This window comes from Lissotriton helveticus (assembly GCF_964261635.1).
Source record: "Lissotriton helveticus chromosome 1_1 unlocalized genomic scaffold, aLisHel1.1 SUPER_1_unloc_43, whole genome shotgun sequence".
Taxonomy (NCBI): domain Eukaryota; kingdom Metazoa; phylum Chordata; class Amphibia; order Caudata; family Salamandridae; genus Lissotriton; species Lissotriton helveticus.
Window position 1 is genome coordinate 1,635,715 of NW_027611685.1, and position 144,179 is coordinate 1,779,893.

Here is a 144,179-nt window from a genome sequence, read left to right on the forward strand (position 1 = left end):
AGAGACCATCCTTTTAATGAGAAAAACAAAACTACAAGTCCCATAAGCAATAGTGGTGGAAGGTGTCACGCATGACCTGGGACAACATCCGATTCAGCACCTTCAGTTCCATTTTTTAAGTATTTGAAACAATATTGAATTTATAACCTTTGTTTTTATGGTCATGAGTCACCAGAATACTAAAAACGTGTCTTTTATTTTCAGGATCAATTAAGTAATGGTCACCAGCTTGGAAGCTCTGATAATTCTTCAGTATTTGTCATTGATCTTCATATGTGACTGGTTTGGGTCTGCCCCTGCATCGTACCCGATAACTCGCACAGGTAAGGAGCTGGTAGCAGCAACATGATAACCCCATACTCGTCTGTAAGAAGTGCGCTCGGAGGCAGGTATCCGATCATTTTTGTGAAACAAGCAAGCGCCAATATTTGCTATTGTGAGAAGTTGGCCTGATAGGTGATGTTTCCAATTCTGGAACCACCTATTATCAGACCAAACAATCCCTTATGGTGTCAAGTTGTAAGTCAACCTTGTTAGACAAGCTATCCTAGGGGTAGCATGGACTAAGCAGCCTAAGCTTAACTTAAGAGGTCGTGTTAAGGGAGCTGTTTTACCACATACAATCCTGTAATATCAAATGAAAGGACACCACACAAGTATATATTATAAAAATATATGTGTTTATTACTAAAAACAATCCCCAGTATTCTTTATGAATAAAGGGGCACAAGCGTTAAATCAAAAGCACAGTTTAAACATACAAAGTTGCACAATTATGGATGAGGGCGGGGGGCCACTCAAACCATATACTAAACAAGTGGTATAAGAGATACCAATCGAACAGTGGTTAGGCCTAGGGCCTAGGGAATCGCTGGGAGCAGTCAGGACAAGCAGTGCTGAAGTCGGGAGAGGCCCACGGGATTCGGGAGCAGTGCAGAAAGCGCACGCATGCACCAATGTTAACCAATGGTGCGTAAAAGTTGTAAAGTTAAAGTTTAAGGACACTTCCGCTGAACCTAGAGGAACAAAACTTAAGACACAGACCCTAGAGATGTGTACCAGTGTGGGAACACCGGCGGAGCAAAGTTACCTCACCCACAGGAAGCGGGTGCACAGGGTCGAAGTTGAGTCGGGTTTCGTTACGCAGGCTCTTGGTGCTTGAAGCTGAAAGGGCTGCAGGCGGGGTGAAAGAGAAGTGTCCGGTGGAGTCCAAGGGTGAACTCGAGTCGAAAAGTACCTGAAAGCAGAGGGGACAGAGTCTGGGTCACTCAGCAGTGACCAGGGTGGAACCAGGACGGAACCAGGCAATGTCGGGCGCAATCAGGTCGCTGTCGAGGTGCTTCTCTCCGCTGTCACGTGGGCTCTGGGGCATCTACGACGTCCCGGAGCAGGTCACGATCTGTCCGACGCAGGCTCTCGCCGTCGGTGCTGTCGGCTTCAGGATTGGAGCAAACAACACTTGGCAAAAGCAATCCACGCGGAACCGGGAGATTGCTTCTCACTCAAACCAGGAGGGTCAGAGTGGGGGCTCCTTTTCAGGGGAGCTGGTGCAGATCTGGAGCAACCAGATTCGCAGGTCGATTTCAAGTTTTCGTCGGCACAGGGGCCACTAGCCGGCTGGCAAGTGACCGGGCCAACGCGTTGAGCCAAAAGTAGCAGAAGGGCCCCACGCAGCACTCGATGAGTGTAGAGGGGTGAGCTTCGGTGCAAGAGTGGCTCAGGGTTGGGGCTTCTCAAACCCCGGTGTGCAGCTTCGAGGGTCACTCGTGGGCTGCACGGTCAGCGTCTCGTGGTCAATTCAAGATGGCGTGCCCCACGCTTCCGGTCGCCTCCACGGGTCTCAGCTCTGCAGGGACTGTGGATCGGGCTGTTGGAAAGCAGGCAGGCTTGATCTCGTCGATCTCTGTCGCTCGAGTTCCGGCGGGAACTGCAACAAATTAGACGTCGATAGCTGGATGGTGCCTGTTTGCACAGGGTGGTCACTCCTTGACCACAAGGGAGATTCTTCGGGCTTCCACGTCGAGTAGGATGTCGAAGGGTCCAGAATTCGCATCTTATGTTTCTTCAGGATAATCTGAAGTGCATTGGCACTGCTCCCAGTCTTATACTAATTTTGGGGGCTGGATTACCTGCTAGGTCCCCTCCTATGGGTGGGACCCAGGAAGTGGGTAGATACACCCCCTTCCTTTGATCCAGGCCGCCCTGGCACGAGGGCTGGAGTGCCCCAGAACCGGTTTGGCCGGATTATGCAAGGGGCAGCCTTGTGCGCCCCAGGCAGTGTCTGGTTTCTTTCAGACCTCCCTGCTACAATCCACTATCTCCTGTCTGGAGGGTGGTAACACCCTCCTGCGACAGGAAACCCTTTGTCCAGGCCCCATTTGGCTGAGTTTCGGTCAGCTTCAGGGGGTCAGACTCTTGTCTGTGGCAGAGGCATCCATTTTGTGGATCTAAGGCCCTTTTAGAAATTAACCGCATTTAAGTGAAGTAACATGTCTTACCCCTCTAGAGGGGTGGAATGCTATCCCCGTCGCCAGAACTGGCGAGGGGATAGTATTCCAAATCGTATGACACCTTACACGACATGTTTTGATAAAGCCAAACCAAAGTTGCTATATAACCGCGAGGATTATAAGGCACTTAAGAGTATATGGTATGGCATTATCCTGAAACAGCTTAGGGAGTTGTTCCCGACAGCTGCAGACAGGCTCAGCTCATGCTAGAGCTCCATCTCACATGAAACCACGCACTCTGCCTCCAGGATTGATGAGGCCTCCCATAGGAGTGGCTCACAGGTTAATATGTGTCCAGATATAGGTTTAGATATAGGTATACTATATCTAAGCAAGGGGTGATTACACCACCTTACCCCAGCTGAGTGATCAGCCAGTTGTGTCAATTTAAGAACCAGCCAGGGGTGGCAAAAGATATGCTGCAGCCCCTGGTAGGCCTTGGTGGCCCCTATGCCCTGGGCACCTATAGTGCATTATACAGGGGCTGACAAGGAGTCCATTTCCAATTGTGGTATGTACCTAGGGTACATGGAATCCATTTTACAGAGAGAGCAGATGGCCTGGAGCCCTGATTAGCAGGGAACCAGGTCAACTAAGTCAAAAAACCAGCTAAACACAGGCAAGAAATCTGGGGTAACCATAGTCAGGTAGCCACCTTCCTACATAACCCCCCCCCCAAACGAAAGGAGATAAGGCTATCCTTGGCCAGGTAAGCCTATATTGCCTGAGTGGCCATATAAGGAAGTACCTGCACTAGCATGGGTACCCCCTGTCTCATGGTCCACTAAGCAGTCCCTCACCCTTTGGGTATTAGAGGGTCTCCACCATAGGGAATCACTACCTTGGGTGTGTTTATGCAAAGTTAAAGGCTGGTTTGGATATGGAGTATTGAAGTGAGGCTCTACTAAGTTAGGGCTTGGCTTCCTCCAATTATCTTCCACCATGTGTGCCTTTCTTTCTTTAACTGAGTTGCACTGTGCTCTCAGGGTCAACCTCTGGCTACCTAAAGCTGGAGGCTGGGTCCCTCTGTTTGGCTTGCTGGAGGGACAGTTCAGGTTTGGGCCCTTTGGGTCCCAGGTTTGGCTGTGCCCAACAGAATCCATCTGTGGGAGGTCCCTAACTGTTTTTAAGGGGGCTCCCTCAGGAGTTTTTAAAGTTTTCACCTCACTAGGGCTACTAGTTTTGGTGCCCCTAATCTGTTGATGGGGGTGCTTTATTTGACAGGGGGCCCTCTGGGTCTCACTGTCCTTCTTGTCCTCTGCAGCCCTGGGCTGGCTAAGGCAAGGGAGAGAGGGGCAGGTTACCTGCTCCAGACTGGGTCCCACCTGAGAAGGGTCCACCGCCATCAGAGGCTCTGTCAGGCCAGGCCTAACAACCTCTGGGGCAGTTCCTTCATCAGGGGTAAGATCAGTTCCCTGAGGAGGCTGATCCTGTCCTAAAGTCTGGTGAGGGGGAGATTTCTCTTCCTCCTCCATGCTCTCAGTTTGTGTGGAGTTATCCATCATTTCAGGCTTCACAACGCACATATCAGTTTGAGTTGGGGCTGTGGCCATCACAGCCCCACCAACCTTTTCAGGAGGAGACTCAGTTTGGGTTTCTGCTGTTATCATAACAGCTTTGCTATTCTGTTCAGGAAGAGCTTTTGCTAAAGATGGGGCAGAGAGTTTCTCAGCCCTACCAACCTTTTCAGGAAGGACATCTTGGATTGGGGCTGTAGCCATTACAGCCCCACTAACCTTTCCATTGGAATTTACCATTCTAGAATGGATTTCCTGTTCAACCTCAGCCCAGGCTGAGATTTCCAAATCATTACCAAGTAGGCAGTCTACAGGCAAGTTTGATGACACTGCCACTCTCTTTGGGCCAATGACACCTCCCCAGCTGAGACTTACTACTGCCATGGGATGATTTGTTTTGATGCCATCAATGTTTGTTACCTGGTATGTGGCACCAGGTAAAAGTTGCTTAGAGGGGACTATACCATCAGCCACCATGGTGATGCTAGCCCCTGTGTCTCTAAAAGCTTCAACTTTCAAACCATTGATGATGGGCTCTTGTCTATACTTGCTCAAGGTATTTGGGCAATCAGAGAAGTTGGCAAACCCCATGCCAGTCTCATAAACAAGATCATTGGGTGATGGGGACCTGGATAGGCCAGGGTCCACCTGAGCTCCAAAAGTAAACCCACCCAGATTCCTGGGTGTGCTCCCACTTCCTGGGGGATTACTGCTGACAGTAACAGGAGGTGGTGGAGCTGGCTTTGGAGGTATATTCTCTTTATTGTTATTCTTGGGACAACAGTTGTCTGTTTTGTAATGCCCAACCTGTTTACAGGCATAACAGTAAGGCTTTTTCTCAGTTGAAGAAGTGTCTTGGGACCCACCCCCATTCTTGGAGTTTTGGGGCCCTGGGGAAGTCTTTTCTTTATTTGTATCCCCACCCTTATCTTGAGGCTTGGTAGACTCCTTCTTCTGGTTACTGTCCTGATTCTTAGGCCTAATCCTGGTTCTGACCCACTTGTCTGCCTTCTTTCCCAATTCTTGGGGAGAGGTCAGATCAGAGTCCACCAGGTGCTGGTGTAAGAGCTGGTTCTGACAATTACTTAGGATCTGCTCCCTCATAATCAAATTATACAATCCTGTAAAGTCATGTACTTTGCTGCCATGTAGCCAACCCTCCAGAGCCTTAGTTGCACAATCAACAAAATCAGTCCAGTCCTGAGTCTGTGTCTTCTGGGTGTCTCTGAACTTCAACCTGTACTGTTCAGTGGTTAAGCCAAACCCATCTATTAGGACACTCTTCAGGACTTTGTAATTGTTTGCATCCTCATGTCTGACAGTGAGGAGCTTATCTCTCCCTTTCTCTGAAAAGGAGTACCATAAGATTGCTGCCCACTGTTCCTCGGGAACCTGCTGTACCATGCAGGCTCTCTCAAGAGCAGTTATCCACTTGTGGATGTCATCCCCTTCCTTGTAGGGGGGCACAATCTTTGTCAGGTTTCTACTATCATAGGACCTGGGTTTCTCTTTAGGAATATTGCTGCCACCAGTGGCATCTAAGCCACACAATTTTTGCTCTCTTGCCAAGGCAAGTCTAGCTTGAGCCAAGGCTACCTCCTCCCTCTCTATTTGGAGTTTGACAGCCCTCATTCTGGCCTTATGCTCTAGCTTTTGAGAAGCAGTCATGCCTCTCTGAGATTCTCTTGAGGCACTAGAAATATGAGAGTCCCCTGAGGGAGATCTCACTCTTCTGTTGCCTGGGAGAATGATATGGTGGGATCTGGGGAGGTGCTGGCCCTCTCCATTTCCCAGTAGGTCTAAGTTGGCCTGGTTAAGCCTGGCAACTAGGACCTGGCTACCCCTCTGATCCTGATCTTCTGTGTCCTCAACATCTGAGTCCTCATCCCCCTCCTCTCCTTCTTCCTCCTGAGGGGTATCAGCTACAGGGGGGTTCACTCCTTCTCCTGATTCTAAGGGAGCTTCATTTCCCTTCTCTAAGTCATCCTGCTCTAGAATGGCTATCAGGATAGGACAGGTGGGACTTCTGCCCATTTTTAACCCTCTTGATATGCACAAGGCAATCAAGTCCTTTCGGGTTAACTTGTCATAGCTGGAAGTTTCCTTGGTAAGGTCAACTGTCACAGGAGCAGACCCTGAGGCTTTTCCTGTGTCAGACATGACTGCTAGTGAGATGTAAGTGGTGCACTTACCTACACTAAGTGTTTTCCTACTGTACCTTGCTAGTGAGTTGTAGTCAGGGTGTGCTAATCCCTTTAATCTACAACTACTAAGTTCAGTAGAACTTAATATGCTAAGCTTTTGATTTATATGTACCTAGAGGTACTTGATGTGATCTTTCAATTTGATAAAAGATTGCAATGGTAAAACAACAGCAAGCTCAAATCCGCACCGCTGCTCACCAATGTGAGAAGTTGGCCTGATAGGTGATGTTTCCAATTCTGGAACCACCTATTATCAGACCAAACAATTCCCTTATGGTGTCAGGTTGTAAGTCAACCTTGTTAGACAAGCTATCCTAGGGGTAGCATGGACTAAGCAGCCTAAAGGCTTAACTTAAGAGGTCGTGTTAAGCGAGCTGTTTTACCACATACAATCCTGTAATATCAAATGAAAGGACACCACACAAGTATATATTATAAAAATATATGTGTTTATTACTAAAAACAATCCCCAGTATTCTTTATGAATAAAGGGGCACAAGCGTTAAATCAAAAGCACAGTTTAAACATGCAAAGTTGCACAATTATGGATGAGGGCAGGGGGCCACTCAAACCATAAACTAAACAAGTGGTATAAGAGATACCAATCGAACAGTGGTTAGGCCTAGGGCCTAGGGAATCGCTGGGAGCAGTCAGGACAAGCAGTGCTGAAGTCGGGAGAGGCCCACGGGATTCGGGAGCAGTGCGGAAAGCACACGCATGCACCAATGTTAACTAATGGTGCGTAAAAGTTGTAAAGTTAAAGTTTAAGGACACTTCCGCTGAACCTAGAGGAACAAAACTTAAGACACAGACCCTAGAGATGTGTACCAGTGTGGGAACACTGGCGGAGCAAAGTTACCTCACCCACAGGAAGCGGGTGCACAGGGTCGAAGTTGAGTCGGGTTTCGTCACGCAGGCTCTTGGTGCTTGAAGCTGAAAGGGCTGCAGGCGGGGTGAAAGAGAAGTGTCCGGTGGAGTCCAAGGGTGGACTCGAGTCGAAAAGTACCTGAAAGCAGAGGGGACAGAGTCTGGGTCACTCAGCAGTGACCAGGGTGGAACCAGGACGGAACCAGGCAATGTCGGGCGCAATCAGGTCGCTGTCGAGGTGCTTCTCTCCGCTGTCATGTGGGCTCTGGGGCATCTACGACGTCCCGGAGCAGGTCACGATCTGTCCCACGCAGGCTCTCGCCGTCGGCGCTGTCGGCTTCAGGATTGGAGCAAACAACACTTGGCAAAAGCAATCCACGTGGAACCGGGAGATTGCTTCTCACTCGAACCAGGAGGGTCAGAGTGGGGGCTCCTTTTCAGGGGAGCTGGTGCAGATATGGAGCAACCAGATTCGCAGGTCGATTTCAAGTTTTCGTCGGCACAGGGGCCACTAGCCGGCTGGCAAGTGACCGGGCCAACGCGTTGAGCCAAAAGTAGCAGAAGGGCCCCACGCAGCACTCGATGAGTGTAGAGGGGTGAGCTTCGGTGCAAGAGTGGCTCAGGGTTGGGGCTTCTCAAACCCCGGTGTGCAGCTTCGAGGGTCACTCGTGGGCTGCACGGTCAGCGTCTCGTGGTCAATTCAAGATGGCGTGCTCCACGCTTCCGGTCGCCTCCACGGGTCTCAGCTCTGCAGGGACTGTGGATCGAGCTGTTGGAAAGCAGGCAGGCTTGATCTCGTCGATCTCTGTCACTCGAGTTCCGGCGGGAACTGCAACAGAGTAGACGTCGATAGCTGGATGGTGCCTGTTTGCACAGGGTGGTCACTCCTTGACCACAAGGGAGATTCTTCGGGCTTCCACGTCGAGTAGGATGTCGAAGGGTCCAGAATTTGTTTCTTATGTTTCTTCAGGATAATCTGAAGTGCATTGGCACTGCTCCCAGTCTTATACTAATTTTGGGGGCTGGATTACCTGCTAGGTCCCCTCCTATGGGTGGGACCCAGGAAGTGGGTGGATACACCCCCTTCCTTTGATCCAGGCCGCCCTGGCACGAGGGCTGGAGTGCCCCAGAACCGGTTTGGCCGGCTTATGCAAGGGGCAGCCTTGTGCGCCCCAGGCAGTGTCTGGTTTCTTTCAGACCTCCCTGCTACAATCCACTATCTCCTGTCTGGAGGGTGGTAACACCCTCCTGCGACAGGAAACCCTTTGTCCAGGCCCCATTTGGCTGAGTTTCGGTCAGCTTAAGGGGGTCAGACTCTTGTCTGTGGCAGAGGCATCCATTTTGTGGATCTAAGGCCCTTTTAGAAATTAACCGCATTTAAGTGAAGTAACATGTCTTACCCCTCTAGAGGGGTGGAATGCTATCCCCGTCGCCAGAACTGGCGAGGGGATAGTATTCCAAATCGTATGACACCTTACACGACATGTTTTGATAAAGCCAAACCAAAGTTGCTATATAACCGCGAGGATTATAAGGCACTTAAGAGTATATGGTATGGCATTATCTTGAAACAGCTTAGGGAGTTGTTCCCGACAGCTGCAGACAGGCTCAGCTCATGCTAGAGCTCCCTCTCACATGAAACCACGCACTCTGCCTCCAGGATTGATGAGGCCTCCCATAGGAGTGGCTCACAGGTTAATATGTGTCCAGATATAGGTTTAGCTATAGGTATACTATATCTAAGCAAGGGGTGATTACACCACCTTACCCCAGCTGAGTGATCAGCCAGTTGTGTCAATTTAAGAACCAGCCAGGGGTGGCAAAAGATATGCTGCCCCTGGTAGGCCTTGGTGGCCCCTATGCCCTGGGCACCTATAGTGCATTATACAGGGGCTGACAAGGAGTCAATTTCCAATTGTGGTATGTACCTAGGGTACATGGAATCCATTTTACAGAGAGAGCAGATGGCCTGGGGCCCTGATTAGCAGGGAACCAGGTCAACTAAGTCAAAAAACCAGCTAAACACAGGCAAACAATCTGGGGTAACCATAGTCAGGTAGCCACCTTCCTACAGCTATGTACATTTGTTAAAATAAAACAGTCAAATCACAGTATACTGTTCCGGAGGTTCGTCCCAGAGACATTATCTGTAACTGAACGCAGACACCCTAGGAAGCATGTGCTTTTAAGACAAGTTGTGTTCACTCACCTGAAGGTGACCTGCTTCATCATTGGGCTATACTCCTCACCAGGCCGACGCTACAATGCCTGGTGGGCACCACCAGAAGGCACTTTGTTGCAGATCTTTTAATAAGTACGCCGGATGACCATAGTAGGACAGAGGATGTTGTGTCATAAGATGTGAGATTGGTGAAGTCTGAATAAAAGATCAACTATTGACCAGTTGCCACAATATAGTTAATGTGATCTTCCTGGTCCATGTTGAGATTAAAAACAGTGGCAGAGAAATTGAGGAACTAATGGTCCCTATCACTGTGTGAAAGTGTCGATCACCTATGGACCTGCTGGTAAGCTGGGGTCTATACTTCAGGTCAACTTTTTCATGCCTTGTGTAGTCATGGAGCAATCTGTTGGCATTTCATCAGGACCAAATATGGGAAAATGGGTAAATGTGACCTAATCTTCTCCAAAGCGTGAAGAGCTCTGTAACTCAAAGCCCTGCACCGTGCATAGGTGATAAGGTGCCTATTAACATGTTACTACCACAGGTGAGCGCTGTCTAACAGGGTGCACTAGATACGGTAACCCTCCTAAAATTCAGGACAAACTGACTTATCCAATAGGGAGGACGCCGAATCAGAGGGCAACTGGTTTGAAAAGCACATGCTTCCTTGGGTGCCTGCGTTCAGTTAGAGATAATGTCGGTGGGACTGAACCTCCAGAACAGTATACTGTGAGTTGATTTATATGAAGAATGTGTATACTGGACTGTCATTTTCCTCAGCGTCTCTTGTGCTATGTAAAATAAAACACAACACACCTGGAGGCCAACAAATCTATCATAAATTTAATGCAAAATAGCAAAAGGCCAAGCAAACTAACAAGTGATAATTGTCTTTGCAATGGACAAGAGCATCCACCCTAAAGCAAGTTGGAGTATATAATGCTAATGCTACACAATGTATTTTTATACACTTTTCTCCTAATACAAGTCAATGAAACCTGAACACATGATAGAAACAGTTACTGAAACGAAACTAATGAGTAGGAGGCAGGATCTTCTCTCGAGAGGAATGTGAGGAGTCCGTGAGGTGCAGATCTAAGACACATCAAATTAATATAAGAATATTGTAATTTGGTAATGTAATATATCAATGCACTTTGTGGCATTCATGTGTAACCAATTATCGGTATTAAATATCCAGTATATCCAGTTATGTTTTCTCAATTCCTTCTTCTAGAGGCCACCACTGCTGCTATCCAGCTGTATTCAGCAGAGCCTCCTGTGACCTGGAATCCTTCATTTAATCAATACCAAAGGCCGTCAATGCTTCTAGCCAACCCCGGTCACTGGTGCCACTCGCACCCCACCACCCTTGGGCCTGTTATTCTTTTAGCCAGCTCCAGCCAGTAGTGGCCCCTTGGACCTGTATGTAAGCCTACTAGCCAGCTCCTGTTAGTACTGGCCCCTAGGACCTGTTATCATTCTAGCCAACTTGAGTCATTAGTAGCACCTTGGGACTAGTGATCATACTAACCAGTTTCAGTCAGTATTGGCTCCCTGAGACCTATTATCCTGTTAAGTAACTCCAGTCAGTAGTGACCCCTGAACCTTAAATCCTGCAAATATTCAAAACAAGAGGTCAACTCTACTGCCAACCAGTTCCAGTCAATATTGACATGTATTGTTACCCTGCTCGTAATGAATACCAGAGGCCAGCGTTGTTGCTATCCAGCTCCAGTCAATATTGACATGTATTGTTACCCTGCTTGTCATAAATACCAGAGGCTAGCGTTGTTGCTAGCCAGCTCCAGTCACCAGCGGCCCGTCACATATTATCCTCAGTAGGATCAATACCCAAGGCCTGTGCAGCCGCTAACCTGCCCTAGTCAGTAGTGACCTCCCAGACTTGTTATTCTGCATATAATCAGCAAGGCTTAGGCCCTAATAACACTCACCCCACGTCCTTATGGTATATTAGCAATGTAATTTATTTACTTACATCATACGGTAGGTCCCGCACTATTTCACACGATCGCAAAAACAAAGAAAATCCAAATTTGCTAACTGTTCAGCACTCCACCTTATCAAAAATGACCAAATCACACCAAGCACTATAGCCCGCCACATCACATGGCACACTCGGCCACAACATGACAAGATACCACAGCAGGGATTTGGTGCCATTAATCCTCTGTTCGAGGCATGTGTGCTGTAGATGCACATGCTTTGCATACTCCTGCCATCTTTTGTTGGGTCCGGATGTTTGCAGGTAGTATTTCTTTGAAGAAGTCTTTCCAATCACAAGGTAAGGTGACTCCACCTTTCGGTGATAGTGCGCATGGGCATCGACTTCATTGTTAGATTGTTTTTTTACCCCAAACGGGTTCGGATGTGTATTGCTGCACTCCGAAAACGCTCTTCGGGTTCCCCGCAATCCACTCTACCCTCAACGGTATTGTTTCAGTACCCGTTTCCCTGTTCGCCACGTTTCAAATAGATCGACAAACTTTCAATTTTTGATAGAAAACCTCGTGGGCAACCGTCGGGCCTTGTGCGTAGGGCCAGCCATCTGCAAATGGAACGGACTCTATTCCATACCTGTCGTGGGTGCCACGCAAAGTACCCTAGCACCGATCTACATCAAGTTTGTAACTTGTGCCTCTCTCCAGCGCACAAGGAGGAAGACTGCAACGCTTGTAAGTCGTTTCGGTCCAAGAGGACTCTACCCGATCATCTGTCTCGATGACGAGAGAGGCAGCGTCAAAGCATTCAACACACTCTGATTGTCTTTGGGGAAGAATCTGACTAAGACCTGATAGAAGCGTCCGCCGTAGAAGAAGAGGACAATCTCTATGCCAGAGCGCAATCGTTGGGGCATGCTGGGGCAGCCATGTGATTGCAATTCTACGTCATGCGACTGACCAAATGTATAGGTTATCTTGCGCCCTTCTGGCATCTAAAGAGGCCTAATAAACAGCATTTGGGTGTCAGCTCAATACTTAGTTGTGTGGCATGCACCATTTCTTGGACAGCTAGTTGCCAGAAGGAGTGTATTTTATCGCAGGACCATGGTTAATGTAAGAAATCAGCCCCCACAGTGTTGCAGCGCAGGCATATATCTGGGCAAGACACGACCATTCGATAAAGGTCTAGTGGCGTTAAGTAGGTTCTTCGCAGAAAATTATAATGTATCAGTCGAAAATGGGCCTTACTAAAAATCATGCATGTTAGTTCACAGGCCCGCTGCCAGGCTTGATCTTCCATTGGAATGTCAAAGTCTAAATTCCAGGCCTCTCTGACCCGTGTGTAGTGTCTACTGTATGTGTCGCATTGTTCTGTAAAGATGCATAATTAGGTGTCTACACGCACCATAGGTTAGCAGTATCTCCAGGGTTTGAGTATGCAGCGGAGCTGTTGCAAAGCATGGCCAGGTGTGCTTAGTTGTGTCTGCCAAGCCCGCATCTTGTAAAAATTGCCACTGGCTTAGACCAAACTCTTTGCGGGCATGTTTAAAGGCGATAAGTCTCATCTGGGTACAATTCACCCTATTGCTCGCATCCCCCTCACTCCATGCCTGGAAGGACATACTGAGTGCCATCTGCCTGATTGGTTTTAATATCCAGATTGGGAGCTCCCTATGGAATGGTGTGCGCTTAAGTACTCTCACTACAAACCAATGCCATACTCGGCCGTCTGTCGCACAATATATGGAGTATCTCTCGGTGTACCTGATTCCTCCATTAACAGCCCTGGAAGACAACCTGCGTCCACCATTCCTGCAGAGAGCCGCATTTCCCAACTAGGGTCTGTGTTGAGCCATCGAGCTGCGTGTTGCAATTGAACGGCATAATATTAGGGGTCCAAATGTGGGACCTCCAATCCCCCGCTGCACAAGTCCTGGCCAAAGCCACTCTGCTATGTGTAATGGCCTTGTTGAAAGATGAAGGGCATGATTGAGGGACTTCCTGAAAAACTCAAAAGAAGATGGGATGTCTTACTTCCATGCCTGCTTTATGCCTATTGGGAAGGGCCACAAAAGGGAGTGGCGTCCTCCTTATTTTAGCTTCTCCTTGGGTTTCCTGTCGGGACCACTGTGCCTTGTGGAGGAGGGATTGGAGAAACCTCTTGTTGAAACTTAGCAGATATAGTGGACTATGTGCTTGGCGTTTGCTCCAGGATGTATGAGTACGTGGAAAAATTAAGCAAAAACATTGCGGCCAGCCTAGAGCTCCAGAAGCTCTGGTAATGCCAAAAGGCTGCTATGGTTGAGTTCCAGCCATGGCAGATGGTGTGGGTTTTGGGGCTGTGGCTCCTAGGGCTCTGCTAGGTAAGTGGAGTGGACCCTACCCTGTCCTAGAAAGAAAAGGGGCGGTCACCTACCTGGTAGACCCTGGCTCTGACAGAAATCATAAAAGGGTCATCGATGTCAACCGACTCACACCCTACTATGACATGGCAGATGTGACCATAGTAGTGTAGATAGTCCCTTCTGGTCCTGAGGAAATGCTGAGTATCACTCTGAACAATTAAAGCATGAAACATGTCGACCATTCACTGATAGAGTAGGTTTTTGTTTTGACGGACCCTAAAGCCAGGTGAAGCAACCACTCTCCTTGTTTTTACTAAGGCGGTTTACAACTCCATTAAAAAAGAAAGTTGTGGACTACCCTACCTTTTTTAAATCACCCTTGCACATCTACACACACTTACCTTCCCCAAATCTCCCGCTAGGGCCCTCATACCCTCAGCACCATACAGCAGGAAGAAAAGATCCCCGCGAAAGAGCCCCTTTATGTATTGCACCGCCGACCCGACGAGGGGCGAGCCCATATGATGAAGCATGACACCTAGCTTGCTGGGTGTGTGAGGTCTCTAGTTCTGAAAGGAGGATTCCCCTTCTGTGTGCCTTCACTCACTTTGTTTTTTACAACTGTCTCTCCCTTATATATTTGTTGTTTAAATTCAGGGGAACTGTGCATTCAATTTCTTCTTTGAGATGTGACCATGCTCATGGTTACAGATGAGGATCAGGAAGCTAAGAGTGAACCTGTCCCTGACCTGTCCAACAATCCAAAAGATGGGTCAGTGGAAGGTGTGGTCTTGTCAGACACCCTACCTGCCCATCAGGAGACTGATTGCAGGCAAGTCCTAAATCAGTTTGCAGAGCGCTTCTTTTTGATCTCTCTCCAGACTAGCTGGTGTATCCATGATGTGGACGCTGATGAAAGACTACCTTTCGAGAATAAAACATACAGGCCGACCGAACATGTCGAAGAGAGCATCAAAGCTGAAGTAAGCATGATGCTGGAATTGGGAGTTCTAAAGCATTCGGAGAGCCCCTGGACCTGCCCAGTTGTCTTAATCTCCAAGCCTCATAACCAGGATGGTAAGAAAGAAATGAGGTTTTGTGTGGACTATTGGGGCGTGAATGCTGTGACCAAAAGCGATGCATACCAAACTCCATGGGCAGATGAACTTATTGACAGGTTGGAAGCAGCCAAGTATCTGAGTATGTTTGATTTCACATCAGAGTACTGGCTGATAGGTCTGACTCCAGGAGCTAAATAAATATCTGCATTTTTAACCCCAGATGGGTATTATCAGTTCACTGTAATGCCCTTTGGTTTGAAAAATGCACCTGCCACTTTTCAAAGGTTGGTGAACTAAGTCCTTGCTGAATTGACATCCTTGAGTACAGCATATCTACACAACATTGCTGCCTTTAGCTCTACCTGGCAGGATCACGTGATCCACCTTAGTAAAGTACATGAGGCTCTGAGAAGTGCAGGCCTCGTTATCAAGGGATTCAAGTGCCAGACAGGACTGGGAAAGGTTGCATACTTGGGTCACCTTGTGAGTGGAGGCCAGGTTCAGCCCTTACAACCCAAGATCTAGACCATTCTGGACTGGGTGGCTCCAACTATCCAGACTCAAGTGAGGGCCTTCCGTGGCTTCCCTGGTACTATAGGAGGTTTGTGAGGGATTATGGCACCATTGTGGCACCCCTCACAGAACTGACTTCCGAAAGAATGCCCACACATAGTGAACTGGACTGTGAGCTGTCTAAAGTCTTTCGACACTCTGAAGGAAGCAATGTGCTCTGCACCTGTTCTGAAAGCTGCATATTATGTCAAGCAATTCATTGTGCAGACTGATGCCTCGGAACATGGTATAGGAGCAGTGCTATCCCAAAAACATGACCAAGGTCAAGATCAGCCACTGGCTTTCATCAGTAGAAGGCTAATCCCCAGGGATCAGCGTTGAACTGCCATTTAGATGGACGCCTTTGCTGTGGTTTGGTCCCTTGAGAAGTTTAGGTCAAACCTGTTTGGCTCTCACTTCCTAGTTCAACCGACCACAGGCCTCTCCAATGGTTAATTCAAATGAAAGGTGAAAATCCCAAATGGCTAAAGTAGTCCATCACCCTACAGGGAATAGACTTTGAAGTGAAACAGAGACCTGGGAGTGCCAGTGCAGATGGATTTTCCAGGTTGTCCCATTTAGACGATGTTAAATGTTATGTTATGTTAAAAATACTTACAAATCACGCGCACACCACAAGGTTTCATGGCGCTGCGGACAAGGGAGTCCTGCCGCTAAGTGATTTATTCATAAGCCTGGTGTCAGAGCCAGGTCTTTAAGAGTTTCCAAAATTGAGGATATGATATCCTCGATCTAATGTCCTGAGGGACAGAATTCCAAAATTGAGGGCCAGGACTGCAAATCTTAGTCCCCCCAATGTCTAGTGTTTAAAAGACGGAGTAGCTAGGGGATTCAAATGGGAAGACCTAAGATCCCGAGTGTGTATATATCTCTGGACCCGAGTAGTTACAGACACTGGGCAGTTGCCATGGAGCGCTTTAAAGAGAAGGCATCCCAACTTGAATACACTGCGTTCGACTACCAGAAGCCAATGTAACTTTTTCATAAGAGGGGTGACATACTGCATTCTTGCCTGGCGAGAGATTAATCTAGCAGCCTGGTTTGGCTCTAGTTGCAGTCTTTTAGATTGATATGCCGGAATGCCAAAGTAAAGAGTTAGTGTAGTCAATGTGAGAGATGACTAAGGCTAAAGCAACTTGGGTAAGAGCTTCAGTAGAGAGAAATCTGTTGTTCTCCAGTATTGGGGTATCTTTCATAGATTTACATTCTTGAATCATTCCCCGTCATTGAAGTGGGATTCCCACGGTACATAGAATAGCAATATAGCGATAGCATAGCGAAAGCATAGCTAAAAGAGCAATAGGAAGCATTGCAACATGGACGTTAATAGGAAAAAACTTGTCACTTTAATAACTTGTCCAAGTCATTAGATATGGTCCAAACTCCAGCCAATCAGGCAACAGCACCCTCTGGAACCTTCTCCTCAGAGGCTCAGGCTCTCAGATTTTCTACTGCACGTCGTGTGAAGGGAGTCTCCCTGAGCTCTGCTCAGTACCTCTACCTTTTTCCTTTAGAAACTCTTCAGGATATCTTCACTGCTTTGTCTACTACAAAGAGGTCACTCATCAGACACTGTGAGTCTTGTGGGAAATTCTGGCTTCATTCCGAAGACCCCCACAAAAAGTGTATCTACTGCCTCCACCCTGAACATCAGGTGAGAGATTGTAAAATCTGCAGGACTTTTCCTTAAAAGACTTTAAGAGACAGAGAGGGACGTCTACTTCTGTGGTTACAGAAACTCAAGACCAAGGATAATCCCTTATCAGATGTTGAGAGTGATTCCTCTCTCAGGACTGTCATCTCTAAGAAGAGGGCTTGTGAGGCGGAGATGGTATCTGCTAAGGTTAAGATGCTCAAGAAACACACACCTCTACTCATGAAGGCCAGACTTCTTCCTCAAAAAGGGCTCCTGCTCCTTCTAAGGGACTAATTATGCCCTCTATGCCTCCGAGATCTGCCTCTAAGTCTCAGGCGTCTAAGTCTCTTCCTGCGACAAATTTGCCTAAAAAATGGGTTCCTCGTCGATGATGACTTCCGTCGCCACTGCTACAACGACGACTTCCACCTTCTCTTCTCCTCAACCTACAATGATTATGTCGTCAGCGTCCTCTTCGTCGACGTTTGTCATGGTGTCGGTGAAGCCTAACTCGTCTGCCACCTCCCTCACTTCGTCGTCAACAAAAAAGAGGCCTCCTCGCTGACGAGACGCTCGATGGCTCTCAAGGCTCCACCTGCTTCGTCGACGGTTGCCTCGTCGACAGCACAGAAGCTTTTCCTTACGGAACTTCAACCCCTCTCTTCGTCGTCGACCGCTGAGTCGGCGGCGGCACCCTTGGTTCCACCTTCAGCTGCGATGTTTCTAGTCCCCTTGAAATCTTCAGCAACACTTTTGCCGCCTTCAGGAACGACGGATGTTTACCTACTTCAATGTCAACGTAGGAACTCTTCTTTGGATCTATTGCCAATTCAACCATCTCCAAATCTTTCTGTGGAGTTTTTTGACTTTGGGGCTAATGAGGAGGTTTCGGAAGAGGATGACCAGTTCCGTGCTGCTCGTACTCCTTCCGAGCTTCTCATCAAATGACAAGATATTGATGATGACCAAGGATATGATTATTACCCTGAGCCTACTACTCAACCACCACTTGAGAATCCAACTGTGCAGATGCCCATGTCTCTCATCTCTAATTTGCAACATGTGCTTGATGACTACTACCGCCGATTTCCTCCCTCAGAGTCGGCCTCATCTGTCCCACAGATGCCTCTTCCTCTGCCTTCATCGATCATCAAGCATACACAACTGACGACGACAGAGAAGAAGGGGAGTCAGTGATAGATCCCTCCTTACTTAGTGGGACACTTATTAAATTCAGACTCCAACACCTACTGACAAAACTGAAGAGCCGACCTGGCACACATCCCTGTGTGCCATTCCCATGAACACTGCTAGAGGGATGTCTTACACATATCTCAGGCAGTGAGTTAAAGTTCGCAGATTTATATAGTGCGGCTCATCACCTGTGAGGGTTTACAGACTCTGTCTATGGGCACCGGGAGATACAGTGATTTTTCCAGAATCACAGGATGTTGCGCTGAAGCAGAGACTTGAACCCGGATCCCCAGTTCCCGAGGCGGCAGCTCTGGCTGCTGCACCACATCCTCTCCCCCCTGTTAGGGCATATCTGCATGAAAGGTAAGCATGAGCGTCGAATCCGTTCCGCTCGCGGATTTCGGGGATTTTCGGCAAATCCGCAATCCGCAAACTCCCGTGAATTTACCGCAAATCCGCAAATCCGCGAGTGGCGGATTCGGAGGGCAAAAGTTCAAGCCTTCAAGCTTGAAGTTGTAACTATTTTAGGATGGCGCCGGCAAGCTGCCAGCGCCATCCTAAAATAGTTACTAAGTCAGCTAAGTTAGCTTCAACAGGAAGCACTAATAGATAAAATAAAGCAGGTGCTCGAGCACCTGCTTTATTTTATCTATTAGTGCTTCCTGATCAGTCTCTGACCTTTTATACACACAAGAGGCATGGACTCGCATGGAATCCCCGCACGTTTGGTCCCGCTCACACACTCGCGGTGTGCACCGTCTTCCCGCCATTTATCCACTATGATAGCTCACTCAAGGGACCCCTGCGCCCTTCGGGGCGATTGCATAGTAACACACACATGGTCGCTGGAACTAGTTGAAGCTCAAATTCAGTGACTCATTCATCAGCTCAAAAACAATTGTGAGCATCATCGAGGCTGGGCAGGTGTGCCTTCTTCCCAAATCTACCGTCGAAAATCAGCTGTGATGCTGGATAGAGGCCTTTGCATCCTTGAATTTCACGAGCACAACCCAAATCCGCAAATCCGCGGATTTTGCGGATCAACGAAAACGCAAATCCGCAAAATTCGCGGCTCGTGGATCCGTGAAATCCGCCCATGCTTAAAAAGGCCCCTGATGCCCCTGCAATATCCTAGTCCAGTGGTTCCCAAACTTTTGACTCCTGAGGACCCCCATTGAGTCACCACTGGAAGCCGGGGACCCCCAAGCAATTTGTATTATTTAAATTTCAAACATTAAAACAGTAATTCAAAAACAATAAACACACGAGTGCACACAAAACAAATACTCGCATTACTAAGGATTTTGGTATTTTATATTGAAAGAATTTTCAAAAGGTTAGTGCTGCATCTCAGTGACTAACTTTTAAATGGTTGGTTTTATTTCGCAGTACGAGGTTCCTTCCAGGGCCAGACTTGAAGCCCAAAGCAGCCCTGGCAAATACAGTGCACACCATGTGCAGTGAAGGAGCCTGACCTCTACAAAGGGGGCTTTGGGAGGCTCTGCCCCCAAGAAAATTTAGGAAAGAATGGTTCATTCTACAACAAATGTATCATTATAGATTGAATTGTATCAGCTTTTAAAGAATAGTAAATGATGACTTTACTATGCATCAGGATACGACAATCTTTGTTGGTATTCTTCAATGATTCCCTTATTGTCACCCTCCATCAGTGCCTCTCATCTCTCCATAGCCCATCTGTCACATGTATTTCATTTGCATTATAGCATCTCTCATACCATTGAAGGATGTCAGAGCACTTTACATCACACACACAAGCTCCTTGCACCACGGGTGCGTCACAAAAAGGGACGCACCAGTGGCGCATTTTAGTGTCCCATATTTCCAAGCCAGGAAAAGCCACCCTGCGTGACTTTTCCTGGTCTTGTAAATATGGACCATTTGCACAAAGCAGTTTGCGTGAAAGGGGCGTTCCTTTTCCTCTTTCTATGTGTGTTGCATTCTGCAGCACGCATAGAAAAAGCATATCACCTCTGGTGATTGTTTAGGTATAAGAAGGTATCCATTCCTGCACATAAACAATCAGGAAAACAATTATATTTTGCAAGTTCTATGTTTGCTAATGCAGCACACTTAGAAGTTGAAAAACACCATTTCTGATTGTTTATGTGCAGGAAGGGAACCCTACCTGCAAATAAAAATCTCCCCACGACGCAGGCATCCATGCACCATGGTGCAAATGTGCCTGTGCAGGCGCATGGCAGCCGTTTGTGCGCCAGCACAGGGGGAAGCACAGAGATGTGACATATTGTTGTAAATATGTCGCATCCCTGTGCTTTGAAAGTGACTCAGTGCGGCGCAGCCAAATGGCTTACGGCACACACTGAGTCACTTTCGTTGTAAATCTGCCCCATAGAGACAATGATTCATACGTGTAAACCAGTGTATAGAAAATGTTACATAATGCAAATGCGACTACAAGGTGTAGGATTCACATTCATACTGGTAGGCATTTTAAAGAGTCCTTGGTCTGGAGAAGCACAAACTCAGAATTCAGAACATAACACAGTGGTTAGCATTGACTTTAACAATAAAAATGTATTTCCACCCAAATAGACCTTTTTAGCAGCATCAGGATAATGAAAGACTTGGAACAAACATATGTTTCTGTAACGAGGTAGGGACACAGGACACTCGTGAATGGTGGAAACCGTACCCCACTGACTCTGCACCCCCTCCTTCTTTGCAGTCAGAACGGTGGAATGACGGACAGAGCGGACCCGACAACGAGGACAACTACAGCGGCTCCTTTAATTGGGCGTATACCACGGAGGAGGAGGACACGCCCCCGACAGACGTCAGAATGACCGGATTGGACAAAAGACAGGAAGTCATGTACGCCAGGTGTGCAAGCAACCTCGGAGGAAGACCAGCTGGAGGAGAGCGGAAAGGAGAAGCGTGGCGAAAGCGGAGAAGACGAGGAAGGAGGCAGCCCGAAGGAAGAACACGGGAGAGACGGAGAGACGGAGGACGGAGTAAAGCCAGGAGGCCAACGACCCTGTGGACCGCCGTGCCACACTCCCGAGGGAGGAGTGTGGCTTTCCCAGGTACGGCGGCATTGGGCAGCCTGGGTGGGGAGGCGTAGTGACAGCGTGTAAATAGTGTACAAAGCTCCCGGTTTGTTCCTTCCCTTTGTGGTTACCCTTCCCTTCATATTCCCTTTTTCCTCCCCGGTACCTCACACCCCCTTCCCTGATCACCGAGCACGGTACAGTTGTATAAGCTCGTCTCACTGGGTTACCCTCACTTCCCTGGACCCTCGTGGTGCAACACCCGTTGAGGATTGCATACTAACGGCTTCCCTCTCTTGTGGTCTTTTTCCATGTACCGGAGCTGGAGCCGGAGAAACCCTTGAAATCATTCTACCGACCCTCAACTTGAACCGGAGAAGACCACAATCACGGGCTCCATTGCATTCGCCCGGAAAAGACTAACCCTAAGACATAGAAAGACGCTGATGTCAAAACCCCCTAAACCCATAAAAATAAAGCCTTCTTTAACCCCACTACTTGGTGTCAAGGTCGTCCCTACTCCCACGCCCACAATTTCTAACTTGTACCATGCAGGTTGCAAGCAGCTCTTTGATGACAGTTTTTAGGTTACTGTTCTAGTTTACGATCATCACTTGTAAACTGCACATTAACAAAAGAATCTCGGTTACAAAAGCAGTAACCCACTAACCTATGCACATAAAAAACTGTTTTTTTAAATGCATGGTACACATTCTTTGCAGTAGGCATATTAACCCTCTGTGCTACATTAGATAAGTCAAAGCTGCCACTTGACAAAACTCTCATCTCGCTCCAGCAGGTACATTAATCACAGACGTTATCTTGACACTTTTATTGTTGCTGGAAAACTGCAAATTCTACAAGGAACTTTGTTGTGCTTTTAAAATTACAGCCTGACGCCCCCAGGGATTGTGTCACGGACCCCTGGGGGTCCTCGGACCACAGTTTGGGAATCACTGTCCTAGTCGATTCCTGGATATTGTAAGTGAACCAGGGAAGTCATAGTAAGTACATAGGATGGACACTCGTCATTATGAGTTCGCCAGCTCCATGATGGTTTCACTGAAATATGTGATATTTGGCACCAAGCATCTCAACATAATAAACTTGCACTGATTCCAGTGTGATTTTATTAGAAATTGCACACAGAGGGCCCCTTAGAGAGGTCCTCTGAAATCTACCAATCCTTAGTGTGGTCATTGACTGGCCCGAGCCAGCCTGCTACCACCAGAGTGTGGTCTGACCTCAGGGGAGAGTGCCTGCGCACTCTGAGGTTGAGAACAATGCCTTTCCTGGGTGCAGGTATTCACGTCTTCCCTGGACAGGACGAGCCATCCGTGGTGGGGAGCTTCAAAGGTCTTGCCTCCTTTGTAATGCAACTCCAGCCTCTCCTGTTCGAAGGCGCTGGCCTCCATCCTGTCCTCACCCCCTTTTTGGCGGCAGGACAGGTGGGAACCTTTGATAGAAGAGGAGATGTGCCCCCCTCTGCCAACTCCAGCCCTCGGGTGCTGGAGGCTAGGTCAAGTACACTTTTCAGTGCCCACCATCTTGAAGATGATGGGACTTATCCACTTAGGGCTAGGACTGTGTCCTCCTCTCACAGAAGGTGGGCATGTTAGAGGGCCTAGACACCCAGGCAAAGGGCCCATTGGACACCACCTGTCACTCCCTTGTAACGCCCTTAAATCTATTTTTTAGGTGGAATCCCAAGTCTCTGAACTTCAGTTCCTGGTGACCTAAGAAGAGCCGGGCACTACCGATGTGCATCAGCAGAGATGATTGCAGAGAACTACTGTACACAGGTGTTGTTGGAAGTGGGATCCCTGGCTGGCCAGGGCTTTCGCCAAAGTCAGTCAGAGACCACCACTCCCAAGTCAGGGCAAGGGAATTACACGCCAAGATAACCCCTACTCACCCTCTAGGTAACGTGGCGCGAGCAGCAAGGCTAAACTTGGAGGCGATGTAAGTTAAGTATTTGCGCACGCACCCCAGCAACAACACCCAAAGGCCCACCACAAAGGAAACTCCACACAAGGTTATATAAAAATAGCCTTTGTATTATAATAAATATATATCAGATAAAACACACATATTGTTACACTGTGCCAACAGGCACGGGCGGAATTTACAAGGGATATTGTACAGGACAGGGCCACCTGGACCACTGTCAAGGGTATCCGCACTTTTAGAACTTTGTAGAAATAAAAATCACTGTAGCACACAATATAAAAATAGAGCACACAACCAGTAATCACTGGTAACAGGACCTCACTAGCACCACCTGTACTAGGGAGAAAACAACCACCTACATATCACAATACCTGTAGGGGTGTAAGGACATAAAACATGATGCAATGCATAACATTCATTCAGAGGTGTAAGAAGGGAAAACACATGATGCATCACAATACATTCAGAGGTGTAGCAATAAACCACAGTTGCGCAAAACTCAGATCAGTCACCACCTGTGACAGTCCCTGTGTCCCAATGTCAGAGCCTAAACGTAGCAGATGCCCACAAAGTGCTGGGCAACTGGTGCAGGGAAAGTTAGGGCAACGTTGGAGCCTCGTGGGCTCAAGAAGGAGGAAATGGCCCCCTCAGAGCCTCGCAGGCTCTGCTCTCCATAACCACTGTGCCCCAGAGTCTCTCAGGGCTCCCAAAACGACTGTGGGCACAAGAGCCTCTCTCAGGGCTCGCAAAGCAAAAGGGCTGGAGCCTCTCTGGGCTCCAGAACGAGGGAATGGCACCCTCAGAGCCTCTCGGGGCTCAAAGAGCAATGGCCACGTTGGAGTCCCTCTCGGGGGACTCGGGGCAAAGACAAATGCCCCCCAGAGCCTCACAGGCTCACGAACCACGAACTGGCCTCGAGCCTCTCAGGCTCACGAGCGGAATGCCCCCAGGAGCCTCGGGGCTCCTCAACACTGATGTAGGCGTTGGGGCCCCTCACGGGGGACCCTCGAACACGTGGGCGCTTTTGTGGGGAGTACCCACCTCTGGGGGACTTGTTAAGCAAAGGTGCGCCCTGGTGGAGCGGCCCGCTGTCAAGTGGGGCCGCTCGAGTAGAGGCGGGGGGGGGGGAAGAAGGTGCGCGACCTCGCACCTCTCTCCTAGCCGGCTTTCACTCACCGGCTGTTCAAAGGTCCAGGACTCTTCCTGGGCGGCGGCTCTGGTGCCGCGGGCGGGCTCCTCTTCCTCTCCGGGGCCTCGACCAGTCGTGGTAGGCTCTGCTCCTTCTCCCGGGCTCCTCTCTCCACTCGGGGAGCCTCGGGACACGGCCGGCTGCTTCCCTTCTTGCTGCGGGGGCGGGACTTCTGGGGCACCCTCCCTGGGCCGCGCAGCGATTGGCTGGCCGCCTCACCACTTCCGGGTCGCCGCGGGCAGCGCGGCGGCTCGCTTTAGATAGGCAGGCAGGCGGGCTCCCATTATCCGAGGAGTGGGCTCCCTCGTGATTCAAATAAATCACGGACCTGGGCAATGCCGGGTGGGCACCAGCCTCCTAATCAAATATAAAGCGAGGTAGGCACTCGCTATGCACCGCTATTTCGGGCTGATGCCGGGTGGGCACCGGCTGGGCTCTCAAAGCGCTAGCAGCGCTAGCATCCAAGAAAAGGCGCTCTCAAGGGCCACAGGGCCAAATAAAGTGCTCTCAAGCACTAAGCAAGGGATTCCAGCGCTCCCAGCGCTGAAGGGCAGAGAGCAGCGCTCTCAGTGCTGTAGGCACAGCACAAGCTCCAGCAGGGGCTGGAGGCAGGCAGGGGGGCAAGGCTGGGCCAGAGCTAGCACACTGGGTCTCCAGGCAGGGAGACACCCCAAGTGGCGGTCCTCCTGGCCCCAGCAGCAGCAACAGCCCCCTCTGGCAGGATCCAAAAGCAGAACATTTTCTAAGGGGGCATAGCCCCTTCTTATACTAACAAATCCTTTGTTTCAGGGTGCAGGGTGGGGGAGAAACCAGTCGCAGCTGGTTCTGGAGCACTCTTGATGGCCCAACCACCCATTTCATTCACTGGGGAGGCTAGGGTCGTTAGACACACCACACGGGGGCGGAGCCAGCATTGTGTGGGGAAAACCCAGCCCATCCAGGACACAGGTACACTCCTCCCACACATCACTCATGCTAATCTCCCACTCACCACCGGGCAGACCCATCCAGACTTCCTGGAGCCTGGCATGCCAGCCAGCTCCAGCCAATCACGCTCCAGCACCCTCACTGCACACATATCTCAATGTCCATAAGTAGCACTTCCCTTCTAGACACATACATGCCGCAGACACCATCTCGCAGCATTCACTCTCACGAGTTTACACATACTAAACTCGAGCCTGCACTCCCCACGCATCAGGAACTACCAGGGACACACACATTCCCCATGCATTCCTATGGGAGGGCAGGCCAGCCATGCTACACGCACGCACTTTCACTCTGGGACCCAGGGAAAAGTGCGCAGAGACCCATAAAATCACTGACACAGGGTCACACATAAAGCAAAAAAGTTTAGGGGTGAACCTGCCCTGCGGGCCAAGTCCAACACAACCCCCTTCCAGCCAAAACGCAGGGGAGAACAATCACCACCGTGATGGACTTCCCTGCTTGGGGCGATAGAACACGGACGCAGGCCCGCCACTGCCGGGACACCCTCCTGTTCTATGCCACGGTGAACCCCTAGGGTTCCTTCTAAAGCTACTGTAAGGACCAGCTGGGCTACCCCACTGGTACTCCTCAGCTGTCCGCGGCCAGGACCAGGCCCTAGGCCACCCAGGTGCCACTGGTCCCTGCCTACTCACGAAGTGGGGGGTAGTAACCCCAGGCCCATAGTAGCCACTCTCCACTCTTCCTGTCTGCAAGACAGGGCCAGACTGCCACTGGTTCTCCAGCCTAGGGTCTACAACCTCAGGTAGACCAGGAGTCTCAGGGAAGGCTCTCCTCCCCTTACCTCTTCTTTTAGGGTTCCTCCTCCCCATGCGAGGGGGAAACCTAGAACGCCATTCCAACCCAGGGTTTAACCCCTCAGGTTGCACCGGGGTCAGAGGTGGGCTCTTCCACCCTCTGCACCCCCTTCCAGAGGTCTGCCCTCTCCCACCTGGAGAAGTTCCTCTGGAAGAAGAACCGGTCAGGACACTGGTTACAGTCGTCCTACCCTTCAGGTCAAGCTGATCCTGAACCTGGCCAACCAACCTCCGGTCTAAAACCTTTGGTGGAACAATTGCCTGGCACTCCAGGACTTCTGGGGATTCACACGCCATCCCCCTGAGGCTAACAAATGACACATCTGTTGCGTGACTGTCTGTCTGGCGCAGATCTCCCGCCCTCTGTCCACCTGACAGGGCGTGACGATCCCCCAGACCAGAAGTGGTGCCACCCGGGTCCCCCCAAGAAGATCTAGCCCAACTGGCTAGTCTCTGGTCCACTGGTGCATCCACTGGGAAACTCATCCCCCAATCACTCCTCACGTTGGACTCCTGTACCCTCCCTACCGGAGCGGTACTGCCAGACTCTAGAACCACAGGAGCTCTGGTTACAGACGCTCCAGGTCCTCTACTCACTAGGAGATCCTCCTCAAATGGGCTAACAGGACAGCCTAGGTCTCCAACCTGGTGTTCCCTCAAGAAACCACCCAGGTTCTGAGACAGGGCTTCGGGCCTCTGGGGGCTCTCAGCCACCCACTGACTCCTGCTCCACTGAGCCAGGTAGTCAGCCCCTCCACCCTTCTCACTATACAGGGACCTAGCTGGGCTATACTGAGCCTCTTCCACCACGCTGGGCTGGAAAATACCTGAACCACTACTTTTGGAGTCACTCACCAATGACTCTAGAGAACCTCTAGCACTCTCCCAGCGGTCTGCTTCATCTGCAAGCTCACATGCCTCAGACAATCCACACCCCAACAGGTGTTGGCGCAACCCTGGTGAACAACAACTGAGCAGGTGCTCCTTGACAATCAGCTCAAACAAGACATCAAAATCATCTTTCGTGTGAACCTGCACCCAAGCCCACAGGGTATCACAACATTCATCCTCATAATCTACCCAAGACTGGTGAGACAGTTTCCTACTGCCCCTGAATTTCAACCTATACTCCTCTTCTGGGGAAACAGGTACCAGACTGGGGGAACTGGGACTGGGATTTCCTATACTGGAATCTAAATAGCTGCCACCACTGGACTCAACCCTCCCTGGGGGATCCAGAAAATTAAGACTGCGGTCAGGGGATAACCTACACTCTAGGGCTATCTTCTCCCTGGCCAAGGCCCTCTCAGCCTCTGCAATCCGCTCATTCACACCCAGCTGCGCCATCTCTCTGGCATGCTCTAACCTGAGCTTCTCCATGGCCAGCTGGTGCTCCCTCTCTTCTCTCCTATCCAACCACACCTCTGGGGACAGGGAAAGGGATGGGGTGCTACATCTGACACTGGACCCAGCAAGGGACTCCCTATCTAGGGGGTACTCGCTCTCTGCTGGCGCCCATCCACTGTCAAACTCACTCTCCACATCAGACTCTTCAGGGCTCCCCTCAGACCCACCACCCTCATGGTGTGCGGCCCGGGCCCTCTCCCTCTCACTGTGCTCACGCTCCCAGTCATTCTTCTGCCACAGGATCATGTTATCCCTAAGCTTGGACTGGGTGTCTGACTCACTCACTGGGATGTCTCTCTCCTCACAAAACCGTACCAACTCATGCACACTGTACTTAAACAGGCCACAGAGGTTAAAAGGAGATTCCATCTTGACAGGATGCTCACAGACACGTGCAGCACAAGGGACCTTGCAATCTGAAGTAAGAGTACACAATTCCAAAACTTCAACACTCTCCTTATCAAAGAGAACTCATACTCATGCGTCCAGGAAAACACACCATTCATCCACACACACCCTCCCCTCGGATCGGTAAGGCAGTTTCTACCACCCCTGACTTCTCAACCTGACCAAAGAGACATAGGTACCAAACTCTGGAAGCAGGGCGGGGGACAAATGCACTGAACACAATTATAAAATGACACTCTTCAGGAGAAGAAACAATGGAATTTCACCAAAAACAATAATCCCCAAAATGTGGTTATCTAAAAATGTAGAGCTTTGAAGTGCGGCCAGCCGCTACTGTGGTACAACGCAAACACAAATCCTTATCCTCACCGCTTGCCGCCAATGTTGGAAGTGGGATCCCTGGCTGGCCAGGGCTTTCACCAAAGTCAGTCGGAGACCACCACTCCCAAGTCAGGGCAAGGGAGTTACACGCCAAGATAACCCCTACTCACCCTCTAGGTAACGTGGCGCGAGCAGCAAGGCTAAACTTGGAGGCGATGTAAGTTAAGTATTTGCGCACGCACCCCAGTAACAACACCCAAAGGCCCACCACAAAGGAAACTCCACACAAGGTTATATAAAAATAGCCTTTGTATTATAATAAATATACATCAGATAAAACACACATATTGTTACACTGTGCCAACAGGCACGGGCGGAATTTACAAGGGATATTGTACAGGACAGGGCCACCTGGACCACTGTCAAGGGTATCAGCACTTTTAGAACTTTGTAGAAATAAAAATCACTGTAGCACACAATATAAAAATAGAGCACACAACCAGTAATCACTGGTAACAGGACCTCACTAGCACCACCTGTACTAGGGAGAAAACAACCACCTACATATCACAATACCTGTAGGGGTGTAAGGACATAACACATGATGCAATGCATAACATTCATTCAGAGGTGTAAGAAGGGAAAACACATGATGCATCACAATACATTCAGAGGTGTAGCAATAAACCACAGTTGCGCAAAACTCAGATCAGTCACCACCTGTGACAGTCCCTGTGTCCCAATGTCAGGGCCTAAACGTAGCAGTTGCCCACAAAGTGCTGGGCAACTGGTGCAGGGAAAGTTAGGGCAATGTTGGAGCCTCGTGGGCTCAAGAAGGAGGAAATGGCCCCCTCAGAGCCTCGCAGGCTCTGCTCTCCATAACCACTGTGCCCCAGAGCCTCTCAGGGCTCCCAAAACGACTGTGGGCACAAGAGCCTCTCTCTGGGCTCCAGAACGAGGGAATGGCACCCTCAGAGCCTCTCGGGGCTCAAAGAACAATGGCCACGTTGGAGTCCCTCTCGGGGGACTCGGGGCAAAGACAAATGCCCCCCAGAGCCTCACAGGCTCACGAACCACGAACTGGCCTCGAGCCTCTCAGGCTCACGAGCGGAATGCCCCCAGGAGCCTCGGGGCTCCTTGACACTGATGTAGGCGTTGGGGCCCCTCACGGGGGACCCTCGAACACGTGGGCACTTTTGTGGGGAGTCCCCACCTCTGGGGGACTTGTTAAGCAAAGGTGCGCCCTGGTGGAGTGGCCCGCTGTCAATTGGGCCGCTCGAGTAGAGGCAGGGGGGGGGAAGAAGGTGCGCGACCTCGCACCTCTCCCCTAGCCGGCTTTCACTCACCGGCTGTTCGAAGGTCCAGGACTCTTCCTGGGCGGCGGCTCTGGTGCCGCGGGCTGGCTCCTCTTCCTCTCCGGGGCCTCGACCAGTTGTGGTAGGCTCTGCTCCTTCTCCTGGGGCTCCTCTCTCCACTCGGGGAGCCTCGGGACACGGCCGGCTGCTTCCCTTCTTGCTGCTCGGCTGCGGGGGCGGGACTTCCGGGGCACCCTCCCTCAGGCCGCGCAGCGATTGGCTGGCCGGCTCACCACTTCCGGGTCGCCGCGGGCAGCGCGGCGGCTCGCTTTAGATAGGCAGGCAGGCGGGCTCCCATTATCCGAGGAGTGGGCTCCCTCGTGATTCAAATAAATCATGGACCTGGGCAATGCCGGGTGGGCACCGGCCTCCTAATCAAATATAAAGCGAGGTAGGCACTCGCTATGCACCGCAATTTCGGGCTGATGCCGGGTGGGCACCGGCTGGGCTCTCAAAGCGCTAGCAGCGCTAGCATCCAAGAAAAGGCGCTCTCAAGCGCCACAGGGCCAAATAAAGCGCTCTCAAGCGCTAAGCAAGGGATTCCAGCGCTCCCCAGCGCTGAAGGGCAGAGAGCAGCGCTCTCAGTGCTGTAGGCACAGCACAAGCTCCAGCAGGGGCTGGAGGCAGGCAGGGGGGCAAGGCTGGGCCAGAGCCAGCACACTGGGTCTCCAGGCAGGGAGACACCCCAAGTGGCGGTTCTTCTGGCCCCAGCAGCAGCAACAGCCCCCTCTGGCAGGATCCAAAAGCAGAACATTTTCTAAGGGGGCACAGCCCCTTCTTATACTAACAAATCCTTTGTTTCAGGGTGCAGGGTGGGGGAGAAACCAGTCGCAGATGGTTCTGGAGCACTCTTGATGGCCCAACCACCCATTTCATTCACTGGGGAGGCTAGGGTCGTTAGACACACCACAGGGGGGCGGAGCCAGCATTGTGTGGGGAAAACCCAGCCCATCCAGGACACAGGTACACTCCTCCCACACATCACTCATGCTAATCTCCCACTCACCACCGGGCAGACCCATCCAGACTTCCTGGAGCCTGGCATGCCAGCCAGCTCCAGCCAATCACGCTCCAGCACCCTCACTGCACACATATCTCAATGTCCAGAAGTAGCACTTCCCTTCTAGACACATACATGCCGCAGACACCATCTCGCAGCATTCACTCTCACGAGTTTACACATACTAAACTCGAGCCTGCACTCCCCACGCATCAGGAACTACCAGGGACACACACATTCCCCATGCATTCCTATGGGAGGGCAGGCCAGCCATGCTACACGCACGCACTTTCACTCTGGGACCCAGGGAAAAGTGCGCAGAGACCCAAAAAATCACTGACACAGGGTCACACATAAAGCAAAAAAGTTTAGGGGTGAACCTGCCCTGCGGGCCAAGTCCAACAGGTGTTTCAGGACCTTTCGTCTAAAGTAAAATCTGGATTCCCTACGGACTGCTGCCCACTACACGTCCTAAAAGAAGCCTTCACCGGCCTCCCGGGTCCAGCCCGCTCTCTTCTGAATGAGGCCCTATTCTAGGGTTGTGTCCCTAAGGCCTTTAAAGAGGTAATTGTGGTTCCCCTTCTGAAGAAATCAGGGGCAGACCCCCAGATCCTGTTGAATTACCGCCCATTCTCCTTGCTCTCGTACCTGGTAAAGGTACTGTAGGCTCATGTGGTGAAGTGACAGTCCAATTTTATTGAACAATCCAACTATCTCGACTCACACCAAGGTGGTTTTCGGCCTGCCCACTGAACGGAGACAGCAATACTGGGGGTATTGGACTCCCTGCGAGAGAAGGCTGACCGGGGTACTCCTCAGGCCCTGGTGTTGTTGGATCTCTCGGCCGCCTTTGACAGGGTCGACCATGGGAACTTGGTGGATCGTGTCAAATAGGCTGGCATTCAGGGCTCGGCCCTTAGTTGGATTAGCTCCTTTCTAGAGGATCGCTCCCAGTCAGTGTAGAGCGAGAGTCCACCATGAGCTGACCTCGTCTGGACTCCTCGTCGTTACCTGCAGCCTCTGCAAGGAGACCCACTCAACCGTGACCTGCTCTGGTATGCCTTTTCTGACACCAAAAGGCACCCCTGCAACCATCCGTCCTGGGCTTTGGTTAAGAGGACAAAAGGTTATGCTACATCCCCAAGAATGGAAACTTACCATGACAGCTTTTGGTTTCCTTCAACCGGCCTCCTGGCCTGAGCCTGCAGACCTTTTCCAACTTGGCCTGTCTTTGATGCTGTGTTGGCATCTTGCACCCGGGAGTCCCTGTGCCACTGGTGGTGTGGTGTAGTCATGGTGCTGCCTTGGGCCATGTCCAGTGTTGGCCTCAACCCCCAGAGACTAGTTCCCCAAGCCGCTGTTACTTACCTGTAAGCAGCCTCTGTCCGATTGCCCCAGTCCCTCTTAATTTGTATTGGGTTTCCAGTCCTGAACTTGTACTTGTGCGCCCCATTGCCGCTAGTGGTGCACTGTTGGTTCTGAACTGAACCTTGTCCAATACTAACCTTAACTTCCGAAGAATGGTCTTGTAAGTAGATGTTGCCTATACGTATGTTGAATGTTTTCTTCACCACATAGGTTAAAATTGGAAAGTCTGGAAATTGCACTAATTGGCCACTTTTTATATTGAACAGAATTTCTATTGCAAAAGGTATTTACTCAAGATGAAATTCTGTGGTTCCGCAAAATAAATCTAACCAAGTGTCATTTTATAAATTGGTCTTAGATTTATTAATTTAGTGTGTGTCATTTATTACCACTGTGTGTACAACAAATGCTTAAAACTTCCCTTGTATATGTGTAACTGCTCCCCCACACTACCACAAAAGAGCATAACTGTTATCTACTTTAGCCTCTGCAAAATCTCTGGGGATCCACTGGACTCTCTGCACACTATACCTATTTTTGGTATAGCATAGTGAGACCGGCTCCCCACGCTCAAGTACTCACACACAGACATAGACCGACAGGCACACACACTCTCTCTCTGTCTGTCTCTCTCTCTCTCTCTCACACACACATTCTCACTCATACCCACCCTACCTCACATCAGAAACATATATTTAACTTCTAAATGGCACCTTCAACTAGGACCATTAGTAAAAAGGTTCATGCAGAATTCAAACATCCTATTTGTAAGGATATCTGTGCAGTCATCTGCATGACAGGAAAAAAGAAATACAAATGAATGAATAAAATGGTTTAGGAGGCTGAGCACTCTTAAATTAGGAAATGAAAGAAAGATAAACCAGGAATAGAGAGAAATAGAAAAAAAAATAAAAAAGAGAAAAAAAAGAGTAAAATAAAGATAATAAAAACAAGAGAAATAGAAAGTACGAAAGAAAGAAACAAGGCTCCCCTATATTATATTCAGTAGTGCTTGCAATACCGCAGCCAGGATATCCGTCACATTTGTGTCTGAGTAACCCGGCTAGTCACCCGGCCAGCGAACTCTAAATCGGGCTCTTGACACTTTGCAATGTTGCTGCTGTTAACTGTGCACCATTACTTCCTCAGAAGTCACGGGCAAGGGACACCTGGTCGCCTGTAACATACCTTTTATAATTACAAGGGTGTGACAACACCGCATAAACAACAAGTGCAGATTAAACCACAGGGTTCAAATAAACCCACACACACCATAAGATTATACCTGTACTAAACACACAAGCCTCAGTATCTGATAGAGACTAATAGCCGCAGATTCCTTAATGTAGAATTATTCCCAGGCGTGAGACTGGATCCGGAAAACTTATTGCCACAGCATCCCTGCACACCGGGGAGATGGCATCATGCAACTCCGCCCAGGCTTCTCCGTGTACGTGACGTAAGGGAGGTCACATTATTCCAACCCTGGCGTGCCTACGTCATTTTTTTCCTTTTCCGCGTGCAACGCGGATCCGGTGTCTGTTCGGGCCTTTTTCTTTCATCATTGTGATATCTTTTGGTGGAACAGTGTGTGAATGCCTTTCCGGCTTTAAGACTTCATGTCATAGGGGGGCCTTATGTCAGCGACGGACCCTCACCTCATTTGCATGTGGTGTTAGGGGAAGATCACGGCACCACTGATTGTGAGGTGTGCCAACAGTTGAAGCCGAAGTCGCGCCGGAAGAAACTACTCTTGGCACGTCTCTCAAGATCGGCTACATCCCCTCGATCGCCCTCGGCAGATGGTTTTAGAAGCAGAGATCCTCGTCGGCGTCCTCATCCCTCCCCAATGTCGCATGAGCGTCGCTTGGGTAAGTGTCGCAGCTTGTCCCTGGGGGCCGGAGTTCGGCCTGCCAGGGGCGTGGGCTCTACGCAGGTGATGCGTCCCCGCATGTCGTCCTCCCATCCACCGTTTTCTGGTGAGGGGGCATCAAGAGTCCAGATGAAGACATATACGGTGGCTTTGCAGGCCTCGCTGGCGTCTCCTCCTCCTTCCCCTCCTGGGACGTCGACAGATCCCTTGCATTGCCGGGGCCCTCCGCAGCATCGCCGGCATCGACTGGCTCGGCTCAGGTTTGGAGGATGTGGTGCTGTTGGGGTTCGGCCCTTCGGGGGTCCCTCCTTCGGACCACGGCGCCTCTGCCTCGCCACAAACTCCTGCGGGAGTCCATATGGTGTCGTGGGAGGTCACCAGGGCTCGGGTCGCATCCCCAAGCCCTGCTCAGCCTTCTAGACAGGCGACGGCCTTGTCCACGGCTGAGCTGATGCCGCTACAGTGCCGGCACCTGCTGGCCCAGGCAGCGCCACAGGGGTCGGTAGACACCCCTCGTCCCGCTCTGGGTCGAGGCTGGACGGGGACCCTCCGTCCCATCCGGGCCCCTCTCGTCCCTCCATGCAGGCGGCTGCCTCGTCGGATGTCGAGCTGGAGGTTGAATCGGCCCCGATGGCACCGCATGGGTTGGCAGACCACCAACGTCACATTCTGGGCCGAGGCTGGCGGAGGGCTTCTTGTCACTCCCCTGGTCCCTCTCGTCCCTCCACGCAGTCGGCTGCCTCGTTGGAGGTCGAGTCGGTGCCGTTCCGGTGCTGTCCCTTGGCCACTTCGGCTCTGGTCCCCGGCGCTGCGTGACTTGAAGGATCCCTGTCCGGTGTCTCTTTTGGCGCCGGATGGTGATGACGTCCTGCCTCAGGCTACAGACTCTACGGCGCCGAACAGGCGTCTAGTCACGGATTCGTCTTCGGACGCTCCCTCTTCTCCGGAGGTTGGGTTCCTGCTAGTGTCATCCTCACCGGAGACAGGCCGCCGCGTGGTGGCTTTTTCACCAATGTCATCAAAAGGCAGCTCCCCGCCATTCTAGGGTCCGCGATGTTTGCCAGAGGTGCAACAGGTCCCCCACTCTTTGGTTCCTCCTTCTAACTTCCAGGTCTGGCCTTTGCCTGTTCCGCTTGACTTCAGGGATGGCCACCTTAGTTTACAGCGGTCGCCCACAGAGGAGCGGCTTTCTCCACTGCGGGACCCTATGGAGGCGGGTGCAGCCTTTGCTCACGCAGGGTCCACGGCTGTGGGTTTTCTGCGCATGGGTGACTCGGTTGCTCATTTCCCGGCAGACCATCTTTTGGAGGTTCTCCACCAGGGCTCTGGTGGGAGGGAGCTATTGCTACCCTTTGAGGGTTCGCTCCTCTCTTCCCTGATGGGGGCCACAGGCGATCCGGTGCCCCAACACCTCCTGCACTGGCACCTTCCAGCGCCACGTGACCCGGCATGTCTTTCCCTCCACCTCTCTGCCTCCAGTCCACTTTTGCGGACTGCTTTTTCCTCCCTGCCGCCACTGTTGTCTCCGCCGTCCCGGGAGGCGCCCCTGGATTCTTGGGGGCGCAACATGTTCGCCAAGACCAGCAATGCTTTGCGGGCCCTTATCACCTTATGTGTGTGGCTAGAGCCAGCTCTTCTTTGTAGGACTCGGCTGAGTCCTTGGGATCCGCCGCTTCACAGGAGACTGTTCAGGTCAACTTACGGAACCATGCGTTGGATGGCCGGGAGCTAGCGGCGTTTATTCTCAGCTCCGCTCTTGACATCTCAGAGGTGCTGGGCCGTGCCATGGCTTTCTCAGTCACCCTCCGTCGGCATGCTTGGCTTCGGGACGGTGTGTTCCCCTATGTGTTCGGGAGCGGCTGGTTGATCTTCCATTCGATCGCACTCTGTTATTCCATGCCCCGGCAGACTCCGCCATCCAGAGGTTCTTGGCAGGGCTCCATCCTCCTCCTCCTCCTCCTTCTCCTTCTTCTCCTCCTTCTCCTTCTCCCCCTCAGTGACTGCTGAGTTGATCTGGTTCTTGGAATGCGATGGCAAATTAACCACAACCACGCACTTTAAGCCCACAGCGAGAAACTGTTTATTAACCTATGAAAGTTTTCGCCCGAGACATCTCAAACAGAACCTCCCTTTCGGACAATTCCTGAGGCTCAGGAGGAACTGTTCTGAGAAGAAGGACTATCTCAAGCAAGCTGAAGATCTGAGCTAAAACTCAAAGAAAGGCATTATCCAACGAAGCTAATAAACAATGCCAAGAAGAGGGCTGGTAACAATCACAGGGATGCACTTTTGGAACCCAAGGAAAGAGATGCGACTAACAGTAGAAGTATTTGTATCACAACGTTCAACAAAGTATCAGATCAGATTACTAGAATTGTGAAAAAACATTGGCCAATTGTCAATAGTGGAAACTTGACTATACCAACACCAATGTTTAGTCACCGCCGTGGGAAAAATCTGAGAGACCACTTAGTCCACACCCATCCAAAACCGACAACAGCCACCAACAGACTCCAACCACTACCAGTGGGGGACTATCCTTGCAACAATTGTAGTGTGTGTCATTTAACATCTACTACAAAAATGATCACTTTCAATGACAATACCACTTGGCATTTGAGACAAATGTCTAATTGCAATACTAGTGGTGTAGTGTACTTGATAACATGTGCATGTAATTTACACTACATTGGAATGACCATCCGAAGATCAGCACACGAATTGTTGAGCACAGGAGCAACATCCGGTGCAAACGGGCAACTACACGCATGACTAATCATTTCATAGAGAAGAACGATACACCCAACGATATGACATGGGTTGTTCTGGAGATCGTAAAAACCAGGGAAAATCACGAAAGAATACTCCACGAACGTGAACAACGATGGGTGTTCAAATTACGTACAGACACCTGCGGACTAAATGATGACATCCCGTGGGGTGCCTTCATAAACTGAACCTCTTAGTAACTTTTACTTTACAGCTACTCAACAATAACAACAACTCCCCCTCTAGCATTTATACACCACTGCTAGGATACCTGTATGGCCCCCCCTTTCATTCATCGACCTAACATGGTGGTCATTCGACAGGCTATACATCCATAAGCACCTTAATTCGAATCCTGTACCTTGTAGGTACCATTGAGATGTGATTGTCTCCTAAGTACCTGAATCTAACCCAATACCTCCCCTGTCTTATAAACAAGTCGGTGACAAGAGTTACTCCCTTGGCTTAATCACAAGTAATTTCGAGTAACTTTTCCAACAATATAGCACAATTCCCGATGAGATCCTCGAGTTTTGTTTCTTGCTACACTATCTATAACCTTATTGACAAACCTCAAATAATTGTCAAAATCATAAGTAATTTCGAGTAACTTTTCCAACAATATAGCATGATTCCCGATGAGATCCTCGAGTTTTGTTTCTTGCTACACTATCTATAACCTTATTGATAAACATCAAATAATTGTCAAAATGCCTTGGGAATGTTTTTATTATAAATTGTTTGGCCCATGGTATATATGTATCATTTTTAAAGCATTACGAACGATTTCGCAACTGCAATATAGCAGTCGCGAACCAACTGTCCCCTGCTTTCAACAACGGTTATTGTACCAAGCATTTACATCCTCCCACGATGGCCGCCTTTCCTTCACGGTCTAGCGGCCCGTAGGAGAAACCCGGAAGCTCCTTTGATATTTAACAGAGCGAGCGCGGTGGTTTCAGTAAGATGCGGTCCCGGGGGTAGCTGATCCTAGGTATTTCCTCACGTTTTCCCGAGTCAGGAAGTAAGTAAAACCTTTCGTATAGATAACCCGACACTTTAACAACGGAAAATCTGGATAACGATTGAGGCTGTAGATACTTATTGATCTCTCTACTTTTCTGCCTCATTAACCCCATAATGGATATCCAGCATTGAGTCCAGAAGGTGAAAACGAACCCCTAGAGAGACCATGAGGTGCCATTGAGCACAGCATCAAGTTCAAGTAAATATCGTGAAACAGTTTTTTGGCTTATATTATGTCTTTGCACTAATTATGTGTTTTGTGTGTCTATCGTCCTGGTCACATCAAGTCCTGTCTTGTTTTTATGTGTGAATTCACAACCACTTCTTTTTGTAAATACTATAGTTCATTACGTGGCATGAGAGCCTGCACGTGCCAATATGGTGCAAATCTCCACCATAGCACATGAGGCGTGCGTCGTGAGAAGACACTATGTGACCCTCCTCATAAGGGAGGTATAAAATGCTACAATGGTGTACTTTCTATTTACAGTTTTTGGAAAACCAAAAAACTTATGTATTCTATTACGAACGCATGCTTCATACATTAAATGTTTTTAGTATCACTGTCTAATTAGGGACATTGGAGTGGCATATGTAGGGCTGGTCCCCACATGGTCCTGAAGAAATGCTAGGGGTAGCATGAAACATGTCGATCTTTCACTGAACCAATCCCCATTACAAGTTGGTTATTAGTGATATCACCCCATTTTTAATATACCTGACTAGGAGCAAAATAAATATATTGAGGCCCACTAAGCACGGTATTTTTAATTCACCCACACTCACTCCACCACTTTGCACTACACATAGTCTCTCACATAACAGTGCTCCTGCGTAGTTCGTGAGTCGCAGCACGCCCCTTTTCGTAGAGAACTGGGAGGGCCCCAATGATGAAGCATGTCACCGTGTGGCAACCCCGGTGAGTGAGGGGACACTGGAAAGTAATTTTTCTTTCTTGGCAGGTATCACTGACCAAACAGGTCAGTTACCACAACATGAGCTAGGTCTATGAACCCAATAACTTGGATTCTTGGTTGTACATTAAGTGGGTGCACTTGCCAGGTCGACATTGCAGTACTAGACTGCACACAGCCACTGCAATGGCAGGCCTGAGACCCTTTTGCAAGGCTGCATGTGTGGGTAGCAGAATCAGTGCTGCAAGCCCACTAGCAGCATTTGGATTACAGGCCCTGGGCACACACAGTGCACTGTACTAGGGGCTTAACAGTAAACCAAATATGGAAACACTAATCCATGCTAACAATTTACAGAGGGAGCACTTGCACTTTGGCAATGAACAGCAGTGGCAAAGTACCCAAAGCATCTAGACCAGCAAAAATGAAATCAAACACACATTAACACACAGGAGGCAACAGCAAAAAATGGAATGGAGACCCATGCCAAGGCTGCCAGCTCTAACACTCCCTCTTCCCATTTTCAAGCTTACAAATAATCTGAGCCATGGTATATCCTCTAGGCACTACCTTGAAACCTTCCCAAACTTTAACTTCTGAGGAGATGGAGCCCGCAATAATGTCAAAATAATCTATGGTCTTATCCCACAGATGTTTCACTAGAGTATTTTCCAATAGCCACCAGGCATTCAAACACCGTATTCCAGCTGAGTACTCATGTATGTGCTTCACCGAGCTCAAGTGTTTGAAGTTCCTAGGAGCTAAAACGAAGTAGACTATTGATGACCCTACATGTCACCTAACATTGATGTTAATAATGTCAGAGGATGAGATATTAGTGAAATTATAGGAATGATGAGTAAACAGGTAAAATCCAAAAAATGAATACAGACATCCAAATTAACATTACACCGAATGCATAATCTGTTCAGCCGTCAAGGTGAAATATTGAAAATGTACTGTTATCAAAATGTAGGCCAGTGGGTTTGCTGAACTCTATTAAATGAATAGTATCTACCTCTTTGACTGTAAGCGGCTACTCTGCACACAGTAGAAGTACGAGCAAAGTCACATATGGAATTCTAGTTCTAGCGTCCCTCCTTCTCAGAGTTATAAGATTCAGCAAGGTTTGAGTGAGACGTCAGCACAACCTCTAAATGTGTGAGTGTCACTCATGATGAGTGAGACTTGATGGCTCTGATGTGTGTGTGTGTGTTGGATCTGATGTCTCTGCAGAGGCAACAAATGCAACTTGCCTGACAGTGCTATGAAGCCCTCCTGCACCCGCACATTGATGGTGTGTGGACGAGGAATGACTTATGATAGGAGAGAGGGTTACCACCTGGCGGGTCTTTTAGCGGCATGGCCTGTATTTTAATGTTCCGGCGAGTACAAAAGTAGGAAGATTAGTTAAAGCTGGTATGTTTTCCTCTAATCAGTGCATACTTAAAATATCAAATATAAGTAGAAATCACTTTAAAATGTGATCTAGAGCTGCCTTAACGAATCATGACTGATACTTAAAGTAAACAAAGACAGCAAAGCCATTTTAAAAATCAATACAAATACTTTTATACAAAGTCTTATTGAAGAATAATATCCGGGCCGTTGCAAAATCTTAAAACATAACCAAAGGTGGTAACTCTAATAAGAGCCTGTATGAAGGAGTCTGGCATTAGTTAGTGCTGGAATACCCTCTCATCCTCAGACCCGGCACCGTTCACTCACTGCCATGACACCATCCACTGAGGGAGAAATCTGTGAGAGTCAAATCCGATTTTTCTGTCTTATGACAGAACAATCAAGTTATTGAGACTGCAATCTACTTCTTTCTTTATTTTATAAGTGAACCTTTGAAGGGAGGGAGTGAGCAGGTAAACAATGCAGAGAAATGCAAAACTTAATTTGGAATGCTGTTCGAATATACACAGCCCTATCAAATATAAAGAATTACCCACAGAAGTAGGGAAATTAGAAAAACGCTATCCAGTTAAATCCTGGCAGTTTCAACATTTTGATATATTTAATGAAATAGAGACTGTCATTTCCAATTGACTGGAGGCGGCAGTTCCGTCCGCGTCCACCAGAGGGCGATCCTCGCCTGCTGATGAAACCCACTGAGCAGCACATTGGGTGAAAGGAAGAAGGGTTTCTTCTTCCGGGTCAGCGGCGGCAGAGACAGCACCAGCAGCGTTGACATCACTTCCTGTCTTTCCTGCTGCAGAGGAGGAAGGAGCCCTGTCTGGTGGGCAGTTACCTCCATCTTCAGACCCTCACAGACCCCTCCTCAGACCCCGGATCTGCCCCCCCACAGCCCCCCAGGTGGAGGAGAGAGCCTGGGCACGTCTGCACAGGTCTCTGCTCAGGTAGGAGATTGTCAGCACCTTCTGCTGTGTTTGAAGAAATAGACTGAATAATCCTGAGGGAGTCTCTGCAGGAGCCGGGCTGAGCTGGGCCCTTCTATCTGGGGGCCCTGAGGCTGAGCTGGGCTCTTCTATCCGGGGGCCCCAGGTGCTGAGCTGGGCTCTTCTATCTGGGGGCCCCTGGGGCTGAGCTGGGCTCTTCTATCCAGGGGCCCCTGGGGCTGAGCTAGCCTCTTCTATCCGGGGGACCCTGGGGCTGAGCTGGGGTCTTCTATCCAGGGGCCCCTGTTGCTGAGCTGGGCTCTTCTATCCAGGGGCCCCTGGGGCTGAGCTGGGCTCTTCTATCCAGGGGCCCATGAGCTGGGCTCTTCTATCCGGGGTCCCTGGGGCTGAGCTGGGCTCTTCTATCCGGGGCCACTGGGGCTGAGCTGAGCTCTTCTATCTGGGGGCCCAGGGGCTGAGCTGAGCTCTTCTATCTGGGGGGCCCCTGTGGCTGATCTGGGCTCTTCTATCTGGGGGCACCTGGGGATGAGCTGGGCTCTATTATCCGGGGGCCCGTGGGGTTGAGCTGGGCTCTTCTATCCGGGGCCCCTGGGGTTGAGCTGGGCTCTTCTATCCAGGGCCCCTGGGGTTGAGCTGGACTCTTCTATCCGGGGACCCTGGAGCTGAGCTGGGCTCTTCTATCCGGGCTCCTGGGGCTGAGCTGGGCTCTGTTATCTAGGGCCCCTGGGGTTGAGCTGGGCTCTTTTATCCGGGGCCCCTGGGGCTGAGCTGGGCTCTTCTATCGGGGGGGCCCTGGGCGGCTTAGCTGGGCTCTTCTATCCGGGCCCCTGGGGCTGAGCTGGGCTCTTTTATCCGGGACCCTGGGGCTGAGCTGGGCCCTTCTATCAAGGGGCCCCTGGGGCTGAGCTGGGCCCTTCTATCTGGGGGCTGAGCTGGGCTCTTCTATCCGGGGGCCCTGGGGCTGAGCTGGGCCCTACTATCCGGGGCCCCCAGGGGCTGAGCTGGGCTCTTCTATCCAGGGGCCCCTGGGGCTGAGCTGGGCTCGTCTATCTGGTGGCCCCTGGGGATGAGCTGGGCTCTATTATCCGGGGGCCCCTGGGGTTGAGCTGGGCTCTTCTATCCGGGGCCCCTGGGGTTGAGCTGGGCTCTTATATCCGGGGCCCCTGGGGTTGAGCTGGACTCTTCTATCCGGGGACCCTGGGGCTGAGCTGGGCTTTTTTATCCAGGGCCCCTGGGGTTGAGCTGGGCTCTTTTATCCGGGGCCCCTGGGGCTGAGCTGGGCTCTTCTATCCGGGGGGCCCTGGGCGGCTGAGCTGGGCTCTTCTATCCGGGCCCCTGGGGCTGAGCTGGGCTCTTTTATCCGGGACCCTGGGGCTGAGCTGGGCCCTTCTATCCAGGGGCCCCTGGGGCTGAGCTGGGCCCTTCTATCCGGTGCCCCTGGGGCTGAGCTGGGCTCTTCTATCTGGGGCCTGAGCTGGGCTCTTCTATCCGGGGGCCCTGGGGCTGAGCTGGGCCCTTCTATCCAGGGGCCCCTGGGGCTGAGCTGGGCCCTTCTATCCGGTGCCCCTGGGGCTGAGCTGGGCTCTTCTATCTGGGGCCTGAGCTGGGCTCTTCTATCCGGGGGCCCTGGGGCTGAGCTGGGCTCTTCTATCCAGGGGCCCCTGGGGCTGAGCTGGGCTCTTCTATCCGGGGGCTGAACTGGGCTCTTCTATCCAAGGGCCTGGAGGGGGGGCTGTGCTCTTCTATCCGGGAGCGCCTGGGGGGTTTTACTGCCATCTCTGGGGGTGTTTGTGGGCATCATTTGTGTTAACCCCTTCGACGCTCATGACGAGCTGGGCTCGTCATGAGGTAGCCTCCTCGCACGCTCATGACGAGCCCAGCTCGTCATGTAAAGTGCGCTTTTGAAAAAGTCAGCGCAGCAGCAGAATATCGACCGCACGCATGCGGTTAAAAAGGGGATCTGTGTGCACTGCATCTTACTGCATTGTGAGTAATTTGTGCTCTACATTGCATCTATCTTACTACACTGTAAGGTATCTTTGTCACTGCACTGCATCTTATGGAACCATGAAAAATCACTGCGAGGAGCTCGACTGAGCTGGGCTCATCTATCTGGGGATGTTTTGGGGGGAGGCGAGAGGGGGTGTTCCTTCTTGCCCTGGTGGTTTTTGTGGTCATAATTTTTTTTAAGGGGGAATCTATGCACACTGCACTGCATCTTGAGGAAAGCTAGTGTGCGCACTACTGCTTTTTATTACACTGTGAGGGGTATTTAAAATAAAAGAGGAAATCAGTGTAGACTCTTCTTCCTTTTACTATTCTGTGCAGGATGCTTAGAGCCCATCTGTGGTCTGCACAGGAATCACTTTTTACTACAGTCCGAGGGGCGTTTAAAAAAGAGAAACTCTGGGTGCGCTGCACCGCTCTTTACTCTTCACTGAGAAAAATCTGTCCATTCTGCACTTCCTTAACTACACTTAGGGGCACACAGCGCAGCTCAGCAAGTCACTAAGCTGCGCTGCGTGATAGAGGAAGGTCAGGAATGCGCTGTATCTAACATTCTACAGCGCAGCCCTGTCTTTTACCTACGCTGGCGCACAATGTGCTTCTGGCTCCAAAGCAGGCGCCCCTGCACCATGGTGCAAGCGTGCGCGCCTTGTAAACAGGATGATTTTTGTGCAGAAAGGGTCACCTTCTTGTACAAAAGCAATCCCCTGAGGCATTTTCCTCTTTCCGTGTGTGCTGCAGAATCCAGCACACATAGAAAGCATGGAACAAGGAGAAATAAAGATATTTATCCTCGTTACACCGTTCATGGGGATGCGTACCATTTTGACGCACTCCCAGGTCTACCAATGTTGGTAATTGTGGGAAGGCGGAAAAATCTATGGGCCGATGCGTGGGAACGCCCACGCTCCACCCATGGAACCCGTCATTGGGGCAGAGTAACGCAAAGCAGCGATTTGAGCTGCGTTGCGTTACTCTAGATTTATCAGGCCGCATATGTCCGTGCAGGGTCGGCTTGCGTGTCTTGATAAATCTAACTTAAGAGTTGCGTCTCTCTTGCGCTTCATTGTGAGGCTCAAGGCTGACGCAACTCTTTGATATGCCCCTAAGTGCATAGGACGCCACATAGGGCCATGCAAGATGGGCTTGCGTGGCTTGATAAATCTAACTTAAGAGTTGCGTCGCTCTTGCGCTTCATTGTGCGGCTCAAGGCCGACGCAACTCTTTGATATGCCCCTAAGTGTGACGCCACACAGGGCCAGACAAGGCGGGCTTGCGTTTCTTGATAAATCTAACTTAAGAGTTGCATCGCTCTTGCGCTTCATCGGGCGGCTCAAGGCTGACGCAGCTCTTTGATTTGCCCCAAAGTGTGGTATTTTCAGAAGCGATGACCTGTGCACGTTGCTTCGTTCTTTACTACATCACGAGGGGCGTTTACAGAAGAGGAAGTCTTGGCACTGCACTAGAAGCAGTGTTAGGACCACAAGAGGAAATCTATTTTACAGCAGAATGAGGGGTGGGTACAAAAGAGTAGATCTGTAGACTCTGCACTGCAGTTTATTGACACTTTGAGGCGCCTTTACAGAGAGAATCTGTCAGTACGGCACTGCTTGTAAAGTGCATGGATGTTTACGTACACTTTGAGAAGTGTTTAAAGTACAGAATATATGTGTGCTGCTTTTTACTCACACTACGAGGGGCATTTAATATGGGAACATTTATAAACTGCACCACGTATTACTGACACCCATGGGTTTTAATTAAACAAGGGAATATGAGCATATTGCACTGCATTTTACTGTCACTGTGAGGATTGCAGAGGTCAACATTCCTACTCTGCACTACTTTTTACTTTACTTCACTTTGAGGAGACATTTGCAGAAGTAATATTTCCACCTGGCGCTGCTTTTTACTGACAGTGGAAGGGAAATAAGGACATGAATAATCTCGGTTAGATCTAGATTCATTCTGATATCCAGTCTTTCTGTTACACAGACTATTACCAACTGATAGTTTCTGGAGATTCACTTTGCATATTCCCTTCTATAAACTAGGCTGATTCACTATAATTCCACCAAAGGTTTCCAGACTCACCAGTGCTGAATGCTTCAATCTGTGTGACCCAGAACCTTGTTTATCTTGTGAAAGAGGGGGAGGGAATTGGATTAGTCCCTATGTGAGGGTCACTCCTTGCCTCAGAAAGCAGCCCCTGGTAGCTTCCCCGAGGAACCCCTTGTTCTTCACTGGATGTCTGCATAGGGGTGGAATACACATTCATCCTGCTGGAGCCTGTTCCATCCCATTTGTCTCCACGTCAGAGCAGGAAGCCTGGCAGAGGTGAAACAAAAAGATCCTCTTTTCTTGTTGGCGACTGCTGCAAATTACAAAAAAGCTCCCTGGCTGATTGGAGACTGGTTGAAAGGCAAATTCAAGAAAGGTCCTCTGTTTTGGCTTATTGTAGAATCCTGCATGTTGCACCTCGTGTGACGATGGAAGAGGGTGTGATGGACATAATTTCACAGAAGAGCTCAGATCGGCAATTCCAGTGCTTGGTATCTGAAGAACCCATTTGAGCCCTGAGCAGAGGCATCCTTTGTGACCCAGTGAACTAGAGCCATGTCTCACCTAATGCCCATCACAATAGAGTCTCTAGGACCCACAGTCGTGGAGTACAAACCTTGTTGGCTTAAACTATGCAAAGATACCATGACTTGGTGTGAATCTGTACATATAGTATACAGAACTAGCCTCTGCACCTGAAAATACATTGTTTGCGTCAGATCCTCCTAGTGCCTAGGCTGTGTTATTGCATTGTTTGTATCAGTTTCTCCTAGTGCCTGGCCTGTGGTATTGCATTGTTTGCATCAGATTCTCCTCATGCCTTGTCTGTGTTATTGCATAGTTTGCATCTTTTTGTCCTAGTACCTGTCCTGTGTTATTGCATTGTTTGCAACAGTTTCTCCTAGTGCCTGGCCTGTGTTATTGCATTGTTTGCATCAGATTCTCCTCGTGCCATGTCTGTGTTATTGCATTGTTTGCTTCACATTCTATTACTGCCTGCCTGTGTTATTGCATTGTTTGAGTCAGATTCTCCTCGTGCCTGGCCTGTGTTAATGCATTGTTTGCATGAGATTCTCCTCGTGCCTGGCCTGTGTTATTGCATTGTTTGCATCAGATTCTCCTCGTGCCTTGTCTGTGTTATTGCATTCTTTGCATCAGATTCTCCTCGTGCCTTGTCTGTGTTATTGCATTGTTTTTGTCACATTCTATTACTGCCTGCCTGTGTTATTGCATTGTTTGCATCAGATTTTCCTCGTGCCTTGTCTGTGTTATTGCATTGTTTGCATCAGATTCTCCTAGTGCCTGGCCTGTGTTATTGCATTCTTTGCATCAGATTCTCCTCGTGCCTTGTCTGTGTTATTGCATTGTTTGCATCAGGTTCTCCTCGTGCCTTGTCTGTGTTATTGCATTGTTTGCATCAGATTCTCCTCGTGCCTTGTCTGTGTTATTGCATTCTTTGCATCAGATTCTCCTAGTGCCTTGTCTGTGTTATTGCATTGTTTGCATCAGATTCTCCTAGTGCCTGGCCTGTGTTATTGCATTCTTTGCATCAGATTCTTCTGGTGCCTGGCCTGTGTTATTGCATTGTTTGCATCAGATTCTCCTCGTGCCTTGTCTGTGTTATTGCATTGTTTGCATCAGATTCTCCTAGTGCCTGGCCTGTGTTATTGCATTCTTTGCATCAGATTCTCCTCGTGCCTTGTCTGTGTTATTGCATTGTTTGCATCAGATTCTCCTCGTGCCTTGTCTGTGTTATTGCATTGTTTGCATCAGATTCTCCTCGTGCCTTGTCTGTGTTATTGCATTCTTTGCATCAGATTCTCCTAGTGCCTTGTCTGTGTTATTGCATTGTTTGCATCAGATTCTCCTAGTGCCTGGCCTGTGTTATTACATTGTTTGCCTCAGATTCTCCTCGTGCCTTGTCTGTGTTATTGCATTCTTTGCATCAGATTCTCCTAGTGCCTTGTCTGTGTTATTGCATTGTTTGCATCAGATTCTCCTAGTGCCTGGCCTGTGTTATTGCATTGTTTGAATCAGATTCTCCTCGTGCCTTGTCTGTGTTATTGCATTCTTTGCATCAGATTCTCCTCGTGCCTGGCCTGTGTTATTGCATTGTTTGCATCAGATTCTCCTAGTGCCTGGCCTGTGTTATTGCATTCTTTGCATCAGATTCTTCTGGTGCCTGGCCTGTGTTATTGCATTGTTTGCATCAGATTCTCCTCGTGCCTTGTCTGTGTTATTACAGTGTTTGCATCAGATTCTCCTAGTGCCTGGCCTGTGTTATTGCATTCTTTGCATCAGATTCTCCTCGTGCCTTGTCTGTGTTATTGCATTGTTTGCATCAGATTCTCCTCATGCCTTGTCTGTGTTATTGCACTGTTTGCATCAGATTCTCCTCGTGCCTTGTCTGTGTTATTGCATTCTTTGCATCAGATTCTCCTAGTGCCTTGTCTGTGTTATTGCATTGTTTGCATCAGATTCTCCTAGTGCCTTGTCTGTGTTATTGCATTGTTTGCATCAGATTCTCCTAGTGCCTGGCCTGTGTTATTGCATTCTTTGCATCAGATTCTCCTCGTGCCTTGTCTGTGTTATTGCATTGTTTGCATCAGATTCTCCTCATGCCTTGTCTGTGTTATTGCATTGTTTGCATCAGATTCTCCTCATGCCTTGTCTGTGTTATTGCACTGTTTGCATCAGATTCTCCTCGTGCCTTGTCTGTGTTATTGCATTCTTTGCCTCAGATTCTCCTCGTGCCTTGTCTGTGTTATTGCATTCTTTGCATCAGATTCTCCTAGTGCCTTGTCTGTGTTATTGCATTGTTTGCATCAGATTCTCCTAGTGCCTGGCCTGTGTTATTGCATTCTTTGCATCAGATTCTCCTCGTGCCTTGTCTGTGTTATTGCATTGTTTGTATCAGATTCTCCTCGTGCCTTGTCTGTGTTATTGCATTGTTTGCATCAGATTCTCCTAGTGCCTGGCCTGTGTTATTACATTGTTTGCCTCAGATTCTCCTCGTGCCTTGTCTGTGTTATTGCATTCTTTGCATCAGATTCTCCTAGTGCCTTGTCTGTGTTATTGCATTGTTTGCATCAGATTCTCCTAGTGCCTGGCCTGTGTTATTGCATTCTTTGCATCAGATTCTCCTCGTGCCTTGTCTGTGTTATTGCATTCTTTGCATCAGATTCTCCTCGTGCCTTGTCTGTATTATTGCATTGTTTGCTTCAGATTCTCCTCATTCCTGGCCTGTGTTATTGCATTGTTTGCATCAGATTCGCCTTGTGCCTTGTCTGTGTTATTGCATTGTTTGCGTCACATTCTATTACTGCCTGGCCTGTGGTATTGCATTGTTTGGATGAGATTCTTCTGGTGCCTGTCCTGTGTTATTGCATTGTTTGCATCAGATTCTCCTAGTGCCTGGCCTGTGTTATTGCATTGTTTGCATCAGATTCTCCTCGTGCCATGTCTGTGTTATTGCATTGTTTGCGTCACATTCTATTACTGCCTGCCTGTGTTATTGCATTGTTTGAATCAGATTCTCCTAGTGTCTGGCCTGTGTTATTGCATTGTTTGCATCAGATTCTTCTGGTGCTTTGTCTGTGTTATTGCATTCTTTGCATCAGATTCTCCTCGTGCCTTGTCTGTGTTATTGCATTGTTTGCATCAGATTCTCCCAACGCCTTGTCTGTGTTATTGCATTGTTTGCATCAGATTCTCCTCGTGCCTTGTCTGTGTTATTGCATTGTTTGCATCAGATTCTCCTCGTGCCTGGCCTGTGTTATTGCATTGTTTGCATCAGATTCTCCTCGTGCCTTGTCTGTGTTATTGCATTGTTTGCGTCACATTCTATTACTGCCTGGCCTGTGGTATTGCATTGTTTGCATGAGATTCGTCTGGTGCCTTGTCTGTGGTATTGCAGTGCTTGCATCAGATTCTCCTCGTGCCTTGTCTGTGTTATTGCATTGTTTGTGTCACATTCTATTACATTGTTTGCATGAGATTCTCCTAGTGCCTGGCCTGTGTTATTGCAGTGTTTGTGTCAGATTTTCATAGTGCTTGGCCCGTGTTATTGCATTGTTTGCATTAGATCACGGGTTCTCATAGTACGGCCCACGGGCCGGTGGCAGCCCGGCAAGCCTTCCCTGGCGGCCCGCGGACCTAGCAGACAATTTACCTTTGTTTTAAAACAAAAAAAATGTAAAGAGTGATAGCAAACACTGCGTGCCGCGTCTCTGAGAGACTCTGCTGCTCGTGGGGGCCGGGCATTCCAGTGATAGTCAGAGTGCAGCTGCAGGGGCGCTAAGAGGTGAAATACAAAGCCTCATTAGCATACAAATGGTCTTTTAAAGATCTGTGAAGTGCTCGGGTGCGGCTGTGTGTGTGCCAGGAAGCTGTCTCAGCCCAGGCAAACAGAGGCAGATGAAGAGGGTGACAAACCTCTGTTACATTTTACTTTGTCCCGGATCTTTACTACCTGCCTCCCCAGTTTACAGACCACCACATAACGGACACTCACTAAAATCACTACCAAGCTGTACTTTGTTGCTAGGCGACTACCGATATTACCCAAAGCTAATCTATTATATGTATTTAAGAAAGACCTATGTACCAGCTCACTTACTGGACAGGCAAACATTCATATGTTGTAATTGTACCAAGTGTTGCCGCTCACCACCGTATCCAACCTTTAATAGCAGATACAAAAGGTCATTCACGTTATGTCCAGGTTAACCCAAAACCAATAAAATAGATTTTAAAAAAGACATATGCTGGGCGATGTAGCACAAGCTTACAGGTTTTAGAAATAAGCACCCGACTGAAGGTTCTACCCACATTAACAATCGCTAACTTCTCCAGAAGTTGGGGATTGAGCTAGAGACCGGAAAATACTTTCCCAGACAGAGCCAACCTGAAGACGCCAACAGCAGACAGGCCCTGAAAAGAGACTGAAAATAGTGCACCGCTTGATCAAACCTGCCTTCTGGTGAGGCAAATAAGCCCACAGGAACATGTGAAAGGGGTCCTGGGAGATTGCTAAAACTGAGCCGAAAACATTTATACTGAAAGAGGTGGCTGCAGCAAAACTCCACACACCAAAAATGTAACAGCTATGCAATAAACACAAAGAATCAAGAGGAAAGCTGGGAAATTGAGAAGCAATTGGAGGGAGAGCGAGAGAGGGAGCGAGAGCGAGGGGTACAGAGCGAGGAGGGGTACCGTGCGAGGAGGGAGACAGAGCGAGGAAGGAGACAGACCGAGGAGGGGGACAGAGCGAGGAGGGGGACAGAGCGAGGGAAACAGAGGGAGAGAGAGAGAGAGGGAGATAGTCAGAGTGAGTGAGAGAGAGGGAGTGAGACAGTCTGAGTGAGACAGAGGGAGAGATGGAGGGAGGGAGAGAGAGGGAGCGAGAGGTTGAGAGAGGGAGAGAGAGGGAGGGGGACAGAGCGAGGAGGGGGACAGAGCAAGGAGGGGGACAGAGCGAGGAGGGGGACAGAGCGATGGAGACCGGGGGAGAAAGAGAGAGGGAGACAGTCAGAGTGAGTGAGAGAGAGGGAGTGAGACAGTCTGAGTGAGACAGAGGGAGAAATAGGGAGAGATGGAGGGAGAGAGAGAGAGAGGGAGCGAGAGGTTGAGAGAGGGAGGGGGACAGAGCGAGGAGGGGGACAGAGCTTGGAGGGAGACAGAGCTTGGAGGGAGACAGAGCTTGGAGGGAGACAGAGCTTGGAGGGAGACAGACGAGGAGGGGGACAGAGAGAGAGAGGGAGACAGAGTGAGTGAGAGAGAGGGAGTGAGACAGTCTGAGTGAGACAGAGGGAGAAATAGGGAGAGATGGAGGGGGAGAGAGAGGGAGCGAGAGGTTGAGAGAGAGAGGTTGAGGGAGAGAGAGGGAGGGGAACAGAGCGAGGAGGGGGACAGAGCGAGGAGGGGGACAGAGCGAGGAGGGAGACAGAGCGAGGAGGGAGACAGAGGGAGGAGGGGGACAGAGCGAGGAGGGGGACAGAGCGAGGAGGGGGACAGAGCGAGGAGGAGACAGAGGGAGAGAAAGAGAGGGAGACAGTCGGAGTGAGTGAGAGAGGGAGTGAGACAGTCTGAGTGAGAGAGGGAGAAATAGGGAGAGATGGAGGGAGGGAGAGAGAGGGAGCAAGAGGTTGAGGTTGAGAGAGGTTGAGAGAGAGGGAGAAGGAGAGGGAGAGGGAGAGGGAGAGAGAGAGGGAGAGAGAGAGAGAGAGAGAGAGAGAGAGAGAGAGAGAGAGAGAGAGAGAGAGAGAGAGAGATATGTGTGTATGCCGGGTCTGGTGGCTCAGTGGACGAAGGCGTCTGCTGCAGGGACTTGTGTTCAACCTCATGGTCACAGTTTTTTTGTTACTCTAGCCCCGACACCTTCTTCACTGACCCGGCCCCCACCGGTACGGCCCTCGGACACAAACTACACTGTAAATTTGGCCCCCGAGAGGAAATTTGTGAGTACCCATGCATTAGATTCTCCTAGTTTTTTTTATTTTTATTTAGGAAGTTTTGTATAGCGCTAGCCAGACCGCAAGGTATCGGAACGCTTCACAATAATTACAAGGCGGTGCAAAGAAAGCAAACAGAGCATAACAAAGTACAATACAGTGCAAAGAGACATTCAAGGTGCGAGTCACAGTAGGAGGAAGAGGGAGAGATCCATTACATGGTTTTTGGTTTTTGGCCATCCCCGTCCGGGCGGGGAGCAGAATTTCTTCGGACATTCCAGGGTGATCCTATCTGGTAGTTAAGGAGCGATCAAGGAATAGGATTTTGAGCTGACTTTTGAATTTGGGGAAAGAAGGAATAGATCTGATGTCAGGGGGGATAGAGTTCCAAATTTTGGGTGCATTCCCGGCAAAGGAACGGTCCTTGTTTTTTTGTTTTAGAGTTTTTAGTGGGATCAGGAGTAGGGTGTTAGAGTTTCTGAGGTTCCTGTTCTGACCCGCTTTTTTAAGTTTGGCCACCAGATATTCAGTTTTGCCAGTGTGAAGGGCTTTGTGGGTGAGGCAGGCTGTTCTAAAGTTCGCCCGCAATTCTATTGGTAACCATTTGAGTTCTTTTAGTGCCGGAGAGATGTGTTCAAATTTCTTTATTCCAGTGACCATTCTGGCAGCCGCGTTGAGGGTTGTTTTCAGTGGAGCAAGATGTATTTTGGGTATTCCGGAGAGGATTGCATTCCCATAGTCAAGTCTTGATAACACCAATGCTTGGGTGGCTTGTTTGAGATCATTGGGTGGAATGAAAGGTTGTATTTTGCTTAGTAGCTTCCGATTAAGGAAGGCACTCTTAGCCGAGATCTTGATGTGTTTGGTCAGATCTAGTTTGGAGTCAATAGTGATGCCTAGTGATTTGACGGAGTCCGCTAGGGAGAGATTCTTATTGAGCGTGCCTATATCTTTTAGCCATTCGATCATTTGTGGGTTCTCTTCTTTTTTTGAGATGAGGAGTAATTCAGTTTTGTCAGGGTTCAGCTTTAGATGGTTGCTCCACAGCCAGCGTTGGACTTCCTTTAGTGTTTCGTTGAGTCTGTGAATGTCTTTAGCGGAGGAGATTTCCAAATAGATTTGAGTATCGTCTGCATAGAGGTGGAAGGGGATGTTAGCTTTCCTGAGTATGGTGGATAGGGGTTCCATGTAGATGTTGAAGAGTTGAGGGGAGAGAACTGAACCTTGTGGAACTCCTCTATTGACTGGATGAAGGTCGGATTCAAAGCTTCTCATTTTGATTCTTTGTGAGCGATTATGCAGGAAAGAGGAAAACCAATTGAGGACCACATCGTCTAGTCCAGCCCTTTCTTCGAGGGCTTTGAGGAGAAGAGAATGGTCAACTGTGTCGAATGCTGCAGATAGGTTGAGGAGGATGAGGAGGCAGCATTGGTCTTGGTCCAGTGATTTGTGTATGTCATCAATTATGTTAAGGATTGCAGTTTCCGTGCTATACCCTTTCCTGAATCCTGACTGATGTGAGTCAAGGAGATTGGTATTGTTCAAGTGCTGTGTTAGTTGTTGGAGAACACACCTTTCTAGTATTTTGGAAAGGAGAGGAAGATTGGAGACGGGTCTGGAGTAGTTTAAGTCATTTGTATCAAGGCCTGGTTTTTTTAGCAATGGGGTGACTTGTCCCACTTTCAGCCAATCTGGGACGGTTCCGTTTTTTAAGGAGCTGTTAATGACACGTCCTAATTGGGTAAGCGGAGGTCCGTGTTTATACCGTTTAGCAATCTATGTTGGCATACTTTGTTTTCATCTCGTAGATATTTAGCTATCATTTAATAACACATCACTTTCAGGACGGGGGGTCGTTATAGCCCCTGAAATCAATATCGGCTTATCAGCGGTACACTACACATAGGGTAAGTCGAAGTTTTGAAATGTGAATTATAGCATGCATTTGGTCACACGTAAAAATCAGGTGATTTTGTATTAACCACATCATTGACAGGTGACGGCTATACACTATTAATGTGGTTTGGTTCAGTGAACTTTTTTCAGTGTTTTCACATAGCAGATAGGACACGGAAACACACTTTTGGCAGATGGTGTCTTTGATGGTGTTCATTATGTTGGTTCAACACACATCATTTTATTTTCGCACTTTCACACACATGCTATGTTTTTGTTTTTGAAAGTAGTGTTAAGGCAGATATATAATGAAGCACACAGATTTGTGAATAATGATGTATCACATTGTTTTGTAGTGCCCGAAAACGGAACTGAAGCGCGAATCACCAGAATACATATTGCATACTAAAGATTTGTTGAGTTATTAAAGTCATAGTCCCCTGAGGAAGGGTCGCACATGAGCCGAAATACATTGGAAAATGTTACTATATATATTTTTTCATATGCATATTTTTGCCGAATTTGAAAATGTTAATACATGAACAGAGTACAATGTATTAGGACTATTTATTTTTTCACTGAATTGTGTAATATACAAATGTTTGGAGTGAATCAGTAAAACTGTGAGCATTACTAAAATTAAGAGTATCATTGTTTATTTGAACGCTAAAACTGGGACTAGAGTTATTATAAAATTTAAGTATTAATGTGAAACCCAAGGGACACGGGTAGAGCTCCCAGACAGACCTGGTTGGTTCCAGGTCTCTACAGGGCTAATGTGGAATAGGATCATGTGATGATCCGACAAGTCCACTGGGAGGATGTTGTCGTTTGTAATTGTGTCTTGTTGAGCAATGATGGCATCCAAGGTCGCTCCTTTGTTATGAGTTTCTTCGGAGCAATGTTGGGAAAGGTTATTGTCACAAAGGAAGAGGATTAGGGCGTTATTGGATTCATTTCAACGTAGGTTGAGATCACCCAAAATTATGTGGTTATTGTCTTTGAGTGCGCAATGGGCAATCAGGTCAGAAAGATGTTCCCCAAAAGTAGTGGTGTTGCCGGGTGGGTGGTAGAGAAGGTGACCTACTAAAGGGCTGTTGTCCTTAAGCTTAACAGAGACCGATAAACATTCAAAGGAGCTATATTCGCAAGGGTCCATTACAGTGATGTCAATATCCCCTTTATGGATGATGGCTATCCCTCCACCGCGTTGGTCTATTCTGTTTTTATTGATGAGTTTGAAACCCGGCGACACTAACATGTCAAAGCAAGGTGGGGAGCATTCATTTAGTCAAGTCTCCGTGAATAACGCAATGTCTAAGTCCTGAGAGAGGATAGCTTCGGCAAGTTCCGTTGCATGCTTTTGGGCAGATCTACAGTTAATGAGCATGCAGTTGGTAGGAATATTGTTTTTGGTCGACTGCTTTTCTAAAGGGGCCCTCGGTATGAAGGTGAGGGTGGGTGTAGGTCTGGTAAGCGTCACAGGTGTGAAATCTCTTCCGAAGCCCGTGATCACTTCAATCTTGGCGTTGGTGGCAACTGGGGGATGGGAAACATAGGTGGAGGCTAGTTCCCTAGCTTCTTCATCTGACATTGTTGCTGCATATCTGAGAGGTCTATTTGATTGGGTCTCCACATCTTTACTAGTGTATGTCTGAGCTTCAGATGTGGGGGCTAAGGTTCTTGAGGGAGAATGAAGTGGGATCCCCGTGTCAGTTCTAGGGGGCCTTGGTGGTCGTTTCTCGGGCGTAGGTAAGTTTCCAGAACAGAAATTGAGAGTAAAAGAGTCAGTCGAATCGGAAGCCCTGTGTTGGACATGTCGGGGCTTACGAGTCTTATCAAGATTGGAAAGGATGTCTTCCAGGCCACTGCATATCATTTCAAGCTGACTCTCTAGTAGGGACAGCCGGTGCGCCATATTTTTCAGGGCTGGTGATGAGCAGTTATGGGTAGGGCCATCTCAAGGGGAGGGGGGCCAGATCCCCATTAGGGGTTTGATGCTGGGAAGGTCAACCGGGCTGTTAGTATTAGAAGCCCTTGGTTGGGGGTTAGGTCTTGAGCTCTTCCTCCGTGGGTCGGTTAGGGTGATGCGGGGGTCCGTAGACCGGGCTCTGGGGAGGGTGTTATGTTGTTGGCGCGGGTAAGATGGCTGGGGCGGAGGAGCTTGGTCTTCTCTGGTAGGTTGCTGGGGGTCAGTAGGCTGTTCTTGTGGGATGCTAGAGTGATGACGAGGAGGATAAGATAGCGGGGGAAGCGGGCGTTGGTCATCTTTAGAGACCTGAAGGATGTGGTTCGCAGGGACAGCGTGTTGACGGGGGTTTCTGAGGGGGGGACTGGGGTGTCTCGTCTGAAGGGGGGAGGAGGATATTTCCAACTCCTGCAGAGGGAGGTAGCTCGGGGCATTAGGATGGGGTGGAGAAGGACGCCGTGACTGTAGGTGTGCTGAGCAAAGGGTGGGGAAGAGTAGTCGAAGGCCCCTAGGTTCTCATTATTGGCCTGTACCAAAACTGTGCCATTTGAGTAAATGGTCACTGAAGTATTCCCTTTTCTATTTGCTTGGTTAGGTAGGGAGGTTGTCAATTTGCAGCTGTGTGAGGTGGTCGTCGTTATGGATATGTGAAGTTGTATTCTCAATACGGAGTTCCAGCTTTCCGGACTATCTGTCTGGAAGATGAGGTCCATCATAAACTGTCCTTTGGAGGAGCACTGGTATGTGTCGGCAAATAGAGTTTCTGGGTGTTGTCTGATTAAATTGTGTTTGTGGTTTCTTCTCGCTTTTGGAGAGAGGTTAGGGGGGAAGCTAATCACAAAGGCGTTCATGCCATGAGGTTTCATGTGGGATAAGGTAGGAGGTACGACGGAGGGTGACGTGCCTGGTGACATTGTTCCGGGCTGAGGTGGGGGATGAGCTGAACAGGGGACTAGAGGGTTAGCCTTGAAATGGGGGCCGTGATTGAGGAGGCAACGAGTAGACAGGTGTAAGGTTGTAGGTGTCGTGAAGGAGGTAGTGGGGGGACAGGGCGTAGGCTGAGGTATGAGAGTGAATATTGCAGGAGGGTGAGGGCGACGTGCTGATGATTGAAACCTTAGAACTGTCCTTAAGATGCTAACCTCATTGTGCTAGGCGGAGGGTAGACCTTATTGATTATCATCCTACTTGAGCTTTCTCAAGGGTAGGTTACCTGAGGGGCGGGGGAGCTATCCACTATGATATGGGGGCAGGTGAGGAAGGGCCGCCCCCCAGCTTGCGCAGGAGCGGACTCTTGCTGTTTTGCGTCCTATGAGGCAGCCATCTTAGGGCCAGTCGTTGTCCATCAGTTCAAGCCTAGCTCCATACTGTTGTTAAATTAATAGGCCAGGGGAGCCCACCATGAACAGCAGGTGGGGGGGGCCTTTCCTCAGCCCGCACCGCGATCTGGCAATGCTTGATCGATCGTCCCTATGTCACTTTCTGACCAGAGTGGCGGACATCTTAGGGTCAGGCACCGTTAATCAGCCGATTTCAACTCACTAGAATGATGAAGTAGACCTGAGGAGCCCATCATGTTGAAAGGATGGGGGGGGCCTTGCCCAAGCTCACTGTATGAGTCGATAAGGTGGAGTCAGCCTCTACGATCTACCCTTCGGATGATGTAGGTCCTGGGCGGCGGCCATCTTAGGGTCAGGCGTCGCCAGATCAAAGTAATCCCCAGTTGTAGCGTTGAGGTGAAAGGGTCCGTCCCACCATGAAGCGCAGGTGCGGGAATGATGAATTAGGCCTGAGGGGGGGCGCCTTACCCCTGTTTGTTGTGGCCTCCGTTGAGGAAGGACAGATAGTGTATGTCTTGGGCGGCGGCCATCTTAGGGCCAGGCGTCGCCGGATTACTGTAGTCCCCAATTGTAACGGTGAGAAGAAAGGATCAGTCCCACCGTGAAACGCGGGTGCGTGGGGGGGCGCCTTACCCCTGCGTGTTGTGTCCTCCATTGTGGAAGGGGGCAGCCACGCCGATACTCAGCGGCCACAAAGGACAAAGCGCAAGATCACTTGTCTCCAGTGGGGGCCCACTGCTGCCAGAACTCTTCGACTGCGGAGCGGCTATCGGACCCACGATAGGCTCAATCTGAGTCCCACCGGTGGCGCGAGATCGGCCCGACCAGCCTAGGAGACACAGAAGCAGCTCCCTGTTCCCGGGCAAGCCAGCAGATCAGACGCGCAGATCAGCATCCCAGCGCGTTAAGTCGAGAACGGGGGTTAGATGTCTTGAGGCGAGGTGAACGGGGAGAGCGGGCTGGGTGGGATTTACACGAAAGTGATCCCAAACCCGAGAGCACGTTTTCCCGATGCTACCTCTGCGGCCATCTTGACCCTGGCCTTTGTTATTGCAGTGCTTGTGTCAGATTCTCCTTGTACCTGGTCTCTGTTTTTGCATTGCCCGCATGAAATTCTCCCAGTGCTTGGCCTGTGTTATTGCATTGTTTTCATCAAATTCTACCAGTGCTTGGCCTGTGTTATTGGATTGTTTGCATCAGATTATTCTATTTCACGGCCTGTGTTATTGCATTTGTTGGACCTAGTACCATTGGCATGGGTCTCCCTTCCTCTTTTTGATGGATTGCCTCCTCTGTTTTTGATGTTTGCTGGTTTAGACTCTTTGGGCACCGCACCACTGCCAATCAGTGCCGCAGTGCAAGTACTCATAAGAGGCATCTTTTAGTAAAGTTTGTTTTACCATTCTGTGTTTGAAAATACCACTTTTAGAAAGACAGTATTTTCTTGCCTGACCATCCAGCCTGCTTCTGCTAGCGTGTGTATAGTGTGTCTGGGTTTGTGAGGGACAGGGCTGGGAGGACTCCAGGAGGTAGGGCACGACGGCACTAGGCTGATTGTCCTGAGAGTGGTGGGAGGAGTAGGCACCTGGGTCTGCATAGAGCTGGGCCATCTCCCACAACATCGGCCTCACTCCCTGTGGTGAGTCTGTAGACTCTGGCCTACCCGGACAAAGGAAGAAGACACACACTGGTAGAATGCACCTAAAACTGGGTTTGACTTGGCAAAGGACCCTCTGCCTTCAGAGAACAATGGATTTATCGGTATAAATGAAAGAATGAACAAGACGACCCTCTGCCGAGGAAGAGCACCTGGAGACCGCAGGAGTTGTACTGCCCCTCTGCCAGAGCGCTGTAGTGGTTTGGCCTGTGGTGGTGTCTCTCGTGCCAAGGAGAGGTAGAAAGGACCAAGGAAGAAACTTTCATCATCTTGCCAATTATTCCCCGAGGGCTAGAGTTGTGCTAGCCTCCTGTTTGAAGACAAAGGGATACCAACAGCTTCACCTCTTCTGTTTGAGCAAAGCTGGAACTGCTGTTTCAGCTGCTACAGAGGAACTGTGCAACTCAAGCCAGCTAACTTCGCCACCATCTGCCACGAGACCGTGAGTGCTGCTCTGATTCGCACCGTAGACCAACGCCTGCCGCTGGGCTGGAACCGGCTCCGAGATCGCTGTCTGGGCAGAGCCGATCATCGACAAGAGTGACCAAGCACTCACTGACTCAACGACATCAGCAATGACCTGTTGTGCCAGCGCTGCCTTAACGCCACCTCCTCTCCCATAAGGACCGAAGCAACCTTCTGCCTGCATCCCCAGCTAGGGTCCCGCCACATCGCTTTCCCCCAAAGCAAGGAACCAACGCAACCAATGTGCCACACGACCTCACAGCTCCCTGACACAGAGAACAGCCTTTGTTTGTTTTCTTAAAGGTACTGTCCCTTGAGAGTCTAGTTGTGATTTCGGGCCCGACGCTGTGCTCCTCGCAGGCAGACTGTACCCTGAGAACTCTTTTGTGCGTTGAAGTGATAACTCCTGTTGGGATTATCTGTTGCCAGAGACACTTGAAACTAAGAACCTATTTTCGAGCAAACCGTAAAGCATATTCGTACTGTGGATTTGTGCCATTAAGGGCTTGTGTTAATTATATAAAGCATACTTATTTTTGATACATCCCAGAGTGGTGTCCGTTTGTAGTGGTTCATCTATATTACTGTATGTGTTCACAAATGCTTAACACACTGCCTCTGAGATCAGCCTGTCTGCTCATGCCAAGCTACCAAGCAGGTGAGCAGGGGTTATCTACAGCATTTAACTCCCTTGCCCTGACGTACACAAAGGGTCCCTACTTGACAAAGGTACATACTGTTGCTAATTAGAGACTCCAGGTTCTAACAGCATTGTTTGCATCACAGTCTCCTAGTGCCTGGCCCTTGTTATTGCACTGACTCCCCAACCCCCCGGACCCTGCCCCCAGTTCAGCGACTCCATCGCCGACTTCATCAGCACGCACGCCCTGACCTCCACCGACTACATCCTCCTTGGAGACCTGAACTTTCACCTTGAGAACAAAAACGACAACAACTCCACAACCCTGATTGATAACCTCACCAACCTCTGACTGAGACATCTTGTCACAACGCCCACCCACTCCGCCGGCCACACAGTCAGCCCCTTATTCTCCTCAAGCCCGCACGTCTCCATCATCCACACCACTGAACTCCTCTGGACTGACCACCGCTGCATCCACTTCACCTTCCAGAAACCCACCACACACCACTGCACCCAACAGATCCCCCGCCGCAGCTGGAGCAAAATCACCGAAGACCAACTACATGCAAACCTCGCTCTCAGCCCACCCACCAAACCATCCAATACCGACGCCGCTGCCCACAACTTCAGACGCTGGATCGAGGACTGTGCCAACACCCTCGTCCGTTGAAGAAACCCCTCCACAGAGACACCAGCAAGAGGGCCAGCTGGTTTACTCCATAACTCCTAGCCTACAAGTAAGCCTGCCGGAAACTAGAGAAGAAATGGCAGAGTGAAAAACTCCGGACAGCCACGCAGCACACAAGGATGCCATCCGCAACCACACCACCTCATCAGGGCTGCCAAGAAGACCTCCTTCAAAGACTGCCTCGACAACAACGCACACAACAGCAAGGAGCTCTTCAACATCGTGAAGGAACTCTCCAACCCCAGCTCCAACACCAACGACATCCCGCCATCGCAAGCCCTGTGCGACTCCCTCGCCACCTTCTTCCACCACAAGATAGCAGAGATCCACGACAGCTTCAACACCCAGGCCGTCCCAACAGACCCTCCGTACACCATCGACCACGTCCCCTTGCTAGTTTGGGCCAGCGTGAGCGTCGATGACACCATCAAGACCATGAGCACAATCCACTCCGGCTCTCCGTCAGACCCATTCCCGCACCGCGTCTTCAACAGAGCAAGCAGCTCCATCGCACCTCACCTGCACAACGTCATCAATCTCTCCCTCGAGACCGCGACCATCCCAGAGAGCTGCAAACACACCGAGATCAACGCCCTACTCAAAAATTCAAGGCAGACCAAAGAGACCTCAAGACCTTCCGGCCCATCTCTGTGCTCCCCTTCCCGGCCAAGGTCATCGAGAAAATCGTTAACAGACAGCTAACCCGATTCCTCGAAGAGAACAGAATACTGGACCCTTTCCAGGCAGGGTTCCGCAGCAACCACAGCACCAAGACCGCCCTCATCACCGCCACGGATTACATCAGGACCCCGCTAGATAACGGGGAGACCGCTGCACTCATCCTCCTAGACCTCTCCGCCGCCTTTGACACCGTCCGACACCGCACACTACGCACACGCCTCCACACCGCAGGGATCCGAGACAAGGCTCTGGTATGGACCACCTCCTTCCTCTCCGGCAGATCCCAGAGCTTCCGCCTCCCCACAATCTGTTCCGAACCCTCCGAGATCACCTGCGGTATACCCCAGGGATCCTCCCTCAGCCCGTCACTGTTCAACATTTACATGACCCCGCTCGCACACGTTGACCGACAGTACGACCTCAACATAATCTCCTACGCCGACGACACTCAACTGATCCTCTCCCTCACCAAGGACCCCATCACCACCAAAGCCAACCTCCACGAAGGAATGAAGGCCGTCTCGACTGGATGAAGATCAGCCGTCTGAAGCTGAACTCGGACAAGACAGAGGTCCTCATCCTCGGCTCCAACCTGTCAGCCTGGGACGAGTCTGGGTGGCCAACGGCACTAGGGGCAGCCCCGACCCACACCGACCACGCACGCAACCTGGGAATCATCTTCGTCTCAACGCTCTCAATGACCAAGCATGTTAACGCCGTCTCCTCCTCCTGCTTCAACACCCTCCACGTGCTCTGCAAGATCTACAAGAAAGGCAGTCACCCAGGCCCTCGTCAGCAGCAGACTCGACTACGGAAACACCCTCTACGCGGGCGCCCCGACCAAGCTAATCAATCGACTACAACGCATCCAAAACGCCTGGCACGACTGATCCTTGATGTACCACGACATGGCCACATCACCCCCCATCTGAGAAACCTGCACTGACTCCCTGTCAACAAGAGGATATCCTTCAAGTTCCTCACCCACACACACAAGGCACTCCACAAGACCGGCCCAGCCCACCTCAACAGACGGCTTTTCTTCTACACCCCCAAACCCCAGCTACGCTACGCTGACCTCTCACTCGCTACCGTCCCGTGCATCCGAAGAACAACCACCAGCGGGAGATCCTTCTCCCACCTCGCCGGCAAGACATGGAACATTCTCCCACTGAGCCTACGACAGACCCAAGACCTGCTGATCTTCAGGAGGATACTGAAGACCTGGCTGTTCAATCAGTAGCGGCCCCTCCTCCCCCCAGCACCTTGAGACCCTCACGGGTATGTAGTGTGCTTAACAAATGTCTGATTGATTGATTGCATTGTTTTGCATCAGATTCGCCTAGTGCATGACCTGTGTTATTGCATGGTATACATCTCCTAGTGCCTGGCCTGTATTATTGCATTGTTTGTGTCACATTCTCCTAGGGCCTGGCCTGTGTTATTGCATTGTTTGCATTAGATTCTCCTAGTGTGTGACCTGTATTATTGCATTATTTGCATCAGATTCTCCTAGTACCTGGTCTGTGTTGTTGCACTGTATGCTCTGCATTTGTTATGTTATTATTCTAGTAGTTGCAGCTTTTCTAACAAAGCACCGTTAGTCCCAATAAAGTGTATCTTACTGCACAGTTCCTGAAGCAGTAATCCATTAACTATTTATGTAGAAAAACCAGCACAACATGTCTTCCAGAGATTTCTTTAGGTCAGAAATAGTAAACAGCTAGGTAGGTATGATGTAAAACAAACTTTAAATAAAGGAGCTGTTGTGATAAGCAGACAGCAACACGTCCATGTTGAAACAACAGAAATAAGACAATGGTAAATGTTATGAAAAAATGGTTGATTAATATACAGTTCTGTGCGGTGTGTCATTATTTGTTCTTGTCTTCCAGTCTATTGTGATTTTACGAACTAACTTTGAGCCTGGAGCTTCCACGAATCTCATGGACAGGCTGTTCCAAAGATGGTAACAGAGAACGTTGAAAGATTTGAGTCTGGATGCTGGTAGATGGTTTTAAAAATTGGAGTCTGGATTGGACTACCAAGTGCTGGTGGATCGATTGGTAGCTCCCGGAGGGTGTTTAGTTGGTCTGTCTGTTGGCACAGCTGTCCAGGAGGTGTAAGACATGTCAGCAATTTACAAAGGGCTTGCTGAGGACCAAGACCGCCCAGCTTCATGCAATATGGACTTGAAGGTGTGTGTTAGGCAGGATTAATTGGATTCTTATAGCAAAATGTATGACCTTGTCCAAAGAGCATTGATGTGTCCAAGGTTCACCATCTTCTGTTACAACAGATAGAGAAAGTCAATGTACCTCAAGGTTCTTGAAAAGCTCTCTGCACTGTGCTGGTACAGTCGGTATATTCACTAGTTGCCATTTTCAAGGGGATGTTCAGAAAGAGTAGTTGTATTCATCCTTGGAATCTCTAGCTTTAGCTCTTGTAGTCTTGCAGTATGAGGTGGATGCCGTAGAACTGCCTCAATTTTCCACGGAGCTTAGAAAATCCAGATTGACCTTCATTACACAGCTTGAGCTCTGTGGCTTGACCAGTTGAATTGCAATACAGAAGGTGACCTAGACCAGTTGTATCTCACCCGACCTTTGAACTGATCATTGACGAAAGAAGCCCCTGCCTGGAAGGAAGATCTGCACAAGGCACCGCTGACAGAAGTCCCAGCTGGCGGTGGCCTCAAAGCAGTGAGTGACCCACAAACCAAACGATCCTTAAAGCCCAGCTGGCCACTGTCACCAAAGCAACAACAAGCTTGATGCAGGGCCCTGGAGCTGTGGTAACACGTTACCAGCAGAGCGTATGTTTGACACAGTGATCATGACACTGGGAGACCAAGAATAGACTGATAGAATTAAAACAGGCAGACAAAGTACAAGCTAACAGAACATTACAACAGTGGAATAAGTATGTTGTCAAGTCGTTCCTGAAGCCACTATGACTTTACTGAGGGAAGGGTTGAGTCGAGGGACAAAAAGAAGAAATTCAGTTTGTGATACCTGCACTCACTGAAGGTCCTCCACCCTCATCCAACCCTCTGTAAGCGAGGACAATAGGTGATGCCTCAGGTCACTGAAGGTTTCCACCCCTATCCAGCTCTCTGGAAGTGAGGAATATGATTTAGGACCCAGGCGATGGGTCTTAGAAGTCGTGTATGAGTAGTGTGCGGGCACTAACACGTCAGGCCAGGAGGTTGGAGCACCTTTGTACTTTGTAAGACGTCTGATGAATGAGACAGAGGAGTTTGAAGCTGACCTGTTTTTCATCAAGGCGGCAGTGATAGGATATGATGATAGTTCTGCTCCCTAACTCTATCATTGCCAGCATATTCTGAACAGCATATTCTGAAAGTGTAGCTGTCTTCCCCATGCAGCCTCCCACAAGCTGAGGAGGGTAGCCTAGCCAAGAGAGAAAAGGAAGCTTTTACCCTCTCAACTCTTTCAGGAGTGGGTAGTAGTTTTGTTTAATCATTCCAGTAATCTTCCAATGTTTTTAACCTATTCAGGCTCAGCTGGTGTGGAGCAAAGCTCTGGCTTTCCTGTTGAGAGTCCTCTAGCTATGAGAAGAACTTCAGTTTGAACTCTATTCATATTCATACATTTAGTAGTCATCAGGAAGTAAATGGCTGTCAAGCACACCCTCAGCCCGCTGATGGAATTGTCAGAATCCCTGTGCAGCCTAAGGAACAGCTGTTTGTCACCAGCAAAGGATAATACTTTCAGACCAAAGGAGTGGACTAACCTCTCAGTGGTGCCACATCCGGATTACGGAGAAAGGGAGAGATATCACATCCATTGGGTTCCTCCATAAACTATTGCCACCATTGCTGAGCAGACGAGCAGAAGAACAACAGTGTGGGAACACCCATGCTGAAGACCAGAACGATTGTAGAGCTGCCCTTGGTGCCTCCCACCGAAGGACATTCAAAACGAGAAGTAATTGTTCAACAGTGTCTAAAGTGGCCGTCGGAACTCGAAGGTTGAGGCCGGCCTGAAGGTTATCATCTTGGCTCATTTGAAGCTCCTCCCGGAAGGGTAAAAAAACTTTTCCTGTGCAGGGGCCTGGCTGGAATCCTGGGTATTACCCAAACAAGAGCATAGTCCACTAGACTTTTATGACATGATTTAGAGTTTGGGTACTCCTTTGCAAACACAAAAGAATAAACTGCCTGGATGTTATGTTATGTTATGTTAATGGGCATTTGTTGAGCGCACTGTCACCATGAGTTTCCTGGCGCTAATAGAACACTGAGACTGTACAAGAGGGATTTTATTGGGAGTGTGAGAAAAGCAGAGTTTTTAAAGATTTCCTAAATGATAAGAGGGAATGTGAGGTCTTGAGTGAGAGTGGAAAAGAATTCCATAATTTGGGAGCTAGATGAGAGAAGCTGTGGCCGCCTAATTTGATAAGTTTAAACCGGGAAGTGACTAGAAGCTGAAGGTGAGTGGACCTCAGAGTACGGGAGGGGCAGTAGGGGGTAACCAAGGATTTCAGAAAACCAGGAGAGGGGCCAGTCAAGGCTTTAAAGACCAGGCAGGCGTATCTCCTACCCACTCAGCCCACACCTCGCCGCACCCGCTCCGCGGGTGCCGCATCGCTTTGCTGTCACAGGGCCATCACAACCGACGGAGAGAAGAGGAAAGGCGGTTCCGGGTAAGAGGCTTTCAGCGGGGCTGCGAGTGTAGCGGGGACTCCAACAACCAGGAGTCCCTGCGTGACCGATAGCCAGCTCCCGGTCCGCTCTCCCTGCTGGCCCGCCCCCCGCCCAACTGAGGATTTTAAAAACGTCCCTCAACTTCTTCCAGTGGGATTGCAGTTTGTTTTCACGGAGGCACTACCAGTTAGGAGAGGAGTCTAGCGGCGTATCTCCTACCCACTCAGCCCACACCTCGCCACACCCGCTCCGCGGGTGCCGCATCGCTTTGCTGTCACAGGGCCATCACAACCGACGGAGAGAAGAGGAAAGGCGGTTCCGGGTAAGAGGCTTTCAGCGGGGCTGTGAGTGTAGCGGGGACTCCAACAACCAGGAGTCCCTGCGTGACCGATAGCCAGCTTCCGGTCCGCTCTCCCTGCTGGCCCGCCCATTACGCCCCATACATCTTAGTTACAGACTCCTGCAGCGCGGGACGCAGCACGAGGTGAAGACCGGGCAAAGAGCGGGCCGTTCGAGGCCGTTAGAGACTGTTTGAGACTGGACTGGCCCATAGCTCTTGGTTCTACAATTTGACTCTAGTTATACTACCCAAAACCCTCCTAAGAACACGCAGTATGTCGACCCGAGAATACAAAAGTAGGGCTGCGAAGGGGAATTTAAAAAATGGAACCTTAGATGATTTCATCTCCAGGACCAATATTGCCATAGATAAGGAAATTGGCAAGATGCAACGAAGGGTGTCCAGTGAACTAGAAGCAGCGAGAAGGTTATCTCAGGAACTGGCCATGGCAAAAAAATCTTCCCTAGGGCATTTTGCTTTTGCCAAATCACCAGACCGTACAGATAAACTTACTCCTATTTTGTTTGTTACACAGGCCGAAATCCATCAGCCATCAGCACTTACGCCACACATATCTAAGGCGGAGGCCTCACAAGCAACGCCCCCAACTCAAACATCTCCAGCAAGCGGGGAGGTTAGGTTTGATATAACTGGTGAGGGAGCCCCGCTGAAGACGTCCCCTATTGCCAAATCTAACGAAAATATCGGGGGGATTCCGCACCCCATTCAAAAGGGTCCTAATCTTAACCCCAAAAGAAAGCGCAAACAAACCTCTGCCTACTCAAGGAAAAAGGCTAAGGTAGCTAAAGCCCAATTACCCATCAAGGCACTGCCTAACACATCGCCCAAACCTCCTCCCAATCCAGAAATAGAACCCAGCGTTGCAAACTCAAAGGATGAGAGTGATTTAAATAATCTTGTAATTGATAGTGAGGATGGCGGGGTTCCATTTTGTACTATAAACGGGAAGGATGTGGAATTCCTGATAATTGTGTGGGGTACACTTAAAAAACTTTTAACGCCCGTCGAAGCCAGACTAATACGAATAGAAACCCAGTTGTTAGAGATTGAAAAAAGCATCTTAAATCTAGCCACTCTTAGTATAACCGATAAAGATAAAGTACCCTGTCTATCGACTGCCACAAATAACACATTATTACCACTACTTGTTGCCACACCATTACTTGCCCCAAACCCCACAAAGGCCCTGAAAGCCAAACCCATCCCAAAACCTCGGCATAAGGGTGTCAATGATACTCCTGCTAATAAGGTAGCGGCAGACACAAATCAGCAGGTGATCCCTCCTGCCCCTGCTACAACGATTAAGACAGCTACCACCGATGAGCACAATAACCCTTATTTAACAACATTGAGAGCAAAACCTAACATAAATCACTGTAGGGGCTATGTAGATCTCCCCCCTGACGTCAGGCCATATGTAGTCGTGCTCACGGGGTGCCAGAATTGTCAAATCACCACCAGGAAGATTATGGGTCACTTAAAAACAAAGTTATACACTGGCTTAACACCCACAGGCCCATACCGAGCCACCTGAGAAGTAAAATTCTCATGGTGCGTCGGGTACCCTGGATAGGCACCTCGTGTAAGACCATTGATGGTGATTGTGTGATTGTCTCATTTGAAAATCCCAATACCGCACACCACATTTACTCCTGGAATTATAACAGCGTGAATTCGTCTATGGCAACCAGACCCCTAACCTTCTTTTATCCTCCACTTCCTCACTACAACACAGGAGGAAACTGGAGTTGGATTCCAGAGAGGAAATGTATGTATGGTGGGACTTACAATCAATGGGCAAACACACATAGCGGGTGGCTAGGAGCCCCTGTCTACAACAGATTTGGGTGCCTTGAGGAAGTGGACTGACTCTCTCATAGGCTCACAACTAAATTACCTCAAGTAGACTTATCTAACTGCTCTGCCCACCCTTTGGTACGATTTGCCTCCAACCCATCGCACTGGCGGTCTGGAGATTCCAATCAATCCACAGATGAGAATAGGCATGGAGAAGATCTTGCCATTGACCATCCTGCAGGCACTATACACAGCCCAATAATTTCAATCAATAAGTCACTTAATGTCAAAAGAGATTTAATTACTAAGTATAATTCTCCTCTAGAGGAAATGTCTCAATCAACCCTACTGATAAATGAAGGCATGCCTCATTATTCACACATATAAGAATAAACAAAGTGGAATCCACTCAGAGGGTGGCAGTGATCCCTAAGGTGATGGGGAACACACAGTGTTGTTTAAATGCCCCTCACACACCAACAGGCCCCTTGGTGTCATGCTTCATCATCGGGGCCTTCGCATCCCTCTACGGGATGCGGCGTGCTACGACTAACGGCTACGTAGGAGCACTAGGTAGTGAACTATGTGAGGGTGTGTGTATATTGGGGAAGAGTGTGAGTGAGGTGAGGTGAAAAAGTGAGTAAAAAATACCTGGCACGTAGGAAAACAATTATTTATTATGTCCTCGGCTGGTATTAGTAAAAGGTGCAGAATCTGGTTGATAATATACGTGCTAGGGTATATCAACCATCAGGGTGTCAACATGTTTCGGAGCACAAGGCTCCTTCTTCAGGACGAGGATATGCACTCTATCCTCACCTTACTCACATGCAAATGTGAAAGTGTCTAAAAATTAGTAAAAATAAATGTGTAATGTACCTATCAATGTTTATAAATAGGTATGTTCGTTGCGCCCAATTGGCGTTTGAAAAACCTGTGAAAGAAAGACATAATAAATATACTAGTCGGATGTCCAGGAACATAGAAAACATAATAGTCGGATGTCCAGGAACTGAAGAAGAAATATTTCTCCTAATTAGATAAGGGTAAGCAACAAAACATAAATGGGGTTCTGGTACCCTGTAAAAAGGAGACACTTAAGGAGGACATATGTACATAAACACACAAATATACATCATAAACGTAATCTCCCTTGGTGGATGGAGGGAGAAAGTGGTAAGGGCGAAGGCTTACTTATTTTCAAAAATCAGATGGCTTCATGAGCCTATGCGTGGTATTGGGGGTATCTTCCCTCGTTGCCTGATGAACAACCTAAAAGATAGTAAACGCTGCATTGTAGGAGGTGGAAAGAAGGGATAAACAAAACATATAAGGATGCTAATGCTCAATGCGCCTCATCGTTTTAGACAGCCCCACTCACGGTTACTGCATGGTTCAATCGCCTGCCTTCCCCTCAACGCGGCTCCGATGAAGTGAGCCATAGGTGAGAAGACTGGCTATTTATACTCTACGTTCTGGTAATTAGTGATGAACAAATTGGATAATTAATCTCGGAAGTATGCCCAAGTATGGCAGCAACCGCCCTGCCGGTTCCGGTGTTGATGCGATCCAAGGGGGTAGCGCATCGTTTGATGCGCACGCGTGAACCTAGGGCGGCCAGCGCATGCGCGAGAGTGCAACACTGAGCTCTCGCGCATGGGCAGTACTGGTTTGACAGATCTTATCCGACGGGAGTGTTTTATTAATGGAAATGCAAGGGAGGCAATCCTTAATGAAAAAATACTGACGACAAAGGTGATGTCGCCTCACAACTCTTGGATAATATAGAGTAATTGAAAAGGAAATACATATATAATGGGAAATAACGCCAGAGTCGATTTAGGGCGTTCAATGTACAGACCCCATACAGGTGACCCTGTCTTCGGATATGATCTCATATATAGGTTCATAGATATCAGAAATGAGTAGATATCGATTCCGGAGTTAGCGTAGTTGGCTCCAAGGAATTGAGTCATTGAGCCCTGTGGTGTCTGTGCCAAGACGAAACACCCAACACTGCTCTTTTTCCAACAACCCTATCTCTGAGGGTAGCTGTTCGATCACTGTCCAGTGCAACTCATTGACACAATGTTGAAGTTCAAGGAAGTGGGCTGACATTTTTACAGTCACTTAAGGGCAAGCGGGGCTTCTAAGGGGAAAAATGACCTTGATCAGTCTGTGACCCCTGGCCGACTCTCCATACTCTCTTGGAACATCGCAGGGTTGGCTAATAAAATAGGCTCCCCTGAGTGGCTGGAATTAATATAAGGCTACGATATATGTTTGTTCCAAGAAACATGGGCCAGGGAGAAGCAATCCCATATAGGATATGCTTCTTTTGAAACTTTGGCAAACTGGTGTGGGAAGGGACGCCCATCTGGGGGCCTTCTGATCTGGGTGGCTTCTCATCTTGGCTGCAGGGCAACACTTCGCGAAACTGACTCAGCTGACATCCAGTGCGTAGTGTTGGAATGGGCACACGGTCTAAGCATAGCACTAAATAATGTATATGCAAGAAAGGTAGGGGTAGCAGGAACCTCGAAGACAATTGAGGATTTAGCACTATTCCTTGATTCCGCCAGCCTAAGTTCCACACTTATCGTGGGGGGAGATTTTAATACCCAATATGAGCCTCTTCCAGACCATCTAGTGGGTATCACGAGTGATGAGGATGATCTTTGGGGGATCCCCTCCCTGGTGGCTCCACCGCTAAAGGCTTGGGCACCTATCGCCACCCAAATTACCTCCCTAACGCTTTGCCACTCATTGAGGGCATGTAATGGCCGAATCGAAGGAGACAATCCACCTAAATACACCTTCAACAGGCCAGGCTATGAGTCTAGAATAGACTATATCATGGTCTCGTTGAAGGATTGGGATAAAGTACAGGACTTCAGGATAGTCTCCAGGAACGATAGTGACCACAATGCTCTGTCACTAACATTTATGGCCCAGGGTTTGCCTATGGATAGGGCAGAAGAAAACTCAGCCTCCCCAGCTGCCTTGGTCCTGCAAAGCAGTAGGCGCAGAATTAAATGGCCGAAACTCCTAGAGAACCCAAATAATATCCAAAGATTGTATGCAGCGGTGGTCAATGCGCTAGAACAAGTCGAGGCCCTTAAGCAGCACTCAGCTACTCCCATTGATCCTCCTGTTTTAGAAGAACCTAAGTCACCTAATAATATTGAAATCAACTATGCTGACTTCCCTGTGCTTGGGGTTATCCACTCTGAGCTATGTACCAACTTGACAGAAGTACTAAACCCTGTGTCTAGGCCTAAGAAACCTAAGAAGATAAGAGCCACATGGTTTAGTGGCTCTTGCAGGAGAGCAAAGGCTGCATTGCTAGAGTCATTGAAAACAAGGGAGAGCCTAAGCGAAATTAGGGCAAACCGACTTGCCTATAAATCCACCCTACACACTGCCAAAATAGAGTGGGATGAGGGGAATTGGTCTGATATGACAGCCGCCCTTTACACTGGTGACAGCCGGAAATTTTGGCAAATTGTTAGGTACGGATCAGCAGAACCCCTACCCGCAGTTGAAGCAAATATAGCACCCGCAGTTTGGGAGGAACATTTAAAAAAATCTATATAGTCCACACAATTTTGAACATCTAGCGACCCCTTCAGAACACACAACGGATAAACACACTGAAAATGAGGCACCTATGGATGGATTCACCTTGGAAGAGGTTACTATGGCGATCATGGGACTGGCGCCTGAAAAAGCGCCAGGCCTTGATAGGCTCCCAGGTGACCTATATAAACACGAAACAAAGATTTGGGCCCCGTACTTTACGGTGTTGTTTAACGCTATTCTGAAGGGCATGATGATCCCCCCTACTTGGCTGGGGGCAGAGATAGTACCCATTTTTAAAAGGGGTTGCCCTCTGCTCCCGGCCAATTATAGGCCAATAAGCCTGATAGACGTTTCTCCAAAGCTATTCGCCAGGCTATTGCTGGATCGTCTGTCTGAATGGATGACGGAACATGACACACTGAGTCCACTCCAGGCGGGTTTTAGAGAGAAAGTTTCAACGATGGACCAGGTCTTTCGGCTTGCCCTCATTCATTGGAAAACGGTACAGTTGGGGGGTGGCAGCCTCTACACTGTATTCGTGGACCTGAGGGCGGCATTCGACCTGGTCCCTCGCAAAAAACTTTGGGATGTATTGGCCAAATTGGGTGTCCCCAAGGGCTTGTTGGAGATGATTATTCATCTCCACACTGACAACTGTGCACAAGTAAGGTGCGGTAAGGACAGTGCCTTGTCAAATAGGTTCCCCGTTGACAGGGGGGTAAGGCAGGGCTGTGTACTCGCACTGGCCCTGTTTTGCCTCTACGTCAACGGGGTTATTCCGCACCTCAATGGGGTGGCCAACTCTGATGCTCCTAAGCTAGCAGGATCCCGAGTACCGGCGATCATGTACGCCGATGATACCTTGCTGCTTTCAAAGTCCATGATGGGTATCCAGAGAGTACTCGACGGTTTTGCGGGTTTTTGTGAGGAATATGGTCTAGAAATCAACACCTCAAAGACCAAATTCATGGTGTTCAATCCCCCCCCAAAACTCCGATCCACCCCAACTATTGCACACAAGAGACTGGAAAGGGTGAGGACCTTTGAGTATCTAGGAATTATCCTAAATGAAAGAATGACCTGGGGTACCCACCAAGAGAAAGCACTCCTTAAATTGACACAGTACTCGGGTGGCATTATGAAGCTTCTGTGTAATAATAAGTCATCTATCCGGCCCGTTGGCCCACCACTGCAGATCTATAGGGCACAGGCAAGGAGGGCTGCCATGTACGGGTGCGAGCTCTGGGGTCATGTACTCTCTCAGGATTTGTTAAAAGAGGAGAATAAGTTTATCCGGAGGATTGTAGCCCTTCCCCCCAGCACTCCTCTTGTTCCTCTAAGGATGGATCTTGGGATGCGACCCCTTGACGAAGAACTGGCTTTCCGACCACTAGCATATTGGCTCAGGATATGGTCTGTCCCGGAACTAAAGAGCTACAGACAAGGACTTCAGGAGGTGCTTGCAATCCCTAATGCGGGAGAAATCAAATGGCTGAAATTTATAAAAACAGAGCTGGAGGGTCTGGGCCTTTTGAAATTGTGGTCCGACCCTATAACCACCTGCCAACTGCTTCCCAAAAAGTTATTGGCCAAAACATACCATGACTGCAAATTAACAGCTCTGCACCGTCATCAAAATAACGGGTCACTAACTGATTCATTTTTATGGATTAAGGACACTTAAACCTTCGAGCCAGTACTAGATAATCTTTATCCCTCCCTGCTTAGGAAACTCTATTTACAATGGAGACATGGGACTCTCCCGCTTCGAGTATTCACAAGCAAGTGGAGTGAACATGCTAATAGTGTATGTCCTGTGTGCAAATTGATGAGACTGAGCTCCATATAATTTTTTTCTGCCCTGTTTATCACGTGACACGTAGGAAATGGTGCTGTTTGGTCTCTTAGGAGTAAATGTATCAAGGCTGCTTAGCAAACAATTTATACTGCAATCTGATGAAATTTTTTCTGCTTATTTTAATATTTTAAATGTTTTACAATGTACAAATGTCTTTTATGGTAAATATTTTTGCCGAAATAAAGAACAATAAAGTAAAAATGTGTAAGTCGTCAGCGTAATTGAATACGGTGACGTCCCAGCTACCCAGGGAGTGAATAAGAGGCTGAAGATACAAATTAAAAAGGAGGGGGGACAGAGAAGAACCCTGGGGGACCCCACAGGGAGATGGTGCACTGGTGGCGCTAAAGGGACCCAAACTAACTGCCTGGGATCTGCCCTCTAAGAAGGACTTAACCCAGGACAGGGCAAGCCCGCGGACTCCGGCGGCCTCGACACGGTGAAGTAAGATGTTATGATCCACCGTGTCGAATGCCACCGACAAGTCCAATAGGACCAATGTCTGAGGGCGTCCTCTGTCAGCATTACGTCTGAGATTGTCCAACACAGCGAGGATTACAGCCTCAGTAGAATGGGCTGGTCTGAAACCGGCCTGGTTCATTTCCAGGAAGTTGGACTCCTCGATGAATTGCGAGAGGCAGGTAGTCACATGTGCCTCCAAGATTTTTGACAGGTAAGGCAAGAGAGAGATGGGCCGGTAGTTAGCGAGGACCGCTGGGTCTGCGCCAGGTTTTTTTAACAAGGGCACCAGTACGGCCTCCTTGAAAGAGCTAGGGACTGTGCCAGAATTAAGGGAAGTGTTAAGTAGGGGTAAAATACAGTGCAGTAGAGTATGACAAATGTCACAGAGCACAGAAGGGGGACAACAGTCCTTAGGGGAGCCGGATTTCACCCGGGTAGCCAACTTGGCTAAAGAGTCGGGATCGAGTGTGGGAAAACAAGTCAAAGTGAAGGTGTTAATGGAAGGGACTGCAGCGATAGCTGAAGAAGGGGAAAGAGGGATAGACTTTTTAATTGCCAGGATCTTGTCGATAAAGAAGGTGTTCAAGGCGTTACATGACTCTGCGGAGGGAGGCAAATTCTGGAGTGTCCTGGTGTCCGATGTTAATTCACCAAGAACCTTGAAAATCTCTTTAGATTTGTTGGGGGCTGTTGATATTCTCTCAGAGAAGAAAGCAGATTTAGTTGTAATGATGGCTTTTTTATATGCTTTACGTGCAAGCACGTACACCTCCCTGTCTGCGCTAGAATAATTACGCCTCCACATGCGCTCCAATTGGCGCAGCACGAGGTGTTGTGATTTCAGTGTTGAGTTGAACCATTTGTGGGATTTGCTATGGCGTGAGCGAGGGAAACGGGACAGGGGCGAATTGGTCGCTAGCAGTAGTGAGCCAGTGTATTGACGCCAAGAGCATTACTAGTTGGGGGCTGAGTCTCCGCAAGAAAGGAGAGAAAGGTTAGAGGAATCAAGCGCGTTCCATTTCCGGGCGAACCCACCCTCCAGAGGAGGTGGCTTAACCAGGCCCTTTACAGAAATAGAGGACTCAATCAGCGAATGGTCAGACCAGACGCAGGGGGAAATACTCGGACGGGAGAGCAAAACCGCCTGCGTCCAGATATGATCCAGAATGTGGCCCCCGATGTGAGTGGGGGTAGTAACGTGCTGGGTCAGGTTTAAGCTGAGGAGTGCCTCAAACAGTTCAGTGGCGTGGGGGCCGGCATCAGTATGGTTAAACCAGTAATTGAAATCGCCAAACATGGCAATACGGGCAGAAGAGGTCATCAGGGCGGCGAGCTGTTCACTAAGGGCAGCGGGAAACAGGGGCATAGCGGTGGGGGGGCGGTATAGAACGATAAGGGTCAAGGCACCAGCTTCCGTTGCTAGGTTGATGACAAGATTCTCGACCTCAGGGAGACATAACGAAGAAGACGCAATAAGTGACAGATCTTTACGTATGATTGCCGCCACCCCCCGCCACTACGGGCTGTAGGCCGGTTGGCGTTCAACATGTAGTAGTTAGGAGGTAGGGCAGCCAAGATGTCGGGGAGGGAGAGGTCAGACAGCCAGGTCTCGGTAAGCAACAGGACCTCAGGGTTCTCAGCTGTCAACAGGAGAAAAATATCGACATGATGTTGGGGGAGGGAACGTGTGCTAAGATATAGTATACGAATCTGGGTCTCGGACGAGATGGGGGCCGACATGGATTTTTGGGTGAGCTTAGGACAAGGTGTGTCAGCCGAGATGCCAAGAGATACAAGGCGGTCCCAGATTGTAGAAGAAAGGGTGCGGGGGGGTGCTGTAGACCTCTAAGTAAAGCAGGAGAATAAGTAATGGAAGGGGCAGCGCCCCAAGTCCCTAGGCCCGTCTGGTCGCAGACGGGCGCAGACGGGCTTGCCTTAGGCGCGCCTTCAGCGCGCAAACGGCGCGCCCGCTGCGCTCGTCCGCTGCGCTTCCGGGGGAAGCACATTTCTATAGGGCGAGGGGGCGTGGCCTAAGGGTGGTGGGCGTGGGCACAGTGCTTCCAGTCCGTGATGTCAGCCCTGGAGAGATTCCCCAATCAGCGCTAAGGTCTGTTTTGCTGAGGGTGCACTGGGCGAATGGCAAGGTGAGCTTGTAGTTAGTTTAAAAAGCACAGTATCACACAATAGATTAAAAGTCTTTAAAAACTCTACTGTCACCACAAAAAGTCTCCCGGCTTTCCGCCTCAGGAGCTTACCAGTACTCTAGCCGCGCTCGCAGATCAGCGTGCCTAAATACCGAGTGAAGGGGGCGTGGCCTAAGGGTGGTGGGCGTGGCCACAGTACTTCCAGCCCGTGATGTCAGCCCTGGAGAGATTCCCCAATCAGCGCTAAGGTCTGTTTTGCTGAGGGTGCACTGGGCGAATGGCAAGGTGAGCTTGTAGTTAGTTTAAAAAGCATAGTATCACACAATAGATTAAAAGTCTTTAAAAACTCTACTGTCACCACAAAAAGTCTCCCGGCTTTCCGCCTCAGGAGCTTACCAGTACTCTAGCCGCGCTCGCAGATCAGCGCGCCTAAATACCGAGTGAAGGGGGCGTGGCCTAAGGGTGGTGGGCGTGGCCACAGTGCTTCCAGTCCATGATGTCAGCCCTGGAGAGATTCCCCAATCAGCGCTAAGGTCTGTTTTGCTGAGGGTGCACTGGGCGAATGGCAAGGTGAGCTTGTAGTTAGTTTAAAAAGCACAGTATCACACAATAGATTAAAAGTCTTTAAAAACTCTACTGTCACCACAAAAAGTCTCCCGGCTTTCCGCCTCAGGAGCTTACCAGTACTCTAGGATGGCAGACCTTAAGGGTTTCAAGCTTCCTCTGACAGCCAATAGAGTAGGAATCGTCAAAGAAGGGGAATTACACTGCCCACTTTATTTAGGGTGGGTGATGTACTGTCCTTTTTAGGTCTCGCTTAGCGACGCAGCACATTTGTTGCTCACTTGGCGAGATCTATTGTCGTAGAGGTACAGGAGATGTGCATGCGCCCGGACAGGACATGTGCACGCGTATGGTGTGTCGGCACGGCGCACCTACGTCAGCTGCTTCCATTTACCAGCTTGTGAACGAACAGCATTCCATTTGTCGCTGCTTGTTGTGGTGTGGCGTGATTAGGATTATAGCTACTTCCCCACGCCGCTGCCCGTAGCATCCAGTTTACAGCTGAAGCTACATGTTGGTGTCCTGCCCTCCTGCCCTCTAATGCTGGTACACAGTACATTTGCAGAACAAACAAAACCGATGCAGTTTTTTTAAAACTGATTTAGGACTGACTTAGATGCGAGGCAGCGCCTTAAAAGGGAAGAACACGGTGCAGTTAAAAACTGGTACAAAACTAATCTAATAGTGAAAGTAACACCATATTATGTGCCTACTGAGGACGCAGTAAGTGTATTGGGTGCAGATGTTTGTCTTCTTTTGATTACTTCCCCTTCCCCTGTGAGAGGACTTGCTCTCGTGTTCCCTGTCTCTCACCTAGGATTTCCTTTGCTAAAAGAAGTGTTGTGCAGGACAGAAGGTCATAATACCAGTAAAACTTAAAACAATGATAGCATATATAACAAGAAACCCAAACGACGCAGTGTTTAACGCGGAGTAAACTGTGCAACACAGATGTGTATGTGGTACATGGTGTGTGTTTAGTGCTGCGGAACAGGCACCTCACCCCCAGGTAGAAGCAGGTACACAGAAGGATGCAGACAGGCAGTCACCGGCTAGCAGTGTTCTGAACAGGAATGCCCGCTTTATCACCCTTGCCCTCCCGGTATTCTATAATAGATTAGTAGAGTGCATACATATATTCATTTGTTTAATTTTATTGTGTACATTTGAGTATATATACATGCATATACCATCTGTAGGTATGTTTAACATGTGGTGGTTAATTATGACATATGACTTGTGTGTGCCACACCTCTCATTCACTTTTTCACATTCTTTCGTAGTAGCGGCCACACCTTCCTTTTCTGCACACCGCTTCATATTGAAGTTAGCGGCCATGTTTTTTTTTATCCTGCCGGGCTCGCCACAAAGAGCTTTTCACACCTACCTCCCGGTCACAAACGCTATCTTGCAGGAAGAAGAGCGGTCGGTAAAGACAAAGTAAGTGGCACAGGATCATCTTACATGTGCTTAATAGTTAAATACCTTTTGATTCTATTTTCATTTAACATTTACTTTTTATTTTACCTTAAATAAGCTCAAGTTTACATGTATTATTTTTTAAAACACATATTCAAACCAAACCTCTCATTTTATAGTTAGTTAAAATACTTTGCTATTTGCAATGCGCATAGCTATAACTCTTAAAAATGCGAGACCTATTGCATTGCAAATGCTTGTTTTTGTTAAAAACCTGGTAGCGATGGACAGAAAATAAAATAATGATCCACACTCCCCGTGAAAAAACTCCCAGTGTGTTTTTCAGAAACAAACCCCACTTTGTAAACATTTGATGGATTGCCATCAAAATCGAATGTGGGCGTCCACCACATTTTTATGCTCTGAAAAGAACCCCTGTCAATGTACAAAGGTGATGACTGAGTCAGCAGTCTTCTTTAAATTTAAATTTGAAGTTTCAACTGGACTAGTCAGGCCTTTCATTCTGTGGTGAACCAAATACCAAAACTGCCTCAGCACTAAAAGAAGCGTAAGTGCAACTGGAAGCTTTCAAGACACTGGTAGCAAAGGCCCAATGAAGTGGACTCCATAGCCGGCATTGACTCAGTTTAGGTTCATGTCCCATTGAGTACCATGACGCTATGAGACCAATTTAGTCTTAATTAGTCTAATCTGCACTATCTCTTGATGTGATACTAAACCCTAGGACTTGATAAACTGGACATAGAGTGAAATAGCATTTACAATGCACCATTTATCATGCATGGCTTTTCCCCGCATGCCTTTACAACAAAATGCCAAGTATATATATCAGATGTGTGTGTATATATCACCTACAGGTGGTTGCCAATAGGTAGCTCTGTTGAAACTGAAATAATAAAGGATAATAAAATGACACAGAAACAATTCTCTCTCAGCACACAAGTTTGCAAGATTTATTGGGAACCCAATCAGAATGCAAAATAAACGTGCAGCACGGAGACCTCAGCAAAGCTTACTGAGTGCCCAATTGGAATGACAGTGCAGAGATATTTTATAGATACAAGCCCTATAGGATGGGCATCACAAAATACATAACACAGATCAGACTATGTCCTGCTGGACCAATCAGTGAAGGCTAATACTGGTGTGATACCTTCTAATGACCGAAATACGTCTACGATCTAGTGTTGCTGCCAACGTGTCATCGGCAAAAGCAGATTTGGGATATTTCCATAGAGGTGAAATATGTGTTTCTGATATATGTGGGAATGGCACGGGCGTGACCGGTCAGGTCACGTTGACACAGATAGGAAATGTGCTGTTTCTGCAATAGCTAGCTGGAAGCTGGCACGCGTATTTATCGGAAAGCCTTGCGTTGCTTTGCACGTTGCAGCTGGCTGACACAGAAAATGAAACGTTTGACCATTTTGTGCATTCTTGCTGGTGTCAATTTTAAGTAGATTAAAGAAAGCTACAGGCCTTAAAGCAAAAGGCATTTGGTATCATAAAATATCAGCTACATCATCGCCACATCTGATACCAAATCACATGCTAATCAGAAATCAGCTTTGTTCATCATCTCTTGTCCCTCATCCTCATGGGTGTGGTGGTATGTAATACCATCCCTGGATATGCAGCGGGCACAGGAGTTGGAAATGACTGTACAACAGGCCGGGCAGATTTTGACCAGGAGGCATAGTGTCAAAAGGACTGCTACCACTATTATAATGGCCTTTAGTATCCAAGAACCCCAGTCTGCAAACCAGTTCATCATGTCTTCCCACAGGCCCCCTGTGTGTATACCATGAGCCTCATCTCTAATTTCCTTGATCTTATCTATTGCTTTATTTATATTCCCATTGTTATCTGGTATGAATATGCAGCACTGAGAAGGTAATTGATGAATGATGTTGCAGACTCTGCCTTCTTTGGCCAGAATGATGTCTAGAGCAATCCTATTCTGGATTATGATGGCCCTCATGGAGGTGAGTTCTTCTGTTATATTCCCTAAGGCGCCAGTGGTAGAGTCCGCTAGATACTCACTCATTCTGGATAACTAGTGTATCCTTACTGAGGTATAGGCACCGCCTACCACTGGGATCATCGCCCCAAAACCTGTTACTATGTTGTCTACCCATGCTGCCGTTCTCTCGGCCCTAACCAGCGCCAACACTTGCTTTTCTGCTGGCACTAATTTGGTGAAGTGGGTCATCTGTGGATTGATGGATGCTAGGTAGCAACTTCCATACCATCCTGGAGACAGATAGAAGTATGCCTATGGGCCATAGACAAAGAAAAGGCCCCTGTAACCTACCAGACCTGGAGATGACTTGTCACGGCTCCTGACTCGTGTCAGTCTCGTGGTGTGGTTACAGCTGCTGGTGCCCATATATATCTGTTGAACTGTCTTTGCTGGTTGTATACCTTTTATCCTGTTTATCCTGTCTTCACAGTCAAACAATCCCTGATGACCCTGAGCCAGTCGGCTGCATATTTGTGCAAGGGACCCTTTTAGGTATGAGAGGAGAGTCTGTTGCTTGCTTGCTAACGCTAGGAGGGGCCAGTACTTCAAATACAGTCACACCTACCGACACCTACACAGACATGCTGTGTTGGCTTAGTAGCATGTCGCGCATTAAGACACAGCCTACATACTTGGATACTGGCAGTACGTGGTACTTCAAACTATGTGTGACATCTGTGGGCAGATGTGTGCAAACATAGCAATCAGATATATTCAAAATTGTTACAAATGGCGTATTGATTTCCTTCATATGTTTCCCACAATCCTCCTTGATCCCCTTTATTCACATCCACCCCCATTTCAGCATTCTTTGTGGTCATATTCAGTTCATAGTCCTTTGGGGATTTCGTTGGTTCATTTCCATCACTCCCATCCCCCACTCTTCCATTAAGATGCAGTATCTCAAGATCAGCAGAATATTCTATAATCATCGTAGTCACTAGTATTGCTGGTGCCGGTAATAATATTGCAAGGACCACTGCTTTCTAGTTACATGTGTGTGGTTCAGTGGATGACATGGCTCCAGAACAAACCTGTCCCTTCCCTATGCTTTTTAATCTTCTTGTGAAGGAGCCCTAAGTTTATTCTTGGTCCACTCAGGCTGGTGAATAGGCACTCATTTTGTTCTTCTTCCTCTTGGTGCTATGCTAACTAACCCTTAGAGCCAGGTATTTTACCCACTGTTTTCCTGTTCTATTCAATGTCTCGGATAGGTCTAGGACCAGTGTTCTCTATTGCAAAAACGGAACGATGGGGAATGTTCCAGGTCTTGGATAAGGCTAGAACCAGTGTCCTCTATAGCAAAAATGGCAGAAAGTTGAAAGTCAAAACGTACCTTTGTTAATTCTAGCTCAGGTACTTGTGCCGAACCTGTTGGAAAGGAAATGTCATGAAAAATCAGTCTTATTAGTTCACTGAGCAACAGGGGATCTGGCACAAGTAATGTCAGTGTGGTAAAGAGCGGCCATCTTTGTTTGGGGAAGAGGGTGCACGCGCTAGTCCTCTCTCTAGGAGGCGACCAGGGCATAAATACAGCCATGACCACGCGCAGCGGGGATGCCGGAATATCGCCGGAGTTTCGCCAGAGTCAAGCCCGTCTGTGCCCGTCCGGGCCCAGACGGGCCCAGGGCATGTCACTCTGTGCAATCCATCTAGATCTCTGGCCCCCTCCTACAAGTATTCACGGGACTCTCTGCTTTCGCTACGCGCGCCTAAACATCCTAGTTGCCGCTACCATTGGGTTGAGGGTACTGCATTTAAACATTGTTTTGGGTGTCGCCCGTCTAATAGTCGTGTGAACTTAAATTCACTCACTATGGCTCTGCTTAATTGCAGATCACTGCCTTGTCACGTTACGGAAATACACTCCCTCCTTTTGGACCACAGTCTGGATGCCTTGTTCCTGACGGAAACGTGGTTGACCACGTGCTCTGGTCACGATATTGTCAACGCTCTCCCGCCGGGATACCTCATTTTCCATCTGGATAGGCCGGATGGGAGAGGGGGTGGAGTGGCCATTGTGTATAGAGACACATTCCTGTGCAAAGCAGTAGACTGCGGCATTATCAACTCTGAAAGCTGCCAATTTTCCCTTTGCATATCCTCTACCGTTTCCATCTCCGGCCTCCTTGTGTACCGGCCTCCCGCTACGCTGGGAAATTTTGTAGACTCTCTTATTGAGGCTGTTATTCCACTGGCTGCTGCCTCGTGCAATTTTGTTCTTCTTGGGGACTTTAACCTTCATTTTGATGACCCCAATGATGTAGTAGCAAGAGATTTACTAAGCTTGCTTGGTGCACTGGACCTACACCTTGCTAATGTGGGAGCTACTCATAATAGAGGCCATCAGCTTGATGCGGTTCTTGCCAATTCTGCTAACCTGCAAGCTCTTCAGATGTTGGCTCTCCCCTGGACGGATCACTATCTCATTCCGTTTAGCTGGCTGCTGGGGAACCGGAGAGACCCCGCACCTAGACAACATACTGTAGAACGACTTTGGTCGAAGCTGCCGGTGGACAGCTGGGTGGAAGAGCTAGCTATATCTTGTCCTCATCCTGTAGATGACCCTAATATCGCTGATCAGCACTTGGGCGATTGGCTCACTAACTCTCTGGACCTACTGATTCCTAATAAAAGGAGGCTTGTCAGGGAGAGAAGAATCGGTTCGGCTCCCTGGTATACCCCCGAACTTAGGAGCTGCAGAACCTCTTGCAAAAGGCTGGAACGGGCCTGGAGGAGAGAGCGGCCAGAAGATAGTCGGGTCAACTATAAAAGAGAGATGAGGAAATATAAAAGTGCACTGAAGGATGTAAAAAAGACCTTCTTTAGTGATAGGATTGAGAGGGCTAGTAATTCTTCAAGAGAATCGTTTAAAAATTTTAAGGAACTTCTGAAAGCCCCGGTCCCGCCAGTCGTGCATGATAATCCTAAAGACAAATGTGAGGAACTGGCTAGTTTCTTCCATTCTAAAATAGAGAAAATACTATCCTCCTTGCCCGTTATCCCTCAAATCTCTGAGCCGGCTGCTAGTCCAGTAAGATGCCCGATTGAGCTAGCCTCCTTTGGCCCCTTCTCGGAAGAGGAGGTTACAAAGGTCCTGTTGGAGATGAAGAGTGGATCTCCGGGTGACCCAGTGCCCATAAAATACCTTAAGCTTGTGGCTAATACCTTGGCAACCCCGCTGACCGACCTTATCAATCTTTCACTCTCTCATGGCGTAGTGCCACGGAGATGGAAAAGGGCAGTGGTTAAAGCCTTATTGAAAAAACCAGGATTGGATCCCTCCAACTTGACTAACTTCAGGCCAATTTCACTTCTGCCTGGGTTTTCAAAAATTGCAGAGAAGCTGGTTAATCGTCAGCTCTCTTACCATCTAGAGTCCAACCGCCTGTTGGGAGACTCCCAGACTGGTTTCCGCCCCGGCCAGGGAACGGACACAGCCTTGTTGGCAGTAGTGGAGGAAGCAATGAGCACTCTAGACACAGGAGGGTCAGTGGCAGTGATCCTCCTGGACTTGAGTGCTGCCTTCGACACCGTGAGTCATCAAGTGCTCCTCCAACGTCTGTCAGAGGTAGGTGTCTCAGGGACGGCCCTGAAATGGTTGGGATCTTTCCTTTCCAATCGTTTCTACCAAGTCTGGGAGGGAGCAGAGCAGTCTGCCCTATTCCCTCTTCAATGTGGAGTCCCGCAGGGCTCATCGTTGAGCCCTACCTTATTTAATATATACATGACTCCACTTGAAAGAGTGGTAACCCCTTCAGGGGTGAGGATCATCAGCTATGCTGATGATACTCAGCTGGTGGTGGGCCTCACTCAGGTGGCGGAACAACCCAAGGTGCTACACGACTGCCTGGCCAATGTTTATCGTTGGATGTCCAACTCTGCCTTAAAGCTTAATGGAGGAAAAACTGAGCTGATGCTCCTGGGTAACTCCAGTCCCTCCATTATTGCTAGCTGCTGGCCCCGGTCTCTTGGTGATCCACCATCTCCCAAGAAGGAGATCAAGTCCTTGGGAGTATGGTTGGAGGAAGATCTGTCCTTTAGGACTCACGCCAGGAAGACCGCGGGGGTTTGTTTTGGTCTGCTGAGGTCAGCCCGAAAGGTGTTACCACTGCTTCCTGATCCAGCAAAGAAGCTTTTGATACGTGGTTTAATCCTATCGAGGCTTGACTATGGGAATGCCTTGTTTCTCGGTGCTCCCGAAGCGACCTTTAAAACCCTCCAACAGGTGCAAAACGCAGCTGCGAGAGTCCTTATAGCTATTCCCAGAAGGCAGTCTGCCGCCCCGGCCCTGAAAACGCTTCACTGGCTCCCTGTGAAGGAGCGGGTGAAATTTAAAGCGCTTTGTACGGCCCACAAAATTCTTCATGGTAAAGGCCCCCCATCCTTTCTGATATGGCCCGTCCTTATAAGCCCCCACGCCTTTTGCGCTCGGACCAAAAACATATTTTGCAGTCAGCGAGAGTTAGGAGAGCTCGTACTGGGGGCAGACGTTTCTCGGTGCAGGTGGCGACGCTGTGGAACTCTTTGCCCCTCAAGATTCGTGCTGAGCCCAAGATCCTACTATTTAGGAAACTTCTTAAGACCTACTTGTTTCCACAGTAGTGATTAGTTGAGTCTCTCCTTCTGGTCTGTCGCGCCGGGATGCCCCCGGGTAAGCTGAGCGCGTTATAAATTTCATATTATTATTATTATTATTTAATAGTTACTGCCGGCCAGGAATCCTGCTGAAACTTGCCGTCACCAGCCAGGGAATGTTGGAGACCTGGGCCAGACCCTCCAGGACAAGAAAAAAATTGCGCGTGAGAAAAGGCAGCGGACAGTAGGCAGCAATGACAGAGGTGAACACACACCCGTGGCGCAGAATCGAAGAAAAGTCAATATTACAGAAAGCGAGATAAACGGCTAAACAGTATTGAGTTCCTGGGCCTTGTGATGGCAGAATCAAAAATAGATCATGAGAACCAATAACAGGAAAACGAAGAACGTGACCATAAAAGGGACCATGAAAGACATGGAGTCCGGAAAACAAGCAGTGTAAATATCCCCAGGACATAAACACACGGGCCCAGTCATAGGAAGCCAAGAACAAGAGGCAGAAACAACACAAGCGTGCTGAGAGGGAAAAGAGCAGAATCACCCCAAAGACAACAGAAAGGCAACAATGAGACCATCTACCGGTATCGACGCTCCAGCAACCAGAGAGATCGGAGAGAGATAAATAAACGGAACGTTATCACCTCAAATCCCCTCTCTCAGAGGGTGCTGAAGATTTCAAGCACCAGTGTCCGTCAATGGAGCCAGTCAGTTGTGATGGGACTGCATTCTTCACCAAATGTTGAAGCTGAAATAATAAAGGATAATAAAATGATACAGAAACAATTCTCTCTCAGCACATACGTTTGCAAGATTTATTTGGAACCCAATCAGAATGCAAAATAAACATGCAGCACGGAGACCTCAGCAAAGCTTACTGAGTGCCCAATTGGTATGACAGTGCAGAGACAGTTTATAGATACCAGCCCTAGAGGATGGGCATCACAAAATACGTAACACAGATCAGACTATGTCCTGCTGGACCAATCAGTGAAGGCTAATCCTGGTGTGATACCTTTTAAGGACCGAAATACGTCTACGATCTGGTGTTGCTGCCCACGTGTCATCGGCACGTGTCATCGACAAAAGCAGATTTGGGGTATTTCCATAGAGGTGAAATATGTGTTTCTGGTATACGTGGGCATGGCACGGACGTGACCCGCCAGGTCACGTTGACACAGATAGGAAATGTGCTGTTTCTGCAATATCTAGCTGGAAGCTGGCACGCGTATTTCTCGGAAAGCCTTGTGTTGCTTTGCAAGTTGCAGCTGGCTGACACAGAAAATGGAACGTGTGACCTTTTATGCATTCTTGCTGGTGTCAATTTTAAGTAGATTAAAGAAAGCTACAGGCCTTAAAGCAAAAGGCCTTTGGTATCATAAAATATCAGCAACATCAGTTTTAGTTAGGATGTAGTTTACATAGGAAGAGCGTTTTTTCATTTGCCAATAACTTTGGTGTCATTTGACGAATCCTCGTGAAATTTTTAAAAGTAGTTTGCAACTCACTTTAGCTGCTGTCATTTTTTGGGGTGATCTGTCAAGCGGGGGCTTAGAAAAAAGGGGGGGTCCCAAAACGCTTTTCCCATTTTAAATTTCCATGGGAAATTTTGGCATGGCTACAGCCCTGACCTGCTTAACAGAATGACACCAGATTTGGCAGGAAAATGGATGTTGATTCAGGGAAGTGCCTTTTTGTGATTTCTTTAAATCTGTACAGTAGTTGCAGAGTTATTTGAAGAAATACCTTGGGATACGGAGGACCCGCAACCCCTCCCAATCTCATGCCATGATCTGATTGGCTACCAACACTTCAAACCAGGAAGTGTTGGAAGCCGTCTTGTGACTCTATTTGAATCAAGTCACAGAAAAAAACATTAAAAAAAGAAAAGGGGGTTGGGTAGAAACACCCTGACCCCACTGGGTCTCTTCGGGGGAGTCCCACAAAGACCTCGCATGGCCAAAAAAGCATTAAAAAAAATAATTTCAGCAGGATCCGTGGACCCTGCCAAATTTTTTGTTGTTAAACCAAGCGTCGTCTCCTGTGTTCGCCCCAGTTGGGCCAGGTCCTGAGGGCATTTCTAAAAATAATAGAGTGAGGGGAACCCATGAAGCTGAATATTGCTCCAGGGACCATCACTTACCCGGGGCTTCTTTAAAAATTAAAGTGGGGGAGGCTCGCACAGCAGGGCTCAAAAAATCTGAAACGTTGTACTAGTCCTGCAGGTCTAGTACCTTGGAAAATCCCCTCGACCTAACTGTAACCCTCTTGACCTCTGTCTCTGAAAACAGAGCAAAAGTGACAAGATAACAAGATTTAAAGGCATCTTTATTGCTCATTCCCTTTGTGAGCAATAAAAATGCCTTTAAATCTTGTTATCTTGTCACTTTTGCTCTGTTTTCAAAGACAGAGTACAAAAGTTAGTTTGTCTTCCTACTCGCCAAAAAGGGCAAGTAGGACCTAAAAATAGCTCGTCCTAATCAATTCTCCCTCGCAAATGCGAGTGGATTTGTTGAGCCCTGTACAGCCTCCCCCACTGCCCAGGAACCACCACCACCTCGGTGCTTATTTAATTATAATTGGGGGGGCTCTTTGACTCCCCATCTGCCCCGTTGTCCGCCACCTCCCTGCGGCTTTCTCTTTGCACAAAGCGTGGGTCGCGTGGATCCCCCTTCCTCCACCCTGGGGGCTGCCACCTTCTCAGGGCTTTAATTTTAAATAATGCGGGAGGCCACACAGAACCCCTGAGGCCCCGGGGAATGCCATCTCCCTGGGCCTTTTGTCAATTTGGAAGGGGGGCCCTGCGCGGTCTTCCCGGAGGACCAGGGACCACCTCTCAATTCAAATATTTATTAAGATTTGGAACTCAAATGAGGTCCACATAAAATGCATACAAGTTAATGCAAGAAAATGTAAATATAGCAGCACTTATTCCACAAACGGTAAACGGAATAAAATGGCAAGATGTATCCTGAAAGAACTAAAGTGAACGGGGGGGGGGCAATAAATATCAACAAGTTAAAATACAAAATAAAAATGTAGAATTCATCCTCAGCAGCCTATTTGATTTTAGCATCAAACAGAATTCATAAAACATATCCTATCCTAACCAGAAAGCAATACAGTAGCAGCAATACTTGTGTGAACGCAGTCCAGTATCTCACTTTATCACATATTTTAAGCTAGCATCGGAACGGAAGATGGAAAAAGAACACAGCATCCCCCTCTTGTGCGAACAATGGCAGAAAACAGGATTAAAATATACACATAAACTCCTTAAAATAATGAAAAAGTTTTAAACACACTGCTTAATTTTTTGGACAAAATAGAAAATTGCGTGCTGAAGTTAAATTTTTGACGCCATTTTGTAAGAACATTGGTCGTAGCCAACGGCGACGGCTCGAGGTCAATGCGGGACATGCAAACAAGACATGATCCAAGGTCTGAACACTCAGATTGCAAAGGTTACAGATTTTTCCATTACTCAGATTTGGGGACCAGTGCGCAGTTAGATCGTTTAGAGATAGAAGATTCATGTGACATAGTGTGAGAAGCCTTCGGGGTCCATGCTGTAAATTCCAATATACATATTTTTGTGGTGTTTTTGGTGTGTTTGTCCTTACAATTAACTCAAGACTCTTTTTGGAATTACAGATTCCAATGTCTCTATTAAAACTAATCTTACCACTAAAGGTTTTTAAGAAAGATTTGAGTACTCACTAAATCTTCTTGTATAGAGAAGGTTTTTTGTGCAAATAAAAAATCATGATAAAAGGAATAATTTGTTGCCCGAACACCAAAAACTTCTTGACACATGATCCCTCTTAATGAGTCTCTCTCTGAATTTTTCAACTGGTATCCCCAACTTAAAACCCTAGCTAAACCTTGAATGTAGGAGCTTATTAAGCCAAATTCCAGCCTAATAGCAGCCGATGGAACTAAAGTATTAAAATTACATAATTTGCGTAATATCTGACCTTCAATTCTGTCAAAAAAATTCCAATCTTTGATGGGGATGGATTCAATGGCATAAAACAGCGTTGATGGAATTTTTACTCTAAAAACCATTAATACATGTAAGAAATGCCTTCTACCCATAGCATTATAAAAAATACGCAAACCATTGGCGTGTGATACTGCTTTAGCTGCGCTGTGTTCAATATGGAGTTTGTTCTTTGTGCTACCTGCTATTAATTTCCCTAAATAAGGATAGGAATCTATAACCTATAAATTTTTCATAACCTATATGCCAATTGAAATTACATAATTTTCTATTTTTCTTACTTTTCATTATTAAAATTTTACTTTTTGAAACACTTATTTTCAAAAAGTGATCGACTGTATAGTTCTGTAAGGAAATCAACTTTCTGTTCATCCCAATAGTGGTTAGGTCCATTAATACAATATCACCTGCATAAAGAAGGCATACAATTGACCGGTTACATATCTTTGGGGCGTCTCCCTCGGCACAATTAAAACAATCAGGTAGATCAGGGCTCTAATTTTAATTGATGTGTGGGGGCCACACAGACCTCCCTGCAACCCTAGGGACTGACACCTCTTTTTTGTGAAATGTATTGCGGGGGTCACATAGCCCCTCCGCAGCCCTGGGGAAAATATGAAGAACCTGCAGCCAATAATGGCCCAGGGCACCCCCAGGCCAGACTCCTGCTATTTCCCGGGGTGGCCACCCCTGGGACATAGCTGTTTGTTGTGGCTTGGCGGGAGCTATACCGCTCCGGCCAAGCCACAGCAAACTGTGTTCCACTTCTAGCAAGCTAGAACAGATAAAAATGCTCTTGCTTGCTGAAAGCGGGGTATTATGGGGCAAGATTCTAGAGTTTAGTGAATATTATTGCATTAGCTCTCAGCTGAGCCGGAGAGCCTACCCCTGAGGTGGGTTTTGCTATTGGATACTATAATATTCACTGCACTCTAGAATTTCGTCCCATAATGCTTTGCAGGGCCTTTGGTTGGGATTGTATTTTTGCCCATACCTGTGCTTGGGGTGGTCCTAGGAGGATGGGACCACCACCAAATCATGTCAGCATCGTGTGCTGTTTGTGTTAAAGGATTCTTCTGGGTCCTCTCCCTAGATTAGGAAGGACCCCAAAATCATCACGTCTCTCACTGCTTGCTGTATTTTTATTTTCACTTTTGTTAGATGATTATATTCATTTTAGCATGTGATAATGTTACTTGTCGTTTTTCCAAGGGTATGTGAGGATTCTGTTTTCTTAATGTGACCTCCTTAACTCCGTGCGAAGAGGTCGCTCCCCCACGCTCTCTGCCTGATCCTCGCAGCGCTTGGGTGTTACTGCTTGCCTGTCCACATTTAACTGCTTGGGTATCGTTACTCCGACTGTCTAGATACTTAATTATTTATAGCGCTTGTAAGCATTACACACTAACTTGACTGTGCTCGCATATAATTTCAGGCGCTAGCACTGGTAGAGTTTAAAACTATTATTACTGTCTGATTGTGCTGGTACCTCCGCCCATAGCGCCAATCCATCTGTGTGCCCCAATCTCGTCCTGCTGCAGGTCTGCTTGTTTTCGCAGCCATTTTGTTTGTTGTGCCTCGTGGACAGCCTCCCCGCCCCGCTAACGCCTCCCAGCTGCTCCTCCCTCGCCCCCGCCCCCTCCACCTTCCGTATATGACAGATGCCCTCCCGCGCAGCGTTCACGCGCAGCGGTCGCGCCCCATGCGCGCCGAAGGTGCGCCAAAGGTAAGCCCGTCTACGCCCGTCCGCGCCTGGACCGCGCCCAACGCCAGACCCCCTGCCCCCCGCAAAGCGCACTCCTCCAGCATAGCATATGACGCCGCCACCCTCCTAGCCCTTAACCCCGGACGAACACCTCTGTGTTGCGTAACTGCCCCAGGACTCACCCATGGACCCTTCGCCTGCCACTACTGCAAATTTACCACCATCAAGACCCACACCACACCCACTAACCACAAACACAGCTCCGACTCTAACCACCTGAAGTGCATCCTGCTGAACACCCGCTCGGTCCACAGGCACGCCACCGAACTCTGGGATCTACTCGACACTACATCACCGGACGTCGCCTTCCTTACTGAAACATGGATGAACGCATCATCAACACCCGACATCGCCATAGCCATCCCGGACAAATACAAGATCATCCGAAAAGACCGCACCGTCCAAACAGGAGGAGGCATCGCCATCGTCCATAAAAACACCATTAAAATCACGACCAGCTCCGACGACATCCTCACAACCGCCGAACATCTTCATTTCCAGATCCACACCGACCCTAGGACCACACTCAGAGGCACCCTCATCTACAGACCTCCAGGAACCCGTAAACACTTCAGCGAATCCATCACCGACTTCATCACTCCACATGCCCTCGCCTCCGAGAACTACATTCTATTGGGAGACCTCAACTTCCACCTGGAAAAGAAAAACGACAGCAACACCCCCACCCTTCTTGACAACCTGACCAATCTCGGCCTCAAACAACTTGTTGACACCCCCACCCATATAGCCGGACACACGCTCGACCCAAACTTCACCTCCAGCAAATACATCTCCTTTGATCACACCACAGCTCTCCATTGGACGGACCACAGCTGTGTTCACTTCAGCTACAAAACCACCTCGACCCACAACACCCCACATCCTATTCCCCGAAGAAAATGGAACAAAGTCACCACCGACCAACTCCTCACATCGCTCAACCTAAACCCACCCCCCCTCTCTTCGGACCCAAACCAAGCGACCTTCAAACTCAAACAATGGATCACCCACAGCGCTGATGAATTAGCACCCCTGAAAAACCATCACACCAAACAAGACAGCAAAAAGGCCCCCTGGTTCAACGATGAACTTAAGAAATCCAAGAAACTATGCCGTTCTCTCGAGAAAACTTGGAGAAAAAACCCAACCACCGACAACATGACCACCCTCAAGGCAACCAACCGCAAACACCACCAGCTGATTCGATCCACTAAGAAATCAGCATTCAAGAACCGACTCGACAACAACGCCCATAACAGCAAGGAACTATTCAACATCGTCAAAGAATTCACCAACCCGACCGCAGCCTCAAACGACATCACTCCCTCCCAAGACCTCTGCGATTCGCTATCCTCCTTCTTCTACAACAAAATTGCAGACATACATAACAGTTTCGAAAACAACTCCAACGAACAATCCTCTCCACCCCCCTCAGAACACAAACCACCCTCGAACAACCTCAACGCCTGGAACCCAATCACCACCGAAGACACCATCCGCCTAATGAACTCCATCCATTCTGGCTCGCCAACAGACCCATGTCCCCACCACATCTTCAACAAAGCTGACTCCATCATCGCACCCCACCTCCGTGATGTCATCAACTGCTCCCTCAACTCTGCTACCTTCCCAGAAAGCTGGAAACATGCCGAAGTCAGTGCCCTCCTGAAGAAACCCACTGCGGACCCCTCTGAACTTAAAAACTACCGCCCCATATCCCTCCTCCCATTCCCGGCCAAAGTCATTGAAAAAGCCGTCAATAGCCAGCTCGCCGCCTTCCTTGAATCCAACAACTCCCTCGATCCCTCACAATCAGGCTTTCGAGCCAAACACAGCACCGAAACAGCCCTCATCGCAGCAACAGACGACATCCGAACACTACTAGACAATGGAGAAACAGTGGCCCTCATCCTACTCGACCTCTCCGCCGCCTTCGACACTGTCTGTCATAGCACCCTCATTCAACGCCTTAGCAACATCGGCATAAAAGAAAAAGCCTTGGACTGGATCATCTCGTTCCTAGCTGGAAGAACTCAGAGAGTCCGACTTCCCCCGTTCAAATCAGAAGCCACCAAAGTCATCTGCAGTGTACCACAAGGATCATCACTCAGCCCCACCCTCTTCAACGTTTACATGAGCCCACTCGCTTCCATCGCACGTCAACACAACCTTAACATCATCTCCTATGCTGACGACACCCAGCTGATCCTTTCCCTCACCAAAGACCCCAACACCGCCAAAAGGAACCTTCACGAAGGCATGAAAGAAGTAGCCGTATGGATGAAAAACAGCTGCCTAAAACTTAACTCAGACAAAACAGAAGTGCTCATCCTAGGTTCATCCCCCTCTGCCTGGGACGACTCATGGTGGCCTGCGGACCTGGGCTCAGCACCCATTCCAACAGACCATGCACGTAACCTTGGCTTCATCCTAGACTCCTCACTCTCGATGACCAGACAAGTCAACGCCGTCTCATCCTCCTGCTTCAACGTACTTCGTATGCTCAAAAAAATCTTCCATTGGATCCCCACCGAAACAAGAAAGACGGTCACCCACGCACTGGTCACCAGCCGACTGGACTATGGAAACACCCTCTATGCCGGAATCACAGCCAAATTACAGAAAAAACTCCAACGCATCCAAAACGCATCAGCAAGACTCATTTTGGACATCCCTCGCCAAGATCACATTACCGGCCACCTGAAAGACCTCCACTGGCTTCCCGTCAACAAGAGAATAACATTCCGTCTCCTCACCCACGCACACAAGGCCCTCTACAAATCAGGACCCGAATGCCTCAACACTCGACTGTCCTTCTACACACCCACCCGCCAACTTAGATCCTCCAATCAAGGCCTCGCCGCAGTTCCGCGTATCCAAAGATCCACGATGGGAGGTAGATCCTTCTCCTACTTGGCGGCCAAGACCTGGAACTCACTCCCCACTCAACTCCGCCTTACACAGAACCACATCTCCTTCAGGAAAGAACTTAAAACCTGGCTATTCGATAAATAATTATTCCCCCCCCCTCCCCCACCCCCAGCGCCTTGAGACCCTCTGGGTGAGTAGCGCGCTATATAAATTCCTGAACTTGAACTTGAACTTAATTGTGGTGAGACAGAATGGCGTTGCGGAGCAGAATTCACAGAGTTTTTCACCAATTCCACAGAATTCGGTATAGTGGTACTTATCTTTGTGTTCATATTTTGTGCGTGTGTTTGTGGACCTGTGCAGACCTTTGTATGTGTATTTCTTTGTAGGTACACCCTTTTCTGCCGTAGAAGATAGAAAGCCTCTTTTAATTAGGTATTCCCCAAGCCTGCCTTACAATTTAAAAAAACATATTAAATGACATTAGCACACCCGCAATTTTCTATGTAATCACATTTATCCCAAACACGGATTGTTTTTCCTCCATTCCTATTTTCAACCTAGAGGCGTAGCTTCCATTTGCGCAGCAGGTGCAGTGGCACCAGGGCCCACTGAACTCCTAATTATTGCTGTATTTCACAGTTTAACATGGGTCAAAGAGGGAATTTATTTCTTGGACTAGAGCCCCTGACACACTGGCTACTGCTGTAACCTAGCCTTGCTGGAGAACAAATGTTATTTGCGAGAGGGATGCTGTATGAAAGAGTGAAGACTCGTTGGATATTGTTCTATTCGTGAAATACATCTGCTTTAGAGTTGGGAATGATTATCAGCTCGTCAGTGGCGGGAAGTTCCATCGGGGAGCATAGCAGTGCCTAACAGGACTGAATGTGAACACAGCTAAGTACGGGAAGCTGCCCAGCGCATTACCTTTGCTTGTGTTCTAGGCCTTGTCATAAAGTTTGGCCAACTTAATTAGATATGGTGATCTCCTGTATGTGCTGCAAGCAAGTACACCATCCCACCGAGATATTAAGGTGTTAAGAGCCCTGTTCGTTGGGGAACGTTACTTGCGAACCACAGAGAATTGAAGGTGGAGCAGCCATAAAGACAAGCCCCAGGACAGTCTGGAGGTCAGCCAGCGTGTAAGCCTCATTACGTATAACCTCTTTAGTTCAAATGGGGCTGGTAAAAGCAGATATCTGCCCCACCATAAATATGAAATCTGGAAATATAGAGAATCTTTTTACTTTAACACTGAAAACTGCCAACATTTCTGTGTGACAATGTGGGCGAAATGAGGAATTAGAAGGGGAATTGGAGCAGTATATCACTAAACGTGTAATAGGTGATTAGGTGGAGACCGTAAATGTGTAGTGTTCATGTGGTGTTTGTTTTAATAACACTGTGGTTGTGGTACACTGGGTTGCTCGGTTGAAGGCGTGAGCCGAAACGCGTAGGCATCATGTGTTGGGTTTTGCTGCATTATAGAATGAATAAAACAGTAGTGAGCACTTGGACAATGATTTGTCGTCTTCGTGGCACACGGAGTGAGAGTACGGCTGATCGTCCTTTGGATAAAGTCATTTTGAGGTGATTTATGGCAGGGCCATTGTTGTAAATCATTATGCGTGGTCAAGGCATATGCATGGTAAAGACTTGCGTGGTAAAGGTGTTACGTGGTAAAGGCATACGTGGTAAAGGCATTTGTTGGAATGTATGACATTATAATTAGTCTAATCCTGCACTATCTCTTGACTTGAAACTAGACCCTGAGCCTTGATAAACTGGACACAGACAGCCCAAAAAAAGTGTAAAAGCACGTGTAGTGGGAAGGTCATGCCACATTGTCATCACATGCCATTTTCCCAGTGCCTTGTACCATTTCCCCAGTTTTTCTCGCATAAATGGTGCAATGTACCGTATAGCACTACTCGCCACCACTTTTAGAGGGTGATCCATTTCTCTTCCTACCCTGGATGGAGAGTTACTGCAGCATTTTGTTGAAGTGAAACTCTAAGTGTCAGAAAGAGTCAGATTGGCGTCTGTGAATTTTCACTTACTCACAAGTTAGGGTTCATTCACAAACTGACGAGGTGAAGCATGCGTGCGCTGCATTTACTAGTGTGTGATTCTACACATGCAAAACATGTACACCTTGTGGCGATCATCTGACTAGTTTTGTTTTCAAACATTGTTGAAAGAGCTGCTTAGTCCTAAAAGCTCCAACTCTTTGAGCATAAATAAGATAAGCTGCAAAACAACTCATCTGGGGACACAGACAAGCCCACTGACACCAAGATAGAGACAGTAAAGATGGTTATTCACAGGCCCTGGAAAACCCCCTAGTCCTGCTCATCATACAGACCCATCTCCCTCCTAAACGCTCATGCTTAACTATTCACAGGCATTCTGGCACACATCTTAGTCCCTTCATAATGGCCTTATGACTGCGAGTCACAGCAGTGGTGAGATAATACTGTGCCGTTGATGCAATGGATTCTTTCCAACACTGAGAAGACACTGGACACAATGTCCGCCAAGGGCCCGATTTATATTCAGGTGGATGGTTTATTCTGTCATAAATGAGGCAGGTGTCCTGTCTACCCTATTAAAAATGCATTATATTCTGTGGCAATTGTAATAAAGCGATCATGATCTGTCATGTTTGAAGCAATAACCTGTCTGATAAACTCTAAATCAGGCCCCTTGTCTGCAGCAAGTGTTGTAAAAGGAGCAGGAGCCAGCGTTATAGGAAGAGGGTCTAGAAGCAGATATAGTCCCAGAGTCACTGAAGCATCTACCTGTTCACTTCCTCTGTTTATACCTCATTAGCACCTACCTGTGCACCTGCTCTGTTTGTACCTCATAGGTACCTATATGTGCACCTCATCTGTTTATACCTCATAAGCACCTATATGTGTACCTCATCTGTTTATACCTCACTAGCAGCACCCACCTGTGCACTCTCTCTGTTTATAGCTAATAGGCCCCTTCCTGTGCACCTCCTCAGTTAGTACCTCCCAGGTGAGCTTCTTAAATGAAGCTTGTGATCAGTGTACTGACAACCACGGCCTCTTCACTATCAGGCCATTATCTCCATCTGCTGTGTGCATGCTTCAAGCGTGCCCCCCTGCCACAGCTAACAATGAACCCTGAAGAGTGAGTACACAGACCGAGGGGAGTAGGGGAGCTGAAGGACATGGAATGAGGTAAACCTGGAAAAAAGAAAGATGGGAATGGAGGAATGTGACTTCACCTGTGAACAATCGACATCCCCTTTCGCTCTACCAAAGCCCTGTTGAGTTTCAAAGTAGCATCCTGGCCTTCAGACAGACCACAATAAGTCAAATATCATTGAAAACAGGAACATGGAAAGCAATTATTAATATGCACACATCTGTTGGATGCTTGATATTTCAGATAAATTATTGGTTGTGATGGATTCTATATAAGGATTAAATGACTGATATTGTTGAATAATAAATCTCATGAATTAATGTTTGTTTGCCATATCTGTGTGCGCAATATAAAGACGGGCCATTAGAATTAACCCATCATTCTGTTTCACAGAAAACCCTGGAAGGAGCTGCTGATTGAAATACAACAGGATCTTAACTTTACCTACTTTAGGAAGAACTAAAGACTCACTTTTTAAGTTGTCTTTCAGGGCAGAATCAGTCAATAGTTCAAGGGAGATGGATATATATTACGCTGATAGAAAATCCACCTCAACTCAGGATAATGCTCCAGTCTTCCAGGTTAGAAGGATCCAGAAATGCTTGAGCCAGGGGGTCTGTAAAATGTGTTGAAGGTGACTTAGGGGCTTATTACGAGTGTGGCGGTCTTCCAATGAGACTACCACAGCGGAGGTACCAAGCAGACTGCCAAGCCCATTGAGAGCCCGCCGCCGGATTATGACCTAAATCCAGGGGGGGAAATCCAATGCAGCAGTGGTCTTGTGGCGGCTGTATTAGGCTTATTAGAGAGCCTAAACAGCATACCACCACCTTAAGAGTGCCTGCAGCACGTTCCTGCACCATGTCATGCATGCAACACTGTGCAGGAACAAGAGTGCAATTCCATTGGGTGGCACAACATGTGTCCCCCACATGCAACCCCAGGAGCAGAATCGTCCGGGGCCCTGTGAGGGCCCCCTTACCTGCATGTCCTTTATCCTTTTCATGGTGGGGTCCCGCCAGGAAAAGGGCAGCGGATATGCAGACCGTAATATGCTCAGCGATGTCGGCATTGGCATTGCCAACATATTCAGGGTGTTTGCAGACTGCCTCCACAGCGGGATCCTTGATCCTGGCGGGGGGGGGCCGTCCCACCATCATAATTATAATACGCCAATCAGTCTGCCAGGATGGTGGCATTTGGACCACAACCCTGAGTACGGCGATCATGAGGGCCGTCGCACTCATAGAAAGACTCTTAATGGAAGAGGTGTGGCGCCGCGGCCAGGGTGACTGACGCTGGAATCTGGGGATCACGGTTCGATCCCCGGGGCCGGCGGCAGATTAGCCCAGCACCATGTGACTCTGGGCAATAGCCTGCTTAATCTTCCCGACGGCCCCCAGCGCCTAGAGACCCTTACGGGTGAGTGTGCGCTTTACAAATGTGGATTATTATATTATTATTATTAAATGTGGATTATTAATGAGCTGCAAGGTAAAGGCAGGAGTTGGCATTTGAGCTAATCCAGTGTGAACAGGAAAGCATTGTGGAAAAAGGTGTCTGGAGTTACCTCTGTCATATATACTTCCTAAAGAGTTACCTTTGTTATACACTTTCTGAAGAGCTACCTTTGGTATACACTTCCTGAAGAGCTACCTTTGGTAGATACTTCCTGAAACTGAATTAACGGCAGCGCTTCCTGATTCCTCTCTTTTTCCACAATCTGTTCTGGTTAATTGAAATCTTGTCCATGTGTATCTACCTAAAACTGTACCTGTAGCACATGAGTGCTCTGTAGCTGCCCTTTTGTCAGTAATTTACTCTGAACATTGGTAAATCACTGCCTTTTCAGAAGTAAATAAGATGTGACATGTTCAACCGCAGCTTTAATGAAATATCCATGTATGGTAAAATGTTCCTTACTAAATTTCAAATATGGTAGAGAAGAGAAGTCTTCCACAGCTGGTTAAATATTGTGTATTCACATTCTATTACATTTGCATTTAGTAATATTGCATTTCTTTACATCCAACAGAGAATAAGCCTTAAATGCACGGATTGATTATAAATAATGAAGATAACACATCAAACCTGCAAAAATTATCAAAAATAAGGAGCTCCAAAAACATCAGTGCAATCAGAGGCAGAGGACAGATCCAGGAAAACGCAGTCAAAGGCAATTCAGTGAGTGTCCGAGTCTGAGATCTGCACCTCGACACCCCAAGACAAAGAAATTACCTCAACAAAATTAAGGCAACAAAACTGACAAACCACCTGCTGTATAAACAAGCGTCCAACACCAGCTTTGATCATGAGGCCGGTATGAGAGTTGGAGGAAGGACTCGTGTCTATTTGGGATCCATAGCTTGGAACAAACTCCCTCTTCCGTTTTGAGCTGTTAGCAACATGATAATGTTTAAAAAAGGTTGAAAACTTGGCTTTTTGTCCATGTTTGAAACAACCGGATTTACATTCTTTCTGACCTGTGCTTTGCCCCGGGACACTCTTTGGAGTAGCTGTACACATTACGAGTCGCTTCACCATCATGATATGGCTAGAGCAGTGCTTCGCTATCTAAACTGGCAACAGACCAGCATTCAGTGCTCTAGGTGTATTGTTAACTCTTTCTAGCCAAACCACAGGCACCAGGGAAAAGCACAATGAAGTGGAGCCTAACAACTAAGGCTAAAGGAAAGCAGAGTTCTGCTCTCTGAAGTACAGAGTATTGTCCCAATTTGCACCTACCGGAAGAAATATTAAGCTTTACCCTAAAGCATGCAAAGCCATTATCCAATCTAAAGATGCAATCACCCACAAGGAAGTCTTACTGATATTATGAATGTGGCAGGTATTTAGTGACTCTTGTATATTATTGTTAAATCGGAAATCAAGCGTCCAAAATAAATCAAGTGGTTTATTAACTATGCTGACCCTTCAGGAAACATGGTCAGGAGAAAAATCGTGCAATTGCACTGAATATGTCAAGAACTTTAGCCAATTAGAAACCATAAAAGAGCATCAGCGAATACAAACATGGGAAAACCATACCATTGCACTGAATGTGTGAAGAGCTTCAGTCAGTTAACAGACCTCCGAAGACATCAGCGAACACACACAGGGGAAAAACCATACCATTGCAATAAATGTGTAAAGAGCTTCAGTCAGTTAACAAACCACCGAAGACATCAGCGAACACACACAGGGGAAAAACCATACCATTGCAATAAATGTGTAAAGCGCTTCAGTCAGTTATCACATCTCCAAAGACATCAGCGAATACACACAGGGGAAAAACCATACCATTGCAATGAATGTGTGCAGAGCTTTAGTCAGATATCAAACCTCCACACACATCAGAGAATCCACACAGGGGAAAAATCCTACCATTGCAAGGAATGTGTGCAGAGCTTCAGTCAGTTATCACATCTCCAAAGACATCAGCGAATACACACAGGGGAAAAACCATACCATTGCAATGAATGTGTGCAGAGCTTTAGTCAGATATCAAACCTCCACACACATCAGCGAATACACACAGGGGAAAAACCATACCAATGCAGTGAATGTACGAAGAGCTTCAATCAGATTTCACAGCTACACACACATCAGAAAATACACACAGGGGAAAAACCATACCATTGCAGTGAATGTGTGAAGAGCTTCCGTCGGTTACAAGAACTCCAAACACATCAGAGAACACACACAGGGGAAAAACCATACCATTGCAGTGAATGTGTGAAGAGCTTCAGTCACATTACATATCTCCGCACACATCAGAAAATACACACAGGGGCAAAACCATACCAGTGCAGTGAATGTGTGAAGAGCTTCAGTCAAATGACACACCTCCACACACATCAGAGAATACACACAGGGGAAAAACCATACCAGTGCAGTGAATGTGTAAAGAGCTTCAGTCAGTTAACAAGCCTCCGGAGACATCAGCGAATACACACTGGGGAAAAACCTTACCATTGCAGTGAATGTGGAAGTAGTTTTACTTACTCTTCAACATTAAGAAATCATCAGCGAGCTCACAAAGGGGAAAAAATCTTTTAAATCCTAAGCAAGCATCAGCGAACACACGCAGAAGAAAAGCCATTCAAGCGCAGTGAATGTGTGAAGAAATGTAGTTAATTATCAAGCTTATGTAGACATCCGCTTACACACACGCTGTAAATACCATACAACTGTAGTGAGTGTAGAAGTACCTTTAGGAAATCTTTCGCATTAAGGATTCATCCGTTAATGCTCACAGAGAAAAATCCTTTCAGGTGCAGTGAATGTGTGAATATCTTCTGTCAGTTACTTAACCCACGAATACATCAACTAACATACACAGAGTAAAAAAGAGCATTGCAATGAATGTCAGAAGTGATTTTGTTAATTGCAAACACACCTGGGGTAAACCTTACAAGTGTATTAAAAGTGTGACAAGCGTTAATCAATTTCTAATCCTACATAGACTCAGCGAACACACACCTTCATTTAACTCACTTAGAAATAATCCTAGAGATGCAGTGAATTCAAAAAGAGCTTAAGAACATTAACAATAATATTGACTCATCTGAGGACATAGACAGGAGCAGAACAGTGCAGGTATTGTGAGATGAAGGAATTACAGGAACAAGTATATAATTATGTGGGTTATTCAAATACCAGATGAATGAAGACTCGACTAGAAGAAATGAAGAAAACCAAAGATTTGTAGAATATTAAAAGTGTCTGTTCCCAGTGATTGTTCACTTCGGTACACATAGAAAAAACAAAGTGATATAACAGGAATCCACTGGGAGACTAGCTCAATGTGGTATAAAAGAAAAGAAACACTGGTGGTTTTTATTTGGCGATGAAGAGTTACAAAGAAAAACATCCAAGAGTTCCTGTTCATGCTACCTGTAAAAGTGTAGTGAGGATACGGTTCTGCCTGCACACATTGCTATATTAGCATAAGTGAGTTAGCTTCTCAACAGCATTTTGCTGCTTTTGCACATGACACTACATGTCTCTGTTTTTATAAAGACAAACTGCTTGCTTTTCCTTCACATGAGAATGATCTGTTTTTCACATCTCTAGACTCACACTGCGACCTCAAGTCTGCACAAAGTGTTCAAGGTTAAAATAACAATGTATGCTGTTGATGCAGGTTGATCGGCCCACGCTCTAGACACAACACGAACACAGCTGCTCATTTCTGAAACTCGGGTGCTTTTAATATAGCATTGCATGCATGAGACTGGCACTTGGAAAAAAACTTTCAATCAACAAAGAACTGTGCTGAGCTGGGATGTGATTCACTTCACCTGACTTTGGAGGTATGCGGTCCCTGTTTTAACCTAGAGATCCTCTTTTATTATAATACCTAGCAAGGGGAGGGTAGTACACACGGCGCTATAGACCTGGTTCCACTATCATTATAATATGATTTCTCCCTTTGTATTTTATGGAATTGTAACAATGCTGATTGTATTGATTTTTTGCATATTTTTACTTGCGTTAGCAAATATACTGCATCTTAGAGCACGTAGTTGAAATAAACATTTTAAACTATACCTTGTCTCTGATTACTCACATTGTGGACATTTATGAGAATGAAAATGAAAGAGTGTTCTTGATTCCCACTATTCCTGAGAGGTCCCAAAGTCACTTGTTCTGGGTTGTCTAATCATTGGTAGCTTTGCTGCAGTACGGAGAACGAATGAGACACTGATGCTAGTTGGATAGGGGTTCTGAGCACTGAGGTTGGTTTTTGGGGTCTCGCCTCTGTCGGTCTCCTTGGACAGCTTATCTAGTCAGGCTCCCCCAGGAGGTCTCCCATGCGGTTCTCAGTCAGGAGCTCCGGTAGAACCTTCCAGTCGACCCCGGCCGACCTACTCGCCCCTCGGCTTGGGAGCTCCGGAAGAGTCCTCCAGTCGACCCCAGCTGTGTCGCTCTTCTCTTAGCCCGGGAGCTCCGGACGAATCTGCCAGTCGACCCCTGCCGAGTTGTCCCCCTCTCGGCGTGGGAGCTCCGGAAGAGTCTTCCAGTCGACCCCGGCAGAGTTGTTTGCCTCTCAGCTTGGGAGCTCCGGAGGAACCCTTTAGTTTGCCCCAGCTGAACTATTCTCTTCTCAGCTCGGCAGTCTCGGGAGTATTATCCAACTGTCTCCAGCTGAGCTGCCTTTCCTCTAGTCTGGAGGCTTTGGAGAAATCTCCCAGTCGTCCCCGGCAGAACTGCTCTCCCCTTAGTCTGGGAGCGTCGGGTGAACTCTCCAATCGACCTCAATAGAGCTGTTTCTCTTTTCCACCTTTTGAGGAGTTCTGTAAATTGGCACAGACTGTATCATCTGGCTCTCCACTGGATCCTCTTCCGCATAAATTCTGGAAACTATTCCAGCAAGAACTTTTCTACCCTGTGTACTCTATCTGCCACCAGTCGCTTGTTACTGCGACTGTTCCGGAGAGTTGGAAGCTGGCGGTAGTCTCCCCCCTCCTGAAAAAACCTACACTCGACCCCACCTGTCTGTCAAATTACAGGCCCATCTCCCTGCTCCCTTTTCCGGTTAAGATCTTGGAGAAGTTGGTTACCCGCTCTCTATCCAGTTTCCTAGAGGATAACACCAGGTTGGATGTGGCCCAGTTTGGGTTCCGGCCAGCGCATGGGACGGAATCTGCGTTGGTGGCCGTGTTGGACAATCTTCGTTCGCGGGTCGACACAGGTCGGGCAGCCTTTTTAGTGTTGCTCGACATGTCGGCCGCGTTCGACACGGTCAGCCACTCCACCCTCATTGAGAGATTGGAGGAGATCGGGGTTATGGGGCTGGCCAGGGACTGGCTAGTCTCATACCTTAACAACAGACAGCAGGTGGTGGCTTTGCCGCCTTTTAAGTCGGATGTGCGGAAAGTTGGGCAGGGGGTACCGCAGGCCTCGGCCATCAGCCCCATATTATTCAATCTGTACCTCCGCCCTCTGATCCTATTGATAAAATCTTTCGGCATCTCGGTGTTTAATTACGCCAACGATACCCAATTGGTCTTTTCTTTGAAGGGCAAAGACGCTGTCTCTTTAGAGACATTCCACCGATGTATGACTGCCACATCGAACTGGCTGCGCTCCAACTCCCTCCAGTTTAATGGATCTAAGACGGAGGTGCTGTACTGCTCCAATGACCGTGTCCCGCGTGCACTACCGGATGATTTCTGGCCCCCTTCCTTCTCGGGGGCGGTGACTGCAGCAGAGTCTGCTCGAAATCTGGGGGTCATGATTGGCCCCAACCTACAACTGGACCTCTTCGTCAACAAAACCGTAGCCACCTTCATGATGCTGCTTCGGATGTTGCAGAAAGTACTACCACTGCTCCCAGCGCAGGCTAGGCCAGAGGTAGTGCGGGGCCTGATCCTAAGCAGACTGGATTACTGCAACGCACTGCTCCTGGAGGCGCCTAGTACGCTGGTGGGCAAACTGCAGCGGGTCCAAGATATGGCAGCTAAGCTGGCACTTTCTCGACCGCGCGCTGCCTCTTCCACCACGGCACTTCAGGATTTACACTGGCTGCCTGTACATCAGCGTATCCTTTTTAAAGCATCCTGCCTGGTTTTTAGAGCTTTACATGGACAGGGCCCAGTTTTGCTGCAGAACTTATTCTCTTGGTATTCCACCTCTCGGAGCCTACGCTCCTCCTCTGCCTGTTTGGTGACGGTCCCCAGAGTTCAGAGGATAAGGATGGGTGGGCGGTCGTTTAGCTTTGCGGCCGCCAGACTTTGGAATTCTCTCCCGCTCTTGCTATGGAGTCTGGTTGAATTTCCAGCTTTTAAAAAAGGGCTCAAAACCCATCTGTTCCCAAGAGCAGTCTGAGCTCTGCATCGGTGGTTCGGCTTGTGTCAAAGCACCAGGATACCCTCCGGGTGACAGCATAGCGCTATATAAGTATGCAAATACATACATACATACATACATACAATACACTGAGGTCCTGGTTTCCTGCGCATAGTTCTGTGCATGAGCAAAATCCCCGCAACATGGCGCCCAACGTCTTGATTAGTGCTTGTATCTGTCCACAATACCCTCATCACTGTTTCCGGTTAACAGGCGTGACGGATTAACCTACCTATACGAATGGGTTATAGGTTAATTCAATCTTGAGATTTATAAAAAAGTTCACGTTTTGAATAACTACCCTTTTTGTGCTGCAATTTATATAAATAGTTTTTTTTCTCTATATCCTTATGTGTGATATTGATATATCTCAGCATAGTCAGGCAGCGCTCCGGCGTCATCTGACGCAGTTTGGAGTACCAGACGATGGTATGTCTGTTATCTTTGTGGTGAGTGCTGATTTGGCGTTCCCCTTTGAGCTTTTCTACTCTTAGGTCACGTTTCCTGCAATAAATGCGGATGAGGATATGTTCCAAACATACACTCACACTGCGATTCCTATGAACTATACTCCATATAGGACACAAGAGATTCCAATTTCGGCATGGCAGCATTGTGTTTGGTTTAATGGCACCCTCCCCCACTCCATAACTCCGGTTCGGTTAGGTCCCTTTTCAATTCCTGGGGCCACTTTGCCGGTCTTAGCCGGGTTCACACCATATCCACGTTATCTCAATGCCCCGATTGACGACTTGTGTCAACTTTATACCTCTTTTGTTGGGGTACATAGGGCTTTAGTTCATTATGTTTCTTGCAGCGCAACAAGTTGGACCGGCCGGGATGCCAATTAGTCCCGTCATGGTTAATTCGGTTAATTCGGTAATGGGCAAGCACCCCCAAACTAAGTACGAAATGCCTTATTGGCTTGCTGAGAAATTTGACCAACTGGAAGCAGTGTTTCCTAATACCACTCCTGTGGAAAAACACAGGATTCTCACAATTAGCTTGCAGAAAGACTTATTGCCAGAGGTAACAGATTGTGAGAATTGGGGTAAAGTATTTGCAGCAGTATATGCAAAGTGTTTCGGCATGCCGTCTATGACTGTCTTGCCCTCTGTGATCAAGCGTGTTCAGGATGAGCACAGTCCGGAGGCGGCTGTCAAGTTGAGAATGAGGCTCTTTGGATTGTTTGATGTAGTTGCTGATCTCATCTTTTGTAATGTAAAGGGAGATGCGGTTAACTTTCAGGTGTTGAATTGCTTTGCGCCTTGTCCCAGACGTCGTCAAACCCCGAGCGTTACCGAGAATTATTGCGGAGGCTTATAAGACCATTGGTCGCAATAGTTTGGGTGTTAAGCCTTTTGCTAAAACGGAAACTCAACCGCAGACTCAGATGGCAAAGTCTACTAAAGACGACCGTCCAAATTTTCCAAAACAGAATTGGAAGAATAAAAAACAGAGGAAGCAGCAATAGAAACTGGGGTCGCGTCCGGCGTCGCCGATACCAGTGTCTACTGAGCGCACTTATGATTTGTGCGACCACGCAAGAATTAGGTCTCCTGATAGATTTCAGGTACCTGAGCAACATTCTCGTCGTTCTTCAGAGGAAACATCGGGCACACAAGCCGGTGGCGGAGAACACGGCAGGGGTCGGGGTGCCCCAGAAGGACGTGAGCGGCCCCGCCCCTCTGATGGTAAAGGCAAGCAGGACGACTTGCCACGTTAACGCCTTCATTTTCAGAAAAAGAAAGTTGCTGCGTTAACCGTAAGGTATGCCACGGCTAGTGAGAACATAGCTTCGTAACCTGACATGGACATTAACGCTGCTCGACAGCGCAGCGGAGGTTACAATAGTGCAAGAAGTACTGCGGCCATATCTGAAGGCGACAGCAACTGATACTTTTATCAATCAATCAATCAGAGTACTTGTAAAGCGTGCTACTTACCCGTGAGGGTGTCATGGGTTCTTATGCCATTGCTAGTTAATCCCTTTAATTATGCATGTTCTCGTATTGTGTGACAAGTACTGTTTATTGTGTGGCAAGTACTGCTAGTGATTCATTTGTAGCTAACAATGTTTGTTGGTACATTTTCTTGCAGCTAGCAATGATTGTTACTGTTCAAGTTTTATGCACGTGTAGAACTGAATACAAGAGCCTTTTCACTCTCACGTTTTGAACGGTTTCCTGAATACACGTGAGCAGGTGAAGGAACGCCCAAGCAAAGACTATAAATACCCTGCCCTCGCTCACAGTGTTGCTTCGCTTCGTGCATCTGAGCACCGTCTGATTCAGTCCCTTTCTTTTGGTTCCGCTTCCCTCCCGTCTGGAATTCCTCCTGCTAGCTTCTGTTCCCGATTCCCTTAGAAAACCTCAGTTCCCGTTTTTCCTTTAAAAACTTACCTTCCCCTTTTGTGATTCCTTCGTCGTTCTCCGATCCCCGAAAGGCACCGGAGGCTTCAGTTCCCTCGATCTTCAGTTCCGGTTGAGCCTTCTCTCGTCGATCTGATTTCCTGTGTAAACAAGTAAGAGATCTGGTTACCAAGCAACTCAGGATCAAAAGACAAGCATTGGTAAAGACAAGCTTCTTATTTGTAAAAGACTCGAGAGCTGGAAAATCATTTTCTTGATTGTAAAACGGATTTTTGGAACTTGGCATATATTTAAAGCAAGTTTATTTTCAATTGTCATCTCTTATGAACATAGTTGATGGACAAATCAATATAGAAAATCGTTATTAACATTTCAGCTGAGACAATAACTGTTTTATAAAAAAAAAAACTAAACAGTGTTTTGAAGATTCTTTAAGTCATTTGTATTCAATGTATAATTTGACATAGGAGAATTCGTATGCAGGACAGAATTCGTATACAGGACAGAGGTTAAACTTCCTAAAAGGAGGATATTGTTGTTGTTTCTTTTTTTGTCTTTTATTCTCAGAATCCCTTTTAAGGAAAGCAGCACACACTTGTCAGGTAGGCCACGTTTGGGTGAAATTGAATACTAAATCAAACACGAACCATTAACCAATGATTGCTGATATCTTGGTGCATTGTTTTGATTATTCATTTTATTTGCGTATTGATCTTTAAGGCATTAACCCAGAAGTATTGAAACCTGACAATCATAGGAGTGTTAGAAAGGGCTTCACAGATATAGGTATGTAATAGTAATTTTAGCATTATTTCAAAAGAAAAGCAAAGTGTTATTTTGAGACTTGAATGATCGTTGTTATTTTGTGAAGGTACGAATGAACCTGAAGTCTTGAACACTTCAAAGAGAAACCGAGCTGCCATCTCAGGAAGAGATCCAGTGTTGTTTGTCTTGTTTCTCTATCCACTTCCCCTTTCCCTTGTGGATTACGCAGTTGTGCAAGTGCTTAACTCCTTGCTGACTGATTAGTTCATAGGGGGGTTGGGAGCGTGCATCTCCAAGAAGGAAACAACAGGAACCTTGTGTGTGAACGCTTGACAGAGGGTCTCAAGGCGCTATGGTGAGGGGGGTGCTGCTACTGCTCGAAGAGCCAGGTCTTGAGGAGTCTTCTGAAGGCGAGTAGGTCTTGGGTCTGCCCTATGTGGGTAGGGAGGGTGTTCCAGGTCTTGGCGGCGAGGTAGGAGATGGATCTGCTGCCGTAGGTCATACGTTGGATGCGGAGGACAGCGGCGAGAGCGAGGCTGGCGGAGCGGAGCTAGTGGGTGGGGGTGTGGAAGCTGAGTCTGCTGTTCAAGTAGGCTGGTCCGGCGTTGTGGAGTGCTTTGTGTGCGTGGGTGAGGAGCTTGAAGGTGATCCTCTTGTCGACGGGGAGCCAGTGTACGTCTCTCAGGTGGGGGGTGATGTGGCTGTGGCGGGGACATTGACGATCAGTCAGGCGGAGGCGTTTTGGATGCGTTGTAGTCGTCGTAGGTGTTTGGCTGGGATTCCTGCGCAGAGTGCGATGCCGTAGTCCAGTCTTGTGCTGATGAGGGTCTGTGTCACCGTTCTTCTTGTTTTGGTCGGGATCCACTTGTAGATCCTGCGGAGCATGCGGAGGGTGTTGTAGCAGGAGGAGGAGACAGCGTTGACCTGCTTTGACATGGAGAGGTTGGAGTCGAGGATGAATCCTAGGTTGCGTGCATGGTCAGTGGGTGTTGGTGCTGTTCCCAGTGTGGTCGACCACCAGGAGTCATCCCAGGCTAAGGGGGTGGGTCCGAGGATGAGAACCTCTATCTTGTCCGAGTTCAGCTTCAGACGGCTGCTCCTCATCCAGTCGGCGACGGCCGTCATTCCCTCGTGGAGGTTGGTTTTGGCGGTTTATGCGTCCTTGGTGAGAGAGAGGATGAGCTGGGTGTCGTTGTGGCGTAGGTGATGATGTTGAGGTTGTGATGGTGGGCCACTTGTGTGAGGGGGGCCATGTAGACATTGAACAGCATCGGGCTGAGAGATGAGCCCTGGGGGACGCTACAGATGATGTCGGTGGCTTCAGATTGGAAGGGTGGGACTGGGACGCTCTGGGTTCTGCCAGAGAGGAAGGACGTGGTCCAGTCAAGGGCCTTTTCTTGGATTCCGGCTTCTAGGAGGCGTGTCTTTAGAGTCCGATGGCAGACCGTGTCGAAGGCAGCTGACAGGTCCAGGAGGATGAGGGCTGATGTTTCGCCATTGTCTAGTTGGTGCCTGATGTCGTCTGTGGCGGCGATGAGGGCTGTCTCGTGCTGTGGTTTCGTCTGAATCCGGACTGGGACGGGTCCAAGATGTTGTTGTCTTCCAGGTGGCGGGTCAGTTGCATGTTGACGATGTTCTCGATGACCTATGCCAGGAACGGGAGCAGGGAGATGGACTGGAAGTTCTTGAGGTCCTTGGGGTCCGCCTTGGGCTTCTTGAGGAGGGCGTTGATTTCGGCGTGCTTCCAACTTTCTGGGAATGTCGCTGTTTCAAAGGAGATGTTGATGACCTTCAGTAGTTGGGGTGTGATGGCTGCGTCTGCTTTGTTGAATACGTGGGGTGGGCACGGGTCTGATGGCGATCCTGAGTGGATGGAGTTCATGGCCTTGCTTGTCTCGATGTCGTTGACGTTGGACCAGGAGGTCAGGCGGTTGGCACTAGTAGTGTTCACAGGGGAGGTGGAGTCTGGCGTAGTCGGGGTGGTTGTGGTGTTGAAGCTGTCGTGGATGTCAGCGATCTTGCGGTGGAAGAAGATGGCTAGTGAGTCGCACAGTTCTTGTGAGGGCGGGATGTCGTTGGCGCTGGGGTTGGAGAGTTCCTTTGCGATGCTGAAGAGCTCCTTGCTGTCGTGTGCATTGTTATCCAAGCGGTCTTTGAAGGAGGATCTCTTGGCTAATCTGATGAGGTGGTGATGTCTGCGGGTGGCGTCCTTGTGGCCTGCGTAGTTGTCCGTTGTGCGTTCATGGAGCCATAACTTCTCCAGTTTCCGGCATGTGCGTTTGGAGGTATGGAGCTTGTCGGTGAACCAGGTGGCTCTCTTGGTGGTGTGGCTGTTGGAGGGTTTCTTGAGCGGGGCGAGGGAGTTGGCGCAGTCGTCGATCCACTGTCAGAGGTTGCAGGCTTCGCTGTCTGGGTTGGTGGGGTCGGTGGGTGCGTTCTGGGCGAAGGTGGTGATCAGTTGGTCATAGGTGACTTTGCTCCAGCAGCGGCGAGGCAGCAGTTGGGTGCGGTGGTGCGTGATTGGTTTCTTGAAGGTGAAATGGATGCAGCGGTGGTCGGTCCAGTGGAGTTCGGTGGTGTGGTCGAAGTCGACGTGCCTGTGGAGAAGACAGGGTCCGGCGTGTGGCCGGCTGCGTGGGTGGGTGCGGTGACAAGTTGTCTGAGGCCAAGGTTGGCGAGGTTGTCGATCAGGGTTGCGGAGTTGGCGTCGTTGTCACAGTGGAAACTACTGACACTAGGTGGCTCCCTCTGACAGACTATATGATATAGTTCTTTTAATAGAAGGTGACACCCAACGTGTAATAAAAGGGATTTCTTTGGGAACATCTGACCTCTACATATAACATTCTATTAACTGAGGCAGACTGGCCCCTGCTTTTCGTTTTGGCCGCTCCAAGAGGGGATGAGATGACCCTCCCTAGTTTTCTGCACACTGTGCCCAAGGAGCAGTCCACAGAACTTTGCAGAAGAGTGGGCTCTGGTGCTTGCACCTGTGTTGTACCTTAGTCAAGTCGGGTGGGATAAACTTTCTCCCAGACACGAGATTCCATTGCGGTCTATGCCACAGCCACAACCCCAATATCCCATGCGGCGAGAGGCTAAAGCTCCCGTTGCGGAAATCCTTGAACAATTAGAATATGAAAGTTTGATTGAGACATGTGTGTCACCCATTAATAATCCGCGTTTCACTGGTACCAAACTTGATGGGTCGTACTGCCTGGTTTTGGATTATTGACATTTAAATTCACATTATCGTACATGTGCGGTACAGAGCACCCACAGTTCAGCTCTCGTTGACAGTCTGGTGCGAAAAAGATTTAAGACCAAACTAGACATATCGAATGGCTTTTTTAGTCATAACCTGTCCTCTGTTAGTAGTCAATGGACAGCTTCACTTGTGGCGGCAAACAAAAACAATTTAAAAGATTGGCTATGGGCTATACAAACAGCCCAGGCGTCTTTGCCGCAGGTGTCGTCTCTTTGTTAGATGGCATTGATCCTGATGCGTACTCGTACATTGATGATATTTATCTCATGGATGACAAATTATGGTGTGTGTTGCATTGACCGCATCATAGTTATGTTTGCGGACTTTGGTTATAAATGTAACTTTGCAAAGTCACACATTGCGGAGTACACAGTGTTGTTCCTGGGCTATGAGCTCAACAATGAAGGTAGAAGTCTGGCACCTCACTTCCTGGAGAAATGCGCATGTTTACGGTCTCCTGCAACTCTGAAAAAACTACAATCCTTGCTGGGATTTTTTAATTTTGGGTGTACTTATATTCTTGATTATGCCCAGCATATAAAACCTATATATGCTTTGATACAACTTACTTTTACCAAGTCGTGTTGGCTGCCTGAACATTCAGCTATTCTGCCATTTTTGCAATCTGATCTTCTTGAATCTAAGTACTTATTGACTCATGATAACCACACTAACCTACAAACCTGGTAATAAGAATTGTGCCTGGTGCCGTCGGTTTCACGTACTTGACGTTTAATGAAGGAGACACAGTGCCTATCGCTTACAAGTCACACTTGTACACTTCGCTGAAAAGCGATTTTCTTCTGTCGAGAAAGTTTTGACAGCTGTATAGATGGCGATTCTAAAAGAGAGAGCGCTGTCACAAGGAAAACGCATGTTGGTTGTTTCACCTTGTCCTGCATCTGAAACAGTGATGAAAGCCAGTGTACCAAATTCGAAAGTATCCTAATTGGATACAATGGGCAACTTCGTTGACATCTCCGGATGTCACATTTATCTTTGACCCCTCATTGCAAACTCAGGAGTTCTTACAGTATGAGTTTGTTCATCCTGCTCCTCTGTCCATGCGCACGCTTGAGGATTACCATTGTATCATTTAGTCTGACGGTTCAGCGCAACCGGCGATAGGATCTAAGTATTCTTATTCATTGGCCTGCGCAACCGTGGCTGGTACCATGGTGAATGTAGAATTCAAGTCTGATGTCGTGCACACGCAGACATTAGGTGACTGTACCGCCCAGTTGGCAGAACTACGTGCTCTAGTGCTTGGGTTAGTGAGCATGAGGGGTAAAAGGTCCCAATCCCTTACTGGCCGTTTATGAGCAATGGTCCCTCTTTTTTGTCAAGCTTGCCCTCGGGATGGGGCCTAACCCCCTATTATAGCAACATTTGAGAAAGGTGTGTCAGGGCAAGCTTTGTTTTTAATAGTCTATTATAGAAAAATTCCAATCGCACGAGACGACTCGTACCGGCATTACACCAAAATCAGGGAATCCCTATTCATCCACAGAAAAGTATGACCAGATATACTTCTTCAACCTGATTCGTAATGCCCTGAGGAAGCCCCAGGCCGGATGGCCATGTAAGGGGTGAAACAAGTGTTGGCTGTTCTCCCACGTACTATCACGACTATAGTAACACCTCTATTAAAACAAAGAAATGAACCATCGTGTGATTGGAATTTTTCCATAATAGACTATAAAAAACAAAGCTTGCCCTGACACACCTTTCTCAAACTGTGCTCTAGCGCTTGCATTGGAGTTTGCTGACCCTCGTGTGACTACTTTAATTGTGACTAACTCTTATTCCTGTGTTCAGTCCTTCAATAAAAATGTATTATTTTGGACTCAGAATGACTATCGTGATTCCAAAGGTGGCACAATTAAGCACAAGATGCTATTGGTTTGAGTCGCAGAAGTAAAGAACGTCTGCCTCTCGTAAATGTAATTCATACCCTTGGTCACCAGCATGTAGGAGTACACGCTGTTGGCAACAGTCTTGCTGATGAAGCAGCAAAGACCGCAGTAGCAACATATGTAGTAGCAGCAGTTACAAGGTCCAACAGTAAGATTGATGATGACATCTTGGCAGCTATAGTTGCTACAGAGATCGGTGATAATTACCCTAAGGGTTTCCCTTCTAAAAACTCATCATTTAAGTCCTGATAAAGTTCCCTATGTGAGAATTAACAACGTTGGTGACAGGCTTATTCCCGACGTGGACCGCAGGCTGCCCTTGATAACAGTCGCTCACGAAGGTATAGCCTCGGCTCCTGCCCGCATTTCAGCGTATGTCTCTATCTTACAGCAGCGTTACTGGTGGCGTGGGTTGTATAAATGAACTTGTGAATATGTCCTTTCTTGTTATGTATGTCAGCAGATTAAACCTTCAACTGCTGCTCGGCTGCCACAGACTCAGCTGTACATGTCTAATAGACCACTTGGTTGTTTTTATTTACATCACTGCTGACCTTTTTCTGCTGATACTGCATATAAGTATATCTTAGCTGCAGTGGATTCATGCACATGTTTTCTCTGGGTTTGGCCACAAAGGAGTGCTAATGCTTGAACTGTCATCAGAGATTTGCATGTGTTTGTGGGAATTTTTGCATGTGGGACCGTCCATTCTGAACAGGGTCCAGCGTTCACCTCTAAGGCATACAAGGAAGCCATGGGGTCTTTGGGGGGGAAGGTGAAATTGTTGTCTCCATACCGGCCTGAGGGCAATTCTGTTGTGCAGCGAATGAACCGTGACTTAAAGCAATCTTTGACTGCTAGGGTTTTAGGTACTACATGCACTAAATAATCTTCCTAGAAGATCTCTGGGTGGGCAGACCCCATACGAAATGCTGTTTGGCATAAAAATGTTTGTCCCAGACCTTGATGGTCTAGACATGGCGGCGACAGCCGTTCCCTTTGATGTAGATAATAATTCTCCTGTGTTACAGAACCTACAAGAGACTCGACATAGTCTTGCAAAGGAACACTTGCCCTCCACATATGGAGCTGAAGCTGCTCTACAGATTCCGATAGATTCAGGTAGTTAGCTGGCTACCCCGAGTCGGTGACATGGTCCGTGAGAAGGTGGATAACAAGAAGGAGTTAAGCCCCTCATATGATGCACCCGTTCCAGTGCTTGACATGCAGGGTACAAGAACAGTCATTTTACCACCACTTCCTGGTCGCAAGGGAAACAGGTACGACTCCATTGACAATGTCAAACTACAACGAGTGACCAATTCCTCTTAGTATGACTCCTGCTGTCTCTTGTACAGCACTGCTGAGAAATTCTGTTTTGGCCTCGGCTGACACCAACAGGCCTGACCTTGCTATCGAGATGTCCACAGTCACTAATCCAATATTAAATTCGCCAGCTGGCGATCCACATGAAGATACTGAGTATACATATAACACGGATTTGTCATTGCCTGGTGTGTAAACAAGTCTAGCTGACCAGTCACATTTTTCCTTTGACTCTGACTCTATAACATCGAGTGTACCATTGAGGTTTTATATTTTTGTTACATGGTTTCCATTTTTTGGTTCCACCTTGGAATTACATCTGGTTGGTTCTCATCTCAATTTTTTTGTACATGTCGATTGGATTTGTGATGATATTTTTCCAGACACTATATAACTGAACGATCAAAAATCTGATTAATTGATGGAACTTTGGCCCCACACTCCTCATCACACATCATGAAAAGAGACCAGACTTTAGTCAACATCACAGCCTAGCCCGTGCTAGATGTTATTGTATGAGATGCTGTAAAATTTTAAATTCATGGACCCACAGAGGTGGTTAATGTTCCTAATGTTCTTCGTTTTTTAATGGGGGATGTTGTGAAACAAAACATACGTTCTGATGATTGGGATGTCCAAGCCATTGAAGCTCTCTTTTCTGATTTGAAATATTATGCTGCCTTTGATGCTGAGGATTTATATTTGGACTCCACAAACTACGCCGACTTGTTCTGTTACCAACACTTTGGCCATCACTTTCTGCATAAGGCTAATACATTTAGAAATGTGGTTAATTACACCCAATGGGAACATTGTCCAACTCCCATAGAATGTTGTAGATGGGGTGGTCCATGACCAAATAGGAATTACTAGCAACAATTTAAATGAAAAAAAGACAATAAATGACAGAATTACTGTTTAGCAAGACAACTATTGTTTATTCACATAGTGTCTGGGAGTTTATCCTTGCATTCTTACTTGTTTATTTTTGCTAAACACATGAATTACATTTATAGTGCCCACAGTACAGAGGGGGGAAGAAAGGGGTGGGTTTGTGCAGTGTTCAGGGAATTGGTGCCAAAAGGGGGGGAAAAAGTGTCATTTATTGTCTTTTTTTCATTTAAATTGTTGCTAGTAATTCCTATTTGGTCAGGGACCACCCCATCTACAACATTCAATTACCCAGGTCCCTCAGACCCGCTGGGTTAACCCCTCTTTTTAAATTAAATTACAAATCTAATTCGAAAGTGAGACTTACTCACTCAAAATTGTTGTATTCCAAATCCTTTATGGATCAGTTAGCAGTGGATGGCTACAAGCTATGGAAAGATACCATAGATCTTAAATCTGTTTGAGGTTCTAGACCTTGGCAAGTGCAGGGCACTGAAGCTTTAAACCGAGCATGTCTTATTCTCGGCCACATGTTGTTTTTAAATAGTACGATCTCACAACAACTTGTCTTAGTTTCGCCACTTCAAAACACATGAATACCTCTAAAATTCCTAATCTGCATGCTTACCCTAATTGGAACAATCATACTGATAGGTCCCTTGATGAATTACAATCTTTCATTTAAAATTCCTCCTTTAACATTTCGTCCCTGGATCCTGAGGGTTGGCTGTTGTGGCCAACAAGTTCTGATCTTTGTCAACATGGCTTTCTGGATTTAGTCCCTGGCCTTACACAGGACAGAACTGATCCCTTTTTGAAACTTCCCATTCAGTTACCACCTAGTCAGTGGGGAAATGATGTCAAAATTGGCTGAAACATTCCACTCTTTCGTCTGTTAAACATCTCTTATCTTTGTTCACCGACAATGTTGATTTAACTGATTTTGTTAAGGGTCCTGTGAGTGGAAGATCTTAAAGATATATATATATGTGCGATTTACAATGAAGTTTGGAAACTGTCGCAGGTTGAGGCTGCTTCCCGTTTAAGAGCAATCGACCAAGCTAATTTGGAAAAAGTGCTTGCTGTCTTTGATAATAGCATTAACACACTCTCTTTCAGGCTTTACACCTTGGATAATATTGTTTCATCTGTTGTGGATATTGTGCACGATGATGTTTCTGTTTTGTTCCATGGTCAAAATCAATTGCGCTCCATCACGCAGTTTGCATGGACCTTACAAACTTTAAAATCTGGGAAAGTGCCTTGGGACTACATTAATATTTCGTCAGTGTTTTTACTGTTTAATTTAACAGAAAAACAACAGTTCATGTCCATGAAGGATGTGTCATATTCTCTATTGCATATAAAAAAATTAGAACCATTACCATTTTCTGTAGCCGAATCTAATTCAGCTGTGTGGCTCATCAATGGTTTAATAACATTGCCTTTTCCTCTGTTTAAGTTTAGTTCATGTATGAAACACCATGCCCTGGGTAGATATGAACCACTTGGTACCGCTTTTCTCCATGAAGCTTGGTCTCTGCCCTTCTCATGCAGATGTCTGAGGGATGGCTAAGAGGTTTACTTAAAAGGGGAGGAGTGCACTTCCACACCTGATCATTCACTCGTATGCAAGAATGTTCAATTGCACGGCACGTGTAATGTGGAGGTTCTGAATTTAGCTTGCATTTTGAAGGGAATTCCTGTGCCAGCTATCCTACCAACATTCACACTATTAGCTAATGGTAGCTATCTGCTTTTAAATAATGTAGCTTTCTGCGGGATGTTGGCTGGAATTCTGTACATTGTCACTGTTTCACAGCGAGTAGTTTGCTGTAAAAATTAGCTTTTCCCGCCCCCGCATTGGAGGCTTGATATCTCTATGTGGCCTTCCATTCCGACCCTGAAAGCAGAGTTCAACAAGTTGAACAGAATAAGAGCTTTATTGTCTCAAAAAGAAGTTGCTCTCACTTCTTCTCATGAAACATTTGTCCTTCATGTTACTAACACGCGTACAGAAGTACACGTGCTTTTAAATACGGATCTCCCACTTCATTTTGGCGCTTTAATCCACACTATCTTTAATGCCTCAACCACTACATGGCTTGGCCCACTTTTTTTAAACTGTTAGCTCTGGCCTTGTGACCTCATTCCAAGCTATATTTGGTGTGATACTGGCATTTTTTCATTCTATTTTTTTCCAGCATCTTTGGCGGCTTCACTGTCTGTGTCAAGAGATAACCGACCCAGGCTCACCCATCTTCATGATCGAAAGCTTGAACACTATGGAGTAGGAGTACTGCCATTGGGCACATTGGGCGTGGCATATGGATTTTAATTTCGCTTTTCATACTTTACTTGCGCTCAGCCCGTGTTCCATTGCCTGGATTGCCAATTCAAATGGGCATTAGAACTCTATCTCTCAAATACGGTGTCTCCTGCTCCAGATTTTGACCATCTAATGAATTCCTTAGTGGCTCATGAGTTGGCCTGTTTTGGAATCGGGATTATGATCTGTGCAGCAGCACACTGAGTTTTACCGAATTGGGACATATATACGGCTGCGCATGACTTCCTGGAACGAAGTTATCTTGACGTAAACGCAAGTTGTCCTCTGATCGTGCTAGAGGCTCCTGCAATTGAAGAACACGTATGTTAATTTCCGTTACTAAACTAAATGGCGGAACTCTTTGCTGACAATAACATTGACTTCCTTTTGGAGACTGTTACAACATACTGTGCATACACGCGGATGGATTCGATTGGCAATGATCCAGCATGCGATGCATCACTCAAGCTTTTTGCTTCTCCCCGTGGTGTTATTTTTTTTTCTCACTTGCATTTTTTTTCTTTTTTAATAGACATTCTTTTCTTTTTGCCCCTTTCATTTCCTCGTGACCCATTTTTTGACAAGAATGAACTTATTTCTTTCTTGGATGAACTTGAACTCTGCATTCTTCTTATGTTTCTTTTCCTGCATTGACCCGATCAAGGGAGGGTGTATTCAGGATACTGTTCGGCCTGCACACATTGCTATGTTAGCATAAGTGAGTTAGTTGCTCAAACGCCATTTTTCTGCTTTTGCACACAACACTACATCTCTGTTTTTATGGAGACAAACTGCTTGCTTTTCCTTCACATGAGAACGGTCTGTTTTTCACATCTCTAGACTCACACTGCGAACTCAAGTCTGCACAAAGTGTTCAATGTTAAAATAACAATGTGTGCTGTTGATGCAGGTTGATCGGCCCACGCTCTAGACACAACACGAACACAGCTGCTCATTTCTGAAACTCAGCTGCTTTTAATATTGCGCAGCATTCATGAGACTAGCACTTGGAAAAAACCTTTCAATCGACAAAGAGCTGTGCTGATCTGGGATGTGATTCACTTCACCTGACTTTGGAGGTATGGGGTTCCCGTTTTAACCTAGAGATCTTCTATTATTATAATCCCTAGCTCCTAGCAAGGGGAGGGTGGTATACATGGCACTATAGACCTGGTTCCACTATCATTATAATATAATTTCTCCCTTTGTATTTTATGGAATTGTAACAATGCTGATTGTATTGATTTTATGCATCTTTTTACTTATGTTAGCAAAGATACTGCATCTTAGAGCACGTAGTTGAAATAAACATTTTAAACTATACCGTGTCTCTGATTGCTCACGTTGTGGACATTTATGAGAATAAAAACGAAAGAGTGTTCTTGATTCCCAGTATTCCTGAGAGGTCCCAAAGTCGCTTGTTCTGGGTTGTCTACTCATTGGTAGCTTCGCTGTAGTACTGAGAATGAATGAGACACTGTTGCTAGTCGGATCGAGGTTCTGGGCACTGAGGTGGATTTTTGGTACACCACAATACACTGAGGTCCTGGTTTCCTGCACATAGTTCTGTGCAAGAGCAGAATCCCTGCAACAAAAGCAGCTCTAGAAACAATGCTTGGACTAAGAAGAGTATTTTCAGCCAACTTTAGGGATTAGTGATAAAACCTATCAACTCAAAAAACCTGGACTGAGTCCCTGCAAGAAGAACTAATTTAACAAGCACACACTGGTGAATAGTCACAGCTGATTGTGGTGTTTGGTTATATTCTACAACAGTAATGATTCAGTGACAGCGGCCAGAGAACAGTGTCCAAAAGCAAAGTGAAAGGAGAAGAATGTGAACTGTTACACTCGGATATATTGCTTGCAGTACACAACATTTACCACCCAAGCCCTGACGCGGAACAAGTGAAAGGATCGGAATGAGAGCTGCGACTCTCTGTGTTAATGCTTGCAGTGCACTGCATTTACCACCCAGGCCCTGACATGGAAGAATGAAAGGAGAATAATGTGAGCTGTGACTCTCCGTGTTAATGCTTACAGTGCACTGCATTTACCACTCAGGCCCTGACATGGAAAAATTAAAGGAGAAGAATGAGAGCTGCGACTCTCTGTGTTAATGCTTGCAGTGCACTGCATTTACTACCCAGGCCCTGACATGGAAGAATGAAAGGAGAAGAAGGAGAGCTGTGACTCTCTGTGTTAATGCTTGCAGTGCACTGCATTTACCACCCAAGCCCTGACATGGAAGAATGAAAGGAGAAGAATGAGAGCTGTGACTCTCAGGGTTAATGCTTGCAGTGAACGGCATTTACCACCCAGGCCCTGACATGAAAGAATGAAAAGAGAAGAATGTGAGCTGTGACTCTCAGGGTTAATGCTTGCAGTGCACTGCATTCACCACCCAGGCCCTGACATGGAAGAATGAAAAGAGAAGAATGTGAGCTGTGACTCTCAGGGTTAATGCTTGCAGTGCACTGCATTCACCACCCAGGCCCTGACATGGAAGAATGAAAGGAGAAGAATGTGAGCTGTGACTCTCCGTGTTAATGCTTGCAGTGCACTGCATTTACCACTCAGGCCCTGACATGGAAGAATGAAAGGAGAAGAATGAGAGCTGTGACTCTCAGGGTTAATGCTTGCAGTGAACGGCATTTACCACCCAGGCCCTGACATGAAAGAATGAAAAGAGAAGAATGTGAGCTGTGACTCTCAGGGTTAATGCTTGCAGTGCACTGCATTCACCACCCAGGCCCTGACATGGAAGAATGAAAAGAGAAGAATGTGAGCTGTGACTCTCAGGGTTAATGCTTGCAGTGCACTGCATTCACCACCCAGGCCCTGACATGGAAGAATGAAAGGAGAAGAATGAGAGCTGTGACTCTCTGTGTTAATGCTTGCAGTGCACTGCATTTACCACCCAGGCCCTGACATGGAACAAGTGAAAGGATCAGAATGAGGGCTGCGACTCTCTTTGTCAATGCTTGCAGTGCACGGCATTTACCACCCAGGCCCTGACATGGAAGAATGAAAGGAGAAGAATGTGAGCTGTGACTCTCAGGGTTAATGCTTGCAGTGCACTGCATTTACCACCCAGGCCCTGACATGGAAGAATGAAAGGAGAAGAATGTGAGCTGTGACTCTCTGTGTTAATGCTTGCAGTGCACGGCATTTACCACCCAGGCCCTGACATGGAAGAATGAAAGGAGAAGAATGAGAGCTGCGACTCTCTGTGTTAATGCTTGCAGTGCACGGCATTTACCACCCAGGCCCTGACATGGAAGAATGAAAGGAGAAGAATGAGAGCTGTGACTCTCAGGGTTAATGCTTGAAGTGCACTGCATTTACCACCCAGGCCCTGACATGAAAGAATGAAAGGAGAAGAATGTGAGCTGTGACTCTCATGGTTAATGCTTGCAATGCACTGCATTTACCACCCAGGCCCTGACATGGAAGAATGAAAGGAGAAGAATGAGAGCTGTGACTCACAGGGTTAATGCTTGCAGTGAACGGCATTTACCACCCAAGCCCTGACATGAAAGAATGAAAGGAGAAGAATGTGAGCTGTGACTCTCAGGGTTCATGCTTGCAGTGAACGGCATTTACCACCCAGGCCCTGACATGGAAGAATGAAAGGAGAAGAATGTGAGCTGTGGCTCTCAGGGTTAATGCTTGCAGTGAACGGCATTTACCACCCAGGCCCTGACATGGAAGAATGAAAGGAGAAGAATGAGAGCTGTGACTCTCAGGGTTAATGCTTGCAGTGAACGGCATTTACCACCCAAGCCCTGACATGAAAGAATGAAAGGAGAAGAATGTGAGCTGTGACTCTCTGTGTTAATGCTTGCAGTGCACTGCATTTACCACCCAAGCCCTGACATGAAAGAATGAAAGGAGAAGAATGAGAGCTGTGACTCTCTGTGTTAATGCTTGCAGTGCACTGCATTTACCACCCAAGCCCTGACATGAAAGAATGAAAGGAGAAGAATGAGAGCTGTGACTCTCTGTGTTAATGCTTGCAGTGCACTGCATTTACCACCCAAGCCCTGACATGAAAGAATGAAAGGAGAAGAATGAGAGCTGCGACTCTCTGTGTTAATGCTTGCAGTGCACTGCATTTACCACCCAAGCCCTGACATGAAAGAATGAAAGGAGAAGAATGTGAGCTGTGACTCTCAGGGTTAATGCTTGCAGTGAACGGCATTTACCACCCAAGCCCTGACATGAAAGAATGAAAGGAGAAGAATGAGAGCTGCGACTCTCTGTGTTAATGCTTGCAGTGCACTGCATTTACCACCCAAGCCCTGACATGAAAGAATGAAAGGAGAAGAATGTGAGCTGTGACTCTCAGGGTTAATGCTTGCAGTGCACGGCATTTACCACTCAGGCCCTGACATGAAAGAATGAAAGGAGAAGAATGTGAGCTGTGACTCTCTGTGTTAATGCTTGCAGTGCACTGCATTTACCACCCAAGCCCTGACATGAAAGAATGAAAGGAGAAGAATGAGAGCTGTGACTCTCTGTGTTAATGCTTGCAGTGCACTGCATTTACCACCCAAGCCCTGACATGAAAGAATGAAAGGAGAAGAATGAGAGCTGTGACTCTCTGTGTTAATGCTTGCAGTGCACTGCATTTACCACCCAAGCCCTGACATGAAAGAATGAAAGGAGAAGAATGAGAGCTGCGACTCTCTGTGTTAATGCTTGCAGTGCACTGCATTTACCACCCAAGCCCTGACATGAAAGAATGAAAGGAGAAGAATGTGAGCTGTGACTCTCAGGGTTAATGCTTGCAGTGAACGGCATTTACCACCCAAGCCCTGACATGAAAGAATGAAAGGAGAAGAATGAGAGCTGCGACTCTCTGTGTTAATGCTTGCAGTGCACTGCATTTACCACCCAAGCCCTGACATGAAAGAATGAAAGGAGAAGAATGTGAGCTGTGACTCTCAGGGTTAATGCTTGCAGTGCACGGCATTTACCACTCAGGCCCTGACATGAAAGAATGAAAGGAGAAGAATGAGAGCTGTGACTCTCTGTGTTAATGCTTGCAGTGCATGGCATTCACCACCCAGGCCCTGACATGGAAGAAGTGAAAGGATCAGAACGTGAGCTGTGACTCCCAGGGTCAATGCTTGCAGTGCATGGCATTCACCACCCAAGCCCTGATGTGGAAGAAGTGACGCCAATGTCCATCGTTGCTTCTGTACATGCACCCATCATAGTGGCCCTTTACCAGAGGTGTTTATCATCAAGCTGGATTTTAATGCACCGCTGACTCTGTAGCTGATTCGCGATTAGATGGATTATATACAACAGAGGTGTTTATCATGAAGCTGGATCTTGGCTCACCGCTGGCTGTGTAAATGATTCACGGTTAGATCAATTGTATATAGCAAAGGTGTTTATCATCGAGCTTGATCTTGGTCACCGCTGGCTGTGTAAATGATTCACGGTTAGATCAATTGTATATAGCAAAGGAGTTTATCATCGAGCTGGATCTTGGTCATCGCTGGCTATGTAACTGATTCACGGTTAGATCAATTGCATACAACAGAGGTGTTTATCATCGAGCTGGATCTTGGTCACCGCTGGCTGTGTAAATGATTCACGGTTAGATCAATTGTATATAGCAAAGGTGTTTATCATCGAGCTGGATCTTGGTCACCGCTGGCTGTGTAAATGATTCAAGGTTAGATCAATTGTATATAGCAAAGGAGTTTATCAACGAGCTGGATCTTGGTCACCGCTGGCTATGTAAATGATTCACGGTTAGATCTAAATGTATATAGCAAAGGTGTTTATCATCCAGCTGGATCTTGGTCACCGCTGGCTATGTAAATGATTCACGGTTAGATCAATTGTATATAGCAAAGGTGTTTATCATCGAGCTGGATCTTGGTCACCGCTGGCTATGTAAATGATTCACGGTTAGATCAATTGTATATAGCAAATGTGTTTATCATCGAGCTGGATCTTGGTCACCGCTGGCTATGTAAATGATTCACGGTTAGATCTAATTGTATATAGCAAAGGTGTTTATCATCGAGCTGGATCTTGGTCACCGCTGGCTATGTAAATGATTCACGGTTAGATCAATTGTATATAGCAAAGGTGTTTATCATCGAGCTGGATCTTGGTCACCGCTGGCTGTGTAAATGATTCACGGTTAGATCAATTGTATATAGCAGAGGTGTTTATCATCGAGCTGGATCTTGGTCACCGCTGGCTACGTAAATGATTCACGGTTAGATCAATTGTATATAGCAAAGGTGTTTATCATCGAGCTGGATCTTGGTCACCGCTGGCTGTGTAAATGAGTCATGGTCAGATTAATTGTAGATAACAGAGGTGTTAATCATCGAGCTGGATCTTGGCTTACCGCTGGCTATGTAAATGATTTACGGTTAGATCAATTGTATATAACAGAGGTGTTTATCATTAAGCTGGATCTTGGTCACCGCTGGCTCTGTAAATGATTCACGGTTAGATCAATTGTATATAACAGAGGTGTTTATCATCGAGCTGGATCTTGGTCACTGCTGGCTGTGTAAAGAGTCCCGGTTAGATTATATGTTATGAGTTTCTTATTTACAGTGACTCATTCAACCAAATTCTAACTGGTTATAGGACAGAATCAATGCATGATGGCAAACTTATTGATAGGAATTATTGTGGAATGGTGGAGCTCAGTACAAAGAGCTTCTCATAAACCTATGAGCACCAAGTAAGGGTGAAGGGTCAGCAGTTATAAAGTAATGGTTATTTGATTTTTTGGTTTTAGTTCAAACGCTCCTGCAAAGGGCATAATCCAGAATGTTGCTCCTCCTCGGTCTCGGATTAACTCATCGTTTTATACTTTTTCTCATAGTATGAGAGGCTATTTTTCTGAGCCCCTGTTTGTTCTTACAATGATAAAGTCCTAGCAAAGCCTATCTATGGAGCAGCTTCACTGTGATTACTGAGTAATGTCGTCTTACACCTTTTCCAAGTTACCTGTAAAAGAGAATTTTATGAGGTTGTCTAGGGGCTAGTAATTCCATAGTTCTATGGGTGCTTAACTATAAATATTATATACATATATTTATATATGTATCTACTGAAAAAAAACAAAGTTTACAGGGACATTCTAGTTAGGAAAAAGAGTTTAAAAAACATAAGAAATTAGCTAAAAAAAACAAAGGTTACAGGGACGGTATAGTTCGGTTCACAATTTATACACAAAACCATAGAAATTCAGCAGTAATGGTTAGAGTTATCTCAAGAAACTATAACACATGCCCTCGGGTAACTATACCTTGCACGCCCACCATGCAGCTTACTTATCAATAATTTTACTGCAAATTATATCATCAATGATGGCATAGAAGTTATCATGAGTGATGTAATATGTGGGGTAATTAGCAGTGCATGGCCAGGGTGCGAGTTATAGTTACCTTAGGGCACTGCCCCAGATGGTCCTTGGGCTGAAATTGACCTGGAGAGGGGGCTGCTTGTTCCCCTCCCTCATGATTTTTGCTTCGTGCCTGGGATTCCCCCCTTTAGATCCAAAATCGGCCCGGGGAGATGGGCTGCATGGCTTCCCTCAGTACAATTACGGCTGGGCCCCGGGTAATGGTGATCCCTGGTCCGAAATTGGCCCAGGATGGGGTCATCTTCCCCCTCCTGTCTGGTTTGGATAGCTTGGCCCCGGGGTGTGGTGGTCCCCGGGGCTGAAATCAGCCCGGGAGAGGGGCCACATGCCCCCTCCCCTGAAGTTTAGATGGCTGGGGAGTGGTGGTCTCCAGGGTCATAACTGGTCTGGGGAAGTTGGGCCAAGTGCGCCCCCTCTCTCCTAATTCTGAAGCTAATTATCCCCCAGTATCTGGCCCACCCGGGGGCATTATAAAAAACAAGCGGGCCTCTCATTTCAGCTCCTTCCTGGAAAGTTTCAAGGTGACCCATCAGTCGGGGGCCGGTAAAAGTAGGGGTTCCCCCCATTGTATTTTCCATAGACTTCTTTAAACAGTGCTGTAGCAAAAACTGCTGAACAGCATTACAATAACTTTGGCATGAAGCTAGATATTGGCCCACAGATTTAGCTTTTTGTTATTTGGTGTAAATACAATCAGTTGTTTTTGAGAAATTAAGTGTCAAAAATAATTGTATATTTAGGCAGTTGGTGTCCAAATGTGCTCTGATTGACCAAATTAGGAGGCAGTAGTCAATCCTGATTGGTTGGTTTCAACCTGAACAATATGTTTTGGCAGCCTTTAACAGACTCCAGGACATAATAAATTAAATAAACAAGCATTTTCAATGCAATAGGCTTCGCATCTGCAAAAGTTTAAGCTAGAAGCATTGTAAATGACAGTGCCTTTTATTTGTTTTAAGAAACAAAACTCAAATAAAAGGGATTATCATGAACAATGCCAATAACACAAACTCTCGTAAATGTGAGACCTAGTGCACTGGGAATAGGAACCAGAGGAGAGATATAGGGAAAGAGAAAGATGGAAAGAGAGAAGGAACGACTTCACATGTGGAGACAGAGAGAAAGAGTGAAAACACTGTGACCATAGATGAATTTCATTCTACTGAAACTAAACGCAAATGTAAAACTTCAAAACATGAAAAGCAAAAATATTCCACTTACCTTGGAGAAGTTGATTGAAGGGGTAATGAAGCCCATAGCTGACTTGGTGACCGGTTTCACACGGAGTTGCAGTTTCAAAAGTGCAGAACACTGTAAACAATTTAGAATAACACTGAAAGCGTGATTTGCGGGAGCTAAAGCAACCCAAGGCTGGGTAACCAAAGCTGTTTTCATTGGCCCATATAAGTCCTGCAGTGGAGCAGCGAGCACCAGGATTGGCTGATGGCTTTCAAGCCAATCATAGTAGCTCTCCACAAAAAGTTTGAGGCCACCATTAGAGGGTGAAACACACCGCTTCATTGGCTGTCACCCAAAATACTGAAAATTATGGACGTGGCTTCGTATAAAGTCATTCTTATGGAGAGTCCATGAAAAGTAGGGATGGTTAGTCACCATAGGTGTTGATGGGATTTGTGTGGAGAAATGAGGGATGGAGGGGCACATACGAAGCACCACTGCCACTATGGTGGTGATGAGAAGCCAGTTGCTATTCAGGATGCGATTGCAGTCACAACCACCTGCGCTGTTTCTCTTTTTTTTTTTTTAAACATATTTTATTCATTTTCATCTTGTCAATTAGTAGCAGTACATTTCAATAAGAGCGTCTCATCTTAACTTAAGCAGCGGGTGTCAACAAGTTCAGTTGCATCTATTCAGTCCTGCTTCCCGCTTCTCGCCCCTTATAGCTGTCACCGCAAGGGCAACCACGCCCCAAATTCCGAACAACTCCTGCAACTTTACATTCAATGTCTTTATATCGGAGATCAGCTTCTCGGTTGTCTGTTCTCATCTACACACATATCTATCTAAACAACTAATAAGTGAACAAACTCCTCTCCCTCCCCAATCCCCTTCCCCCCAGCCCCCAGGCATGTCGCTCTATCATGTGAAACCACCTCCGCTGTTTCTCTTGTGTTGTTTTGTGGCCACAATTTTAGCTGCTATGGTGATGGGAGTGTAAAAGGACACATGTGATGATTTGTATGAGAAAGGCCTGGGCAGGAGTGACTGCGTGGTTGTGTGTGGCACTAAATAGGCAACTGTGTGCAAGAAATCACGTGTACAGATTACTAGTGTTTGCACGGTACATTGCGTGTGTGTTACTGTACCTGAAGTGCAAGGGCCATTGGATTTTGGTGTTCTGCACACATGCAAGGAAGGGGGCAGAGAGGGAGCTGAAAAGGACAGGATGCTGGTTTTGCGCTGCCTTTGCCTCAGTCTGCGTCGTACAGCCCCGTGTCGTGAATGCTTCAGTACCGGCAGCAGGCTCCTGCCTCTATGACCTCTGAAGAAGTGGTGACTAAGAATAGTACAAAACAAATATACACATTTTCAAAAATGCTTTATTATCGCTAAAATCAAATTTCATGTTGCCAGGGAGCACCCAACCAAACTGTTTTCTTGTGGAAAATGGCTTTGTATGGCTTATATTACACTGTTATTTATTGCTGAAACATCAAGTTACCATTTGATGAGAATAGGAACGGGAATTAATGCCTTGCACGCAGGCAACATCTGGACCGTAACAATAAACTAAATAAGTAGAAACGGGCGCCCTGCGAAACATGAAGCGCGGCGCCGGTGTGGAGAAAAGTAATACGGGTGTGAATATAAAAGCAGTAGTCCCCAAAGGAGCATATATACAACTACAGCGTAACCAAACTGTAGTTGGCCGGTGCTCCTGAGAGAAAACCGCAAGTGGTGTTACAGGAGTGCCAACCAAATCAGAAGCCAACAAAGAAGAGTGATGGAGGAGTAACCAATGGCAAGCAGCCAGGTGGGATCACACTCCTTGTGATGATTACAGCAGGTCTTGCAAACAGCGCATGCGCTGATGCTCAACCTAAAAAATATGTGAGGGGGCAGAGTGGGCACACCCGAAAGGAACCCCCCCCCTTTTAAAAGGCTTGCCACAACATGGACAACATGCCGTGGCAGCCGTTACAGGACTCTTGGACATGGAGCCAATTGAAATGAAAAGATGGTAACAGTTACAATATGAATTATTTGTGGATGGTACCACACTCATTTTAGGAATGGTCTGTTTTAAGGTGATTTTACCCTGTGAAATTAAAGGATGCTAACTGTTACAATATAAATCATTTGTTGTCTGTTCTAAGGTGTTCTAAGCTGATTTTACCCTGTGAAAAATGCTGAGCCTCTTATGAGATTTAATAAATCACGTTTAAGAGAAAACAGTTTTCTCATGATTTTCTCGCCGGGGTTATAGAAGGTGCTCCAAAAGCTAAAATGAGAGCATGTTTCCTGTAAATCCACACTGTCTTTCTCAGCCATGTGAGAATAAAGTCTGACATTCTCAGTAAATCGTGTACTTCCAGCAGGAGCAGTGAATGTCAGCTGATATACAGTGTTCTACTGCAGCCTCCCAGAGTGTTCTAAAGAACAACTAGAGCGCTAACAGTCTTACTTATGACAAGACTGTGGCACACCTGAAGCCATCTTGATTGAATCAAACTGATAAACCTAAAAATATTTCATTCATCAAAGGATGGTGCTTGTAGAAAACAAAATTAGAAAACCTTTTAAATGAGCTCTCAAATACCTTCTTCTATTTCATTAAAACGTTGTGGCATGCAGACCGAAACATGCACTTTCAACGTCAGCAGCAGACTGCCAGTTAACTCCCTGATGTCAGCAGCTGTACCTCAGTGTTCTAATGAGCAACTAGAGTACTAACTTTCTGAAATTATTCCAAAAGTGCGGCCCAGCTGAAATTCACCTTGATGGAATTGAAGTGGAAAACTGAAAGCACTTTCTACTGAGGATACTGCAGTAAGGTAAACATTTCCTAGCTAACGAAAAAGGAAAGTTTAGATTCTATTAAGGACAAAGAGGTGACGATTATGCATATCGTTCATCACTTTATTAATCCAGCAGCATTCAAAGAACATCATTTACTACATTTTCCATTAACCACCAGCGAATCCAAGAAATGCATCAAGCTGCGCCGAGGAAGCAGGGAATCCTAGGAGCAGCATTGAGCAGCGCGGAGGGAGTCGGGAATCCAAGGAGTGTAATCAAGCAGCGCAGAGGGGTGAAGGAAGTTACCCGTTTAGGGTCACCCGGGTCACTAATGACCACCTCACAGCCTACCACACAAAATGAAGAGTCGGTCAGACGGTAGAGAATACAAACCAATAACTGTTTATTCAAAGTACACTCAGAGCGGAGCCCAGTCTGCCCAGTCGCTAGGAGTGCTGCAGAAGGACAGACATCAGCAAGCATAAAGATACATTATGTACATTTCAGAACCAATGAAGGCACGCCCATCATGGAATTTTCCAAGCAGATGTAGCTAAACAGTAAAATACAAGGAGTAAGTTTTGATTCTGAGAGGGGGCACACATTATCTGCTATTCAAGGTCGATCTACCCATCCCTGCCACTGGACAAGTGGGAGAAGGCCTATATCTGGTGGCAAAGGTATGCGTTAATAAGAACAGCTCCTCATCCACGCACACAAAGGGCTCCACGACACCGGCCCTGCGCACCTCAACAGACGACTCAGCTTCTACACCCCCACCCACAAGCTCCGATCTGCCGACCTTGCCCTCGCCACGGTCCCCCGCATCCGAAGAACGACAGCCGGAGGCAGATCCTTCTCCCACCTCGCAGCCAATACCGGGAACACCCTCCCCACCAACCTCCGGCAGACCCAAGACCTACTGGCCTTCAGAAGACTACTCAAGACCTGGCTCTTCGATCAGTAGCAGCTCCCTCCCCCCCAGCGCCTTGAGACCCTCATGGGTATGTAGTGCGCTTTACAAGTGTCCTGATTGAATGATTGATTAGTGAAGCAAAACTCAACCCTGGGGCAATGCAACTCAGAAAAGGCCATTTCTTAGAAATAGCAAAGAATTAGTTTCAATCATGATTCAAAATGGTGCCCAAATAGAAAATGGTGCCACAAATGCTAACTTACATATAATAATAGATAAACAAAATAATTTCCATTCTAACGGGGGGTGGAGATTCAAAGAGGGGCATGGAGTAGTGCAGAGGGAGTAGGGAACCCAAAGAGCAGCATCGAGCAGCTCAGAGTGAGTAGGGAATCCAAAGAGCTGCTCGAGTAGAAAATCCAAGGAGCGGCATCGAGCAGCGCAGAGGGAGTAGGGATTCCATTAGTTGTTGTTGGGGTGCACCTCGCTTGCTGCACTCCACACTGTTCACACGTTTGGAATCACTTTACTATTGCACGTTGTACCGAATTCTGTCTCTCTGCTGGTGACTTTGACTGTGCCGCCATACTCTGTCAAACACAGGTGTGATATGGGGTACATACCAAATCTTTTTGCTGGATATAATATATCTGACATATCTGACACTTTTTTCCTGTGAAAAGGCACAGACTTTTTGCACGTTTCCTTGCCAAGTCTTCTAACTTCTCATACACTGTCAGAAAGTAAGTTACTATTTCTCTTCCTGGTGAAGACCCTGGTCAGACCACTATCAGAGTGTATGTAGAGTTGGGCCTGGCCTCTCTGGACCTCTCTGTCACCAAACAGAGTGAAGAGCTTGGCCTCTCCAGCCGGGGTCTCCCCTCCGTTACACTGGTTGCAAAGCCTGTTCTCTTTGGGGTTCTCCTCTGACACACTGGGAGTAGAGCCTGGGTTCTCAAGTGCTCTCCTCTGTAGGAGAGTAGGATCTGCTTCCTATGGTCACCCCCACTTTTTGCTGTGATTTTCTGGTTTTTCGACTTTAGTGTGGCCGGGTCTCAGCTTTGCTGTGGATGTGGGTTTGAGTCAGAGAAGCCTGGAAGTCCAGTTCCTGTGTCGCTAAGTCTTCGTGTTCCGGCGGGAGTGTCGACAAAGCAGGGGGGGTTGTGTAGGATAGTAGGGTTTGCTTCCTATGGTCACCCCCACTTTTTTGCTGTGATACTCTGGTTTTTCGACTTTAGTGTGGCTCTGGGCCTGCTAATCAGACACACAGCCCAGCTGTTCTGGCTCTAAATTGATACCATGTACTTTAGGGACATACCTAATTGGGAATTGGGTCACCTTTGTGAGCCCCTGTATAGTGTACCATAGGTACCCAGGGCATAGGTGCATCCAAGGCCTACCAGTGGCTGCAGCATGTATTATGCCACCCCTGGCTGGCCAACCAAACTGACACCACAGGCCGATCACTCAGCTTGGGCAAGGTGGTGTAATCACCCCTTGCTTAGATATAGTATACCTATATCTAACCTTATTTATAGACACATATATACCTATAAGTCACTCCTATGGCAGGCCTTGACAATCCTGAAGGCAGAGTGCTTGGTTTTATGTGAGAGGGTGCTCTAGCATGAGCTGAGCCCTTCTGCAGCTTTCGGAACCATGTCCTTATAGCTGTTCTATGATATAGAAAAGGGGGTGGTGATGAACAGAGTGTCTGAATTAAGCAGACCACTCTTACCCAGTCCAAAGATCAGGGCTTGATCCATCACCGTTATTTATCTCACTGCCCCATCCCAGCTCAGAACCTGGCTATATGCAAATTAGTCTGTCCCTGGCCCAGTGCATCATGGGAACAGGGCAGACCAAACTACCAAGCCAATTCTTCACCAGAAAGGAGACAAGCTACCGGGGACCGGTTTCTGGCATTTCAGCCTCTTCGGCCCGGCTTGCTTGAATCCTGATGGAGCAGTGAGAAAGGGACTCATGTCTGAGTATACCCTGCCACACCTATAGTGGCCAAAAACGATTCAGAAAAGGGGGTGGTGATGAACAGAGTGTCTGAATTAAGCAGACCACTCTTACCCAGTCCAAAGATCAGGGCTTGATCCATCACCGTTATTTATCTCACTGCCCCATCCCAGCTCAGAACCTGGCTATATGCAAATTAGTCTGTCCCTGGCCCAGTGCATCATGGGAACAGGGCAGACCAAACTACCAAGCCAATTCTTCACCAGAAAGGAGACAAGCTACCGGGGACCGGTTTCTGGCATTTCAGCCTCTTCGGCCCGGCTTGCTTGAATCCTGATGGAGCAGTGAGAAAGGGACTCATGTCTGAGTATACCCTGCCACACCTATAGTGGCCAAAAACGCCGGGCCGAAGACGCCTGAAATGGCAGAAACCGGTCCCCGGAAGCTTGTTTCCTTCCCAGTACAAGAATTGGCTTGGTAGTTTGGTTTGCCCTGTTCCCATCATGCACTGGGACAGGAACAGACTAATTTGCATATAGCCAAGTTCTGAGCTGGGATGGTGCAGTGAGCTAAAAAACGGTGATGGATCAAGCCCTGATCTTTGGACTGGGTAGGAGTGGTCTGCTTAATTCGGGCACTCTGTTCATCACCACCCCCTTTTCTGAATCATTTTGTCCACCATAAGCGTGGAAGGGTATACTCAGATGTGAGTCCCTTGCTCATTGCACCATCAGGATTCAAGCAAGCTGGGCCGAAGACGCCTGAAATGGCAGAAACCGGTCCCCGGAAGCTTGTTTCCTTCCCAGTACAAGAATTGGCTTGGTAGTTTGGTTTGCCCTGTTCCCATCATGCACTGGGACAGGAACAGACTAATTTGCATATAGCCAAGTTCTGAGCTGGGATGGTGCAGTGAGCTAAAAAACGGTGATGGATCAAGCCCTGATCTTTGGACTGGGTAGGAGTGGTCTGCTTAATTCGGGCACTCTGTTCATCACCACCCCCTTTTCTGAATCATCTGTTCTATGATATAGCCATACCATATACTCTTAAGTGCATTATAATCCTCGCGGTTAATGCTAACTTTGGTTTGGCTTTATCAAAACATGTCGTGAAAGGTGTCAAACACTTTGGAATACTACCCCCTCCCCCCCACCAGTCCTGGCGGCGGGGGTAGCATTCCACCCTTCTAGAGGGAGAAGACATGTAGTTACTGCTTTACCCGGTTAAAGTCGTCGTGTCTGCTGCCACAGACACGAGTCTGACCTCCGGCAGCCGGACGAAACTCCGGCAAGGGAGGCCTGGACAATAGGTTTCCTGTCAAGGGAGGTGCCAGCACCCCCCCTAGACAGGCTTTAGTGTCTTGGGACAGGGTGGGTTGAATGGAAAGATGCTTTTCCAGACACTGCCTGGGGCACACAAGGTGCTCCATGCATAGCCCGGTACAAACCAGTTCCTGGGCCACACCAGCCCTGCTCTGGCGTGAAACTGGATAAAGAGAAGGGGGTGTAACCACCACCTTCTCACGGTCCACCCATAGGAGGGACCTAGCAGGTAATCCAGCCCCTTAGATTAGTATAAAGATAGGAGCTGTGTCTAGAGACATTAGATTAACCTGGACTGAAACTCTGAAGCGAAACTCTTGGACCTTCGACTTTCTATACTGACTAGAAGACTGAAGACATCTCCCTTGTGGTCAAGGAGTGACCACCCTGTGCAAACAGGCACCACCAGTAACTTGCCGGTTTGCTTTTTCGGAACCCAAAGACTCAGCGACTCAGGAACTGGACTTCCAGACTTCTCCGACTATGATCCATATCCACAGCAAAGCTGAGGCCCATGGCGGACACGAGAGATGTGGGACTGGACACCCTGGACTACCTGCTCTTTGCTAAACCGTACAGCTTCTGAGGCACCCTCTAAGTTGTGCATTGGCGTTTGAGAAGCCCCAAACCTGAGTGACATTTGCACTGAAGCTCAGTCCTCCAAACTCTACAAGTGCCTTGTGGGGCCTGCTCTTGCATTTCAGCTCGATGCATCTTCCCGGTTGCTAGCCTGTTAGCTAGTTAGCCCTCTGAAGACTTTTCTTTAAAACTACAATACTTGCCTCGTTGCTCCGGGCTTTCTCCGGCTTCCCTGCAAAGGAGAAGCTCCCCAGACTTTGCTGGTCTGACCTGAAGCCAATCTTCCCTTTCTGCGTGGATTGCGTTTGCCAAGGCTTGATGGGTCTAATCTGGATGCCGACACCGCAGTCAACTAGATCCTTTGTGGGACAGCTCGACTCCAGCTCCTGGTTGTTGTCATCCTCCTGGTCCTCGTGGCTGCAGAGACAAGCTTCACCTCTTTACTTGATTGCATCTCGACATCGCCTGGCTCCTTTCTGGTTCCTTCCTGGTTACTAGCTAGTGACCCAGGGTCTGTCCCCTCTGCTTTCTGGTTCTTAACATCTTCAATCCACCCTTGGATCCACCCGGACACTTTTCTCCTGGTCATAAGAACAAGACGACCTGACCAAGGTCTAGCACAACCAAACATAAGTGTAATAAATCTTGCTCTAGTGCAGCACACTTCCCGTGCCCGTCGTCCCAAGGCACAATTTCGGTCAACAACTTTAATCAAATGGCGGAAGGCGCACTCATTGAAATATGACAAAAAAGTCCTCTTAGTCCAAATAGTTCAGTTCTTTATTTCGGTAATTATACCAAGCAAATCACACAGCCAACGCGTTTTGTTCCTTGTCGGAACTTCGTCAGGGCATAAACAGAAAAATGTCCAATGGATCAATAAATCAATAATTATAGTCGGTAAGCAAAGATTAGATGCCTGACTCCTGTAGTGTTCCTATCACAGGGGTAGATGACACTGCTCCACGTTGTGAAAAAATTATAAATGAACTTGCCACAATGTAACTCCAAAATCGAGTAGGATGTATGTGACAACGCGTAATGGTGAGCCCCTGGCGAACAGATATATCCAGGGATGAGTAAGAATCGATAAAAGGATATTTTGAAAAAAGCGCTTAATTCGGCTCCCGCGTAGCACTATAAGCTCAATCCTTTGCGGCGACTCCCAGCATTTGATGAAATTTTTCTCCTGGTCGCCTGCAGCAGTTCTTTGCAGCTCTCCATAGGAAACAGCGACAAAACCCGACACGAAAGAACACCTATGCGCTCGTCTTCCCTGGGTGAGGTAACTCGAGTACTCCGGTGCTCCCGTGGGTGTTGACTCTCGAAGTGTCCTAGTTTAAAAAGGTTTTACCGTAGTCCATCCGGAAGTGTCCTTAATCTACTACTTTGTAACTTTTACGTTCCCATTATAACTCTATGGTAACTCGCGACTGTGTTCTGACACTGCACGCGTCTCCCGTGGGCCTCCTACTACCAATCCCTTGGTTGTCCAGTGTAGCCACAGCGATTCCCTAGGCTCTAAGCCTATTCACCATTCCTGAAGTGGTCCTTATACCACTTATTTAGTATATGGTTCGTGAGGCCCCCAGGGCAGAATTGTATTTGTGCAACTTATAGTATGCTTAATGAGTAACTTGTAATGTATCTCGATCTCGGACCTCATAAAGAGTCCAGAGGTGTTGTGTTAGTAATAAATACATATATGTATATTTCATATATACCTTGTGTGGTGTCCTTTCATTTGGTATTCTATGGATTATAATTGGTAAAACAGCTTGCTTCACATGCTCTCTGAAGTTTTAGCCTAAGACTGCTGGTCCATGCTACCACTAGGATAGCTGATCTATAAGGTTGACTTTACAACCACCATCACAAGGGTCGTTTAGACTGGTGCAAGGTGCCCACTAGAATAGTGGACATCATATGCCAGGCTAACTTCTCACATCCTCCATCTCACTGGGATCAAAGTTTGACCTCTCCAGATCTCTCCTTCATCACACTGTTGATGGACTTATTGCTGAAACCTTTTGACCATTCAACCCCAGTCAAGAGATCTGGGTTTCAACCATTGTTCTTTGCTCATTAGATCACCCTAGTTTGGACCCAGCCATGTGCTAATCAGTCTTGACCCTGCTCCTCATGGGAACAGTCCAGCCTGTATTGCCAGGCCAGGTCCTCACTGGACCGGAAACAAGCATTTCGGGACCGGTTTCAGGGTATAACCCCTCATCAGCCAGGCGAGCTTGAATCCAGTGGCACAGCGAGCAAGGGACCCAGGTCTGGGCATACCCTTGGCCGCCTAAGGCATAGCCAGGAAACACAACAAGACAATGAATGGAGTGCTGACAGTTTCTAACCACTCATCCCCAGTCACACTGTTAGCGAAGCCTGACCTCTCCAGACATTTACTTCATCACACCGGCCACAGAGTCTGGCATATACCGTCACTCTGGGAGAAGAGACTTGAACTTCAAAGGCTTCTCTTTGGTAACACTGGAAGCAGAGCCTGCCTTGTCCACCATCACCCTCAGCGTAGAGCCTGATTGTTTCCCTTTGTATGGAGCGTGTCTCTTCTCCACCACACTGGGCACACTGCCTGGTCTCCTGGGGTCTATCCTCTCTAGCAGTGGGTGCAGAGCACGACACCTCTGTGCATTAATCCTTCACACTGGGTGCATAGACTCCTCTTTCCCCTGAAATATGAGTGCAGAGCCTAGTCTGAAACATCACCCATAAAACACATGCTGATGGATTGCTGAATTCCTGTTTGATGACCCCCTTTGGTCCAATCTACTGGGCATCTTTAGAAGGCTTCGTAATTTGCTCCTTTAGGATACTCCCTCCCATAGAGATGCATGTTGTGAGCATTTTCACAGAGAAGTACCAATGGAACACTATGTAATATTCATGACAAAATATTGTCTACTACATTATAGATGCATACAGCAAGCCTGTGATAAACAACCGACTTTCAATTCACTTCAGTCCATAAACCACAGTACCGCGGCTTCAATTTTACAGCGTGATTTCATCAAATATTGCCAGCAACATCCCAACGCGTTAAGGAGCCTTGCACTCCTTGATCAAGGTTACATGTTACTTCCGATTCCTTTGAAGAACTCACCATTTGATAGCTGATAGTTATGTTATGTTACGCACATTTATATTGCGCGCAGCTGCCCCAGCTAAGGGGCGTCGTGGCGCATGGCAGGAAATGTGCAGCCATTACCAAAAACACAACACATAAAAGCAGGAGGGCATTTAAAAGAGAAAAGTTTTCAAAGCTTTGCGAAAAGCTAACAAATTGTCTAAGAGCCGCAGTTCCACTGGAAGGGAGTTCCAAAGCTCGGCTGCCCTGACCCAGAAGGATCGGCCACCAACCCGATAGTGTTAGAAATAGAAAACATCTTTAGTCATTTTCTTACGATAAATTATATAAACTTAAACGCAATTTTGGAGCGACAAAATTAATTCAGCATTTTGTAACATCCTTATTTAGATTTCAAAAAGTGATACTTGTAAAGTTCACATAACATTATGTAGCAATCACCGATATGCTACACTTTTAGAATCAATTGGTCCAATCCGCCCTAGTTGATATACATGAATGTGACAAACTTTTTTTGATAATCCCGATTTTTTGTTATAATTAATGAAGATCAATCGATCATTCAAACAAAATTGATTCATTGTTACATGGTTGCACCACATCTGACTTTCAACCCTCCGCTGTTGATTAAAATACCTCCTTCACTTTAAATTCTGCCCAAGTGAGCCTATTATCATTTGATACGATATATTCAAACACATTCCCTGTAGAAAATATCAATGGCAGTGAAGCCTTGGGCTTCTCCCTTAAATTTTCTTCCTGTCATACTTGTACAGGGATTCTTATCTATAGAGCACCGGGTCCTCTGGGTTCGTTCTTTGAGGACTTACAGACGGCACTTTCTGTAATGTGTTTAAGATCGGATCACTGTCTCCTATTGGGAGACTTTAATCTTCACATGGATATAACCAATGACCCGGACGCTATTATGCTCTACGATGTAGTTTGTCCGTTGGGCCTGTCCCCTTTTATTAGTAGCCCGACTCACATTAAAGGCCACACGATCGATCAGATCTTCTTTTCTGGGTCTTTAGAGGCCTCTTCACCATACCCTGTCCTATGGTCAGATCATTTTTTAATAGAGTTTCGTGTCTCTTTCTCGGCCATGCCCAATGTAAGAGGCACCGAAGACAAGAAGAGACTGTCGCGACCTTTCCATCGAGTGTCGGCTGAAATGTTTTCGGCCGCTCTTGTCCAGCACCCATGTACCCTTTTCGGAGATTTGGAGCAAGATTTAATATTGGTCCAGAAATGGCTTGAATCCAGGTTTGAGGAATTAGCTCCTGGCAAGACAGGCAAAAAGGAGAATAAACATGTTTCAGCCCCCTGGTTCACTCCTCTTCTCGGCAAGCTGCGCCAGGATTGTAAGAGGGCGGAAAGAGTTTGGAGGCGCCGGTATGTTCCTGAAGATAAAGTCAAATATAGAGGACTTATCCGCCTCTATCACAAGCAAATACTGCAGGCAAAAAAAACGTACCTGGAACATAGAATTCACATGGCAGACAGCAGGAGTAAGGAAATCTTTAGAATTGTTCAGGAATTCACTTCCCCTGCTGCAAGCTCTCCGAATTACTCTCATACGGAAGCCTGGATCTGCCAACTTAGTGAATTCTTTGTCAACAAAATCAAGCTCATCCAAAACTCTTTTCCTAATATAGGTCTCGGTACCAGAGCTCGCCAACCGAGTCTTCTTCCTTCAAATCCAAAGGAAGTGGGGCCGTTGCTTTTCGACTTTCCGGCTATGTCTCTGACTTCCTCCCTGGAACTACTTACCCGACTAAAATCAGGCTCGCCGCTGGACCCTTGTCCTGCTACGTGTCTGGGAAGAGTTGCTCCGGCTATCAACACGCTGTTAAATCCTCTGCTCAACGCCTCCCTTACATCTGGCGAGGTACCGGCGGCCTGGAAGCACGCCCTGATTCTACCGCTGTTAAAAAAGCCTACATCTGACCCCCTTGTTCACGCGAATTATAGACCAATCTCCCTCCTTCCAGCCATGGCTAAGGTGATTGAGAAATACGTGCACTCCTCCATTGCTAGCTTTGTTGAGAACAACAACTTGCTTCACGATTCTCAATCTGGTTTCCGTGCGAATTACAGCACGGAGACAGCCGTGCTTGAGATCACTGATGCCATTCGTGGAACTCTGGATGGTGGAGGGAAAGCGATTTTGGTCATGTTGGACTTGTCGGCGGCGTTCCACACCGTCCCTCATGTCGGTCTCCTCTCAAGACTATGGGAGATCGGTTTGCGGGGGACGGTGTTGGAATGGTTTAAGTAATTTCTTACCAACTGCCGACAAGTGGTCTGGGCACCCCCGTTTTCCGCGGAAATGCCTCCGCTGGAGGTAGGGGTCCCGCAGGGGTCTATTCTTAGCCCCTGCCTCTTTAACATCTATATGGCCCCTCTGGCAGAGGTAGCGGAATCTTTTGGTGCCCAGATCATATCCTATGCTGATGAAACCCAGCTACTTTTCACGTGTAACAGGGGCGAAGACTTTGACGGCGATCAGATTAGGGAGTGCTTGGAAGCCGTGTTTGAGTGGTTTCAGAGACAAAGCCTAAAATGCAACTCTGAAAAGTTGCTTTTCTTCGGTAGCCCGCCCAATCCGGAGTGGAGGTCCTGGTGGCCACAGGACATGGCGCTGCCTATGTAAACCTCATTAAAAGCTAAGAACCTGGGCATTTTATGCGATGTAGATCTTTCTTTTAGATCCCAGGTCATAGGACTGACCGGAAAGTGCTTTGGTCTGTTGAAGATGATGCGGAAATTTCTCCCACTAATATATCTTCAACACAAAAAAATCATAGTCCAAGCCATGATAGGGTCTCGGCTTGATTATGCAAACGCCCTCTACCTGGGCCTCCCTAAATACCTTTTAACTCGTTTGCAGGTTGTGCAAAATGCAGCCGCTAGAGCAATTTTTGGACTGTCACGAAGGGCGCTTGCGTCGGAGCTGCTTGAGAAACTCCATTGGCTTCCAATTGCCAAGAGAGTCACCTTTAAGATCTTGACTCTGGCTTTTAAGGCCTTCCATCACATTGGCCCTAAATATCTTCGGAAACGGATGACTTTTTATGTTCCAAAGAGGTCTTTGAGATCCGCGCAACTAGCTAAAGACACTGTTCTCTTAATCAAGCGTGCCCGTACAGGAGGCCGCTCCTTCCGTTATCTGGCCTCTCGCAGCTGGAATGAGCTTTCTTTTGGCTGCGATCGTCGTCCAATCTGCTTGCCTTTCGTAAGGATCTAAAGACGTGGCTTTTTGCCCAGTAAAATCTGTACCACCTGAGCAGGGTACTGTGTTATGTATCTTCTTCTGATTTTCTCTTTGCCAAAGCGCCGGGACACTCTTGGGAGTAGCCGCGCGCTATAGAAGAGCCATTTTAACATAACATAAAATAACATCCATGTTTTTAACAATAAGAAAATAACATTCCTACCGTACAACACCAGTTGGATATTATAGCTCTCCTACGTCTCAACGATATCTTCATGTATACTGCAAAAAATAGACAAAAGATAGTGATTAAAATCAAATGTGTAGCTATATATTTCAAATAAAAAACATATGCACCTAATAACTATTTCAATCCTTCTGTCAGTAATGATTAACCAAGATGTACCGCTAGTTCTTCATCAAGTGTAAGGCCTGTAGGATGAAGGGTGCTGTACCTGATAATCAATTTTGATTCTAATCTTCTTAGTTCTAATATTCAGTTGCCGCCTCGTTCTCGAATTGGAACACCATCAAGCACACAGAATTTCAGCAGGTTACAATTCTGGTTATGGAAGTTTTTCAAATGTCTGGCAATGGGGTATTGTTGTTCTTCATTGCGAATAGCTCGCATATGTTCTAATGCTCTTTTTTGGCTTTATGGACAGTACTCCCGATATAGAATTAATTGCACGGACATTTGAGAGCATATATTGCAAATTCAATATTGCAAGTAAAATGTTTTAGGATTTTGTGTGCTGCTAGTTTTTCGGATAGTTTAATGGTCTTGCAATTATCGCTAAACTTATATGCCTTGCATTTTCTACAAGTGAAAAATCCTTTGATGTCAGTCTTATCCCTTTCCAGATTAAGTAAACGGTGACTCAACATGTCATTTAGGAATCTCACTTTTCTGAAAGTTATGGTTGGCTTGTCTCCAACAGGTTTTACTAAATCTGGGTCTGTTTTTAAAACTTCCCAGTATTTTTTTAAACTACGCTTCACCTGCCAGGCATGGTTGTTAAAAGATGGAATGAATCTATATTGCTTGTCCTTATCCTCATCTGTCTTTTTCTTTGGTACTAGCAATTCATTACGTTTGAGTTTTTCAATCTTCTTACTAGCTTGTTTAATGGTTTTCTTAGCATACTCTCTCTCAACAAATCTTTGCATCATAAGCACCTTTTCTTTCTGAAATCCCTCTTCAGTGCTACAGTTTCTTTTCGAATGTAATAGCTCTCCGTAAAGGGATGCTTTGGATTAGAATGGTAGGGTGGCAGCTGTCCGTGTGCAGTAGACTATTGCCCGCTGTTTCTTTTCCTACCTCCTCCAATTTCAGAACTAGAAACTCAATGGTAGTTTTGTTTATGTTGCTACTAAATGATAGGTTTAGGGACTTATCATTGAGTATATTGACAAATTCGTAAGCTTGATTCTGGGTACCCTTCCAGATAAAAAAGATGTCATCTATGTATCTGACCCAGAGGACGACGTGGTCTTCAAAGTGTATGATGTTACTGACAACTTGCTTCTCCCACCAGCCCAGGTACAACCCAGCAAAGCTGAGGGCGAAGCAAGTTCCCATCACCGTTCCCTGGGTTTGTCTGTACAGTATTTTATTGAAAATGAAGAAATTGTTTATTAGGCAAATGTGTATCATATCTAAAATCATCTCAGTATGCAGCAGATATGAGAACAATCTTCCCTCAAGGAAGTATCGACAAGGCTCGGGCTGAGCAAACTGGAAAAGATGGCAGACATTACAGATGTATCGAAACCTTGGTCCTAAACAACGTGGAGATGTAAATTGAAGATGTCCACCAAAACGCGGATTGACGTTTTTAAATTGTCCATTGTTGCCTGACTTCACAGGATAAATGCAAACAATGTATAATGTCTTGCACTCAAAGAAGAGTTGTTGTCTATTTGTGTGATATTTAATTGTGAAGCTCCTTTTTGAGTGTTGTGACAGATATTTATCTACACAGATGTACAACATTAATTGAAAATGTGTATTGTTTTGAGATTGATTAAAGAAAAACCTTTTTGCACTCTCAGAGGTGACAAGTGTAATATTGAGTATTTACTCATCGTGCAATATGATTGTACTAATGTGGAACAGAAACAGCATTCATGTTCATTCTTACCTATATATAGGGTGTTGAGTTTTTGTGTATTTTTTGAGTGTTCATTGGCACTCTGTTACCTAACCTTTCTCACTCCCTCTTTGGTTAACTTCAAGCAAACCCTTGGACTGTCCTCTGTTACTCTTAGTAAAGAGTCTGTCCTCTTTGGGTCTCCTAAGTCATGCCCTGAGTGCAGTCTGCTTTGCCCCTGACATACTTCATGTAGAGCCCGGCCTCTTCTTTCCACACAGGGCTCGGAGAATGGCATCTCTCATGTGCCACTGGGCGTGTGCAGCAGCTGATACATTTGGTGCAGGGCCTGTTCTCTCCCACAGGCTTGTTTATGAGAGCCCTGCGTCACTTTTGCACCACGTAACGGGTACGTGCATGACGCAGTGCTCTCAATCGATTTAAGAAGCCACGCAAATCCTCCCTGCAAAGTTTTAAGTGGCCTCAGAAATCATGAGTCACGCAATGCAGTGCAGATCACTATGCCGCCTTAATCTGTGCCCGAGAGGCTTTTCTTTAGTGTTGCGGTGGGTTTTCCCACGAGGCTTTTCTTGGGTGTTGCGGTGGGTTTTCCCACGTCACACACACAGAATTTGACGCTGCCCCAGATTTACAAAGTCATGTAAACCTGGGGAGGTGCCAGGTGTGTACGCCTCCGAAGGTGAGGCGTCGTGAAAAGACATTCTGCAGGAGACATACAAAGAGAAAAACACCTCTTAGCATTGTTTGTGTTCAGGAAAGTGCCCCTGCACAAAAACAACCTTGCATGCAGCGGCGGTACCCTTGCATTGGTGCTGGACTGCCAAAACGGCGCCAGTGCAGGAAGAAAGGACATGAATGCACCGTATTGCCTTGCTGCACTGCCCGACGCCAAAATCCCATCAATGAGCCCCTGGTTGTCGGCCCTGTCACACTGAGTTCAAAACCTCACTTCTCTGGGTTCCCTGTCACACTTAATGACGTCTCCTGGCTTCCACTTCTGTTTGCGTTGATCTGTTTCCATAATCATGCTTGTCCCTCATTAACAAGGACTGTATTACACTCACAGTAGTAACCTCCCTGGAATTCTTCCACGTGCAATCCTGAGTGGCTCCGTATCTTGAATTACCAGCCCCGCAAATCCTGACCCACTAATTACGGGTCTGAATACCCCTGACTCATAAGTTCCAGACCCAGAGACACAGGTGCAGTTTCACTGCATTTGCACTGCATACCGCCCAGCACTAAGAAATAGACGTAGAACATGAGATGGGGCTCAAGGAGGCTAAATCATATCTCCTTGCAGGGATCAACAATGCACTTACAGAGATAGCCTAGTAAAAGCCGCTGAATTGATCTCAAGTTCTATTTCATATTGCTATTGTACAACTGAACGTTGATGAAAGTTAGCTATCAGTATCTGTAACAAGCATTGGGACATTTTTGTTATTGCCTCTGCATCACACACTTCCCTTTTGGCGCTAAATGGCTAATTGGGATATATTGTCATCAACCTGAAACGCTGTTTTGGAATTGCTATTTATCTCGTACTGTTAGATTTTATAATGTGTATTCAACTTTAAATCCTTAATTTTTTTAAGTACCAGTATGATGTTTGTATGTTACGGTTTTAATTAACTGTAGAATAAAAGAATAGCTCACTGCATTTGGCATTTGCCTGAAATTGGGGTGCTACATTTAGGACCCATTCCTTCCAGAGTATGGTGGATCCAGTTGCCGTCCACTCCCTTCACAAACCGTCTCAGCTCCAGTGACGTAACCAAGGCCCCCGCAGTTCGGGGTCCCCCGAGCTCTAGGGGGCCCTCTCAGCACAGTACCCTGGCCTGAGAGCTCCTGAGTGAGTCCAGAGGGGGGCTCCTCCATGTACTTTGCAAGGGGCCGCCGCAATCCTTCCACCACTGCTCTGCTCATGTATAAAGAGAAAGATGACATGAGTGGAGGAGGAGAGAAGAAATTGAGAAGAACAAATAGGAAGAGGAAGGGGGAGGGAGTGTAAAAAGTCTATCCTCCCTGTCCACCAGAGAATGCCAGGGAGGTGAAGACTTGGGCGGGGCTCTGTGGAAGAGTACCGCAGACAGGAGGGTGAGGAAGAACCTGAAGGAACCCATGCGGACTTTAGGGGTCGCACTAACCAGAAGGACAGAAAGACCAGGAAAGCGGATCTGATGGAATGCTATAAGGAGGACCTACAAAAGAGCCCAGGTGCAGCTGGTGAGAAAGCAAAAGACACACAATTCATGGACAGAATGCAGAACAAATAAAAACATTCACTCACAGTCAATAGATCTGGGTTAAATCAATCATTCTTCTGCTCACCATGCCACCCCAGTTTAGACCTGACCATATGCGAATCAGTCTTGACCCTGTGCCTCATGGGAACAATCCAGCCCGAACTGCCAAGCCAGGTCCTCCCTAGACCGGAAACAAGCATCCTAGTACCGGTTTCAGGGTTTCACCCCTCTTCAGCCAGGATAGCTTGATTCCAGTGGCACAGTGAGCCCAGGACCCACGTTTGGGCATACCGGGCGCACTTATGGTGAGAAAGCAAAAGACACACAATTGATAGACGGAATGCAGAACAAATTAAAACATTCACCCCAGTCAATGGATCTGGGTTAAATCTATCATTCTTTTGCTCACCATGCCACCCCAGTTTAGAGCCCCAGTGAGCACTTAGTTCTTTTTGCATTTTTCACCCCGAGTGGGACGGGTATGCTCAGACGTGAGTCCCGTGCTCTCCATGCTACTGGAATCAAGCTATCCTGGCTGAAGAGGGGTGAAACCCCGAAACCGGTTCTAGA

At 47.6% G+C, this 144,179-nt stretch overlaps 1 pseudogene across 1 annotated transcript; it reads left to right on the forward strand.

Annotated features, from left to right (window-relative positions):
- The first annotated feature begins 40,715 nt into the window (after nt 1–40,715).
- On the forward strand, nt 40,716–100,331 carry LOC144806069 (uncharacterized; annotated as a pseudogene). The gene is made up of 2 exons (XR_013605684.1): nt 40,716–40,839; nt 98,049–100,331. The product of XR_013605684.1 is annotated as an uncharacterized LOC144806069 (transcript).
- The last annotated feature ends 43,848 nt before the right edge of the window (nt 100,332–144,179 follow it).